The 144,179-nt window shown below is 32.4% G+C and overlaps 7 protein-coding genes and 1 pseudogene across 12 annotated transcripts; 7 read left to right on the forward strand and 1 right to left on the reverse strand.

Moving 5' to 3' along the window:
* Nucleotides 1–9,679: 9,679 nt before the first annotated feature.
* On the forward strand, nucleotides 9,680–14,365 carry LOC143068129 (cdc42 homolog). The gene is made up of 3 exons (XM_076241933.1): nucleotides 9,680–10,202; nucleotides 12,463–12,551; nucleotides 13,669–14,365. Exons 1-3 carry the CDS (start codon nucleotides 10,049–10,051, stop codon nucleotides 14,080–14,082), a joined length of 657 nt encoding a protein of 218 aa, XP_076098048.1. The 5' UTR covers nucleotides 9,680–10,048; the 3' UTR covers nucleotides 14,083–14,365.
* Nucleotides 14,366–25,992: 11,627 nt separating this feature from the next.
* LOC143068130 (arginine-hydroxylase NDUFAF5, mitochondrial-like) lies at nucleotides 25,993–37,780 on the forward strand. The gene is made up of 11 exons (XM_076241934.1): nucleotides 25,993–26,328; nucleotides 27,134–27,174; nucleotides 27,624–27,735; nucleotides 29,301–29,407; nucleotides 30,204–30,243; nucleotides 33,078–33,188; nucleotides 33,602–33,688; nucleotides 34,736–34,796; nucleotides 35,110–35,193; nucleotides 37,159–37,238; nucleotides 37,624–37,780. The coding sequence occupies exons 1-11, from the start codon at nucleotides 26,104–26,106 to the stop codon at nucleotides 37,735–37,737; spliced, it is 1,062 nt and encodes a 353-aa protein (XP_076098049.1). The 5' UTR covers nucleotides 25,993–26,103; the 3' UTR covers nucleotides 37,738–37,780.
* Nucleotides 37,781–44,444: 6,664 nt separating this feature from the next.
* On the reverse strand, nucleotides 44,445–60,682 carry LOC143068133 (threonine aspartase 1-like). 2 transcript variants are annotated; one of them, XM_076241940.1, is made up of 13 exons: nucleotides 60,562–60,682; nucleotides 58,400–58,467; nucleotides 57,454–57,522; nucleotides 57,017–57,137; nucleotides 55,918–56,002; nucleotides 54,873–54,952; nucleotides 54,338–54,453; nucleotides 53,545–53,691; nucleotides 52,561–52,639; nucleotides 46,730–46,843; nucleotides 45,899–45,982; nucleotides 45,140–45,213; nucleotides 44,445–44,537 (listed from the first exon to the last, which is right to left on the reverse strand). In XM_076241940.1, exons 1-13 carry the CDS (start codon nucleotides 60,578–60,580, stop codon nucleotides 44,460–44,462), a joined length of 1,134 nt encoding a protein of 377 aa, XP_076098055.1. In that variant the 5' UTR covers nucleotides 60,581–60,682; the 3' UTR covers nucleotides 44,445–44,459. The 2 variants fall into 2 exon arrangements, with proteins under 2 accessions (XP_076098055.1, XP_076098056.1); XM_076241941.1 differs by lacking the exon at nucleotides 58,400–58,467 and having other exon boundaries at nucleotides 60,562–60,646.
* LOC143068131 (protein transport protein Sec23A-like) lies at nucleotides 60,616–79,367 on the forward strand. 5 transcript variants are annotated; one of them, XM_076241937.1, is made up of 22 exons: nucleotides 60,616–60,762; nucleotides 62,588–62,815; nucleotides 63,162–63,219; nucleotides 63,592–63,678; nucleotides 64,136–64,213; nucleotides 64,524–64,682; nucleotides 65,217–65,317; nucleotides 65,677–65,821; nucleotides 66,482–66,640; nucleotides 67,297–67,412; nucleotides 69,978–70,101; nucleotides 70,768–70,938; nucleotides 71,369–71,475; nucleotides 71,891–72,044; nucleotides 72,284–72,435; nucleotides 72,752–72,839; nucleotides 73,961–74,047; nucleotides 74,356–74,511; nucleotides 75,364–75,429; nucleotides 75,812–75,826; nucleotides 76,620–76,649; nucleotides 78,556–79,367. In XM_076241937.1, the coding sequence occupies exons 2-22, from the start codon at nucleotides 62,595–62,597 to the stop codon at nucleotides 78,646–78,648; spliced, it is 2,367 nt and encodes a 788-aa protein (XP_076098052.1). In that variant the 5' UTR covers nucleotides 60,616–60,762; nucleotides 62,588–62,594; the 3' UTR covers nucleotides 78,649–79,367. The 5 variants fall into 5 exon arrangements, with proteins under 5 accessions (XP_076098052.1, XP_076098050.1, XP_076098053.1 ...); XM_076241935.1 differs by lacking the exon at nucleotides 60,616–60,762 and adding an exon at nucleotides 60,880–61,007; XM_076241938.1 differs by lacking the exons at nucleotides 60,616–60,762; nucleotides 76,620–76,649 and adding an exon at nucleotides 60,880–61,007.
* A 9,197-nt stretch (nucleotides 79,368–88,564) lies between these two features.
* On the forward strand, nucleotides 88,565–90,906 carry LOC143068134 (macrophage-expressed gene 1 protein-like). The gene has a single exon (XM_076241943.1). It carries the CDS (start codon nucleotides 88,637–88,639, stop codon nucleotides 90,794–90,796), a length of 2,160 nt encoding a protein of 719 aa, XP_076098058.1. The 5' UTR covers nucleotides 88,565–88,636; the 3' UTR covers nucleotides 90,797–90,906.
* Nucleotides 90,907–96,250: 5,344 nt separating this feature from the next.
* On the forward strand, nucleotides 96,251–98,590 carry LOC143068135 (macrophage-expressed gene 1 protein-like). Its single transcript, XM_076241944.1, has one exon. The coding sequence runs from the start codon at nucleotides 96,292–96,294 to the stop codon at nucleotides 98,434–98,436; it is 2,145 nt and encodes a 714-aa protein (XP_076098059.1). The 5' UTR covers nucleotides 96,251–96,291; the 3' UTR covers nucleotides 98,437–98,590.
* A 29,482-nt stretch (nucleotides 98,591–128,072) lies between these two features.
* Nucleotides 128,073–130,600, forward strand: LOC143068136 (macrophage-expressed gene 1 protein-like; annotated as a pseudogene).
* Nucleotides 130,601–138,000: 7,400 nt separating this feature from the next.
* LOC143068137 (macrophage-expressed gene 1 protein-like) lies at nucleotides 138,001–140,537 on the forward strand. Its single transcript, XM_076241945.1, has one exon. It carries the CDS (start codon nucleotides 138,026–138,028, stop codon nucleotides 140,174–140,176), a length of 2,151 nt encoding a protein of 716 aa, XP_076098060.1. The 5' UTR covers nucleotides 138,001–138,025; the 3' UTR covers nucleotides 140,177–140,537.
* Nucleotides 140,538–144,179: the final 3,642 nt, after the last annotated feature.

Consider the following 144,179-nt stretch of genomic DNA (forward strand, 5'->3'; position numbering starts at 1 on the left):
TTCTTTACGCTCTCGCTGGGATGGTACAGCAACCTTTGCGATCTTACTACGACCTTACTACGCTTACTACGCTTCTTCTGCGACCTGATTTCGCCACGACCGCACCACGATTGCTTTGAACATGTTCAAAGCTGGCCACGCTCATCACGATCTTGAAGACCTCACCACGACCATGATACGACCTTACTGCGATCTACACGATCGTACTACGATCATCAAAATCTACAGTTTTTTCACAGATCGTAGTGCGATCGTGGCCTAGTGGGACTGTGGTATTACATTATTAAAACACCCCCATATGACGACAGTTTCAATAATATATAACGTTAAAATTTGGTAACGGTTGTTATAGATAAAACTATGAAATTTCACAGTATACATTGACATATGGATCTTTAATGTAACGTCATTTTTCGGTTCTCAGTCTTTAATGCCTTAGTTTATTAAACATTTATTTATTAATTACAACAGTTTGAAGCTATTTATGTGACTAACCTTGGTTGTAAAGTTTTGACACTAGAAGGGATACTGAAGGTTTCTGCTGACGGTGTTATACTTTGCAATTCCAATAGTTCATGGAAAGGGTACACTCTTGCTCTGCTTGTTTGGAGATGAAATCCTCTTCAAAAAGTGAATATTATGATAAGAAAACGATTATTCATACATGTATCACTTCAATGCAAAATATGGTATATGCAACTTAAAGTTTTTATCATTAATTTTCCGTGTTTTCCAGCATATTAATCGAAATAGTTATGATGCAAACCAGTTTGTTGTGGTACTGAAACATCGTTTTTTTTTAAATAAATATCTAAAGCGTTTTATTAAATTCTCCACCAAAAATAATATAAAGATTTTCCTTATACTGTTGAGATACTGTTGGGGAAATTTAGGCGTACTAACAAAAATTGAAATAAATTACAATTTTCTAAAGAAACACCTATGAAGTCAATATTGATGTAAATGGTGGTGGTGCTGTTACTGCTGGTAGTTGTGGTGGTTACGGCTGTGATAGTGTTAGTGGTTACGGCGGTGATAGTGTTAGTGGTTACGACGGTGGTGGTGGTGCTGGTAGTTGTGGTGGTTACGGCGGTGATAGTGTTAGTGGTTACGACGGTGGTGGTGGTGGTGCTGGTAGTGATTGTGGTTACGGCGATGGTGGTGGTGAAAGTGGTAACGGCGGCGGTGGTAATGATGGTGATTGCTGTAGTGATGATGGTGATGGTAGTGATTGTGGTAATGGTGGTGGTGGTGGTGATGGTGATGATGGTGGTGGTGATGGTTAAGGTGAAAATATAGAGAGATAGATAGATAGATAGATACCTGTTTTTGTTGAATCTGTAGCATAACATTTCACACGACTTGAAGTACTCAATGCTGACGGAATGTCGTCTGGTCTTATTACACCACTACCTAGTCCTTTTGGATCAAGGTCTTGAAAAGCCCCAAATAGATTTTCTGCCTCCAGAGTATATATATGTGGTGGTGTTTAACGACCTTGACTGGCCTTTCAGCCCTCGCACGGTCGGCTCGGTGCCCGAAGGCGTTTGGTGAGCTTTAAATATTCTGGTGCCATGGGTCAGGAACAAGTAGTGGAGGTCGCAATATGGAGGCCGCCATCTTGGTTTTGGTGAGTAGATTTTGGTTTTTTACTATTTTGGTCTTTATTCTTCACAACGGCTGCTTTCAGGGCCAGTTTGGTCAGCTTGGCAGCCCGCTAGCCTCGATGATGGAATACTGGTAGATGAATCGTGGACGTAGTTCAAAAGATGACAGGAAGCGTTATCAGGACCAAAGCCGTTAGGCAGTGAAATGAAGGTCGTATCACCCAACGCCTAGGATACAGCCCTCGGACGTTAATCGGCATAACACTCCCCATGATACAATGGTTTTGGAGTGCATGTTAACGCGGGTACGCCACTACCACGTCTATCTGTACGGCATGGATTGGTTTCTGTCATCTTAAGTAGTATGTCGTTGACCATCTAACAATAAACCCTCATCGAAGATAGCGGGTAAAGGAGAGCTGACCCAGCACGTCCGTTCAGCTGTAATGACTGAGACGTGACTGAATGGAATGGATTGGGCCTCCAGAGTTCCAAGTGACCTGACGTTATATATTACGGATTACAAATGTGTCGAGGTTTGTGATTGGATAACAACAAAGAGATGTCAGTATATATTCAGGAAACTGCCGGGGTATATACGACGTTTTAATCCCCAATTGGAACCTCAAAAACGTCATCATAAAACCGGTTACTATGTGACGTAGTCAAAAGCTATCAGACTGTCAGAGGCTCACAGAGGGAAAATAATGACGTGCTTCAGTCAATAATACATTTTTAATACAAAATCATGCAATTTACGCTTTAAATACTTAAATTTAATGTTAAAAGTCTTATTATAAATTATTACATACACGATAAAATTATGTTCACAGCAAATTAGAAAATCCTTCACGTATGCCGAACATATCAGGTTGGGTTTTTCAATATATATGTGTTGTCAACAAATACCTGCACTGGAAAATAACATTAAGTCAGGGGTAATCCGTAATATATGTGTAATTCAGGTCTCAGAAAGGGTATATACTGTGACATTCCCGGCTTAGGGCTTATATCCCCTTCGCCTTCGGCTCAGGGGATATAAACTCTAAGCCGGGAATGTCACAGTATATACCCTGTCTAAGACCTGAATAACATATAACATTCCAGTTTTAACAAACGGAAATAACTGAAGTCTCCTGTCTATATTTGTCAACAACCCTTCATACATAACTATTGGTATACCTTTAATGAACGCACCTGGCGGAGGAAACTTATTCAAACTAACGTCCTTCAACAGCCATTGTCTAAAAGCCAGTCTCCGCATACATCTTTCATGAACGTCTATGCCTGGATCATCCTCTGCTGTATATCATTCTCTTATTAAGCGACAAAACATTGCTTCGTTGTTCTCGCTGTTTAATCTCATTGCTTCCTCAACTTTCGGAGAAAAAGTCTGCTCGCTTGTTGTCAACTTCATCCATGCCTGTCTATGTATTCCAGCCTCGGGAATGCCAGTCTTACAACATTTTATTCGAGCATTAGTGAGAATATGATGACAATCTAATAAGAATAATTTGAAGCTTGATGTTTCTCGCGAGTATTCCGGTTTAGAAAACCAGTTGATTTGTTTTGTTAATCCACATATTTCTAAATTATCCTCAAAAGGCATATCAAGTATCCACTTTTTTGTTTTTCTAGAGGGAAGGCATATTCTGCGTCAACTATATTTAAAATATCCTTTGAAAAAGTATGTATTACTTTTTCACAAATCTTTTGAAGCGAAAGAACATTTTTTCGACGAGAAGTCGCTAGTTTCTTTACTTCAATACCAACCGCAATATGATTTAAAAATTCTGTTATCTTATATTTTGGCCAAGATATTAGAAAATGTATCTTTTTGTTTTTCAGTTTGCATGCGATTGACTTCAAACATGATAGTATTGTTTTCTTATTAAAAACCGCAGACATAGCACTTGGATTTAAGAACAATTGTTTTAAGGAATTTTGATCAAGTTTTTCACGAATTTTCAATGATTTGTCTAATCGTAAATGATCTAAGATAGTCTGGTAATCATATTCATTTAAACAAAACACATCTTCTGAATTATTTGAATGGTTGTCATTATCTAGTGTTTGTGATATTTCATGCAATGATGAAGAGTCTTCCGTGCTGGTCACCGTGGAGAAAGAATCATAGGTTATCACATCTGTAGAAGAAATAGTTACTCTTTGTGCTTGCTGCAATTCGAGACAAATACTTTCATTTAGCTGCTCAAACTCAACTTTTAGCCTGTTGTAAATTTTGTCAACATCGTCACTGGGAATTGCACTGAATATGTGATCTTCTAAATCCCGATCGCTTGTGTTCAACATCGGACAATCGCCGTCCACGGGTGTGTTACTGGAAACATTTTTACCTTCAATAAAAGATGTAATCATCGAAACTGTATGACTAGAAGGAGTCAGTGCTTTTTTTTCTGAAAAAGTTGTACCAACAGTGATACAACCTTCAAATTTGCCATCAGCATTCCTTGTATACTGTACATGCACTTTGCTTTCAAGACTCTCAAACGAATCACTACTTGAAATTCTATTTAGAGAAAAAATCATCTGTAAGATGGATGTTTTTGTTTTCGCCTTTGATTTCCTAAAAACGTCTTTTTGAAGCTGAGGAAGTGTCATTGGTTTTCCGGTGTTTGATCTTACACACAAATTGTACCATTGACCGTCAAACGAAATAACTGGCACATACAGTCCTTTTTCGAAACATCTTATGAAAACATCTTTAAGCATTTTTCTCATCATATTTGATGACATGCTATATCCTTTTAAAGCAAACGCAATAGGTACAGCATGCTCCATTTCACTTTTAGACATTCGATCTAAATCGCTAAGGAGAAACACTAAAACTTCACTAGCCTTATGTCCCAGTAATCGATACGATGTTTCAATAACAGTTTTACATTTGGAAACGACATCAAGAGCATCATCTAATGTTGTAAAAGTCGATGTGGTATCAGTAAGATCCATGAAATGTCCTAACCGTATACTATCATTAGAGCATAAATCATGTGAACATTGAAATGCCTTCAGGGAAGGAAATTCTGCAATGAATAGTACATGAGCTTTTGCGTAATCATCAATTTTTTGTCGCAGAGTAGGAATCAAAGGATGTAACTTGGTTGGCATTTTGGGATTACTGCCATAAACGTCGTTTATAATTTTACAAATTAATGTCCAAATGCTTTCGTCGAAACTTGCTTCTAACACTGAAGTACTTTCTAGAGAGTAAGAAAGAAATATGAGTTTATTCGTTTTCAAAGCAGCCATTTCGCATATTTGTGGTATGTAGTATTTTGGAATAGAATATTGAACTGGCGTCGTAAAAGTTTTTCCTGGATATGGACATTTAATTTCAACAGCAAGAATGATTTGTCCATTGTTGTTTCTTATACCTCCATCAGGACTAACAATAACAGTAGGCATAGTCTCTGTGAAACCATTCCTACAGGTATAACAGCCTTCTTCAAAATAAGAAGATTGCTCATAAAATACTGGTAACACCTTTCCTGTTAGAATTGCTACACAGTTTATTTCGTTTGCAGTGCCGTAATCAAAACGCATTTGCTCCTCTTTTGATGGACTTTCAGTGACATGTTCTTCGTTAAAGACCCATTTGTAGTGCATTTGTTGCTTTTTTAATGTTTCAAGACCTAGTGCTTTGTTACAAGTACTTCCTGTGACGTGTGCTGTATTTCGTATTTTATGCCATGCATCTGATCTCTGTTTTACGATACTTGAATCTAAGACGTCTGATTTATCAGTTTGGATTTGGAGACAATAAAAGTTGTCCTGTCGGTTTAAGTCTAAGACCTTACCCTCGCAGTAAAGGTTTCGCAACCCTCTCATCTCTGCTGTTATGCATCCTAATTTATCTATGCAACTTAAGGCATCTTCTATGCAAGATGATATTTCGAATAGTGATGTTTTTAGGGAACTGATTACAAAAGCATACTTTGATTTTCTCCAGTCACCTTCTGTCATTTTAAGAAATTTGTCATGTGCCATATGTTTTCCAACTTTCGCTTTTCTCAAATCTCGAATTTTATGCCCTATTGCTTGTATAGTGTTAATACAATTCTCAATAAAAACAGGTTTTATGTGCTGTGCACAATCTAAAATACTTTGAATTCTCTCACTTTGAATATTCTGCAAAAGATTTCTCAACTGTTCAATGGTTTTGTTGTCTTCATCGAGTTGTTTCATTTTACTTGAAAGTGTTGGTGGATCTTCATGACCCCATAGGTTTACGTCACCTAAATTGCCTATGGTAGATGAGTTGATCTATTTTTCCATCAACACATAACTTGAAAGTTGCTATTTTGTCCGGATCGTTCTCGTGTATTATGTTTATCATTGTATCGATTAACCCAGGTCTGAAGGTTTCCGTGCTTACGGGTGTAATCATTTTGTCAAGAACACTCCAGGAGGGGACAGCAAAATTTAACTCTGAATTCATTGGTTCGTATTTTCCTCTCTCAGACATTCTTTCGTTTATATTTCCCGTATTTTTTAGACCCGACATGAAACGAAGAAATTTCCCTTTAAATAATTTGTATCCTGTTCTCCAAAATCGTTTGACAAGTTCTGAGTAGCGCATTGATGAAGTGTTAGATAATGTATACCACTGTACAACGTCACAGAATAAACGGTACGCAATGTTTTCAAACGGAAAGGAACCAGAAGCCAAAAGTTCATTAAACTGTACAAAAGAATTCAATTCGCCGACATCTCTCAAATTTGATATCACCTTCGGTAAGATAGACGATAAACGTTCAAGGGCGTCTTTTTCAAATATCCCACCGTCATCAGATTCTATAAAAGATTGGTTATCTAATACATCTGGTGAACAATGGTCAACGAGTTCGTCTGGTCGTTGTCGTTTCGGCAAACTTGGACCAACAACTGCATTTTGACGAGGCTCGAAATCGTGAATATTTAGAGATATCGAATTTGTATTGGCTGTGATATATTTATTTTTTGACTTGATTTCATCTGGAATAAGTGGAAATTGCGAGTTTTCAGTGAACTTTTGCCTTCAGATGTGCGCTTGATTATACATTTCAATTCTTGCTTTGGATGACTGATTATTTCATGGTCTACTATTTCGCCAAAGTTGACAGATGACAGTTTACAATAGAAACACAGAAAAAATGTTGCTGCTGCCATCACGAGTACCTTAAAAAGAAATTTATTTGTGACGGTTTTTGTCAACGAACTGTACAGTGGTATTTTGTCATTAAGGAACGAACTTGACACATTTTGTGGAACGAACGATACAGTACGAGATGACCTAATTTTGTACGATTTCGTGTTTAATTACATTTCTAAAGAACATTTGAAGCTGACGAGATGAATTAACTAATTATTGTTTATCATTGATCAAAGTATCATTTCGCAAAAGTTTATATAAGATGAGATATTGACCATTGTTTACCCCAAAAAACGTAGAATATCACACCATGACTGTGCGTTTTACATATTGCAGTTTTATCAAACGCTTTTTACAAAATCTGGAATTTACAACCATTTTATAATTGATTATATAAACTAACATGCTTATTTACATATTGATATATACTCACATAAATTAGAGAAAGGCCGTTGAAGTTGTTGTCATTCCAAATGTTGTCCTAATTATCGCTTCGAACGCGTCAACGTCCGGATTCATTTGTATCGGGGTTATACGGGGTGAGTAGGTTCTGCTTGGAATGTTTATTAGCAGGAAATTGTTTTAAGCCATGATTTGAATTTGTGAACATATAGATAAATGTGCCTTGTAAAGTATCCCTTAATTAATTTCTTTATTTCTTTATGGAAAAGGTATAACCTGGTATTTATTTCCTAGTAACATAAAATTTACGTTCTCTGCAAGTCTGTTCAGACTTATTTCACTCGATTATCGGAACCTTTATATTTGGTGGAAACATTTCCGTTCTTTTCACACTGATTTTATCTTTTCCCTTTATTAGCTGTTTATTAAACGTTTGAGTACAGCTTGTATACAAATGTAATTCGGACAGTTTCTCAGATTCTACAAGTTATTTTTGATGGGAAAAATGATTGTGAACCGTAAGTCAGTGTCAAGAGTTATAACAAAATCCTATATTTTTTTCAGATGAAATTCATAATGCTATTTTAATACTAAAAATGCAATATAGAGAATTAACAAATTATAAAAACTTTTATGGTTGTATAAATCTACCTAACTTAGATGTGATTCACGGGTTACTCCATTGTAAATGTGGTTTCAAGAAGGTTTATGATTAAATTTATCATATCCTTAAATGGTCATATTAGATCGCAGCTTGAGTTCATAACCTTCAATGAAACTATCAATGTAAAATCAAAAATATCTTGTTGGATCTCATAATTTTCTTCTTTCAAGACAATAAAACTATTTTTATCATATTTTAAAAACTGCAATGGATGAACATAAACTGTCATGGTAACGGCTATCGATTGAAACTTTTGCATTTGCCAAAAAATACAACCAGGGCTGCAAATCGCATTATAGAAATCATTTGCTTTTCTACGTGCATCTTTATCAGGTAGAAATTCGTCCTTTCAAATAACTATTGGAAAAGGTAAATACGATTCATATATGCAGTGATAACGTGTTATTTTCTTGCACTTACGAATAAGAATTTGATTTTGTCTGTCCATCCATCTTTTAATATACTTAACACTTGTAAATACAACTCCTACAACGCTTGATAGGTGTAAGTGGGGCGCTAGTTAATGAAGTTACTTAGTCACAAGTCACTATGTTCTTCCCTACCGCAGTATGTGAAAGGTGTGACGATCACTAGCCTGTCAGCACGAAGGTTGTCCCTAAACCCCAATAGTTCGTTTCCTATCTTTGTTGATTACGGAAGTCGTGTTTGTGTTGCAGCTGATCAAGTTCTTTTGGGATGATTTAATAGTTTGCATTTTCGTTAATCATTATATTATCCAGAAGTCAGCATATGATTTATTTATAAATGTAAATTGAGAATGTTTGATTGTTTTGGGTTGTTTTTTAATTGTTTATCAGTATTATTTCTTTTTCCTGTTCTTCTGGTTCTTGTTCTGATAATACCTTGTTCAGGCCAAATCTTCTTGCTATATTTTGACATTGACTAACATATTTTTATGAAGGTGGTTCACAATAAGATGGTTTGTCGTGTATTGTTGACTTTTCACGGACCTTATTATAGAAACAGCTGATATTTGCATGGAACATTCTAAAACATGTTTTATATCCTTCATATTGATGGGGTACATGGGTAAAAGTCCCCATCCTTTTAGACGATTTGTCCAGTACAATGGAAGATGACATCGACGTCAATTGATTTTAAGGAATAAGTTCAAGTCCAATCAATATCTGATTAACTATCGCAAGACCTTTTCGGTGCACTTAAGGCTTTGGCGTTCGAAACAGTGGGTGGTATGGTCATCCAATAGCTCACAATATTTTTTTTTAAATAGTGCGGACTCCAGCCAGTTGACAAAACATTTTTTTAATTGTGTTGATCATTGGTCAGACCCTTTCTAGTCCACAAAAGGATGATCACTGAACAAGTCACATCCATATCACCAAATATTAACAAAAAATCACATTGGTATCTCCTTTAAACTTGTGCATGCATTCAACAGTATTGGAAGAATGGTTGTGAATGGATGCAATCACCGAATTCTGCAATTATGTTTTCCCTTCTCAACTGCATTTCATTAAACTTGAGATTCAGCGTGGGGCTTCATAGTTATCTTTGTGTTTCAGGTTATGTCGTTCGGTTGCTGTCGCATCGACGGATACTCTTAATCTTATTTCTATTGAAAGAATTGATATCTCCTTAGAATTTGTGTATGAATTCAACGGTTTTAGACGAATGGCTGTAAATGTCTATGCAAACACAGAACTCCTCAATTAGCCCACGGTTTTCATTTTCCTTAACTTAATCTCATTAAATTGAAGGTTTAATATCGAGACTGCTATTGTGTAATTTGTCCTAACATAAGATTTATCAAACCTTCACTTACCCGGTAATTATATTGTTTATAAAAAAAAAAATAATAGTGTTCGAGGATTTATTTCCGTTATATGTATATATGCACCAATTTTCTATGCGTCATTTAAGCTGTAGATTTCACTGACATTAATTTTGTTAGTGATGATATTTTACTTTGATACAGAGAACACAAAAAGTAAACGTATCATTTGGAAATTTATAAAATTTTCTAATTATTTATAATATCCTCACATTATTACTGTAAATTGTTTACTGGATAGCTGATTGTGAACTGTTAGATTTACATAGTCATGTGGCCGGATGTTGCTACAAGATTATTTGCGGAAATACAGCCTCAGTATTATAACTAGTTTTTCTATGATTAAACATTGAGATAGTAAACAGAATATTTCTTAGAAAGAATTGTTAACTACGATAGAACCTGCCGTAATGGCAGAGGAAAGCGAACCGCAGCCGAAGAAGATTAAGGTGACTGCAGTCGGCGATAGCGGGGTTGGAAAAACTTGCTTGTTGATGACATATGCTACAAATACGTTTCCGGAGGGAGAAGTGCCTGAACTTTATGAACATATGACTATTAGAGGTTTGTAATTAAGTTATATTCATTATTTGAACAAATTGAAACTTTATTTTTAACTTTGTTGTCTAGTACCAGAACTAGGGAAACAGCTGAGACAATCTTTGTATCGTTTTCGTTTCTATTTTTCTCTTTCTGTCATGAGAACAATTGGTGACATACTTAAACACTTAGTAATGGTAGATTTTCACATAAGAGTTGTCAATAACTCAAGTATCTTACATACTTTAAACTCTTGACTCTATTGTTCACGTAGATATATTAGTTCTGATGAAATGTATGTTCTTAAGGCGAACATGAAAAGACGACCATTTGATTTTCTCGATGGGGATTTTGTAGAGAAGGAATATGAATTTTCACCTGTTGCTAGTTATAATTGTTTTCGATTTTGTACACAATTGTTTCCTGTATTTTGTGAGATAGAAAGTTCATTTTTCATCCTGTTCTTGACAATATTTTTTATGAGCTTGTATATACATTCCCATTATTCTATCTCCCTTTCAAAAAATCAAATGATTTTCACCAAAGTAACAGTAAGATCATAAGATTTATCCCAATGTGTTTGATACCAAAACAGAGTTAAAAAATTAAAACAATGAGTTCAAACTTACGTCCATATTAATCTAAATGTATTTTCATAAAAAAACTATTTAATAAAAATGACTTCCCGATTTTGATATTGACCTTTTATCTCGCTATGTACCCGAGGCTAAACACTATATATATACGGAAGGTCTATGTATGTTAGTGGTGCTTGCATTGTAGGCTTCTAACTCAGCTGGTCGTATTACTGATGTTTAAGTGAGATGAAATTATTTAAAGATGCAATGTTTAAACTATGACTTAAGAACCAATTGAAAGATTACGAGCGGTTTTATTAAAATTAGTGCACGCTTAGTGGTTTTCGTTATCGTGCTGAGTAAGCAATTTCACGCTCGACTTGATCACTATGTGCCAGTCACGATTGTAGTCCGACTCTGAAACCACTTTGATTATTCAAAGCAAACGTTGGCTGTGGGTTTTTTTAATCCGACCTTAAACTCCTTGTCGATCAATGTGACAAAATGGCTGGCCTTATTTGGAATAGATAGTACATGTGAAACAGGCAAAACCAGGAGTTTCACGCTCTTTTTTATTATCATATCTAATTTTTTGTTAGGATTAAATGAATTTTATTTTCTCTCCCTAACCTTTTGGCTTGTTTACACATTGTCCATTGAACTTTGGAATTAAAATAGAAGTTTTCACTTCCATCTCCGTCCTTTTACAGAGACTAAGCCGATATTTTACCAAAAATGGGAAAAGAAATATAGAGGACAAGTTACTATGTTTAAATGATGACAACAGCAGATTAACATTAGCAGGAAGTCTGTGTAAATGTTATGTTTGTATACGTTTTTACAATGTAAATCTGCTCACTTGTCTGCATAAACAGATACTATTTGATTTTTTTATGCAAAGGTATACAAACCTATCTGAATAGTGAAAACCGTATGTTAATTGGTTCATGAATCAAAAGTTGAACGAAAATGTGTTGTAGCTGGACGTCTGGTTCACCTATAATGAGCTTTTCTGTACAGACTACCTTGTGAACCTGAGTATTTTCTTTCTGGATGCTTTTATAAGGTGTTTCCTTCATTCATTCATAAAGATAATTTGTGTTAAGAAATGAAATTTATTATGCGGTTAAAATTTTATCAGCATGTTTCGGAGGGGGTAGGTGTCAATCTCTGCATTTGGTTCCAAAACAATCTTCTTTTTCTGCTAAATGTTTGTTTAAACTGATTTAATGGATGAAAATGTTCTAGACGAACCAGGTTTATGTTCTGTTGGGAAAATCTGCTTAATTTTTTTTTTCTCTCAGATCTGTACTTTGTGTTTTTCGGTCCAATGTTAGGAGCCTGTAATTCAGTGATTGTCTTGTTGATGTTTATCGATCATATTAATTTTTCATGTATAATTTTGTATTTAAATCAGGGCGTTAATTTTCTCGTTTGATTTGTTCAGCCTTTGTCATTTCGGGGCCTTTTATTGCATACTATAATATGTGGTATGTGTTTTCTTATTGTTGAAGGTCGTATGGTGACATACATTTGTTAACTTATAAATGCCATTTGGTCTCTGGTAGAGCGTTGTCTCATTGGCAATCATACCACATCTTCTTTTTTTCTATATCCAATATCTCAATCGGAAATGAGAGTCATTAAAAATACTGAATGAAAAATTATTGATCTGATGTAATATTTATCTATCTTTTTTTTTCCAGCTGGAAACAGTAATTCTTTTGAAGTGCCAGTGGTTGTTGATGTAGATGAAGAGCAGTATAAACTCGGTCTTACAGATACAGTTGGTCTGGTAGGTTTAGTATATACACTATTTGAACCAATGTTTAGATAAATATATATTTATTGATATAAAATACATTTTAGTGGTAGTTTATTAGACCAGTCTCCGACCGTGATACGTGGTCAATGTTAACTATCGGATCATTTGTTGACTGCTCTTTTAACGAAAAACAAGCCTTTCTTATCATGAATACAGATTTACTTTTCTACATTGGCTAGAGGTATAGGGGAGGGTTGAGATCTCACAAACATGTTTAACCCCGCCGCATTTTTGCGCCTGTCCCAAGTCAGGAGCCTCTGGCCTTTGTTAGTCTTGTATTATTTTAATTTTAGTTTCTTGTGTACAATTTGGAAATTAGTATGGCGTTCATTATCACTGAACTAGTATATATTTGTTTAGGGGCCAGTTGAAGGACGCCTCCGGGTGCGGGAATTTCTCGCTACATTGAAGACCTGTTGGTGACCTTCTGCTGTTGTTTTTTTCTATGGTCGGGTTGTTGTCTCTTTGGCACATTCCCCATTTCCATTCTCAATTTTATTACTTCGATCGATTTTAATCGCAAATACTGCCTGCTTTGTTACCCAAGTTGTAAGACCACAGCCAAAAATAAAACAACGAGCATATAATGGGTGGATATAATTATAGAAAGACCACTAAAGGTTGTAAAGGGAAGCTCTTTATTTTTACAAGACAGCAGACGTTCTTCAGAAATCAGAAATGAACACATACCATTTGATTTGGAATAAAAGATCCAAAGTAATACCGAGAGTAATGCATATCTACAAATTCAACGACCTATGTCAAGAACATTAAACTAAATGCAAATATATAATGAAGACATCAAAAACCTATGGACTGTAGAGTTTGACACTAAAGCCTAAATGTTGTCTAACCGGTTGTTGTCTAATATGTAAATTTGCAGCATAGTTTTGCTAGTATACCATCCAACCCCATCTATTATACTTGTAATTCCGTAGTCCTCATCTAATCTACTGATCGACTTTCTAAACTATTTTTATTTTTCTGTCATTACAATGCATACTCAGTGTACATAACTATTCTAATATAGAATATAGATGTTTAATCTGGCTTATCTATAAGAAGCTTATTTTCCTTTCTATTTTAGGATGAGTACAGACGGATGAGAGAGTTATTTACTGTAGGAACTAATGTATTCATGGTGTGCTTTAGTGTGACGGACCCATTAAGTCTTGAAAATGTCAAGAAAAACTGGCTCACAGAAATACGAATTTTATCTCCTAAAGCCTCATTCATTCTTGTTGGAACTAAAACTGATTTACGAGAGGATCAATCGATAATGGACGAGCTGCAGTCAAAAAATGAAAAGGCTATTTCGATTCAGGACGGTATTAAAACCGCAAAGGCTGTTGGTGCAAAAACATATGTTGAGTGTTCGGCAGTAAATAGTATTGGTTTAAAGGAAGTTTTTGAAACTGTGGTGAAAGTAGCAACGGATAAATTAAACCCCAAAACTACTAATGGTAGCAAGAAACCAAGTAGTCCGTGTGTCATATCATAGTTTATAATCACATTAGAAATAGGCTTCGTTTTGTATATATTGTAGATGTTCATCATTTACTTGTATGAGGTTGGGAAATGTGCAATTGAGAAAGTGTAGTTATAAAAAGTGTGTGTTCATTGTGTAAATAGCAATTCTATGTGTGTTGCATAAAAATGTATTAGGATAAATAGTGATAGTGCGGTTTCTTTTAGATTTCAGCAACTCCACAAAAGGTCATGAAGCTTTCATGCTAGGATATACTTTTGCTGAATACTTCTAATCAAATATTACTTAAAATTAAGTGTAATTCTTTTCTTTTGTTGAGCCTTCAACTTTTGTCGAAAAAGCGAGACATAGCGTTCCTACATTCCGTCGGCGTCGTTGTCGTCGTCGGCGGCGTCCACATATATATATATATATATATTTACTCTGTGGTTAAAGCTTTTGAAATTTTATTATCTTTCTTAAACTATCCTGGATTTCTACCAAACTTGGACAGAAGTTTGTTTATGATCATAAGATAGTATCCAGAAGTAAATGTTGTAAAAAAAATCCTGTTTTTCTGATTTTACTTATAAATGGACTTAGTTTATCGGCTAGGAAACATTACATTCTCTCTCGGTGGTTAAAGGTTTTAAAATTTGAATAACTTTCTTTAATATCCTGGTTTTGTACCAAACTTGGACAGAAGCTTGTTAATGATTATAGATAGTATCCAAGATTTCAAGATTCTTTATTTCTCAAACATCATAAAGTTACAATGGTACAAAGAAGTTCATCAAAATTTGTATAACATAACACAAACACACATGACAAGATGAGATGAAAATATGAAATAAAATAAAATAAACAGTATAGTAGCGAAGAGTGGTGATTAACCAGGAAGACTCACTTGAAAAGTTATAACCCTGATAAATGTGCACAGCTTTTTCAACTTATTTTTCACTTTTAACTGAAATAGTTTTTTTCAAATTTAAGTATGTTTACATCTGTGCAAGAAAAAAGTATCCAGATATTGTGCTCGAACATTTGCCAAAGAACTATACTGCAAAGTGTTATGAAATTCATCATCAATCTGGTTACAAGGACATAAGTTACAATATCTAAAGTTTCGGTCAATTTTATTCCATCTACCAGTTTCGATGGGTAACCGTTATGGTTACCCGTTCGAAATCTACAATATGTTATTCTGTCTTTATCACTTAAAATATTCAGATATTCCTCAAATTCAAAATTTTGTTTATACAATTTAGAGGCCAAACCTTTTGATGAACAGTCAATATCAGCTCTCCATTTCTGTTGAAACTGATCAAATAACTTTTGTTTTAAACTAATACCCAACCACTTAGAATTAAAATTTCCTTGTGACAACCATAACTTGTTATATCCACATTTATCTTATGTATCTTTAACATATTTCAACCAATCTGGCCTAAATTGGTTGTCAGAATTTTTCAAGAACATGTATATTTGTATAATATTTTAGCAATCCTGTTATCATCCCCATTTACCATTTTTGACCAAAAATTAACCATTAAAAATATAAAGACATGGGATAAATACCAAGTTCACAATAAATCATAAAATTAGGTGTCGACTTTTTAAGGTTTAATAATAGTTTACAAAATTGTAAGTGCACTTTTTCTATAATATCAGTATTACTGAAACCCCAAATCTCACACCCATACAGGAGGATTGGCTTCACAATTTTATCAAATAGATCATATTGTGATTTCACTGACAAGTTGTGCAACCTCCCCTTTTTCAATACTTCATACATTGCTTTATTTGCTTTTCTAACTAAAATTTTCTTAGCACTCATAAAGCTACCTGTTCTTGAAAAATTCAACCCAAGGTATGTCAATTCGTTGACTATCTCCAATGCATTTCCATCATATATAAAGTTGATATTTTTGGGTAATCTACCACCATCAAAAATTATAATCTTAGTTTTACTTGTGTTAACTTTTAATTTCCAGGTACTGCAATATTCAAAGAATATATCTAATTGCAACTGTGGATGCATTATCCGAAAATAACACCGTATCATCTGCGTACAATAACACAAAAAGTTTTAAGTAGATATCAAACTCATTCTCTATTTTATCAGTAATACAATTTACGCCAAATACATTTTTTTCTTCAATAAACTGCTGAAGATCGTTAAAATACAATGAAAATAAAAAAGGAAACTAATTTTCCCCTGTCTTACACCGATATTGCATGAAAAGTATTCTGACATTTCACCATTATACACAATACGAGATTTAATACCAGTGTACAAATTAAAAATTACATTATACATTTTGCCGTTAATATCATTTACAAGTAATTTATGCCAGAGACCCTTTCTCCAAACAGTATCAAAGGCGTTAGCAAAATCTACGAATGCACAGAATAGTTTCTTTTTCTTATTTTTCATGATAATGATAAGCATGTAGATAACAAATAAATTATCTGTAGTAGAATAACCTTCTCTGAAACCAACTTGATTCTGACATAGTAAACAAAAATCATCACAAAATTTATTCCAACGTGAATTCAAAATAGAAGTAAATAATTTCCAAAAGCAGCTTATATATAGATATATAACTGTTATAGGTCTAAAATTGTATGGATCATGTTTGTTACTTTTATTCTTGAATAAAGGTATTATATTTCCGGAAAGCCAAATATCAGGAATAATTCCACTGTCAAATATAATATTAAAAAGTTTCACAATCACATGTGACATAACACTAAAAGAGTGTTTTAAATATTCATTTAAAATCATATCATCACCCGAGGATTTATTATTTTTTTTTAACTTTCTCAAAGATTTTTCAATTTCCTCTTATGTAATAGGTAAAATTAGTATAACATTTAAATTTTTTACCTTGTTTTGATTTTCTAAAACAATCTCCTTATCTTCAGAATTTTCTAAATTTAAATTCTTAAAATAATCAAACAAAATATTAATAGGTACACATGGATTGTTACCCCTTTTACCACCGTTCAAAATTTTCCAGTATTCTTTCGGGTTAATCGATTTTAAGTTTTCTATCTTGTGTCTAATTTTTGTCGAGCCTGCAACTTTTGTTGCAGAAAGCTCGACATAGGGATAGTGATCCGGCGGCGGCGGCGGCGTTAGCTCACTTCTTAAAAGCTTTATATTTTAGAAGGTGGAAGACCTGGATGCTTCATACTTTGAATATAGATGCTGCATGTTACGAAGTTTCCGTCAGTCACATGTCAAATGTCCTTGACCTCATTTTCATGGTTCAGTGACCACTTGAAAATAAAGTTCAATTTTTTTGTAATGTTGAATTCTCTCTTATTATAAGTAATAGGATAACTATATTTGATATGTGCGTACCTTGCAAGGTCCTCATGTCTGTCAGACAGTTTTCACTTGACCTCGACCTCATTTCATGGATCAGTGAACAAGGATAAGTTTTGGTGGTCAAGTCCATATCTTAGATACTATAAGCAATAGGGCTAGTATATTCGGTGTATGGAAGGACTGTAAGGTGTACATGTCCAACTGGCAGGTGTCATCTGACCTTGACCTCATTTTCATGGTTCAGTGGTTATAGTTAAATGTTTGTGTTTTGGTCTGTTTTTCTCATACTATATGCAATAGGTCTACTATATTTGTTGTATGGAATGATTGTAAGGTGTACATGTCTAGCGGGCAGATGTCATGTGACCTTGACCTCATTTTTAGGTTCAGTGGTCAAAGTTAAGTTTTTGAGTTTTGGTCTTTTTATCTAATACTATATGCCATAGGTCAACTATATTTGGTGTATGGAAATATTTTATGATCTTTATGTCAGTCGCGCAGGTTTTATTGACCGTGACCTCATTTTCACGGTTCATTGCACAGTGTTTAGTTTTTGTGTTTGGTCTATTTTTCTTAAACTATAAGTAATTGGTCAACTATATATGTTGTATAGAAGCATTGTTAGCTGTACATGTCTGCCTGGCATGGTTCATCTGACCTTGACCTCATTTTCAAGGTTCATTGGTCTTTTTTAGTTATCTTGGTTAATGTTAAGTTTATGTGACAGTTGTAATAAAGCTTAGCTTTATACTTAGGACTATCAACATAACTGTATCAATGATTAGTATAGAAGGCGAGACATTTCAGCGTGTGCACTCTTGTTTTTCTATGTTTACGAATGCTCTTATCCATTACTCGCTTATAACTCTTTTCTAGTTTCTTTGTTTCATTCACTTTGTCGTCAGTATGTGTTTCGCTTAAGTTTTCGTCTACTAGACCGAAACTTTTTTCTAGCTTCCTTACATTCGCTATCAAACCATGGTTTTGATTTTTTTTTTACATTTTGTGTATGCTTACGTCTTTTAGTAAATGTTCCGAATGTAGACTTTGTCGCATTTGTAAGTAAATGACATACATCATCAACAACTTTATTAATAGAGTTTTCACTTGTATTTTCAACCATTTCCGTTAGTTGAGCTAGTATTTCATTTACTTTAGATCTATCAATGTTACTAATAAAGTTGTATAATTGTTCATTTTCCCCATCTCTTAATCTTCTCTTCAGGTATGTCATCATCATGACTGACGTCGTTTTGTTTTTCATAGCAATTAATCTGTAACGACAGCCGATTATGGATATCTTAAAATAAAACGCTAGAATTTAATACTGAAAAATTTTGAACCAGCTTAAGAAAATTTGGGGAAGCAATATTGTAATCAACTACACTGGTGTTTTTACATGTCAAACTACCCAGACCTTTGTCTTCACACATTCTTCCATTTAGGATAAACATATTCTTACAAAATTCAAGTAGCAAGTTACCAAAATTATTTTTTTTTTTGTGATCCATACTTTTCCTTAATCGATTTATATTTAACTCATCTAAAGTACAAATACCCTCGTTTTTAATGTCTAACATTCCTGAAAACTCTTCAAAATTAACGACGTCAAGGTCTGACTCTTCTGCAGTTCGAGCATTAAAATCTCCAAAAAGACATATATTGTCATGAGTTATACTAAAATTCAAAAATTCACTTTCAATTTCGCTAAATTGATCACCAACACAATATACAGAATTTTCAGGCGGAATATACACAATACCACACAAAATATCTTGTTGTAATTTAACTACATGTTTGTCAATTTTAAACCATAGAATATATTTACTGTCTGTTTCAACAACAGAAATATGATCAGATAATAATTCTTTAAAACCAACTTGGTACAATACCACCTGATTTTACTCTGTTTAAGTGAGATCTATTTTTCATTACAAATTTATAACCTGGCAAATCTATAACGTCTAAATCATCAGTTTTTGTTTCTACAAAACACAAAATACTAAATTAATTTATCAATTCTAAAAATTCTGGGTATTGTTTACCCCTCTTTAAACCTCAAACATTAAGTGTTATTATATTTATAACTGTTTTGCATACTAAACATACAAATCATTATCGATTGGTTTATTAATACACTGTCTTCCATGGTTATCCTATGACCCGTCTCGTTCAGGAGTAGAGTTCATCCGTGGACGTTTATTCGGTCTGGTGGTTGATCTTTGAGGCTCTTTATGCTCGGAATCGTCTGCAATTTCATCTGGCTTAACAAGTTTGTCGTTAATGTAAAGTTTGTCTCTTTTCATTACAACTTTTAATTACTGTTTTCTCGCCTCTTTCGCTATTGGGTACAGCTTACGTCGTTTTTCTTCTATTTCTGGTGGAAACTGCTCATTTACACCGTTATATGTACCCCTTAGGTGTCGTCCTGCTTTTTTCACCATATCAAGGTCAGAATAATACAGAAATGAATTTTGTAAAAAAAAAAATCTATTTTTTCCGTATTTTACTAATAAATGTACTTATTTTTTTCTGCCAGGGAACATTACATTCACTTTGAGGTTAAAGTTTTTAAAATTTTTATAACTTTCTAAAACTAGTCTGGATGTGTACCAAACTTGGACAGAAGCTTGTTTGTGATCAAAAGCTAGTATGTAGAAGGAAATTTCATTCAAATTTTGTAACTGTTTATCCGTATTTTACTTATAAATGGACTTAACATAACATACAGTCTGCAGTTAAGGTTTTTAAAACATTTATAAGATTTGTAAACTATCCTGGATTTTTACCAAACTTGGACAGTCGCTATGCTTACAATCTAAAGATAGTATCGAGTGGAATATTTAATTATTTTTTTTTCCGTCATTTTTGTTGAGACTGCGATTAACAGCAAATGCAGGCGAGACACTGGGTTCCGCGGAACCCTCAAATTTTTTGTGTATATAAGATCTTCATGTTTTCAATAATAGAATGGTATAGGACGTAGTTTTATTTACAAATATAGATATCAGACGGACATGTATACGTCTGTCATCGTCACGTCTGAAGTGTTTCCGTCTACCATAAAACCACGAAGCACGATCATATAGATTAAAATGCTCGTCGATTTAAGACATTTTCATAATGGGTTAATACCTCAACAAAAGCCTTCTTGAATTAAACCTTCTGCTTAGACAGCAGCCGAAAACACCGGTTATAACTGAATGATTGATTGATTGATTGTTTGAAACTACTTCATGCATATTCAGGATGAGAAAAAGTAACAATAAATTCAATATTCGACAAATTTGGTTTACCGTTCAATTCAAGCGCCATTGGATCAAAGAGCGTTTATTTGAAAGGAACTGAAAATGTGTCTCGAAACAAGCAACCTATGTATACACAATGGTATCTTGTGACAGATACACCTACATACTAACAGTGCTTACACGTCGACATTGAAGAGGATAACACTTAAAATTTTCTGAAATTTAAATTTACCAATAAAATTATGGATTTGATAAACATATCAAGTTCAAACGTTAATAACACAAAAATTTTAATATAAATGAAGAACTACCAGTTATGTCGTACTCGTATAAACATTCGACCAGATGTGTTATCTTTAAATATTCGTCTTTCACAGCAGATGTAAATATTTATGATAATTACCCGGAAACATTGTATCTGCTCATATTCATCTATCTATCATCGATGCATGTGGATATTAACGGATATATGAATATTATTCAAGCCGATGAGATAAAGAAATTCTGTATAAAGGGAACAAATAAGAAGGCATCTCGAGATAATATCGTTTGACATAAAAAAAAAAAAAAGAAAAAAAAGAAAAGAAAATAACGAAAAAGGAAGAATATCTGTTAAAAACGCTTTTCATTAAAATAAATTCAAAAATAAATGTGGCATAACATTGTTGACAAGCGTATCAGTAATTAAAAACTAAATAGAGTCTGATAATCAAAAACATTTTGATTTAAAACTAAAAGACAAATTCATAATGATGCGCTGATAAGGCAGCTAACAATTTGTGTTTGATTGACGTAAGTATTGCATCGACGTCTTGTAGAAAGAAAATCAAACTTGCATTTCGTCTTCAAGCTTCAAGTCAAAATCGAAGCATATCCTAACAGTTACTGTAGTTAATTCAATTACACAAACCAAGTTGTAGGCCTTTATAGCTTGCGGTTCGATGTGAGCCTTGATTCCGTGTTGAAGACCGTAATACTTTGACCTATAATGATAAAATTCAGAAAGGAAATGGGGAATGTGTCAAAGCGACAACAATCCGACCATAGAGCTGACAACAGTCGAAGGCCACCAATGGGCCTTCAATGTAACGAGAAACTCCCGCACCCGTAGGCGTCGTTCAGCTGGCCCCTTAAAAAATGTGTATACTAGTACATTGATAATGGACGTCATACTAAACTGGTTTACTTCTATATACTTTTAAAATACTATAGTATTGTGATATCTATATTATTAAGCTTCTATCAATTTTACTACTCCTAAATGAATGCCCTTCTGGCTAGTTCACTTAATTTCTACCATAAAAAAATCAGTTTATTTCGGTAATATTGCAACAAAGACTCAAAACTCATACTGTATTCTGTTTTTCATAGAAAATTGTAAGTCACTGAAATTTTCTGCCATATACACTTCCACCAAATTTTTGGATAAATGATAAACTTATTAAGCTAATGTAATGTACTTTTGATAACTGATGATAAGGTCTTGCGTTCGTCTGTTGTAATAATAAAGTACAGTCTTTGATACATCACTGTCACTAGACAGGCGCAGTCATGCGTAATGCTTTTGACGTCTTGCTTGACAACATTTTCTGTTCGTTTGGTCAATGTTTTATTTCGCCAGTTAATTTATCGGTATTCTTGATGCGCACATCGGTGTATACCCGCCGATATTTTTTCTTTATTGTAAATGAATTTTCTTTCATTGAAAGTTTTGAAAAGGGAAATGAAAACTTCTAACAAAGAATTAGATATTTTTATAAAAGAAAAAAACCTAAAAGATACCGTAATTGCTGTATACTTATTGGTAACCCTGGAATTATTAAACATGCTAAATGTAGTTTTCCAAAAGGACTTCAGTTTAATAAAGCTAATAATAATAGTCGTTATTGTCCTTTTTAGAAACGTTTGAATAAACTGAAAATACGACAATATTTCTTTTGTGAACGGTGAAGTTCCTCGTGTATCCTATGGCGTGAACATTACACAAGGTCAACGTGTACACAGCATCTAATGTAGACGACTTGACTTGTCTGTAAACTTTCACATGATTTATTTCTCACCCTATACCTTTTATTGTAATTTCGTTAACAGAATTATTTAGTCAAAGATTGAATAAAAATATATGTTTAACATCAGCAAATTGTTTTCATATTTCAACAGCAAGATCTCAGCTACAGGCGTGGCATGTTCATTTATGTAAGCCTGCATGTTAGCTTTTGAAAAAGGACAACAACAAAAAACAAGACAAAGTGATGATACAACGTATATAATATTTATGATTTTGCAGTATTTTGTATGTGTGTTTCCTGTAAAATCTACAACCTGGCATTTCCTCACAAATTGTATGTGCGTCTTACCTACGAACTACAACGATGTCTTATTCTGTCTGTGGTTTCAATCAGATTTGTGATATCTATATTTAGGGGCAATTGGATCTTAATTATAATGTCTATCCCTATTCTGTCTGTGGTTTCCAATCAGATTTGAGATATCTCTATATATTTTAGGCAATAGGAACTTAAGTGTGTCACCTTCTCACGTTTTCAACTTTTCCTTCGTAACTATTGTTACTCGATGACTTTATTTCTAGGCAATGAATTTAAATAGATTTTCTCAGCGTCCTTTATTTCCTTTTAAATTGTTTTATAAGCATACAAATCCAATACATTTTACAATAAACTCATCCTAGATACCAGGATCAAAATTTTGTGTACGCACGTTTCGTCTTCAAAACACACATCAAAAAATGTCTTCGCATTTCTATTGCAACTTTCATAGTTTTATACTGCCTATTCTTAACAGCTTTAAGTTGGTGATCTCGAAGACGAGTGCGTGTTCTAGTGCTATATAGGTCTTGGGTTCAGTCTCTAGCAGTTCCACAAAGAAGTAAAACCAGATTAGGACTGCATCTGAATAAAACTGAACATCATAACGTCTTTAAACATTTGTTAAAAGAAAAACCTCAACTTGTGGAGAAATGACACCCTAGGCGTAGAGGTAGAAGGTAGAGACCATTCGATAAAAGACAGAAAAAAGCTAAAAATACTGATCTTATCAAACAATCCAATCGGTTTTCACTATAAAAAAAATGAACAACAGCATAGAACGACAATGAAACATGACACTATCAAGATTCTAACCATACGATTAAATACTTACAGATTGTCAGGTTTCTGGATATTGATAACTTCCTATTATTGGGTATTCGGGGATGTGCCAAAAATATGGGTCATAATTTTGCGAGATTTTATATAGAAATTAGCCTCCTTTTTAATGACATCCTATATTAAAATGCATTTACGTTTGATAACTGTATATTGATTTGGGGTATGATCTACATATCATATATAAATATGCTATTGAGAATCTTACATTATTAATGGTCAATTATTATATTAAATTAAATCAATTTATTTGAAAGCTCACCTTTCAAATAAGTTCCCAAATGAACCCCGGAAATTTGTCTCCTTATATAAGCATGGGTCATATCTTAAATATTGTATATAGTTCAAAGTTCAAAGTTCTTTATTTTTCCAATTAAGGGCCCCTGACGGGACATAATGACAACAATACACAATACATTCTGATTCTTAACACATAAACATATAATGAAGATAAAATTAAAATTTCAATTCACATGAAGAGAATATAATATCATAGAATATATATATCATATAAAATGTCATTATTGTTATCGTTATTATTTATAAGTTATTTTAGTTCTCTTAAAGTTTCATATCTTTGATTTTTTTTTTCTGCCATGCCAGAGTGTCAGCAAAAATAGTGTTATAATTTATTAATTCACCATATTAAATTGAGAATGAAAATAGTTTGCTAACAGAGGTCCACCTCGTCTCTTATTCATAAAAATAAGTTGAAGGAATAAATGATACAAGTCACTAAAATGGAAAAGAGACCAAGGGCAAATGCACTTGGACATGTTAGTAAGTGGAATTTTAGATACCCTCTTAACCTCCTCGTGACTAGTGCACAAAAGTAAAAAATTGTTCACTTTAATGCAGAATTCACCAAGGGATGATACTATTTAAAAGGTTTTGGCATCCAAAATCGTATGTAATTATATTTACAAATGCATATATATACATATTCAACACTCGAACATAGCAGTAGCAGGTGTAAGTGAAGTGACAAGGTCCCATTACTCTTTTTAAAATTAGTATGTTCATGTTTGGCTATAAGACAACTTTTACATAAAATTTTATAATATTCATTACTCATCATCCAAATAAATTTTTCAGGATTTTGTAATTGGGTAAAATTAGGACATTTCAAACAAATAACATTAATATAAAGATCATAACGTTCACCTTTATACTTTGTACATGTAAGTAAAAAATGGTTCTCATCTTCTACCTCGCCAGATGAGCAATGAATCACAATCTATTTTGCCTGATAATACCTTGATATCTTCCTAACTCTATTTGAAGTATATAAGTATAGGTCATTCTGTCTTAAATATTTATATAACTATAAGTACTGAATTTCAGTGAATGTTATATTAAAATGGGTACGTTTTTTTGAGGCAAAAATGGCACGCCCCTACCAAAAAAATATCGAAGTTACCCGCCCCCCCCCCCCCCCCGCGACTATTCAGCTGCATTGGTCCCACACTCCACTTGCGTTTGTAGGCTAAAAACGCAAGTAGATAGTGGGGATGGTTTTAATGAGACTATAATTTTATGTACATAATGTATATATATTATATACTGAACAGGCCAAGGATTTGTATAGTAATCCTTTACTATACAAATCATTGAACAGGCTCAGACTGAACTGATCTTTAAAATTACCGGCGGCATTATTGATATTTGTAAATAAAACATTGAAGGGTCTGTTATGAGTATATTGACTGCTGTACCCCTATTTTGACATTTTTACTCTTTGAGTATGTTTGTTTTGTGACAATGTAATGGAATTTGATGCGACTGTCATACAAGTGAGAGGTTAAGCTAGCTATAAAACCAGGTTCAATCCACCATTTTCTACATTAGAAAATGCCTGTACCAAGTCAGGAATATGACAGTTGTAATATCCATTCGTTTGATGTGTTTGGACTTTTGATTTTGCCTTTTGATTTTTGATTTTCCTTTTTGAATTTTCCTCGGAGTTCAGTATTTTTGTGTTTTTACTTTTTTCATAGTCAGTGGCAATAGCCTTGCAGTTGAGAAGTGATGATATTATAATTTTGAAAAAAAACCCAACCCATCCGTCTATCTGAGAGAAATTATAAATGGCCGTGTTGGTATCAAAATAATATTGATATTTGTGGTCTTCAGATCAACTATACATGTGTCACGCAATTTGATTAGTTTAAATTACCCAATCACAGGTAGTTTTATGCATAAATTTCGGCGAATTTTCAAAGATGGCGGCCGAGAAAAGTTGAAAGTGACCTGATCTTGTTTGATCGTCATAGACGCTAATTTTAAACCAGGTAAAGAGTTGAACATGGTTTTAACTGTATCAACTGGTTGTTCTTGGTGCCACCTAACATGGCTATACAGAAACTGTGCTAAAACAATAAAGAACCCACATTTTATGATGAGGAGATGTTTAGCAACCAAGAAACCAGAGACAGTTATGAATGTTTTCGACAGAAATGCGAAGAAACTACAAAAAGAGCGGACTACACTATTGAAAGACTACAAAGTTTATGATTACGTAAAGGAAGAGGTATATAGATTTTGCCAAGATTAACTTACAACTGTTATGACTTTAATATGTAATCCGATTGCACAAAAAAAACCCGCATAATTTTACGGTGTGTACACCAAAAGAAAGTTTATTGACATGTATAACCAACCGAGAATTTCAAGGGCAAACTTCTAGAATCACATTCAACTCTTGGAAGAGATTCAGAAATTGTATACGTTTTTCAATACTATTAGACAGGTCCTGATCATGAACATCCAGACAGACAGTCAATATGTATACAAATCTTATTGACTTAAAGATGTATATAATTTTTGCCTTTATTAGTGAATTTGTTAGATATTTCTTTTCATTGTTTGAATTATCTCCCCTAAGTCTTCTCCAAAAAAATAGTTATGCAAGTATTTCTATTTTTGCTTTAGATCAACAGTTAAATGGGCTATACAAGGAGAAATTTCAGTCTTTAGTTCCAATATCTAACATTTTTAGTAATTATTAGAGGTAATGAGGACTAGAGCATGTTTTTTGTCGGAATTGAATAGATAAAACAATAGGGAGAACAAATGATAAATTACAGAATAACACGGTGCTTAATTATAGAGAATATAGTATAATTCAGTCATTTTGGCTTATATTTACAGAACATTCACAATGAACATTTTGTAATTAATTTCAAAAATTATTTTTTACTTGAAATTTTAAAATTTTTACTTAAAAGATATGTTGAGCTTACATCAACTAACATCAAACTAGACTAAGGTTTAATTGTTTATTTATTTTCTGAGTATCAGACAAGTTATATTTATATATTTTTATTGTATTTTAGATTGGATACAGAACTTTTGATAGAATATGTGACATTAAAAGGTAAAGAGATTTGCTTAAAGTTTACCCTCCTTTAAATTCTTTTAGTTAATTACATTTGTTTAAAATATTATTAAGCTGCTTCTTTACAATAGTAAGGTAAATTGGGTACATGTACAATGTATTAAAAAAAAGTAACCAAAAGAGAAAAATAAAGGTTCATGACTCATAAAAAGAGCTAACATATACTTGATGATGGAAAATGATATTCATTAATTCAATAGTTTTAATATGACTGCTTTTATTTTTGTGGTGCCTTCAGCATTGATGAAGAAATACACTAATTTGAAGACACATCAAAATCAGGTACATGTAGTTTAATGGCCTAAATTGGGTTCAACTCAGATGAAGAATGTGTAGTTAGCAATAATCAAACACACAGCAAGTCACATACATGTAGAAATCATGTAGATATTTTGAATACCATGTAAAAATGTAAATTTCAATTGCAGGGAATTTGATGTACTTGTAGACTTGGGCTGTGGTAGAGGATATGTTTCAAAACATCTTCAGAAAGAAATGGTGAAGACTGTATACCAGTGTGAAATAACTGAATTACTACTGGTAAGCACAATTATTCTTTATTACACAGTGTTCTCCCCAGGCCGTTTTAGCGTCGCGGTACCGCGACGCTATATGTTTTTACCGTGATGCTATAATAATTACCGCGACGCTATAATTATTTTGAAGATGCTTTTTTACTTGTCCTCAATTTTGAAATTTCATCTATTATCGATTATGATCATAAACATTCTATCACCTTTAATTGTAATCCCTTTAAGTCGGACACTACGGGCAATTAAGAGATTAAATAGCTAGGTGTTAATTGCCTTCAGGGTGATAACTGTTTGGATGCGAATATCCCAAGTTGACACTTATGACATGACTAATACCACGGCACGTGTCTGCAATCACCAATTTCGACATGGAAAAATGCAATCACAAAACAATTCGAAATCTACGTTTTGTATTACAAAATTTGCAAAGATTGGAACGATTTTTATTTTTTTAATAAAATGTCGTTTATTTGTTCAACTCTCCAAAAAGTACTTTCGTTCTCTTTCGAGAGCGAGAATTTTGGTTTAGAGCTAAAATAAGTTTAATACTTCTTTCAAAAGTTATCATAATTGGCTTAAGTTTATGTTTAATCTATTTAATGCATTAAAAGCGTCTTATTCATTCACAATCTCTTGTCAAACAATGTTTATTCTCGGACTCATTTTCGTAAATTTTTCCACGGCCGCCATTGCACATTTTTGGGAAAACTACGGATCGGAACCGGACCAGATATGACAAAAATCCGCATTTTCACGATAATGACAACAGATCGAAAAAATATACCAAGAGAAAAAACTACGCATTAACAGACTTAGTATTTGTTAGATAACTTTGTTAAAAATACATATCATTTTGATGTAAAGATAAGAATCAACTGGGACTAATTGATTGAGTGCCATGAAACAATGAATTTCATAAACAAAACAAAAAAAGTTTTTAAATTGATTTTTTTTTGCTACTTTTGCTACTTTATCTTTACTTAATATAATATAAATAGTTAATTTTGTGTATTAGATATTTAGTTTTGTATATATACAGGTTGTACTATAATGAACCATTCATTCATTTGACTTATTGTTGGGTAACTGAAACCACATATTTATTTTTATTTGGCACAAGAGGAAAAAAATAATTCTGTAACTATAAATTAATAAAGAAAACATAAACTGAAACAACTGTTTTTGTGGTTATAGTTTAATTGTATTCTCAGTTATGAATATATAACAATATAAACTAAAACATATAAAGGAAAAAGAGCATCGACGCGACGCGAAAAATGACATTAAAAAAATAGTTATTTTTTTTTACGCAAAATGTGATGCTATCCAAAATTTCTGGGGAGAACACTGTTACAACTATGCAGTGTTAATGAGGAGACTGTGTGTAACTATTTGTAGAAGTTTGACTTCCTTGTAGAAACTTACTTTATAATAATAAAGACTATGTCAAGTAATTATAATAATAAAGACTATGTCAAGTGGTTTAGTAAAACTGTATATTTTATAAATGCATATAAAAATTGTCAGAGGTGCTCTCACAATTATACCTTAAAATTATGTTCTCTTTTACAGAAACAGTGTGAAAAACCAGAAGATGTTATAACACATCATATGGTTGTAGATGAAGAATTTATACCATTTAAAGAAAACTCTATAGATATGTTTGTTAGTAGTTTAAGGTAAGAGTATTATTTATATTGCATTCGAAATACACCTTTTGGTATCAGACCAGAACTTTTCAAGTCTTGAATATGTAAGTGACGTACTGAATGGCCATCAAAAGGCATTCGGCATGTCAATTGGGTCTGCTCCAATAGTCAATACTGCCACCAGAAGTGTCAGTTTTGATGAAGTGAATTAGAATAAATAGCTTTAATTTAATTTATAGACACTGAAATATTATATAAAATCATAAAATGGAGAAAAAAAATATTGGTCTTTTATCAATAGTTGAAAATATATTGTAAAAGCGATAGTATAAGAAGGTCTTTAATAACTATGGTTAAGTGATTGTTGCTTGTTAATTTTCATTTACGTTTAACATATGGGGATGTATCTAATTAATTTCCAACCTACTGGTCTAAATTGATAATCTATACATGTACATGTACATGTAAAGATCCTTTCAACATATCACTACTTTTGTACATTCAGTTGAAACTTCTTTCCAGATGTCTTACACACTTAATACTGTTACATTATTTAAACTGATCACAAATAGTACAGATTTTTGAACCTAAACAATTGATATTTATTTGTGATTTTATTACAATAACCTAAAATGTCAGAGAGCACAAACTTTATACCTTAAAATTCTGTTCTATTTTACAGAAACAATGTAAAAAACCAGAAGATGTTATAACACATCATATGGTTGTAGATGATGAATTTATACCATTTAACCTAAACAATTGATATTTATGAATGATTTTATTACAAATGACAAAGAAAATATTTTTATTTTTTATTTTTCAGTTTACATTGGGTTAATGATCTTCCTGGTTGCTTTAGACAGGTAAGTTTATTTTCCTGACATCAGCGACATGACAAACATACATGTATAGTGTTTATTTAGATGTTACACAGCTTAGCTCTTTTTTAAAGGTCTAGGTGACAAATGTGTTTATGTGAAGAAAGCATTGAATTTATAGGTTGTGATCTTTAAAATTTCTTGGTGTTCTTTGCAACTATTTAACAACTTTTGAAAACTAATTAGGACGATTATTATTTCACATTTTGATATCTAATTTACCCCACTGACTTCAGTTTTACAAAATCTGTTTTAAATGTCCTATTTTGAACCTATATACAGTTGTTAATGTCTGTGTCATTGTGGTCTTTTGTGGATAGTTGTCTCATTGGCAATCATACCACACCTTCTTTTTAGCTCACCTGGCCGAAGCTTTTCTCATCACTTGGCGTCCGTTGTCCGTCGTCGTCCTGTGTTAACTTTTACAAAAATCTTCTCCTCTGAAACTACTGGGCCAAATTTAACCAAACTTGGCCACAATCATCATTGGGGTATCTAGTTTAAAAAATGGCCGCCATGGCTAAAAATAGAACATAGGGGTAAAATGAAGTTTTTGGCTTATAACTCAAAAACCAAAGCATTTTGAGCAAATCTGAAATAGATAATATTGTTCATCAGGTCAAGATCTATCTGCCCTGAAATTTTCAGATGAATCGGACATTTCGTTGTTGGGTTGCTGCCCCTGAAATGGTAATTTTAAGGAAATTTTGCTGTTTTTGGTTATTATCTTGAATATTATTATAGATAAAGATAAATTGTAAACAGCAATAATGTTCAGCAAAGTAAGATCTACAAATAAGTCAACATGACCAAAATGGTCAGTTGACCACTTTAGGAGTTATTGCCCTTTATAGTCAATTTTTAACCATTTTTCGTAAATCTTAGTAGTCTTTTAGAAAAATCTTCTCCTTTTAAACTACTGGGCCAAATTTAACCAAACTTGGCCATAATCATCATTGGGGTATTCAGTTTAAAAAATGTGTCCGGTGACCCACCCAACCAACCAAGATGGCCGCCATGGCTAAAAATAGAACATAGGGGTAAAATGCAGTTTTTGGCTTATAACTCAAAAACCAAAGCACGTAGAGCAAATCTGACAGGAGTGAAATTGTTCATCAGGTCAACATCTATCTGCCCTCAAATTTTCAGATGATTTGGATATTCAGTTGTTGGGTTGCTGCCCCTGAAATTGTAATTTTAAGGAAATTTTGCTGTTTTTGGTTATTATCTTGAATATTATTATAGATAGAGATAAACTGTAAACAGCAATAATGTTCAGCAAAGTAAGATCTACAAATAAGTCAGTATGACCAAAATGGTCAGTTGACCACTTAAGGAGTTATTGCCCTTTATAGTCAATTTTTAACCATTTTTCGTAAATCTTAGTAATCTTTTAGAAAAATCTTCTCCTCTGAAACTACTGGGCCAAATTTAACCAAACTTAGCCATAATCATCATTGGGGTATCTAGTTAAAAAAATGTTTCCGGTAACTCGGCCAACAAACCAAGATGGCCGCCATGGCTAAAAATAGAACATGGGGGTAAAATGCAGTTTTTGGCTTATAACTCAAAAACCAAAGCATTAAGAGCAAATCTGACAGGAAGTAAAATTGTTTATCAGGTCACGATCTATCTGCCCTGGAATTTTCAGATGAATCGGATAATCGGTTGTTAGGTTGCTGCCCCTGAATTGATAATTTTGAGGAAATTTTGCTGTTTTTTTGTTATTATCTTGAATATTATTATAGATAGAGATAAACTGTAAACAGCAATAATGTACAGCAAAGTAAGAACTAAAAATAAGTCAGTATGACCAAAATAGTCAATTGACCCCCTAAGGAGTTATTGCCCTTAATAATCAATTTTTAACAATTTTCTTAAAATTTGAAGATTTTCAATAACATTTTCCACAGAAAGTACTGTTATAGATAGAGATAATTGTAAGCAGCAAGAAAGTTTAGTAAAGTAAGATCTACAAACACATCACCATCACCAAAACACAATTTTGTCATGAATCCATCTGTGTCCATTGTTTAATATTCACATAGACCAAGGTGAGCGACACAGGCTCTTTAGAGCCTCTAGTTTATATACATGTACATAATATTTTTATACCTAAATCATACACTGATGTGTAATTAGATACATTCTGTTGGTAGCCACTTTAGGTTCAGCCTTTGGTTATTTTTTTTTAGACAACAATAACTTTGTCAGACTCGCATGATATTTTGTAAAAAAAACCTGGTATGCCAGATGCACGTTTCGTTTACATGAGACTTCTCAGTGTCCCTTGAATCATAACAGTTGCAAGTCAAATCAAATAAATTAAAAAGTCTAGGAGCACCAATAACTGAAAATTCCCAAAAGTTGTGCCAAATATTGCTTAGGCAAGTTTTACCTGTGTTAGATAGTACTTAGCTAATGAATAATCCAACATTATATAAACAGTGAATTGGAAGAACATACCAATGAGGTTTCATGTTAGCATTTAAATGCTTACTACAGTACTAGTAGTACTAGACTAATGATACTCTCAGAAAGAAATGTCCACAAGCATCTACCCAGTGGTTACAGAAACTCATCAAAGATACTTAGAACTTGGTACGCAAGACACCAATTTCATTCCTTTAATACTCATCAGTGACATTATAAAGTTAAAGAGTATTGGTAACCTAAAATTTCAAAAGGACAATAGACAGTATCAGAGCAAAAGTTTTTTTAAATTTAATGTTTCAGAAATAAAGTATTACTTTTATTTGTTTTATGTTATGTAGATTATAACTAGAGATAACTCATTCATTGAATCTATGTTTTTACAGGTTCAAAAATCTTTAAAAAATGATAGTGCTTTTATTGGATGTATGTTTGGAGGAGACACCTTATTTGAATTAAGAGTATCATTACAGTTAGCTGAGACAGAGTTAGAAGGGGTATGTAAAACTATGTATAGAAATGACTGTTGTGAAATTAGTAAGCAATATAGAACAAATGCTTCTGTTCACAATATTAATATTCATCTTTGGTCCTCATTCACTGTACCTTAGGGTCAGGATGACTTTTGGTAGTTAATGAATATACTAGCTTTGTACTGTTTTATTGTAATAGCCATACCACAAATGCACTGTTGTTTCTGTTTTTGTTTAAATTACTGAATTAGTTTGCTTAAAATTTCTTTTTTGATAACCCTCATATGGAAGCCAAGTCCAAATTTGGAAAGGCAAATTGTATAATGTATATGGATAAATTGTCTCAAAAATATGTAGCTAGAACTGAAAAACATTTATTTCATAATTTCTTCATATTGATTTAATTGAATGCTAAATGTATGAAATTATCTTTGCAGGGTTTTGCTCCACATATATCACCATTTACAGATGTGAGAGATCTAGGTAGTTTATTAAATAATTCTGGCTTCACCTTACTAACTATAGTAAGTAAGTCATTTTGTATTATTGTTTTGCATAAAAGTGAAAAAATTGTAATTGCATGAGGTAGAGTTGTTTTTCATGTGAAGTTAGAAACATAAATTTGGAAGTAAATAATTTGTATTTAAAAATTTTGATTGCTCTATCAATATTTAAGAAAAAATTTCAGAATAATTTCCATTCCTGTTGGATATCGTTTCATTGTTTACACTGCAAAAATCTTGTTTTGTCTACTGAAGACTTGCACACACCTCGATTTAGTTCTTTTTAATATAGTAGAAACATGAATATACAGAACCTTTGATGAATAACAAAGCATGTATATTTTATGTCATAACATTTCAATCAAATATTTGTAAAGGGGTACTGTGGATTCATTATTATTTTTTGGATATCAATTTTTGTGGGTTAGTGGGAACAGATGAACCACAAATTCAAATGTCAACAAATAACAAATTTTCAATAGGCTATGTGTACAGAAATTGGCAAAACAATGAAATCAAATATCCATGAATATGCAAGTTTTTAGCAATCCACAAAAATTGATACCCATGAAAAATAAATGAATCCACAGCATCATCTAGTCATATTAATAAGAATTTTAAAATTTTCTACTTTACATCTAAAAAAACAGTATCTTTATTTTGTATACTTATGCAAAAGTACATTGACAAATTAATCTTAACATCCATTGATACTTAATACTGTAAGCTATACAACAACAGTCTTATGACCTTATGAATAGAGTGTGATCAAGTATGTCTACTTTGAAAGAATCTTCTATTGTAACATAAACAGTGGTGTTCCAGAATTTTCATAAGTGGGGGCCCACTGACTGCATAAGAGAGGGCCCCCTACAGTCATGCTTCAGTGATTCCCTATATAATCAACCAATTTTTTCCTAAAAAAGGTGGGAACCGGGTCCCCTGAAAAACCCTCTAAATCCGCCTCTGATAAACAGTCATAGTTCTTTAGCAAAGGTGGACCTTTTTAACATGAATATAACATCAATCAGTAATAGATTTAATGTTAGTGTATACTTTATATTGTAGGATGTTGATGAAATGACAGTTATTTATCCTGGAATAAAAGAGTTGATGCATGATCTCAAAGGTAAGAAACTTGAACTATTGTAATTTTTTGAAAAATTAATCAAACTGTAAAGATATATGCATAATTTGACGACATTATAGTCTTAAAGGGGAGATAATTTTACTCCTAAACTTATTCAATTTCAATTGCTTTGGATCAATTAGGAAAACCACTAGCCTTTCTGAGCTGCAAAAAATTATCTGTGGAGTAAAAATAAAAACATATTTTTTCTGTTGTGTTTGAAATTCTTGAATTGACTGGAACATGCAGTTTCTTTAAAATAGCAGTACAATGTAAAATGGATACATAAGCAATCTATCTTTTTATCTTTCAGGAATGGGAGAAAATAATTGTGCCTGGTCAAGGAAGCCTATGCTGCATAGAAATACTATAGAACTAGCTAACGAAAAATATAAAGGTATTATAATTTGATAGAACAAGTTACATTATAAAGATAAATGATAAATAACATTGTTTAAAATGAAATGGCAAACACAAAAAATGATAAAATTATGGTTTGGGTTAATTTGACTGCTGTTCAGATGTTAAAACTCACATCTTGAAATCTAGGAAAATTGAGAGAATTTACTAATGGAAAAAAAATAGTAATTTTAGATGACTAAGTCATTTCAAGTGACTGAAATAGTCCTTTTTGAACATTTTTGCTTCTTTAAAACTTTATTTGACAATTTTGTCTTCCTCAGTTTATATTTTCTGGAAGACTAATTGTTTTAAGGACACATTTCTGAATTAAGTTACTGATTGCACGAGGATTTCAATGTCACTTTTGTTGACAATATAAGCATATGTAAGACTTTTAAACCTGAATTGACAATGTACATATATACACAGTTATGTTTTTGAATGGTGGCACATCAATCAATTTTTTACTAACATTAAATTTTAAAGAAGACAATTATGCAGAAAGATGTTCCTGATGATATTCAGGTAGATAAAACAGTGTTCTCCCCAGGCCGTTTTAGCGTCGCGGTACCGCGACGCTACATTTTTTCACCGTGATGCTATAATAATTCCCACGACGCTATAATTATTCCCAAGACGCTATAATTATTTTGAAGATGCTATTTTACTTGTCCTCAATTTTGAACTTTCATCTATGATCGATTATGATCCTAAAAATTATATCACCTTTAATTGTAATCCCTTTAAGTCGGACACTAAAGGCAATTAAGAGATTAAATAGCTAGGTGTTAATTGCCCTCAGGGTGATAACTGTTTGGATGCGAATATCCCAAGCTGACACTTGAGACACGACTAATACCACGTGTCTGCAATAACCAATTTCGACATGGAAAAATACAATCACAAAACAATTCGAAATCTACGTTTTGTATTACGAAACTTCAAAGATTGAAACAATTTTTTTTTTTTAAAAAGGTCGTTTATTTGTGCAACTCTCCAAAAATTAATTTCTTTCTCTTCCGGTAATAACCATACGAGAGCGAGAATTTTTGTTTAGAGCTAAAATAGGTTTAATACTTCTTTAAAAAGTTATCATAATTGGCTTAGTTTATGTTTTATCCATTTAATGCATTAAAAGCGTCTTATTCATTCAAAATCTCTTGTCAAATAATGTTTATTCTCGGACTCATTTTCGTAAATTTTTCTACGGCCGCCATTGCACATTTTTGTGTAAACTACGGATCGGAACCGGACCAGATATGACAAAAATCCGCATTTTCACGATAATGACAACAGATGGACAGTAGACAGAAAAAAATATACCAAGAGAGAAAACTACGCTTTAACAGACTATTTGTTAGATAACTTTGTTAAAAATACATATCATTTTAATGTAAAAATAAGAAACAACTGGAACTAATTCATTAAGTGCCATGAAACAATGAATTTCATAAACACGATAAAAAAAAGTTTTTAAATTGATTTTTTTTTGCTACTTTTGCTACTTTATCTTTACTTGATATACTATAAAAATAGTTAATTTTGTGTACTAGATATTTAGTTTTGTATATATACAGGTTGATCTATAATGAACCATTCATTCATTTGACTTATTGTTGGGTAACTGAAACCACATATTTATTTTTATTTGGCACAAGAGGAAAAAAATAATTCTGTAACTATAAATGAATAAGGAAAACATAAACTGAAACAACTGTTTTTGTGGTTTTGTTTAATTGTATTCTCAGTTATGAATTGAACAATATAAACTAAAACATATTAAAAGAATAGAGCATCAACGCGACGCGACAAACGAAATTAAAAAAAATACAGTTATTTTTATTTACGCAAAATGTGATGCTATCCAAAATTTCTGGGGAGAACACTGGATAAAATATACTCAAAAATAACATTACATAAACCATTAATACTTTGCACTCAATATTGAAATTCTTTTCAGAAATGTTTGGTAAAGAAGGTGGTATTCCTGCAACTTTCCAAATAATCAATTTTATAGGATGGAAACCAGATCCTTCTCAGGTAATAATGATGTGATGCTGTTGTTTATATGTCTGTAGACCAAAAGGTTCCTAACACAAATAGAAGTGTTCCATATGATTATGAAGATTTCAAGTGATCAAATATCTCTTTTATAAAGGTTTTAAACACAAAGGTTTAAATCCAAATCAATCTCTGTAAAATTTTCTTGGCTTTTGCTGATCTTGCCTTTACAACAAGACAAACAAAGGTGACCTATTGAACAAAATATAATTCTTCTGTATATCTAAATTTTGAATATTTAAATGCTTTCAGTAGAAAATTATCACATTTTATTAGATGCAGTAGTACAATTCATATATACATATATTCCAATCAAAAAGATATTGTTTGATACTGATTTTCACAATCTTCTTATTTTTTGTAGGCTAAACCAGCTAAGAGAGGAAGTGGTCAAGTTTCCTTTGCTGATTTACATAAAATAAATGAACCTACCAAGGACAAAGATATTTCGAATGACGAAGACAAACATTCTAAGTGATTTGATATTTATTGCTGGCAATAAAAAAAATAATGAAATATCAGTACAATTATTTTTTTTTTGCTTCGTAAAACTTTCAAAAAGTGAAGTCATGGAGAGGGTGTATGAAAAGATTCATAGGGAAAGTGAAAGCTTATGAAAAAGCTTTATTATAAACCATTAAGACTCACATTAGTTTTATTTGGTAAAAAATTCAATAAATAAACATTACAATTAATATCATGAGTCATCACCAGGTATTCTAAAGGGAAAGGCTTCAAGAACCAATATGCATCCTTATTTTTATGCAGTTAAGCTGTATTATGCGAGCACCCTAAATTTGTGTTCTACCTAATAAATGCTGAAATACGTGCCATTGTTATTATCTAGCTGGCTACTATGTTAAATATAACCAATTGAACACTTTTTATACGACCGCAAAATTTGAAAAAATTTTCGTCGTATATTGCTATCACGTTGGCGTCTGTGTCGTCGTCGTCGTCCGGCGTCCGAATACTTTTAGTTTTCGCACTCTAACTTTAGTAAAAGTGAATGGAAATCTATGAAATTTTAACACAAGGTTTATGACCACAAAAGGAAGGTTGGTATTGATTTTGGGAGTTTTGGTCCCAACATTTTAGGAATTAAGGGCCAAAAAGGGCCCAAATAAGCATTTTCTTGGTTTTCGCACTATAACTTTAGTTTAAGTTAATAGAAATCTATGAAATTTTGACACAAGGTTTATGACCACAAAAGAAAGGTTGGGATTGATTTTGGGAGTTTTGGTTTCAACAGTTTAGGAATTAGGGGCCAAAAAAGGGCCCAAATAAGCATTATTCTTGGTTTTCGCACAATAACTTTAGTATAAGTAAATAGAAATCTTTGAAATTTAAACACAAGGTTTATGACCATAAAAGGAAGGTTGGTATTGATTTTGGGAGTTTTGGTCCCAACAGAATAAGGGGCCCAAAGGGTCCAAAATTAAACTTTGTTTGATTTCATCAAAATTGAATAATTGGGGTTCTTTGATATGCCGAATCTAACTGTCATGACTGTGTATGTAGATTCTTAACTTTTGGTCCCGTTTTCAAATTGGTCTACATTAAGGTCCAAAGGGTCCAAAATTAAACTTAGTTTAATTTTGACAAAAAATGAATCAGTTAGGTTCTTTGATATGCTGAATCTAAAAATGTACTTAGATTCTTGATTATTGGCCCAGTTTTCAAGTTGGTCCAAATCGGGGTCCAAAATTAAACTTTGTTTGATTTCATCAAAAATTGAATAAATGGGGTTCTTTGATATACCAAATCTAACTGTGTATGTAGATTCTTCATTTTTGGTCCTGTTTTCAAATTGGTCTACACTAAAGTCCAAAGGGTCCAAAATTAAACTTAGTCTGATTTTAACAAAAATTGAAATCTTGGGGTTCTTTGATATGCTGAATCCAAAAATGTACTTAGATTTTTTATTATGGGCCCAGTTTTTAAGTTGGTCCAAATCAGGATCTAAAATTATTATATTAAGTATTGTGCAATAGCAAGTCTTTTCAATTGCACAGTATTGCGCAATGGCAAGAAATATCTAATTGCACAATATTGTGAAATAGCAAATTTTTTTTTAATTAGAGTTATCTTTCTTTGTCCAGAATAGTAAGCAAGAAATATCTAATTGCAAAATATTGTGCAATAGCAAGATTTTTTTTTAATTGGAGTTATCTTTCTTTGTCCAGAATCAACTTAAATCTTTGTTATATACAATATACAATGTATATTCACTTTTTACTACCAACTGATAAATTATAATAAATAACATTCAGTGATAACAAGCAGTTTTTTTTACATCTTAATATTTTATGATGTATTTAAATGAGTAGTTATTGTTGCAAACTCCATTAGAAATTTTAATTGAGATTAGTTTTGGAATAAGGGAAAGGGGGATGTGATTAAAAAAATTGGGTTCAATTTTTCTCATTTGAAATTTCATAAATAAAAAAGAAAATTTTTTCAAACATTTTTATGCCCCACCTACGATAGTAGAGGGGCATTATGTTTTCTGGTCTGTGGGTCCGTCCGTTCGTCCGTCCGTCTGTCCCGCTTCAGGTTAAAGTTTTTGGTCAAGGTAGTTTTTGATGAAGTTTAAGTCCAATCGACTTCAAACTTAGTACACATGTCCCCTATGATATGATCTTTCTAATTTTAATGCCAAATTAGAGTTTTTATCCCAATTTCACGGTCCACTGAACATGGAAAATGATAGTGCGAGTGGGGCATTCGTGTACTGAGGACACATTCTTGTTTTGAGAGGATTAATATTCAACAGCATAGTGAATTGCTCTAAGAGAAAACAAAAATTTTAAGTTCATTAGAACACATTCATTCTGTGTCAGAAACCTATGCTATGTCAACTATTTAATCACAATCCAAATTAACAGCTGAATCCAGCTTGAATGTTGTGTCCATACTTGCCCCAACCGTTCAGGGTTCAACCTCTGCGGTCGTATAAAGCTACACCCTGCGGAGCATCTGGTTTCATACTTTTAATTCTGGATTACAAAAAATATGACCAGAAAAACCTTAAATGATCGTCGAATCACCCACATCTTCTTATATATGTCTACAGAATATAGTTAGACTTACATATAAAATGTGAGAAACGCCTAATTACGATTTTTTTTATTTTTTACATGAACCATACAAATAAGATCAGGGTTAAATGAACCCTGCCATCAAACATAAATGCCATGCAATCATTCATTACCAGGAAAATTAAAGTTGACCTGATGCTTATAGAACCTGAGAAACAGACTCAACCATGAAAATGAGGTTATATGAACCCTGCCAGACATACATGTTCACCTCTGGTGCTGGATTTTCTCACTGCGTTGAAGACCCATTGGTAGCCTTTGGCTGTTATCTGCTCTTTGGTCGGGTTGTTGTCCCTTTGATATATTCCCCATTAAAATTCCCAATTTTTGTTGAGCCTGCAACTTTTGTTGCAGAAAGCTCGACATAGGGATAGTGATCCGGCGGCGGCGGCATTAGCTCACTTCTCAAAAGCTTTATATTTTAGAAGGTGGAAGACCTGGATGCTTCATACTTTGTATATAGATGCTTCATGTTACAAAGTTTCCGTCAGTTACATGTCCATTGTCCTTGACCTCATTTTCATGGTTCAGTGACCACTTGAAAAAAAAGTTCAAATTTTTTGTAATGTTGAATTCTCTCTTATTATAAGTAATAGGATAACTATATTTGATATGTGCGTATCTTGCAAGGTCCTCATGTCTGTCAGACAGTTTTCACTTGACCTCTACCTCTTTCATGGATCAGTGAACAAGGTTGAGTTTTGGTGGTCAAGTCCATATCTCAGATACTATAAGCAATAGGTCTACTATATTTGTTGTATGGAATGATTGTAAGGTGTACATGTCTAGCGGGCAGATGTCATGTGACCTTGACCTCATTTTTAGGTTCAGTGGTCAAAGTTAAGTTTTTGAGTTTTGGTCTTTTTATCTAATACTATCTGCCATAGTTCAACTATATTGGTGTATGGAAATATTTTATGATCTTTATGTCAGTCGCGCAGGTTTTATTTGACTGTGACCTAATTTTCACGGTTCATTGCACAGTGTAAGGTTTTTGTGTTTGGTCTTTTTTTCTTAAACTATAAGTAATGGGTCAACTATAAATGTTGTATAGAAGCATTGTTAGCTGTACATGTCTGCCTGGCATGATTCATCTGACCTTGACCTCATTTTCAAGGTTCATTGGTCTTTGTTTAGTTATCTTGGTTAATGTTAAGTTTATGTGACAGTTGTAACAAGAGGCTGTCACAACGACAGCAAACCGGATTTATTAATATTTATTTGTGTCCTGGCAATATCACAAGAACCATTACTGATGAATGGTGAAAGTGAAAATTGTCAACATCAAATTTGACCTCCATTTTGTCATCAGTATCAACATATAAAAATTTGAAAAGCTTAGATTGAATGGTTCATGAGTAAATGCAACAACGTGAATGGAAACGCCATTTTACAATCTTTCAAGAACCATAACTCCTGAACGGTAAAAGTCAAAATCATCATTACTAAACTTGACCTCTATTTTGCCATCAGTAACAACATATAAAAATTTCAAAAGCTTTGGTTGAATGGTTCATGAGAAAATGCACGGACACGACTGGAAACACCATTTTTCAATCTTTCAAGAACCATAACTCCTGAACGGTAAAAGTCAAAATCGTCTTTATTGAACTTGACCTCTATTTTGTCATCAGTAACAACATATTAAAATTTGGGAAGCTTTGGTAGAACAGTTCATGCGTAAATGCAGGGACACGACTGGAAACTCCATTTTTCAATCTTTCAAGAACCATAACTCCTGAACGGTAAAAGTCAAAATCGTTATTATTAAACTTGACCTCCATTTTGTCATCAGTAACAACATATAAAAATTTCAAAAGCTTTGGTTGAATGGTTCATGAGAAAATGCATGGACACGACTGGAAACACCATTTTTCAATCTTTCAAGAACCATAACACCTGAACGGTAAAAGTCAAAATCGTCATTATTAAACATGACCTCCATTTTGTCATCAGTAACAACATATTAAAATTTGGGAAGCTTTAGTAGAACAGTTCATGCGTAAATGCACGGACACGACTGGAAACTTCATTTTTCAATCTTTCAAGAACCATAACTCCTGAACGGTAAAAGTCAAAATCGCCATTATTGAACTTGACCTTCATTTAGTTGTCAGTAACAACATATTAAAATTTTAAAAGCTTTGATTGAACGGTTCATGAGTTAATGCACGGACAACATTTGATTGCCGCCCGCCCGCCCGGCCGCCCGCCGTACATCCCCAAATCAATAACCGACATTTTTGTCACAAAAATCCGGTTAATAAAGCTTAGCTTTATACTTAGGACTATCAACATAATATCAATGATTAGTATAGAAGGCGAGACATTTCAGCATGTGCACTCTTGTATGTACATGGTACAATCATTCCATCCAATAAATAGGGTGGTCCTATTCTTTAAAGTATCTGAGAAAAAGACTAAACCAGAAAAAATAACAATAACCAATGAACCATGAAAAAGGTAAAATCAAATGAAACCTGCAAGACAAACATGTACCTCTTACAATCCTTATATACATCAAATATAGCTGAAAGTATCTAATAAACAGATCAAAACCACAAATGCTTATCATTGACCAATAAACCATGAAAATGAGATCCAGGTCAGTCACATTGTATGGTGCAAGACAAAAAATCATTAGTAATGATGGCATTTTTGTTGGCAAGTATGGGTGAATTTATGCAATTGTGAAAGTTGAACACTATTAATGTAGTTATTTCTCATCATTAATGCCCATAGAAGAGAACTACAGATAATTAGTACCTTTAAATAATGTATAGCAGATGGACTTTCACTTATGATAAAGTTATTTGATAGGGGCGTAAATATACACAGTAGCTTAGTGGTATAAGTAGTCCAAAAACAAGATGACTAGCCTGTCAACACTGAGGTAGTGACTAGGATTGTTAGTTTTCTTGCCTACGGTTGGTGGTTCTCTCCAGCTTTATCCAACATTACAAACTAACCATAATGATGAAAGTGGCATTAAAACAAATTAATCAATCAATTGTTTTCTGTACATTATAGAACCTTAATAACATCTCTTTATGTTAGGTCTGTAGTTTAACTGTTGACCCTAGCTATTTGTTGTCTAGTGTCTACTCTTGGACATCTGTGTTACAGAGTAGCACTTTAACCGACTGAGCTAAAGATGAACTTTCAAAACTCAATTCCTCAGGACTGGTGAAGTATCTACTACCAAAGGTATGAAATCCAGTTGCAATAGTTATATTTGTGTATGCCTTGCTCTAAAATATTAACTAAAGATCAATACCCAATAGTTCTATCAGTTTGGCTATGTGGCTATATTGCTGATAATATTTTATATTCCACATTTTTTTAGTGTATATATCTCAACTTACAAGTTAATATATATATATATTATTAATTTGTATATTTAAACAAATTTGATTCCTTTATAGGGGATAGTCTCATGTTAAACTATATTTTTGAAGGTAGAGAGAAAACGGCGGATAGCAAAAAGCATATTGCACGGTTATTTTTAGAATATCTAAAAACTGATATACTTTGTGACGTCATGTAATGAATTTCAGGATATTGTAAAACCTTTTGAAACAAATGATATATCGACCTCAGACTTCGTCCTCAGTCAATATATATCCTTGTATCAACCTCATTCAAAGGCTATATTTGTATAATAATAGGCAAAAATGGATAAATTCAACGTACCTACTTAGGATGTTATTTTTATCTGAAACCATTTTTCCGGTCTTACTAAAAGGAAAGCAGAAATTGCAAATAACTATCATAATTACTATCCAGAAAAAAATTCTACTTCTCATTATTATTAAGTGAACATGTTGAATTCATGAAAATTAAGATATCCGATATGTTACATCACAAAGAGAAATGTTATTTTCATGAAAGACCAACTGTTTAGTACAATAAGCAAAGCATTATGAGTTTAGCTTGATTTCCTTACAAAGTTTTAGGATTTTCTGATATATGTTATGAAGCTAAATTCAATTTAATCTTGAATGCAACAAATAATTCTTGATATATTGATGGCCTTGTTTCAAAATATCCATATATAATGGTATCGCACTGATACAAAATAAAATTGCTCAAAATGATTTTATTTATAAAGCTGTCTTCCTTCCATTGTAAATGACTTTCCAGGTAGGCTTTGTGGTGGAAGTCTTGAAAGGAATACCTAAAAGTAGATATGTCTAATTGTTAATATATTTGTCTTTTTAAAATGCAAGTAGAGGGTATATATATATATTAAATTTTCTGTTGCAGTATATCTGTTGTGTTTACCAATAAATCAATATGGGTCATTCTTATTGGTAGGTTCTTTTTGTATGTGAAACAGGTAAAAAATATAAAAAGATCACCAAATTTTGCATCAATTTTTTTAGTCCTGGTAAGAATAAGCATGTGAAATATTAATAGAATGGTAAAAGTGACGCCACCAAAATTCAAACTTGATGTTTTTTGTGGTAATAAGCATTGTGTACAAGTGTCATAACATTTGGTGGAGGCAAACTTAAGTTAGAGAACTGAAACAAAAAATCACCAATTTTTCCATTTGAAAGGTAAGTTTAAAAATTAAGCAATTTTTCCATTTGTAAAGGGCCACTACTCTAAAATGATAAAAATGACACAACCAAAATTCAAACTTCATCTGTGTTTTGTGATAATAAGCATTTTGTTGAAAAACCAGGAGTAGGTTTCATAAAAAAACTTATGATTAAGATTGATCATAAGTCATGAACAATTCAGTATGCTTAGGACAAATTCAGCTTAACTTACCTTTGGTTTTTTATCTGATAAAGACATAAAACCTATACACATGCTGTCTGTTGTATGTCCCCATATAAGTTCTACTGCAAATAATAAATAAACAATTATTAGAAACCAATAACAGTAAAGCACAAAGCGATTCTTTTGCACACTCAGACTTTCAATTTGGGATATTATTATGGTTGTCATTCCAGGTGCTTTCAGGTACAGTAATTTCATTTTGAATTATCAAAGATCTACTCACTGTACATGTGCTTCTAACTTTGGATTATCATTGAATTTAATGATAATGCTCACCTACCCCAAATTTCATTTAATGCCATTACAATACTGTATATAGCAAAATACTTTGACTGGTTTGATAAATTCTTGCATTTAAGTTGAGGCAACTTATTTTACTATAACTTTTTATAAATTTCTTAAAAGTGTCAATTCAAACCCCCAACAAATTCATTTTTTTGGTATTTATTATGATAATGATTCAGATTGATATTTCTACATACTAATCAATAGAAGATTTATTGCTATTTGTTTTGTGTTGTTACAGGGAATAAACTTTAAATGTTCATAATGCACTGGTCTATCAATAGAATGTCAGACATTATTTTATCAAATTGAAGCCCCAGTTCAGATAAATTTGTGTCAAAATATTGGAGGCCAGACATAACATATTTGTCATGAAAAGCTGTACATGTACCTTCTAATATTGTGAAGAACTAGTAGTGTGACACAATGTTTAACTATTTATTTTAAATAATATATTCATACCTGACTGTTTATTATCATATTTGTCTTGTCTTAAAGCTATCGCTCCACCAAATTTGCAGTCAAGGTGTTTCAGGAATTCAGACTCTAATAATATACAAAATACAAATGTATTAATTCATATAGAATGAAATTCAAAACAGTGTGGCTGTGGCCATTGATTGACACATTAAATTCATCCATTGACTGGGACAATTTATGTAAACATTTGTCTGTAACGACCACTGTTCACGACGTACCTACGATAGACATTTAAACTGTGGGGTTACCAAAGGTTTCTTAACGCCTTTAATTATAAAATAATTCGAAAAAATAACCAGGAATAACCTTTATGTTTTGATTTATATAATTGATATACATCAAAACATCGTGTTATTTCTGATTAATTTTTCTAATTACTTTATTAAGGTGTTGAGAACCTTTGGTGACCCCATAGTTTAAGTGTCTTTAAAAAGTACATAGTGAGCAGTGGTCGTTACATACAAATGTTCACCTAAATTGTCCCAGTCAATAGATGAATTTAATGTGTCAATCAATGGCCACAGCCACACTGTTTTGAATTTCATTCTATATAATATCACCAAAAAGCTGTCTATAAGATAAAGTTATTTTGATGAAATATATTTAAACTTTTATCTAAAGGGTAAAGGAGTTTGAAGTAACAGTTACTGTCAAACTTAATTAAATAGTATTTATCGTGATGGCCCAATACCTTTAAGAACATGTAGAACTTTATTTTAATTATCTGATGATAATTTTTTCTGAGAATGATGAGCTCTTCAACCAACTTTAATTTGTAAGTTATATAAATTTGAACAACACAAGTTAAATCACCTAAAAAGTGGTCTTTAAAAGCATAACTAAGGCCTAGACTTCCACTGTCCATATTTTGTATACAACTGGCACATTCTTTGCTGAATAAGGTTTTCATTAGATGCTCACCACTTCCTAAAACATGCAAAGAAAATTGGTTTAGCATAAATATATATCGTATTAATAATAAATGGAAAAATTATTTATCAATTTATTGAAAAAGTTTTTTTGGTCATGATTGATTGATTGGTGGTCATGTTTTATTCTACTCCAACATTAACTGTAGTTGATTTTATATGAATTTGGTTAAATATACTTACCATGAAATTACATTTATATTATATAGAATATGTTTGCTTTCACAACATGTTCTCATCGCAATTAACTAGGTGATTAAAAATTACATCCATGAGATGTACTCACCTACGTCATAGTTCACCTGTGTAACATACACTAGCTTCAGTTTTAATTTTTGCGTTCAAGAGAACGCATGTTTCTCGTCGGCAAGGATTTTTAACAGTTTACTGTTGAAAATCCTTATGTTTTATAAAAGACATTATTTGTTTTCGGAATATCGATATACGATTAATTTAATGTAAATCAGAATACAGCGCTTCTGCCAAGTTTCTGATATGCACGTTTTCGTCATTTTTACAGCTTACGAGTCTGGAAATACGACGACATAGAAAATGACCTTTGTTTAGCCGCCATTTTCAAACATTAAATCGGGTCCGAGGAAAGGCAGAATTTAGCTGTCAAAATCGGACATGTTACGTGAGTGCTACGTTTTTAAAAAGATATATATTTAAACGGATGTTTATTTCTTTTTTCACGCTCAGCTGACCGGATTTTTCACTGCATTAGAGCAATGCTACGAAACGGGTCGAGTGTAAAGTTTGGATAAAGTCGATTGTTTACAATTTGCAGTCTGTACACGAGACTGTGTAAACACATCACTATATTAAAATCAGAATAGGTATTATGACCAGATCTGATTGTTTTTTCATGTGGAAAACGTCCGTATGGGAGCGTATACCACTATTGTCACTAGAACCTCAATTGGTTCGATTGTTTACAATTTGCAGTCTGTTACGTGTACACCTGGTACACGAGACTGTGTAAACACATAACTATTAAATCAGAATAGGTATTTTGACCAGATCTGATTATTTTAATGTGGATAACGTCCGTATGGGAGCGTATACCACTATTGTGACTAGAACCTCAATTGGTTCAATAAATTTCAATCAGAAAAGGGAATCTTCCCATTTCTGATTGTTTTATTTGGAAAACGTTCCATACAGGGAGCGTAGACCAACAGTGATACTGTTTTAACAGTTGATAAATACATCACAATCAGAATAGGGATTTTGCCCACAACTGATGATGTTTATTTGGTTAACCTTTCATTCAGGGAACATAAACCATATTTATTGAAAATAAAACGTGCTCAATGGATCACTATAGACTTAAAATAGAATAGGGATTTTGCCCAAGTCTATTTGATTAATGTTGACATGTTTCATACAGGAAACATAGGAACTAGAACAACATGCATGATTTAGAATCTGTAAGTTGCATTCATTCTAATAAAATACAGATTTGATATCTTACATAAAATTAAATCATAACTATTTATTTATTGCACATTGATATTTATGGAGCATAGAATTGCACGTGGATGATTGTTGCAAATAAAATAAATTAGAATCAGACTAGTGAATTTAAGTCCAGATCTATCTGACTTTTCTAGACATCCTTCCACCCAGGGAACATTATGTCTACTTTTATTATATTTTAAAACAACACAAGCATAGCTAATATTTGGTTGCACATTGTTTTTTGTGATGAACCAACAGTTTAGTCAATTAACATATTTGCTCATATTGATAATATATTGAACAAGTGTCTGGAAATAGTCAAGACAGATATTAAAGACACTGAAAATGATACATTGTTATCTAGTACAATACAAATGTGATTGTAGTTTAAGCATACCAATACATACTTCTTTTATATGTCCAGTTTAAATCAGGACAGTAATTCTTAGAAGCCTGAAATATTTTTCCAGAACAGCAAATTGCTGTAAATATTTAATTATTTTTTTACTGATAAATAATTCTCTAATGCTCTAACAGACATGGAGACAGTAAGAATGGAGCACTGTTCTAAATACAGTTGATAGCTTGTGACAACTCTTTTTACTAATATTAAATTTCATGGTCAGTTTACTTATGACAAGAAGAACATGAATATTATAAGTATGAACTGCTATAACCAATTGTTTGTTTTTGTCGGCAGTTAGGAAACAAAGGCTTTTATATGTTTTTATGTAAACATTAGATTGTCTATTGAATAAAGAATTTAGGGGATGCCATGATGCATTTCACAAAGACTCATTCAAGGTAATGGCTTATATATTGATTACATAATTCAGAGTGTACATTGCCAATGCATTTATTAAATATAATATGTACTAATTCTGTTTTGTTTTGAGTACAAAAAAAAAAAAAAAAAAAAAAAGAGGTGATAACGTAAGACTTAAGAGACTATCTTACCCTCACTATATGGGAATCACTGTCAAATTATACATATATCTTCCAATCATGAAAGCAAAAGGAGTTTGGATGCTCTTTTATAGATAGAAAATTATGCCTTAATTTACATCTTAACTTTTCTAAGCAATGCCAACAGATGGGCAAGTTTCTGCTATAAGGATTCATTCATTGGGTCCGTTTTATTCTTATTGTGAGATTGGTAGAACCCAACAGTTTATGCAATGGCTACACATTGTTTTTCCTAGAGTTAAATATTGATTCAGAATTCTGAAGTATAGAGGACTCAAATATGCTGATTTATAGAAACAAGATTATCATTAATTTAGATCTTGTAAAAAAATTAGTAAAATATTGGTAAATAAATAAATAAGATTTAAAGCATTGTGGATGCAGGATTTATTTAAAATGCTAGACATGGTCTAGGAAATTGAAGTAGTTCTCAAGATTTGAAACTATCTATTATACAGCTCTTTATATAAACCTTTTATTTAGTCAGTCTTTACAAGATGCAGAAAAAAAGAAGAGGTTTTTTTTTGGAGTAACACATGATGTACCAATATAAACATATAATATATATACATTTCAATTGGTTCTCAAATTTTAGCACCAGTGTAGAAGCAGTTAATCTTACAGCAAATGTAGGAAAAGCAATTTATTTAAAAGACTGATTAATAGTTAGCAAATAGCTTTCAATAGTCTAAGAATAGTACATGGAAGTAAAATATAGTATGATAATTCCATGATTATATCAAACAAATCAAATGCGAGACATTTTCTTAATATTATACCTAAATATTAAAATGTCACTGTTTATGTTTATTTTTGCTCATTATAAGCATAAAGTTACAAAAATCTAGTCTGGTCAAAGTCAAGTTGTATATTATCTATATGCAGGAAGGTTTTCCGAATGCATGTGATTTTAACCTCGGAATTGATGGTAATTATTCACTTTTCAATTTCCATATTACCAGCCAGAATAATATAAATATATAGCATACAGTTAGTATCTTATGCAAGAATATGCTACACAAAATTGAAATGTGTTTATTTTAAACAATTACTTTGAATTTTGATTCAATATTGTTTTGAAAGATGTGATTATTTAAATCACATTAATTTTGTTTTTGCCAAATCTGGGGACAAATGCAAAATTCTTCTGAGTGACTAAGTTAACCAATTGACTGGGTTGAAGTCACAAAATACTACCAAAAGCTGTTTGGTTGATATATACATGTATTGAATCATATCAGAATGTATAGGATTCAGATGAGGTGAACCAAGACAGAAATAAAATGAGCATTTTTGATAGTGAAACCATTTCTGAAATAACTAAGAACACTTAAGGATACTGCAAGTTGGTACAAGTGTTTTCCATATTGCCAAACAAGTGTTTTTCTTTAAATACAACTATAGAACTATATTTGACAAGTTGCATTTTAGTATTTCTGATAGCGAAATAATTTCTGAAATTAATATAAACAATTGTCAAGAGCAACATACAAGAGTTGTTCATTATGTCAAATTTTTGTTTCTTTAAATTTGGAACTGTACATGGCAAGATATTCTAGAAAGTTAACCGTTGTGAATGTTAATTAGAAATATCAAAACATTTTATTTTAGACAGATTTTTTATAGCTGGAGAAAATCATCTGTTAGCATTCTTTTTGGACTTATAAGGACAACAATCATGGCTTTAATTCAGCTCAACATCCAAATGTTCTGTGGAAGCAGTATATCAATGGAAACATGTATACTGAAACTTTTCCACTGATTTGTCCATTTCTGTATTTTTACACTTGAGTAGTCCAATACAAAACAAAAATATTGTTCATGGTTGAAATGGTAGACATTGTATTCAAAGGTTCTACCACTCATAGAAATTTTATCAGATTTTTTAAATTTAGTCAGTTTAGAGAATTGTCATTATACAATAGTACAAGACTTCTCTTGATGAAAATATTTTATTCTAAATCTATGAAATATTAAAAGTAGTATATCTAGCAGAGAAGCAAATTCTCAGGGACTATAACTTTAAAAAAGTTTAAAGATTAATCCAGATTTAGCATAATCATGAAACAACTTTGGTTTGAGTCTTTAATAAACTTTGATTGTATTAAGGACACCTATTTACAAAGTATATTTTAATTGTTTATAATTCTTTAATTAAGTAGAAAAGAATTTATTTCGAAAGATGTGATATTGATCAGGTTATCAAAAGACGACAGCAATCATATATTATCTGTTATTATATTAATATAGAGAAAACAATGGAAAGTTAAAGAAAGGTAATAATGTTTCCAAATAAACTTAAGTTTCAAAGTGGAAAGTAATGAAATTAAGGTTGGATTAGTTCTTGTCGATTTGTACAAGCAACAAGAACAACCTATTCAGAAATAAATGCTTATTTACTGTTGCATAAATATTACAACACATTTAGCTCATAATGAAGGAGCTTTAATATAATTATTTCTATACTGACCTGCAGATTATTTATTCATCAGATATAGAAATATGGGGTATATATATACATGTGAGTGCCATTGAGACAACTCTACATCAAGTCTATTAATTTTGCATACTTGCATTTATACAATCTGCAAAGTTTGCCATTGATACATATAGTTATGCAGCATAGCTTCATTGTATAATAAATTCAGTAATTTCGGTTTTTACTAATATCCGTATTTACAAAATTTAATGGAGTTACTTTTTAAAAAATTTCACATAATTTTTTATATGTTGAAATTGTATGTGTGTGAGAGAATTTATCCTCCACCAAATGAAATACTGCTTGTTAATCAGTAAATATTCTATATAATATAAATGTAATTTCATGGTAAGTATATTTAACCAAATTCATATAAAATGGTAATTTTTGAAATCTCAAGAAGAGATTTTATATGAATTTATAGGGTTAAATATACTTACCACAATCCACCACCACCCCTGGAATAAATTCAGTTTTTTGTTCACTTAATTGAAATTATTCAATTAAACGACAAATTAAAACTAAAGCTAGTGTATGTTACACAGGTGAACTATGACGTAGGTGAGTACATCTCATGGATGTAATTTTTAATCACCTAGTTAATTGCGATGAGAACATGTTGTGAAAGCAAACATATTCTATATAATATAAATGTAATTTCATGGTAAGTATATTTAACCCTATAAATTCATATAAAATCTCTTCTTGAGATTTCAAAAATTACCATTTTCATGGACAAACTTGCATATCTTATGTACAGGATAATTTCAATAAGTCTCTCCTTATATCATAGATTTAAATCATACCTGAAGTTGCTATTGCAACCCCTGGCTTGCTGTCTGATGACCAATTGTAAGCCCAACATCCTGAACCATAGGTTGCAGCCTACAGAATTAAAAGTAATATAATAAATATGTATAAAACTGCTAATATACAGAGTAAATAAAATGAAAAAAACCATGTTTAAATAGATATAGACAGATAGCAGTTAAAAAGATGGTTGAATCAATTGAATACATACATCACAAACAAACTGTTCCGTTCTTCAAGTACCAGTACTTCCCAATTTTAACATTAACCACTACAATGTGCATATCATGAATTATAGTAATATTGCCCTTTTTCCTTTCCTAAAAAAAATCATTTATTCTCTACACCGAATCCAAGTGCTAGGATACTTAATAGAGTAGAAATAAGAACAAAACAGAACTAAAGACACTTGACTTCAAACAATATATAAATATGTTTTCATTTATTGGTTAAAGAGAATTTTTACTACCAGTTCTGTAAATTAAGAAATTTTTGCCAACTTTTTATAATTGCAAAAAAATTGAAACAGGATAGGTTGTCATAAAATAAAAACTTGTGTTTTAAATTTTGGAAGCATTATGCAACTTTTTGTGAAATTACAATATCAAATCTCACATTTGTGTCCATTGTTCAACAATTACAATAAAAATTCCACACAAAAGTTTCTGAATTTAAGGTGGTACCTAATACTACAGGGAGATAACTCTGCAAAAATCAGCTAAATGATTTAATCACATTGTACTGTTAAGGAAATATTAAGCTTCTCAATGATAAGTGTTTGTCAAACTGCTATATATCCAATGAATTTTTACCAAGAAAGTGTGGTTCAAGTTTTTTGAAATTTTTATATTTTTGTCAAAGGGTCAAAGTTAATATTTTGTCAAAATTTAATGAAAATTAAATGAGCCAAATTTATTTTAGTCAATGTGTTTGGTACTACCTCAAAGCAACAAATTAAAAAACAAACAAAAATTACAAACTGGTCCAAGTCTGCCTGGTTGTTTGAGGGCTATACCACCACTAGATACAGCTGCTGCTAGGTTACCAGAAGTATCCATGGCGATCGCTCCAACTGTATCTTGTATCAAACTCTGAATGCTGTCTTCCTCATCAGTCACACCTATTTCCTATAAAAAATATATTGATTTAAATGTATAAATGACAATGAAAACTAAACATTGTGTAAAGTTATGAATGAACAAGTCAATATATATCAAAAAGGTTTTATCGTAGTCATTTTTTGTCTTTAAGAGGGAGAATTAGTTAACATTTATAGTTGACGGTTTCATTAAATGACTAGCTAAAGACATTATGCATTATATGTTCCAAAACTTCATATAAATTTCATATAATTTAATATGATGTACAATTAACGAAAACACCTTCACTTTTTTCTCACCAGTATATAAGTTATTCTTTTGTAGGGCATTTTACCATTGTTAGCGACATAACAACCCTTTAAGTTATTGCCTTCACTTATCATATTTTTTTTTTTTAAAATCTTAATTTTCACCTCTGAAACCAAAAGATCAATCTCTGCCCAAGAAAGTGAAAAAGGGGATAAATGAAGAGCATTCACAAACAGATGGCATAACATGTGTCTGCTACAGTGAGATAGAAGTTGGTATGTTTAAGTTAAGCCTTCATCCTAGTATACATCTTTTTTAACTGTCAATACCCAGATCTGTATTCCAGCTCTTTAGAACCTCAGTTTATGAAGTCTATGAATTTCATAGAATTATTTATACATTCTTTGTTATAAATTATAATGACCTCATCTTCATCTTGTTTGTCTTTATTCTGACGAATCTTTCTCCTTTTGTTGTTCACTCTTTCCTCATGAAGTTCTAGTCTTCTTTTATACTTCAGAAACATTCTCTTTGATTCATCTAAAATATACATTACATAAAACAGATAGTTATTATGAAATAGAAAGTGCTTGATACTACATATATGAGGACATTATCATTATATGTCAGCAAAGTACCTTGTTTGCTAAATGTACTCCTATTTAAAAGCAATTTTTATAATACTTAATACCATAGATGTAAGTGATTTTTATCAATTTTATAATCATTGACCTGTATATTAGTAATATACCATTACCATAAATATAATTTATTAATATAATATTATTACAAAAAATATGCAGTACATATGGTAAGGGCAAATTATTCCAAGCAATTGTGTTCACTGTTAAAAATTAAAGAGACTAATTTTAAAATGCTAAAATTCTAACTGATATTAAAATAAGAAGATGGGGTATGAGTCTACTAAGAAATTCTTTATTTTCAGACAAAAGTATTACCTGTAATCAGATTACAACTAGTGTTGATATGAGGTTCATTTTCTAATATCCATTTCTCTGCTCTATTTCCTACCAAAATGCTAAAATAAAATAGATTCATAAAAATGTTAACTTAAGGGCATATCCAAAAGTTTATTTCTGATGGTGAGAATATTTTCCCTTTCAGATCTATAGAATGTTTTTTACCTGCTTAAATCAAATATTTAATAAAAAATATACCTTCATGTGCTACTTTTTGAGTAAAATGAGGTAGAAATTTCAGATATTTGCTCAAAATTCAGATTTTTGGGACGTATTTTCCTCACGACAGATAATATGCCTAACTTTTTTGTTTTAAAAGATAAACACAAGCTGTTTTTTGTTAAATTATTTATAAGTTTTCATTTATATAAGTATCTATAAATTAATAAATATTTTGTTTAGAAATAACTACAATTTATCAATGAAGTTGGAAAAAAAGTTCATTTTTTGCTGTATATTTATCAAATTTAAAATAAAATTGACATCATTGACTTTTTCATAAAATTTGATACAATTAATCTTCATACGTAATCAAACCAAATGTCATTTTAAAACAGAGGGGTCCATGAATTTGTTTAAAAGTTAAATCAGTGTGAATGATAAAAATCAGTCAAAAAATGCATCTTTTCCCGATATATCACCGTTTAACATTTTATGTTAGCAACGTCATTACCTCCCCTGTAATTGTAACATATGCCCTTAATTAAAGTTTTCTAAAATTTCAAAACAATTCATCAAAATCTGTCAAATTTATGATGTTAGCCTGTTTGAGACTCTTCTAATTTGAAAATGCCATAACCAGTAAAAACTACCGGCCACAATTACACATCCATTGTTTTACAATTGACAAATTTAGTAATCATATATGATTTTTTAAAAAGGTATAATTTTATATGGTATGCAAAACAATTGAAGCAATATTCCAAAAATGTGTTGGTGGTCTGATTTATAACATGTCCTTGTCAGGTCCTTTTCCTGTGACAGACTACAGCAAAAAAAACCTGAGGATATATACCTAGCCTACCTTGGTGGAATTCTTCCTAAGGATAAATTGCCTTGTTTTTGTTTTTCCACAAGTAGCCTAGCTGCTTCCACTGGATTCTGAAATCCTGCACAAACAAAAATGATTTAAATTATTTATCTTGCACATTGTCATTAAAAACAAATATAGTCTATTTATTTTTCAAGATATGTCCATGTGCTGTTAAAAAAGTATCACCTTTTTTTTAATGAAAAAATTAAGTCCACTGAAATACCATCAAAGATTTAAAAGACTTTTGAAATATTATCAGAAATAATTTTCCATAGGACACCATGTTGATTTGCACCATCACATTTCCATATATACATTTAACCATAAAACCTTGGTCAAAACCCAAATTTGGCATAAATCTAAAAAAAAATCACATGAACTAAGTTTAAAGTTTTATTGATACATGTATCACAACTTTGTCGTATAAATCAAACCACCCTTATAATAAAATTCAAACTGATGTGGGATAGAGAACAGAGAAATAGACTTGGATACAAACTATAAAAACATAATGTGTACCCCCTCCCCGGAATGTGTACTACAAGGTGATTTCTGCTTTATAGACTATCTCAATTTTAATGAAACATGCATTGTAACTTTCATGGATTACAAACTGGATATCAAATTTCATATACATGTATTTTGATGAATAAACATAGCTTTCAATAATTACAACTCACCATTAATCTGATCTTATTTTCAAGAAAAAAACCCAGCTAAATGAAATTGGTATTTAATGGCCAGTGGCAAAAGAAATGCTTATATCATATTGAGAACAGTTTAATTTGTTATAAACATCAACCCTTTTTATACTATGTTGACATGCAAAACAAGCCATACGCTAGTTCAGAATAAAACAGTCTGCAGGAGGACATTTAACCCTACCTTGGCACATTATTCTGACCCAAGACCAATCAGGTTTTGCTCCTAATTCCAGGTTAAAGTAAAGAAACACTAATGCTAATTTCTAAGTCTTTTGTTTTACTTGATCAGAAATGGAAATCACAACCTTCCATACTTTAAGCCTAGCATGATACATGTACAAGACCATTGAGATGGTGTATTCCAATGAAGTAAAAGATTTACCTACCCTGGACACAACCAACAGCTCCAAACTGAAGTGACAGGCCATCCATAACACTTGCATCACACTCAACAGTCCCATCCATGGTCAGGTTAGATCCTATTCCTGCATTTGTATTGGGAGAGTCCTAAAATAAATTATAAAAAAAAGTAACTGGAAACACTGCATAAAAAATAAAAAATAAATCTGGCATTCTGTTTTGTTGTTGCATGTCATATATCACCATTATTAAGAAAAAAAGAGTATTGCATAATGTTCATATATAGAGAGTCACATTCAAACAAATTAGGCATCTTTATGCTTCAATTAAAAAAGCTTAAATTTAAAAAAACAATCAAATTGAAAATTAGACACCTATGTATTACAGACTACAGTACAGGTCTTATATCAAACTGTGAAGTGAGATGTACACCTTATAAATTAATACAAGTGTGTTTACTAACCTCCAAACATTTTACAGCTATGGTTACACAGTCTACTGCATTTTTTCCACACTTTATTGCTTCAATGGCCTAAAATCGTGTTAGAATTAGTTAAAATTTCTTTACTTGGTGATAACTTAAAATATTGTTTAATGATACTTGCAATGAAAAGGTATAAAGATAAGTGGAGAAGGTTTATGACTATCTTAATATACAGATCTTCAAAATATCATTTAATAATATTAATTATTGCAAAGATATTATTACTGTCATATCAAATCAACTTTGTGAAAAAAAGATGTAGGTATATATACAGGTAAAAAACATAATATCTGTAAATAAGATGCTTTACATAGCCTGTGTCGCTCACCTAGGTCTATGCGCATCATTAACAACCACTCTCCAACATAGTAGACAATAAATATAATTCATGATTTAAATCTCTTTTTTGTTGATCTTGTATTGATGATAATATTTTCTGGTTACAAAATATTTTTAGGGCAATATATTAACTCTTATAAGAAACCAATAGCTGAGTCAATACAAGCTATTAAAATAATTTTTGTTGTTGATTGATATCATACACAGGTCTTAAAATTCGTTTAAAAAAATGCACCATATTTAAATGTTTGTATTATCTAATTGATTTAAAGTTTTTTTACTGGCCTTTTGTTAGTGGGTCTCATTGGGGTCTAAGCGTGACACCGGATTGCTGATTTTTTGTAAGCGTGACACGTGAAAGTCAAATTATTGTGTCGTGAAAACGGGAAATGAGGTCTAGCGGGACCCGGGAAATGAAAAAAAATGAGAATTGCTTACGTATATAGTGTAAGGGGGATACGGGAATCTGACGAAACAGTAAGCGGGATCCGGGATCGGAACCCCCCAATGAGACCCCTTGTTAATCAATTCATAACAATTTACTGAAACTGTTTCTGTGATATACATATATATTATTTCAGCATACCAATAAACAGGCTGGTTTACAAATACTTTTGTACACATCTGATTTAGATTCTGAATGGTAACCAGCACCTGTAGGAAAGATTAGAATATTGAATAAGCTTGAAAATATGTAAAAGAAAATAAAGAAACTTCCTTAAATGTTGACCTCCAGCAAAGGTTATGTCTTACATGCTGTAGAATGTTGTATCAACTTGTGTGAAAACTGTAATTACAGGTTATCTATAAAAGTCCTGCTAAAATTTGACATATATTCTTATCTTAATTTCTTTGATTAATAGGACCACAGGTCTAGTTTATTACTAACTTGAGATTTAGGGTATTGGATATGTTCGCTCCCTTAACAGTTAGTTAGCTTGATTTTTGTAGTGGCAATGTCATTAATGAGAATTTGATAGTTGTTTAACAGATCTTGGTCTTTGATTTTCATCAAGGATGTATAACTACCATATATACGTCCTTGTTTTCATCAAAATATTCATTTTTCATTTAGTCAGAATAATTGACAAATCACTAGAGGAAATCTATCTATGCTTTTGGAAAATGTCACTTTATTTTAAAACAATTAAAAAATTTACTTTATATGGTAAAATAACATGAATGTAAATGATATGAACCTTTGAGGTCTTATATTATAGGACTAGCATTTATACTAGTCCGACCCAACGGCCCCAGCTTGTCTGGCAAAACAGCTGTAGGACGTCAGAGTAATCTCGGACTACATTTATACCTGTGAAAGGGATGATGTCTGTATGAATGAATTTTTTAAATGTGTGCCAACGATTGAAAAGTTATGGTCAGTCAAAGACAGTACATCTATGCTTCATTAAGGGAGCTACCATTTCATTTTTATGGGGGGGGGGGGGGGGGGCTAGAATGAAAAATTTTGTCCTTCTTTTTTTTTTAGCTGTAATCTCTGTCCTGCTTTTTTACTTTTCACTCTGTTCGGTCCTGCCTTTTTTTTGTTTTTTTTTAGTTTATTCTGATTTTTTTTACCTAAATTGTCGTCCTAACTTTTTTTTTTGCAAGTGTCTCATCTTGCCTTTTTTTTTTACTCAAAACACCTGTCCTGCCTATTTTTTCAAATTTCATCCTAGCCCCCCCCATAAAAATCAAATGGTAGCTCCCTAATACTTGATATGAGGACGAAGTCCAAAAAATAAATTGATTTACTATTTTTTAGTATTTACTTAAATGAACTCAAAAACGTTGTCCTCAGTATCTGATGTACAGTAGTTGTAGTTTGTTTATGTAATTTATACGTGTTTCTCATTTCTCGTTTTTTATATGGATTGAACCTTTGGTTTTCCCGTTTGAATGGTTTTACACTAGTAATTTTGGGGCCCTTTATAGCTTTTTGTTGGTGTTAGCCAAGGCTCCGTGTTGAAGGCCGTACATTGACCTACAATGGTTTACTTTTATAAATTGTTATTTGGATGGAGAGTTGTCTCATTGGCACCTGAGACTACTATATACCGTGTTATAGATTAGTAGTCTCAGTTTTCTACATTTGAAAATGCCTGTACCAAGTCAGGAATATGACAGTTCTTGTCCATTCGTTTTTGATGCGTTTTGTTATTTGATTTTGCCATGTGATTATGGACTTTCCGAATTGATTTTCCTCTGAGTTCAGTATTTTTGTGATTTTACTTTTTGGCACTCACACCACATCTTCCTATTTCTATTGTAAATACTCTAAAACATATCAAAATTATCTCCCCTTGACCACTGATTCTTTCCTCATGCATCTGAATTATTATTTTATTATTTTATGATTCTTTAATCACTCTGTAATGTTTATGTCATGTTGTAATTAATGTTATGCTCTCAATGGGCCCTTTAATTTGGAAAATAAAAATATTGTATTGTATTGTATTGTATTGTAGGTTTTCGATTCTGTTCATGTATTACAACAGTTTTTTTTCAGTGGTTTGTCTTTAATTTGCAATAAATTCGCCAAATTCTATGTTTTTTTTTCGATTTTTTGGGCTGATATTTTTTTTTTTTTACAATTTTCCGGAAAAAAACAGAATTTCCACGTCTTTGGCTTTAACTTTTATACACTTTATTTCGATTTTTCGCCCCAAATAAGGGCGCCTTTCTTTTTGCATCCTTCTTTAGTACAAGAAAGTGTAAAGGTATTTATGTAGCTTGTTGTCTTTCTACCTGCATGAATAGCTATCATTATTATAATCTAAATTTGTAGTAAACTGGGACGATGCAAAAATGAAAGTGCCAAACGGAAGGGATATCCCATATATTGCGTCATAAGTTGCATTCTGGGATATTTACGTGGCATCACAGGAGATTTCTCGTGTGTGGATTTGACAACTGGAAATATTCAACGTCATTCCGTTGTCTGTGGAAGTAAGTATTCCAAAATATAAATTAAAAATGATTTGTTTGATATTCATAATATATTTGTTAAGTGAAAGACACCACTCAAGTTTTGTACTGTAAATAATTGAGACTTGTGAGCACTGGCTTCTGAAACTGACAGTACCAGATATTTTGTTCTAACATATTTTAACAAGTATAGTTCGTTTACAGTACTCTAATTGTTGTTCGAAATATCTATTTACACAGAGAATGAAAGAAAAATTTTCAACCAAGTAAGTAAATTGGGGATATTTTCTGTACACTTTATATTTTTATGTCAATCTTTTTCTATCAGTCACCTGGAGATTATAAACATTTACAGTAATGTACAATCTGATTGAAAATTATGTATACTGTGTCCAAACTTTATTGAATCTGACACTGCTGTGGTTTTGACTGTATTGAAGAAGTTTTGTAATGATTAACACACAACTCTTTTCAAATATTTGGAAACTAAGCTGGATTAGGATATCATACCAAAATGCAAAATGGAGCTTCGTCATATTCTTATAACATGTAATATAAGGCAGACATTACCTGTGAAAGGGGACGAAGTCTGTATAAATTATTTCTGTTTAAATCAAACATATTTTAACTTCAAAATCTGTTAAATAAGAAACTGAAATACCGTAACGTTTCCGATTTTGGTTCTGTTGTTAGGGATTTTAGTTGTGACACTATTTTAGTTATGACGTTATTTTAGTTATGGAGTTATGTTAGTTATGACATCATATTGAATGTAAACAAAGAAACGCTATCATCAAGTAACTTTTTTTTTTTTCATATCAAAGAATAATTAAAAATGAAATTGTTATTGTGTTCCTTCCTATATTTTACTGGACTGATAAATATATATTTCACTCAAAGTCTCATGACAAAGGAGACCGGAAAAGGGAGGTAAATTGCTGTGCAAATGCGGGAATCGAAGAAAAGTGACCAAAAAAAAAGTTAGCGATTTTGAGTTCATTAGTACTAGTAATGAAAAATTTGGGAAATTTTCCTGATTTAAAAAAAAAATAATGTTTTTTATTGATTTTTCTACTGTAATAGGGGACTTTATATGCAAAGCATTTACACAGGATCAGTATTTTAACCTTTTTAGTCAGATTGCACATTATATTATGGGACATACATCTACCATCTTAGACCAACCAAAACTTTTACATTGTTGGCAAACATTGCTTAAGATTCAGTGATCTCTCCAGGAACTTGATTATAGCTCCAGGGTACCGTGATGAAGCTGACTAGATTTTATAACAGAGTCACAGTGTTACAAATGTGGTGATGTAATTTTTTTGGGAAAGTCTGAAACACTGCCTTTTCAAATCCAATGGTGCTATTTGAAAATACTGAGTTTGGAATTAAATTCTGGAAAAGTGATGGCAGCTATACATTTGTAAAGCTTACTATTTTATAATTGGTTAATTTTTTTTTGAAATATATAACTCCTTTTGCTGTATTCTTCATAAATTTAACACCTAAGAGTATTAAAGACCAAATGTACATGTATATTAAATTTTATATGTTGACTCTAAAATAAATTGAATTTGACAGAATACAGGATGTGATCATGACTGACCTTCATATAGAATTACATCATAAAAGTTAAACCATTCTATTTTAAAGAATTGAAGGTGAAATCAAATTTATGTTGTACAATGTATTATTGTACTAAAACCTACTTTACTTTCTTTGTGGTAAATGCTAAATAAAAATTTTGATAACACTAAATTCATAGTTTTTAGTTGTGAATGTTAATTTATTTTGTAACGTTTTGTTTTTCAACATTTTAAACTTGTTTCTTTATTGATAGAGCCAGCATGGCAACATATCAAGAATTCATTCAACAAAATGAAGATCGTGATGGAACAAGATTTAGTTGGAATGTTTGGCCATCTAGTCGGATAGAGGCTACACGTATGGTTATACCATTAGGATGTTTATTGACCCCTATTAAAGAGAGAGCAGACTTGCCACCTATACAGTATGATCCAGTATTATGTACAAGACCAGCATGTAGAGCTATACTTAATCCATTCTGGTAAATATGATAGATATTCAGCTTTTATTTTTGCACAAAGAGTTATCACGGCTTATGTACATGTACTGACATAGTGGATTTAAATTTTAAAACAATATACAGTCCTGATGTTTTGTAGTGGCATGTCACTTAATGTTCATCATTATCATGAATGTATGGATAAGATTTAATTTGCCATAATAGAAAACTGAAAATCTGAAAAATGTGAAACATTCATGGAAGTGTTAAGCAAATTTCTATGCTATGAAATACAATATAAACATTATCTTTTTTCATTTATACAGTGGCTAACATCCTAGCAATATTTTTTATGTAGATGTTCACATAATTTTTCATGTCATTTCAGCCAAGTGGATTACAGAGCAAAGATTTGGGCATGTAACTTCTGTTTCCAAAGGAACCCTGTAAGTTGACTTCTACATTGTGAAAAAAGAAATCACATTGAATGATACTAGTGTGTCAATACATTTTTTTTAAAACAAAATCCCAATTCGCATCTTAACAACAGGCATTTTTGGTTTACTAAATCAGACTCCGTGTACAGTATATCAGCTTACACATGTATAAGTAAGAATTAGATGTACTTTAGAACACTTTCTATTTGTATGATAGGGAAAAAAACAAAGGATATATGACACAATATCAGTACATGAACAGACACAGTTTGACTTTGTGATCTATAGGGACTTAGTCTATGTAAAAACATTAAAACCTGTTCGATTAGCGAATAACCATAACATTTTATACACTTTTGTTATTAATGTATTTTATTTCAGTTTCCTCCACAATATGCAGCCATCTCAGAACAACATCAACCTGCAGAAATAATTCCTCAGTTTTCTACATTAGAATACACAATTACTGTAAGTATATCATTTTGTGTATTACATGTGTGAATCACATGGAACCGCTTTATTATTACTGTTTAACTTACAAATTATCAATATCTAAGTAACAATTGAATTTATTAATCACTTTAAACCATTCAATCATCGACCATTTGCAAAGAGCAAAACTGAAATATAATAGCTTGATTATGAAATAAGTTGCTACAACATTTGACATTATCAATTCTTAATTTTTTACCAGTTAAAAGATTGGTCAAGAAATTTTAAAGGTTATTGCACATCAAAATAGGATTTCATGTTTAACATTTCTGAAAAATAGTGGTAAACCTAGATGATATGGCATTTGTTCAGATACTCATTCAAAATGCTGCCATATATTTCAAAAATTGTTCTGTAAAATTCATCCTAAAAAAGGTTTTGTTGGAAATGAAAGTAAATGTAGGGTTGGTTTACATTTTATTGATCATTACAGAGAGCCCAATGTCACCCACCTGTTTTTCTAATTGTATTGGATACATGTATGGAAGAGGAAGATTTACAAGCTGTAAAGGTAAAGTTTATTTAAGGTCAACATATAAGAGTTGTCATGCAGGATATGCTACATATTTAAAATCATATTCATATGATTACACAAACAACAGTCCATTCTTTCAAACTTTTTCTGTGATGATATTATTTACTTTCCTTTTCCGATAAAAAAAAGAAGACAATATAATTTAAAAAATGTTCAGTCAACAATTACAAAAATGTTATGTTTTTATCAAATGCTTTAAGTATGCTATGTTTGTTAAATCAATAGTTAGCTAGGTTGTCTCTGATAAGATATGACACTTCCTTTCACAAGACTCTTTTTATTACAGGAATCATTGCAAATGTCCCTGAGTTTATTACCACAGAATGCTTTGATAGGATTGATAACCTACGGTAAAATGGTACAAGTTCATGAACTAGGATGTGAAGGATGTTCAAAAAGTTATGTCTTCAGAGGAACCAAAGATTTAAATGCCAAACAAATCCAGGTAAAATTTCTCAAAAATATAAAATTGAGAAAGGAAATGGGTGGGGAATGTGTCAAAGAGACAACAACCCAACCAAAGAGCAGAAAACAGCCTAAGGCGACCAATGGGTCTTAAACAAAGCAAGAAAATTAATGGATACACCATGCAATCTTGGGTTGAAAATATTTCACAAGATATAAAATTCACACAACATTTGCAAAACACTTTATTAACATTGAATTCTGACATTTATAATTGGTTATGACCATGGCTATACAGTGATGTATAATGTACTAACTTTTTGTTGCGGTAATCAGATTCTATCAATATACATGTAGATACAAGTCATTTAATGAATAATAGTAATTTACCTTATTGTGTATTTTGAAATTTTACAGTTACCTGTCACACCAACTTAGGAAGACTCAGTCAAAAATAACATTTTACTTAAACTAAATTAATCATCTTATTTTAAAAAAATAGATATTAAAGGTACACGAATTAGTCAAAATTCATCTATCTTAACTCATGATGAACTTGTAATTTTGCTTTAAGGATATGCTTGGCATTGGCAAAGGAGCCGCTCCTGCACAACAACAGAGAGGGGGAGGAGGAGGACCACAGGGACCCCAGCAACATCAGCTTCCTTCAAATAGGTAGGAGGGAACAATTATTAAAAACACAGATATATGAGAGTCTAGGAATTAAGTGCGATAGTCAACTACATAAACTTCAAGTTTGAAAGGGTTACTATAGTAGTGGTTGGGCTTGTTTGAAATAAATTCTGTAAAAAAACAAATAACATTTTGAATGTATAAAGAAATTATTGTATCATAATTTTAAATAATGTAATTTCAGGGGGGAAATTCATCTGTTTCAAAGTTATATGTGAGTTACTTCCAACTGCTGTGTGAATGTAGTAAGTTTAAAAATGTTAAACACTCCCTTTTTCAATGAAAAGAATGAAGTTAAACTCACTGAAAAAAATAAGTATATTCTTAAATCTGAATTTCAGATTTTTACAGCCAGTCCATAAATGTGATATGAACTTAACAGATTTATTAGGAGAACTACAAAGAGATCCATGGCCTGTAACACAAGGCAAACGTTCACTTAGGGCTACTGGTGTAGCTTTGTCAATAGCTGTAGGACTCTTAGAGGTATGTAAGCTATAGTCCATGCTTTTTTAAACCTATAAAAATGGCAAGCATTTCAGTATTCTTTACTGCCATTTTCGTGATATAAATAATAGCACATCATTTATTGACTGACCTAAAATTTTAGAAGTAGCTTTGTATTAGTAAATAAATACATGTTTTATTTTTTAGATCTATCTATATCACATGTCCAGTTTGTACTATTAAATATTATTAAGTAATATGTATTTGTCAAGTCCACATGGTTGATTTTGTTTTTTTTAATGTCGCAAAAAATATATATTCGAAATGTTTCTTGATTATAGTTACATTAAAATTGAGAATGGAAATGGGGAATATGTTAGAGAAAACAACCTGACCCAAGAGCAAATAAGGTCACCAATTGGCCTTCAACACAGAGAGAAAATCCTGCAACCCAGAAGCAGGCTTCAGCTGGCCTCTGAACAAAAATGTGTGCTAGTTCAGTGAAAATGGACATCATACTTAACTCCAAAACATATAAATGAATTAAAATTTAAAAACATACAAAACTATCAAAGGCCATTGAGACTGACTTGGAACTTGTCTATTTTCAATCTTATTTATATGCATTACTTAGCTGGATAATAAGATAAATCTTAGATTAATTAAAATACTTCATACTTGATATATACCTTTTTTCAGTGTACCTTCCCAAACACAGGAGCTAGAATAATGTTATTTTGTGGTGGACCATGTACACAAGGACCTGGTATGGTTGTTGATGATGAACTTAAACACCCTATCAGATCACATCATGATATAGAGAAAGACAATGTAAAATATATGAAGAAAGCAATGAAGGTATGTTTGTTTTAAAATTTATGTCACAGAAAATTTACTTAATGTTTTAAACATCAATCTTTCATTTTAAGTGTATGCAAGAGATCACATCTTGTATAAATACAAAAACATTTGCAATATCATAAAAACATATTTACATGTACATCATAGAATTTGTAAGGGCTGGTTGGGATTTAAGGAGGGTTTTTGCATTTTCTAAAGAATTTTGTAGAATTAAAGTTCATATAATGGGTAGTTGGGGTCTAACATAAGCAGTGTACCTGGCTCCTGTCCACCCATGTGTTTAGATTTAGAACAGCCCTAACTAACTTTAAATTTGATGTTGCTTTTGCATGCCAATATCAAGAATTTTAGTTTGGTTTGGGTTTTGTTCATAAAAAAATTATCGAAAGAATCAATTAAATATGGCAAAAATATATATGCGTGTCATTTATAAAAAGAAACATTTAGCATATATCAATTAAAGGGATATGACAATACAAAACAATACATAACTCCAGCAAACTTTACAACATGATTCACTAATAGATTACAGATACTCTCTAATAGAAACTTGTTTTGATGTATAACGAAACCCTGTTCATTATGATTGTAACAACATATAGTTTAAGTGATTGAAAAATAAAAGATATTTTGTATTATTTGTTTGTTATCAGCACTATGAGGCCTTGGCTAACAGATCAGCAAACAATGGACATATTGTAGATATATACTCCTGTGCTTTAGATCAGACAGGTCTACATGAGATGAAGTTTTGTCCTAGATATACTGGGTAAGTATACACTAATTTAAAAAGTATAAACTGTTAAAGTATTCAAGATTTTTCTATTGCAAGAAATAATATGAGGCAGGGATTACCTGTTAATGGGAACGAAGTCTGTATGAATTATTTTTATTTAATTCAAACATGTTAATAAAAGAAACGGAAATACCGTAACGTTTCCGATTTTATTTCTATTGTTGTGACGTTATTTGAGTTATGATGTCATATTCAATGTAAACAAAGAAACACTGTCATCAGGTTACATTTTTATACGACCGCAAAAATTTTAATTTTTCGTCGTATATTGCTATCACGTTGGCGTCGTCGTCCGAATACTTTTAGTTTTCGCACTCTAACTTTAGTAAAAGTGAATAGAAATCTATGAAATTTTGACACAAGGTTTATGACTACAAAAGGAAGGTTGGGATTGATTTTGGGAGTTTTGATCCCAACATTTTAGGAATTAGGGGCCAAAAAAGCGCCCAAATAAGCATTTTCTTGGTTTTCGCACAATAACTTAAGTTTAAGTAAATAGAAATCTATGAAATTTTGACACAAGGTTTATGACCACAAAAGGAAGATTGGGATTGATTTTGGGAGTTTTGGTTCTAACAGTTTAGGAATTAGGGGCCAAAAAAGGGCCCAAATAAGCATTATTCTTGGTTTTCGCACAATAACTTTAGTTTAAGTAAATAGAAATCTATGAAATTTAAACACAAGGTTTATGACCACTAAAGGAAGGTTGGGTTTGATTTTGGGAGTTTTGGTCCCAACAGTTTAGGAATAAGGGGCCCAAAGGGTCCAAAATTGAACTTAGTTTGATTTCATCAAAAATTGAATAATTGGGGTTTTTTGATATGCCGAATCTAACTGTGTATGTAGATTCTTAATTTTTGGTCCCGTTTTCAAATTGGTCTACATTAAGTTCCAAAGGGTCCAAAATTAAACTTAGTTTGATTTTGACAAAAATTGAATCCTTGGGGTTCTTTGATATGCTGAATCTAAAAATGTACTTAGATTTTTGATTATTGGCCCAGTTTTCAAGTTGGTCCAAATCGGGTCCAAATTAAGCTTTGTTTGATTTCATCAAAAATTGAATAATTGGGGTTCTTTGATATGCCAAATCTTACTGTGTATGTAGATTCTTAATTTTTAGTCCCGTTTTCAAATTGGTCTACATTAAAGTCCAAAGGGTCTAAAATTAAACTAAGTTTGATTTTAACAAAAATTGAATTCTTGAGCTTTTTTGATATGCTGAATCTAAACATGTACTTAGATTTTTGATTATGGGCCCAGTTTTCAAGTTGGTTCAAATCAGGATCCAAAATTATTATATTAAGTATTGTGCAATAGCAAGAAATTTTCAATTGCACAGTATTCAGCAATAGCAAGAAATCTTCAATTGCACAGTATTGTGCAATAGCAAGAAATTTTCAATTGCACAGTATTGCGCAATAGCAAGAAATCTTCAATTGCACAGTATTGTGCAATAGCAAATATATTCAATTGCACAGTATTGCGCAATAGCAAGAAATATCTAATTGCACAATATTGTGCAATAGCAAGAAATTTTCAATTGATTGGAGTTATCTTTCTTTGTCCAGAATAGTAGTTGAATCAACTTAAATCATTGTTTTATACAATATACAATGTATATTCACTTTTACTACCAACTGATAAATTAAAACAGTCTTTACCATTCAGTGATAACAAGCACCTTTTGTTACATTTTAATATTTTATGATGTATTTAAATGAGTAGTTATTGTTGCAAACTCCATTAGAAATTTGAATTGAGATCAGTTTTGGAAAAAGGGAAAGGGGGATGTGAAAAAAAAAATGGGGGGGGGGGGGGGGTTAAATTTTTCTCATTTCAGATTTCATGAATAAAAAGGAAATTTCTTCAAACATTTTTTTGAGAGGATTAATATTCAACAGCATAGTGAATTGCTCAAAGGAAAAAAAAGTATTTTAAGTTCATTAGACCACATTCATTCTGTGTCAGAAACCTATGCTGTGTCAACTATTTAATCACAATCCAAATTTAGAGCTGAATCCAGCTTGAATGTTGTGTCCATACTTGCCCCAACCGTTCAAGGTTCAACCTCTGCGGTGGTATAAAGCTGCACCCTGCGGAGCATCTGGTTTCATATCAAACAATTATTAAAAATTAATTGGTATTGAGTTCCTTCCTTATATTTAGTAAACTGATAAATATTTATATTATTCAAAGTCTCATGCCAACAAGACCGGAAAAGGAAGTAGATTTCTGCGCAAATGCGGGGATTTAAAAAAGTCTGAAAAAAAGTTAATGATTTTGAGTTCATTAGTAGAAGAAAAATTTCAGGAAATTTCCCAAATTTTTTTTTTTTATTTTTTTTTTTTTTTTTTTATTTTTCTACCGTTATTGGGGACTTCGTCCCCATATCAACTTACTTTGATTTTAAAATTTGGTCTTTTTGTTGTTGTATTTTTGTTTGGGCTATTTGTAATTAAAAGTAATCAGACTTGCTGTTATTGATTGAGTTAAAGCTTAAACAGCTCAATTAACTTTATTTCGTTCTTTATATTTTAGAGGTCACATGGTAATGGGTGATTCTTTTAATTCATCCATGTTTAAACAGACTTTTCAAAGGGTATTTTCAAAAGATGGTAAACAAGAATTCAAAATGGGCTTTGGTGCAACAGTAGAAGTCAAGGTAAATGTATAGAAATAAGTATCTGTTGAATGAGCTAGTTAAAAACTAAATTTTGTCGTTCTAGATATTTTAGATTGTTCTGTATTGAAATCTATAAATAACCCTGTTCTTTATGCATGAAGGCAACAGTTATTCTTAATGCAAGGGAATATTTGAAGTCAAATAAGTACCCCTCCAACTGATGGTAGCTTTATAATATTTCTCTTGCAGCAAATATTTAAAGCTCTTTTCATAATGCTAGCAAGACAAAGGTTTGGTTTACTTGCTTGCTTTGTTGGTAAAAATGTTTGCTCAAGCATTGTTATTAAGATTGACTTCTGCAACATAAGTAGGCAGAGTTAAACTACATGTTAAGGTAAATTTGATTATTTTTATAATGTCCAATTAAATTTGAATATAATGTATACAAGTTTCATATTGTTTTCATACAACAAATAATTTATTGTTTTCATATGTCAATCTTCATTACAATGCTTAAGCGAACATTGATACAAAAAAAGCAAGCACCCCAAACAAACCTTTGTCTTGCTAGCATTATGATAAGGACTGTAATGCTTTGAAGTTTAATTTTTAAAGTAATGATCTATTTATATTCTTGCAAAATTACAACAGTAGAGTTTATCACTGTACTTCAATGTCACAGCTTAAATTATTTTTGTTTTTCAGACATCGAAAGAGCTTAAAGTATCTGGAGCTATTGGTCCATGTGTATCTTTAGGTGTTAAAGGGACATCTGTGTCTGATACAGAAATGGGACTTGGTGGTACATCGCAATGGAAGTTATGTGGACTTTATCCAAACCTTACTCTAGCATTCTTTTTTGAAGTGGTTAACCAAGTAAGTTAATAATTTTACTTTAAATGAATGAATAGGGCATTTTTACTACTCTTTTATTGTTGCAGAAATAAATTGAAAGAGATAGTGTAAAGAAAATAGTTTTTAAATTTTGCTTAGTTAATATTTATATTGGTGTTGACTGTCAAAAGAAGTTGTAGAGTTTGCAATGTGTTTATAAGAAATATGTTACAAGTGATAATATGTCTATAAACAAAACTGGCATTGAAACAATTTATTTAAGTTTTCATGACTGTTTTTTTGTATGAAATTTAGAATTGTTAGTTAGCTACATATCAAGTTGTTCTTAATAAATTTAATGGACAAGAAACTTTGTTTTTTATGCTTGTTGAGATATCCTTATGGAGTTTAAAACAGAAAAATGTTATTGAAAATATCAATAGCCTTATATTCTAAATGTTATGTGTTTCAGCACAATGCTCCTATACCACAAGGAGGTAGAGGATATATACAGTTTATAACACAGTATCAGCATTCTAGTGGTCAGAGACGGATACGGGTATCAACAGTAGCTAGGAAGTAAGTGTACATGTAAGAATAAATTATCACTTTCATACATAGAACTTGGTCATATACTATTGTTAGCATGATTAAAACAAAAAACCTGTAAGAACAATATGGGATGTTTGCATGTCAGCAGAGATTGAGATTTGACAAATTTTATGATTAATTACATTGCACATTCATATTTCCTGACAAACCTGCAAGCAGAACAACCAACTTTGGTTTAAAATGATGTCTTAGAAAATCTGCAATGGATGAATATTTGAGTAACATTATATCATTCCAATGTATTGAAAATGTTAGTGCTATTCATGCTGTTTGTATAAAAACAGGTTTTTGGTAAACTGACTTTTATCAATTTATATTAAGTTGAAAGCTCTTATGATATGCATTCACTCACATCTAATTAATTATTAAACCTTGATTACAGTTGGGCAGATGCTAGTGCCAATATACAACATATATCTGCTGGCTTTGACCAAGAGGCATCAGCAGTATTAATGGCAAGGTTAGCAGTGTTCAGAGCAGAAACTGATGATGGTCCTGATGTTCTTAGATGGTTAGATAGAATGTTAATTAGGCTGGTAAGTTCTTTAAACAGTCTCTTTCTGTCTAGCTTTGTTATCTCATTTGAATGTTAAATCAACAAAACATGAAATGTTCTTTAAAGTCTATAGGAAACTTAAAAGAATTGTCAGCAAAAAAACTTTTTTTACATAGAACAACATTTTTTTAAGCTGTTAATCAGTATTATAATGAAGTAATTGTAAATTCAAATTACTTTTAAAACAAATAATTAATGTAATTTTTTATTCATTTTCAGTGCCAGAAATTTGGTGAATACCACAAAGATGATCCAAACTCATTCAGATTTTCAGAAAACTTTTCATTATATCCACAATTTATGTTTCATTTACGAAGATCACAGTTTTTACAAGTTTTCAATAATAGCCCTGATGAAACGTCATATTACAGGTAAATGTTAAAAAAAATTATTACCTTTTATTTAATTATGACAGGTTTTGAAATATCAGCATTATATTTTAATGGGATTATTGTGTGAAATGATTTTTAATGTTTGAATTGATACTTCATGATAATTTTTAAAAAGAATATCATACAATGATAATATTGTAGATTGACCTAGCATTAAGGAACATTGTCTAAACTAAATGCATAAATGCATATTTTTATTTTTGGACACCTAGAAATATAACAACTATAATCTTGTAATGAAATAAGACTTAACTTTAAAAGACAAATTACATATAAAAATATGTTTATGTTTTAGACATATGCTGAATATAGAAGATTTAACACAGTCATTGATAATGATACAGCCAATATTATATGCCTACTCATTTAGTGGTACACCAGAGGTAAGGTTTATAGTTAAATATGATTGAATGACAAAGGTCGAATACAAATGGATCCTTGTCAATGCAGAAAAATAATCAAAGTTTAGGTTTCTGTTCAAAAGCCTTTGCATACTTTAACAAAATTGCTTCATAACTCAGCTATATTTCTGGGAATCCCTAAGCAACAATTTCAATTAGAATTCACAATTGTATGCCCCGCTGTAGCAGTTGGAGCATTAAGTTTTAACCTTGTCCGTACATCACAAAATTTGGTTTCCGTTCTCTAACTTTAGTTTGCCTCAACTAAAAGTTATGAAACTTATACACAATGCTTATTACCACAAAACACAGGTCAAGTTTAAATTTTGGTGGCAAAGACACATTACGTCACTTTTACAGTTCAAGAGTTATGCCCTTTTACAAAAGGAAAAATTGCTGTTCTAAAAATATAAATGTGTCATTTTTAAAATCTTCTTTGAAAATTGAAGTTATCTTTCTTTGTACAGAATGTAAGTTGAATCAACTACAACCAATGCTTTATACAATGTAATATTCAATTTTACTTCCCACTAATAGATTAAAGCAATCTTTACCATTCTAGGGTTATGCCCCTTTAAAAATAAAAAAAAAAATGCTTTTTTTGTTTCCGTTCTCTAACTAAGGTTTGTCTCTGACAACTAAATTTAATGAAATGTATATACATTTCTTACTACCATTAATCTCCGTTTTTTTTTTCAAATTTTGTCAGCATCACTGGGGGCATCACCTGTGTCCCTATGGACACATTCCCCATTTATTTTAATTTTATGGAGAATAAGATATTCCCATTGATGATATATTCTGAATGTTATTACTTTTGAAACTGTATTCTCTATTGATAGACATATCCATATACAAAGATACAATTATGTTGTCTTATTTTCTTCCTTTTTTATTATAAAAAATGCAAGGCTTGTTTGAAGTTGATATACACAAATTGGGTATTGTTTCTGGTATTGCAAGCTATCATTCTTCTTAGATACCTAAAAATACCTTAAAATGGTTAGCTCTTCAGATGAGTTATTCTTATATTTTGAATTTAGGCTGTTATATTGCTGAATTGCTGAATTATTGTATTATATGTAATATTATTATGATTTCAGCCTGTATTATTAGATACCAGCAGTATACAACCAGATAGGATATTACTAATGGACACATTTTTCCAGATAGTTATCTATCATGGTGCTGTAAGTATTCTTTAACAGGTATAAATTTCTTGGATTTTAAAGCTTTTGATTATTACCCCCTTTACTTGGCTCAATTCTTTTATCCATACCTAATTATTCTAATCAAGATAAGATTTCCTTTTATAAATGTCTTTCTGCTTTTAAGCTTATAATACATATCATTATCCCCAATGATGTATCCCATTAAATGTGTAGAAGTAAGCTTAATTGTTTTGTAAATTAATATTAAAACTTCTTTAAATTGTAAGTCATAATAAAAGTAGACTTCTAAAATAATAATTAATTGGTATTTATAAATATTATTTTAGACTATACATGAATGGAGAAAACAAGGATACCAAGAACAACCAGAGTATGAAAATTTTAAACAGTTACTGCATGCTCCAGTAGATGATGCACAAGAAATATTACAGACTAGATTTCCAATGCCTAGATATATAGATACTGAACATGAAGGATCACAGGTAAATTCATTATCCTTATATTTACAACCTGACTTGTTAATTCCATTTATATAACGTTATTTCAACAAAATGAACTGACTAAATAGACAAACCAAATTACTAAACTTAAGGGGGTTCGCGGGTCTAAATCATTTATATAGGATTTCTCTATATTTTTCTATAAATGAACTTTATCTTATAGTTAATAGAAAATTAAAATAAAAAAGTGGGGTCACCGTTCATTTGCGCTCACAATCTGCCTTCGAAAGAAGCATACATTTTTGTAAAGGTGGTTGAAGTAATAGGAGAAATATAGGTATTATCGAAATAAAAAAAGAAATTTATTACAGAAATCGCTCAAATTTTACAATAATTTAGTTTAAGTACAGCTTATATGGAAATTATATTAAAAAATATATGTCACCGATGAGTTAACAAAGATATATCAATTTTAAAGCCAAAAAAGGGCATTTTTCCACCAAAGGGAGATAATTTGGAACTTTTTCAATGATGTACACATTTTAAATGTCATCTGGGGCCAACACGAATTGATTGTTTTTGAATGATTTTTGTACCATATGATAAAGTAACAACTACAAAAGGTAATAAATAAAATTTGTAGTGAAAAACAAATATTTAATTTTTTCTGAAATTTTTATACCCTCGAGCCTCCTTAATATGTATATGAATATGAACAAGCTCTGGTAATATATTTATTGTTATATGGTTTTGATTTGATATGGAAATATTATAATTATGGAAACACAATTTGATTCAATATGACTTGTAATTTTACAGATATATTTTAGAACTAGAAATATCATTAAAATGGTATGTCCATAAATGCTATATACTTTATATTTCTTATTCCAGGCCAGGTTTTTATTATCAAGAGTAAATCCCTCACAGACACATAATACTGCTTTTGGCTGGGGACAGGTAGGTTACACTAATATGACTTTGGTACATTTGATTTTGCCATATTTAATTTACTACAATGAATTCATACTCACCAAACATATTTTACATACAAACTATAACTTTATGCACAAATATAGCCAGCATTCTTATTTGCTTGCTTTATCTTAATTTAAGGAAAGTTTTGTTTTGTTAAGCTTTTTAATACCTAATGTGTTATGATAGATAATTGAATGATACTAAGATAAGAACTTACAATTATGAAGAACTTTGCGCCAACATAAGGCTAAACATGTATAGCCATCATTAATAACTATTTGATTCAATGCATGGATTCCCACATTTCTGTTATTGCATTGCAATCTTTGAACCCTTTTTACTAATCATTTATTTTCAATTCTAGTCCACAGCAGGAGGGGTGTGTATATTTGTCATAAACATTTTACAAGGGGAAATAACTCAATGTTGTCTAAACAATTGCATGTTAGAAAATCCCATTAATATTATTCATGACACAAAACCAACTCACATGTTTCTCTTTAGTACTGTTGATTCATGGATAACAATTTTTGGGGATTGAGGAAAAATTGTATTTTTCATGAATATTTGATTTGTGGTTTGCCCTAGAGCCTAATGAAACTTTGTTGAAGTTTTACATTTGTGGTTTATCTTTTCCCACAAAGGCCATGAAAATTGGTACAAGAAATAACAATAAATCAACAGTATGCTGAAGTTTAGTGATTTCTTTAACATGTGAAACTTGTTAATAAATCAATTAAATATTTTAACTGGAATATCTCCAGTTAGAAATTATTGATTTGTATTCCTTCATTTAACAATAAATGTTTGTTATGATGAGGAGAGGGGAAAGATAAATCTATATATATATATATAAAATATGTTTTTAAAACAGCTCTCCATAAAAACAAACCATCATATAATCTTGAGAATGTAAACTGTTTCCAGCATTATAGGATAAAATTGAGACTATGTGAATATCTTTGAATCATAATGAAACAAGAGGCATAACTTGACTACCTGTTAGGATCTCACACTGTCAGCTGATAAAGCTGTTGCCCAATGCATTGAAACAATTGTGTTTCCTCTGAACATCTTTATTAACAGATTCACACAACTTTATTATTACTATTTATTATTATTCCCTTTACTATGCTTACCCCTGTATTAACATGCACCATTATTTATGACAGATAATATCATTTGGAGGTGGTAGTTCAGAGGTAGTAATTGTTATTTATTATTATTGGGTGATAGTTACCAACAACATTTATGACAAAAATAATGCATGAATTTTTTTAAAAGTTTATTTAGAAGAAAAGGCTCTGTTACAGGACTTTTGCCAACAACAAAAAACAAACTTAAAAATGAAATATTCAACATGAAGCGAATTCTAAAAATTCTATATTTAAAAAGAAAAAGTTGCAACAGGGTGTGTTTAGCAAAAATAACAACTTTTACACAAAATTTTCTAAGCATTGTTCTTATGCAGCTTTACCTGAAATGAAAATTATAAGATACACAATTTCGTTCAATGTTCAACAATTCCAATTTTAAATTCATGATATTATTTCTTAATTTTAAAGGAACTTATAATGACCTTTTGCCCACAAAGAAAAAAAAAAAATAAGCTGACCACATAAACTGGAAAAATGAAACTACTCTTAATTCTTTGATTGCCTAGCTGAATGCTGATTTTAACTTGAATAAGTCCATATAGGCCATTATTAACTATGGAACTGATTGATTTGTCATTTACTGACTACAGTGCATGTATTGAATATTTTTATCATTAAAACCTAATCAAATAACTATAATAAAATTTGAACTGTCCAATCGCATAGAAAAGAAACAACTTAAACTGTTTCTTTACAGGCGTAGTAACCATGATAATGTTATTTTAGAAATATGATTGATTGCATGTTACTATATGGAATGTAAATGAATGTTTTGTAAATGTGCTTGGTCATGGGTTGTCTGTGTGTATTGAATATATGGTTCTGTTCATTCCACTCAAAAATACATGTACTTGTTTAATACTTTCTCAAAGTTTTTCTTATCACAACAATAACAAACAATAAAAGAATACATACTGGTAATTAAAAAAGAGGAAATTAAAAGATCCTTTAATATTATAAAATAATGCTGTTTTTTACCATACCAACACTTAAATATCATTCATAATTGCTTCAGAATGAGTTTCAGTTTAGATTTTAACAATATTTTTATGCCCCACCTACGATAGTAGAGGGGCATTATGTTTTCTGGTCTGTGGCTCCGTTCGTCCGTCCGTCCATCTGTGGTTCCGTTCGTCCGTCCAGGTTAAAGTTTTTGGTCAAGGTAGTTTTTGATGAAGCTGAAGTCCAATCAACTTGAAACTTAGTACACCTGTTGCTTATGAGATGATCTTTCTAATTTTTAAGCCAAATTAGACTTTTGACCCCAATTTCACGGTCCACTGAACATAGAAAATGAAAGTGGGAGTTTCAGGTTAAAGTTTTTGGTCAAGGTAGTTTTTGATGAAGCTGAAGTCCAATCAACTTGAAACTTAGTACACTTGTTGCTTATGATATGATCTTTCTAATTTTAATGCCAAATTAGATAATTACCCAATTTCACGGTCCATGGAACATGGAAAAGGATAGTGCAAGTGGGGCATCCGTGTACTTTAGACACATTCTTGTTTTTTATAATTTAGCATAAACAGTTTGTATCATGATTTTGCATGACGTGTCTGAACTATTGTTTTTTTTCAGTTGACACTAAATATGTAAATAAGTCTGCATGCAGATTTTTAGCTATTTATTAAAGGATAGATTAATTGTGTCAGTTCAAAGGTCAAAAATGCTATACTGCTTATAATTTTTTTTTTTTTTTTCCAATCAAGAACTGAAGCAAAAATAGAAAATAACAACTAGGATGAACAACACTCAAAGATACATACAATAATAACATAGTTGAAATGAAATAGACCAGAACTACGTAGCCCACTTGGCCACAGAAACCCTATCTCAGTTTTGCTGCTGTTCCACCCCTGACACCAAACTTAAAAAAAGAAAACACATCACACATCTGTGACCACAGTAATAGAGATTTTCTTCAAACAGCTTCTTATTTTAATTTTTTCAGGATGGTGCTGCAGCAGCCGTACTTACAGACGATGTCAGCTTACAAGTATTTATGGAACATCTCAAGAAATTAGCTGTATCTAGCTCTTCTTGATGACGATGCTTGTATAAACTTTGAACTTTGAATATCATTATGAGGTCATGACCAGTAACCACCAGGACATAAGAGACCAATAAGCATGTTGTGATAAGAAATGTTAATATTTGTTGGACGTTTTAATGCAAAATACAAAATTTAAATTACTTATTTAAGATGCAACATGTGTGCATGCTGACTGTGTGACAGGTTGTTTATATGAACTAATAAGAAGAATACAAGGAACTGATGGTTGTATGTTGTTATAATAGAGTTAATGTGTTGTAGACTATTTCAAGTACAGATATTTTCATTGTTCTATTTTAAAGTTAAAATATTTTAAAATGAAAATATTGGAATGAAGCAAGTTTAACTTCTAATTCTGGAAATTTATGAATATTAGCAAGCACATCAAATGTATTAAAAATGTATTTCAGTAGTAATTCATATGACATGTTTACTCTTGTAAACAGAATTAGATAAACTTTTAAAATTTCTTGTGACATTGTGTGAATGTGTTCAATACTCAATATTTGAAGAAAGTATCAAGAACTGTTTCAATAAAACTAATTGTAAAAATGTTAGAATGAAGTATTAAGTGCTGTTTCATTTGTTTATAAACATCATTTGTCTATAGTGCCATTATTTATGTCTTTTATGAAAAATTAAGTCTAGTTGATGTTAATGAATCAGCACCATTTTATCATTGATGAAAATAAAATATTTAAATAACCAAACTTATGCATATTGTCTTATTTCATCATAGAAATATCATATGTGGAATGGAAGTTTAGAATGAACTGTCAAAGATAAAGAAATGATCAGGATGAAAACAAAGCAGAATTGAGCACTTGCTTCTGTAAAGAGGGGAGCAATACCTTTTTGTGTTAACCTGTTATGGTCCTTTTCAAGGTGTTGTTAACTGTTATTTGAGCTCAATTTAAGCTGTTAAGTTTTCAACCCACTTTGTTAACTGTTATCAGCATTTTTGCATTTTTTGTTAACTGTTTTTGCCAAAATCGAGGTGTTGTTAACATGTTAATGGACCCCCATATTGACCCCTAAATGAAGGTGCTCCATAATAGCTCACCTGGCCTAAAGGGCCATGGCAGCCATTGTTACCACTTTATTCCTTTTTAAAGATCTTCTTTTCTGAACTTCATTTCATGGATTGGTGATCAAAGTTTAAGTTTAGTGGTCAAGTCCATATCTCAGATACTATTAGAATTAGTTCAGCTATATTTGGCGTATGCAATAATTGTTAGGTGAACATGTCCTACTGGCAAGTTACATCTGACCTTGATCTCAATTTCATGGTTCAAAGAACAAAGCTTAGTTTTTGTGGTTTGGTCTTTTTCTATATTTTACAAGCAATATGTATGGAATGATAAAAAGGTGTACATTTTTGCCTGGCAGGGTTCATATGACCTTGACCTCATATTCGTGGTTCATATGTCAATTTTTTGTTTGATCTGTTTCTCAGGTGCTCTATTTGGTGGATGGAATAATTGTAATGTGTACATGTCTGTCTGGCATGAAGATTGTGACCTCATTTTCATAGAACATTGATAATACAAAGTTTTTGTGACACTTGTAGTAACACATTCATATTACAGACTTCTAAAATGATTTAAATGATGAGTTAAACCGGCATGTACACTCATGTTACCAATCTTTATGTTTTTGCAGAAACTTTGATAGACCTGGCAAGAGAAACTTTAGATTGTAAAATGTAACTCAACAAACTAAGACCAACAAATAATTTAACATGACCAAAATCATCAAATGATCCCTTATAGAAGTTGTTGCTTTTGAAAGATGACTTTTAAAATCTCGTATTTTAAATCTTTTGCATTAACTATGATGAACAGATAGAATCTTTTAAAAGTAAAAAATAATGAGCAAAGAAAGACCTAAAAATAAGGTAAATAACCAAACTTTTCAATTGTCCCCTATTTATGAGCTATATTGCCCTTTAAAAAGATATTTGTTGAAGAAAGCTCGACATAGGGATAGTGATCCAGCGGCGGCGGCGTTAGCTAACTTCTTAAAAACTTTATATTTTAGAAGGTAGAAGACCTGGATGCTTCATACTTTGCATATGGATGTCTCATGTTACGAAGTTTCTGTCAGTCAAATGTTCAAAGTCCTTGACCTCATTTTCATGGTTCAGTTACTACTTGAAAAAAAAGTTAAGACTTTTTATGTCTTTTATTATAAGTAATTGGATAACTAAATTTGGTATGTGCATACCATGCAAGGTCCTCATGCCCTTGTATTTTAGTGCATGGAAGGACTGTAAGGTGTACATGTCCAACTGGCAGGTGTCATCTGACCTTTACCTCATTTTCATGGTTCAGTGGTTATAGTTCAGATTTTGTGTTCTGGTCTGTTTTTCTTATACTGTATGCAATAGGTCTACTATATTTAGTGTATGGAATGATTGTAAGGTGTACATGTCTAGCTTGTAGGTGTCATCTGACCTTGACCTCATTTTCATGGTTCAACGATTGTATTTAAGTTTGTGTGTTTTGGTCTGTTATTCATATACTGTATGCAATAGGTCTACCATATTTGGTATATGGAATAATTGTAAGATGTACATGTCTAGCTGGCAGGTGTCATCAGACCTTGACCTCATTTTCATGGTTCAGTGGTTTAAGTAAAGTTTTCGAGTTTTGGTCTTTTTATGCCCCACCTACGATAGTAGAGGGGCATTATGTTTTCTGGTCTGTGCGTCCGTCCGTCTGTCTGTTCGTCCGTCCGTCTGTTCGTTCGTCCGTCCGTCTGTCCCGCTTCAGGTTAAAGTTTTTGGTCAAGGTAGTTTTTGATGAAGTTTAAGTCCAATCAACTTGAAACTTAGTATACATGTGCCCTATGATATGATCTTTCTAATTTAAATGCCAAATTAGAGTTTTGACCCCAATTTTACGGTTCACTGAACATAGAAAATGATAGTGCAAATTTCAGGTTAAAGTTTTTGGCTTCAGGTTAAAGTTTTTGGTCAAGGTAGTTTTTGATGAAGTTGAAGTCCAATCAACTTGAAACTTAGTATACATGTGCCCTATGATATGATCTTTCTAATTTAAATGCCAAATTAGAGTTTTGACCCCAATTTTACGGTTCACTGAACATAGAAAATGATAGTGCAAATTTCAGGTTAAAGTTTTTGGTCAAGGTAGTTTTTGATAAAGTAGAAGTCCAATCAACTTGAAACTTAGTATACATGTGCCCTATGATATGATCTTTCTAATTTAAATGCCAAATTAGAGTTTTGACCCCAATTTTACGGTTCACTGAACATAGAAAATGATAGTGCAAATTTCAGGTTAAAGTTTTTGGCTTCAGGTTAAAGTTTTTGGTCAAGGTAGTTTTTGATGAAGTTGAAGTCCAATCAACTTGAAACTTAGTATACATGTGCCCTATGATATGATCTTTCTAATTTAAATGCCAAATTAGAGTTTTGACCCCAATTTTACGGTTCACTGAACATAGAAAATGATAGTGCAAATTTCAGGTTAAAGTTTTTGGCTTCAGGTTAAAGTTTTTGGTCAAGGTAGTTTTTGATGAAGTTGAAGTCCAATCAACTTGAAACTTAGTATACATGTGCCCTATGATATGATCTTTCTAATTTAAATGCCAAATTAGAGTTTTGACCCCAATTTTACGGTTCACTGAACATAGAAAATGATAGTGCAAATTTCAGGTTAAAGTTTTTGGCTTCAGGTTAAAGTTTTTGGTCAAGGTAGTTTTTGATGAAGTTGAAGTCCAATCAACTTGAAACTTAGTATACATGTGCCCTATGATATGATCTTTCTAATTTAAATGCCAAATTAGAGTTTTGACCCCAATTTTACGGTTCACTGAACATAGAAAATGATAGTGCAAATTTCAGGTTAAAGTTTTTGGCTTCAGGTTAAAGTTTTTGGTCAAGGTAGTTTTTGATGAAGTTGAAGTCCAATCAACTTGAAACTTAGTATACATGTGCCCTATGATATGATCTTTCTAATTTAAATGCCAAATTAGAGTTTTGACCCCAATTTTACGGTTCACTGAACATAGAAAATGATAGTGCAAATTTCAGGTTAAAGTTTTTGGTCAAGGTAGTTTTTGATAAAGTAGAAGTCCAATCAACTTGAAACTTAGTATACATGTGCCCTATGATATGATCTTTCTAATTTAAATGCCAAATTAGAGTTTTGACCCCAATTTTACGGTTCACTGAACATAGAAAATGATAGTGCAAATTTCAGGTTAAAGTTTTTGGCTTCAGGTTAAAGTTTTTGGTCAAGGTAGTTTTTGATGAAGTTGAAGTCCAATCAACTTGAAACTTAGTATACATGTGCCCTATGATATGATCTTTCTAATTTAAATGCCAAATTAGAGTTTTGACCCCAATTTTACGGTTCACTGAACATAGAAAATGATAGTGCAAATTTCAGGTTAAAGTTTTTGGTCAAGGTAGTTTTTGATAAAGTAGAAGTCCAATCAACTTGAAACTTAGTATACATGTGCCCTATGATATGATCTTTCTAATTTAAATGCCAAATTAGAGTTTTGACCCCAATTTTACGGTTCACTGAACATAGAAAATGATAGTGCAAATTTCAGGTTAAAGTTTTTGGCTTCAGGTTAAAGTTTTTGGTCAAGGTAGTTTTTGATGAAGTTGAAGTCCAATCAACTTGAAACTTAGTATACATGTGCCCTATGATATGATCTTTCTAATTTAAATGCCAAATTAGAGTTTTGACCCCAATTTTACGGTTCACTGAACATAGAAAATGATAGTGCAAATTTCAGGTTAAAGTTTTTGGCTTCAGGTTAAAGTTTTTGGTCAAGGTAGTTTTTGATGAAGTTGAAGTCCAATCAACTTGAAACTTAGTATACATGTGCCCTATGATATGATCTTTCTAATTTAAATGCCAAATTAGAGTTTTGACCCCAATTTTACGGTTCACTGAACATAGAAAATGATAGTGCAAATTTCAGGTTAAAGTTTTTGGTCAAGGTAGTTTTTGATAAAGTAGAAGTCCAATCAACTTGAAACTTAGTATACATGTTCCCTTTGATAAGATCATTCTAATTTTAATGCCAAATTAGAGAATTTATTCCAATTTCACAGTCCTTTAAACATAGAAAATGATAGTGCGAGTGGGGCATCCGTGTACTGTGGACACATTCTTGTTTTCTATTAATTAATATTATCGGTCGTCCAACTGTCTATATCAATCTGCTCAGCTCTTAATAAAACTCCATATCACGGTTTTGTGACGTCAAATACGTTGACCTGGCCTTAATAACTTTGACCTGGACATATCAGCGACGTCATAATGTTTGAACCGACGTTGATAAGTTTGACCCGAAATTATCAAGTCAACTTCTGGTTGCTGGTGAAACTAAGACAATACTTCCAAAAGACGCAAATACAGCCCGATAAATCGATTATCAGGTTATCGGCATATTAATATTGTAAAATATCAGCTGCTCGACATAATATGAAGGCTTTTTGATCTCGTTCGCTGCGCTTACTCGACAAAAAGCTTCATATTATGTCTGGCAGCTGATATTTTACGATGTCAACATGCAGACAACCTGATAATCGATACCTATATGCAATAGGTCAACTATATTTGGTGTATGAAAATATATTATGATCTATATGTCAGTCGCTCAGGTTTTATTTGACCTTGACCTCATTTTCATGGTTCATTGTTCAGTGTTAAGCTTTTTTGTTTTGGTCTGTTTTTCTTAAACTGTAAGCAATAGGTCAACTATATTTGTTATATTGAAGAATTGGTAGCTGTACATGCCTGCCTGGCATGGTTCATTTAACCTTGACCTCATTTTCATGGTTCATTGCGTTGGTCAATGTTTAGTTTTATTGGTTAATGTTAAGTTCATGTGACAGTTGTAATGAAGCTTTATATTTAGGACTTTCAACATAATATCAATGATTAGTAAAGAAGACGAGACATTTCAGCCTGTGCACTCTTGTTACCATTTATTATAGTTTTTGCAGAAACTTCTGCAGATAGACAGTTTAAATGGCATGTTGAAACGGGTATTATTAAACATTAACAGCAAAATAATCATTAATGCAAGATCTACACAAAAAATTTCCAGGTGAATTGTTTTGGCTGTAAAGAGGTTTTTGTTAAATATCTAACAATTTTCCGTTGCCATAGATTTCAGATGTCTTGAAATTGAACGCTTGTAGAACAAAATGCAGGTGATTTGTTCTTTCCCACCCCAGTCATTTTTTTAATGACCTTTTCCTGCCAAAGCAATATTTAAATATACTGCTTTAAATAAAAGTTGAAAACAATATGATTTGGTCTATTGGCATTTATTCAGAAAGTTACTACAAACATATATATCCGATGAAGCCTTTCTATAATACGAATTGCCTATATAGCATCTTGTGAGAAAGAACACATGACATCTTTATTTTGAACTATCATTTGAAACCACGGTTGACACGATTCATTACATTAGTTATATTCTCATAGATGCCAGACTGAGCTTGTCCTTTGGGAAACAGATTTGGCTATTTTATTTTTTTTTTGTCGTTGGGTATTTCATAAAACATCATCATATAAAATTGTACATTCCTGTTTTCTTTTGCCTTAATTTGTATTGTCAAAAAGACGAAATTCAAAAATGGCTTAAAGTTTATAGTATTGATAGCAAAGACTGAACTTTTCCGCAAAATTTTATGGTTGCACTATGCTCAATATAGAAATGGAAGCCATTGTTGGGATGACGCGCTACCAATTTTGCTCATGGAAACCGATAAATTTATCCACATTGCACCATTACGATCCTTATATGTCAGTTTTATTTTAAAAGACAAATGTATCAACTAGCTAATGAGCATCAGTTAATGATCTTGTCTGCATTGATTCAATTTAAAACTATTGTCTGATCGGTTGTCAGGTGGAATTTTCGAAAATTCATAAACATTTAAAAAAAATTCTAATTAAAAATTTCGTGGAAAGGCAGACTAGATTTTTTTATAGTATAAAGACTATAAACCCTAGTTTTCGCACACAATTTTTTTTATTTTTTCAAAGATATGTATTTTCATCATCCAACTTGAAAGACTGTCGTCAAGTACTTTCAGTAAAAAAAAATAGCTATTCGAACACACCTTCTCTGTTTTTGTCACTCATTAGATAGGTATTTCACTTGACCCATATATTTCAACTTTCAACAAAATATTCAACTCAAACACGCCCTGGTAACATAAAAAGGTGCACTCGATTTTCTCTTTTCGATACAATTGTTACCCATTTTTTGGAATTTTTTCTTGAGTCACATAATAGAAGGGCAGACACGAAAATTTTTGAACTAATAGATTGATATGTTTTCCGTCCGTGGTAATTTTTTAAAAAAAATCGGAGGTTATGCATTTTCTTCATCCAACTTGAAAGATACCCATGTCGTCGACTTGAAATCTAATTGTTTTGCTTAACTATGTACTAGATAAATTAAAAACTTATGCAAATCTATACTATTAAACGAGAAGACCTCATTTTGTGTGTCGCTTCTCTTCTTTCCACAATAAATTAATCATCGTGCCTCTATGTCCTATAGGTACATGGCATAGTCGCATTTGTCATCCATTCATATGATTATTCAGATTGAGTTATTTTGGGAGAAAAACGAGAAAAAAAGGCGTCCGGATATTATTCCGACATTGGACGAAATTTTAAGTCAGATTAGACTTCCGGTTTGCGTTTTCTTTATACTTTGAACATACATTTAGGGAGCTACCATTTGATTTTTATGGGGGGGCTAGGATGAAAAATTTTGTCCTGCATTTTTTTTTAGCTGTAATCTCTGTCCTGCCTTTTTATTTTTCACTCTGTTCGGTCCTGCCTTTTTTTTTTTAGTTTATCCTAACTTTTTTTTACCTAAAATTGTCGTCCTGACTTTTTTTTTTTGCAAGTGTCTCATCCTGCCTTTTTTTTTTTAACTCAAGACTCCTGTCCTGCCTATTTTTTTCAAATTTCATCCTAGGATCGATTAGTAAAGTGAGAATTGAAAGTAAAAACAAATACACTTTATTTATAGTAATGAATGTATATACTATACAGATAAGCGCTAAAATTATCCATGTGTTATTAAAATTAATAGAAACCAAAGAGGAATTTTTGGGGAGGAAAAGGAGGAGCCGGTCTAGAAAAACAACTATCATGTCCCAATGTACCTATGACTTTTGAAACCTTTTCTGAAATTCATTAAATCTTTTACAAAAATTTATTGATTTCAATGAAAGAAGATGTGGTATGTTTGCCAAAGAGACAGCTCTCCACAAGAGACAAAAATGACACAGAAATTAACAACTATAGGTCACGGTACGGCCCTCAACAATGAGAAAAGCCCATACCCCATAGTCAGCTATAAAAGGCCCCGAAATTACAGTGTAAAATAATTCAAACGAGAAAACTAACGGCCTTATTTATGTTCAAAATATGAACGAAAAACAAATATGTAACACGTAACAAACGACAACCACTATTTACAGGCTCCTGACTTGCATGTTCATAATATACTAAATATATGTTCACACTGTAATTAATAAAAACAAAAAAATGGGAATTTTTGAAATAAAGAAGAAGGGATAAAAAAGATATTTTCCTGTCCCCATGTACCTATTACTGAAATTCTCAAGTCATTAAATCTTCCTACAACACTTTACATACTTTCAACCACCCTCTGAATGCGCGCGATTTCGCGGGTTTGTTCTAGTGGTGTTTTTAAAATAAAACACCTCGTAATTGAGAAGAATATTGTAATTTTGTTTGTTTTTATTAACTTTTAAAATTTTTGTCACTATAGTAAACAATACAGTACACGTTTATCACCTTCTCTAACAAAGAGCTTCGATTCTTTTGTTCTATTTCAACCGGGTTTCCGACTGTTCCCACGGCTTTAAAACAACCCTTTGAATCATCAAAATCACAAAAAGTGTACTTCTGTACCCGACCAAAAGATTGCGCAAGATTTTATCACACAACATCTTTGCATGTTTCATATTATTTCATTAATATTTTTGTTTTTGCCCTCTAAACCGACAGAGTAAAGTTAATCTTTTATCTTTTAAAAATAAGGAAATGTGTTATGATACTATCTACCGAAGTTCAAAGAAATGGATGTAAACAAATATAGGCATCCGTACGGCCTCGAGAAAAACCCATACCGTATAGTCGACTATAAAAGAATCCTACATGAAAAATACGGAATAATTCAATTGAAAAAATAACGCCCTAATTTATAAAATAGTCTTCCAAAAGTTATTACATTTGTTTTTGTTTGCGCCCAATTTGCATACCTCTTGAGTTATTGTATAAATGCATGTGAACTAGAAGTTCAATTAAGTTGAACTGGTAGTAAGTACTCTTTGATCGGTACTGAACGTATTTTTTCCCCTTCGGACCCATCTTCTAAGTTTATCATTTTCAACTGATTTGTTGAGTGCGTTCGTGTAATGTGCAGTCACACTACTGTCCAAGTTGAGCGCTTTCAAGCAAGTTGAACTCCGCAACTTTCTGTATGTACCTTTTCAAACTCCGAGGACTGTCATTCAGTGGTTGTTTGTCATGCTTGTTTTTTATTTATTGTCTTTAAACAAATCTCGCCATTGGTTTACTTGTTTATATATTTAACATTTTGCCACGACGGGGATTTAGGAGTAAATTAAGTTTACTATACGGTATGTATTTTGGTAATGTTTGAAAGCCGTACGGCGACCTATAGTAACTATCATCAGATTAAAATATTGTATCTGTAAAGTCAAAATATGGATTCGGATTATGGGGGAATAGTTTTATGTATTATTTATAAACATAGGCAATCTAATCTCATGATCGCCCTACATCTATATCAATCCAAAATTTGATATGACTATAAAACTTATCATACTTGTTTATTAATCATAAATATTCAAACAATGTGATAAAGTTTTAAGCCTATTTGTTTATATTGGATAGTGTCATTTGAAATGATGAAAGTGAAATTGCTGTTTTCTGTCGTTCTGACAATAACATGTTTTATAGAAGGGCACACCCTTTCTACAGTGAGAGACTGTCTTGGAACGAGCTTGACAAATTATGAATATGCAAACCTTCCAGGTATCGGATGGGACAACTTATTGAACGAAAACCGCGGGAAAGTAATTCAGTTCAAGTATTCTCAATGTAAAACAACAGATGATGGCTTATACCTAATACCGGACAATGTATTCGTGTTACAGGTTAAATCTAGCAGTGTGGACATTTTCTCAGAAATCATTGACAACTGGAAAAATTACACGTCTGCTACTTCTAAATCGATCAATGTTGGCGGGAATGTTGGGATACCGTTCATCTTTGATATCCACGGGAGCTATTCTTCAGAGTATCAAGAGGTCAAGACAAATCAGATAAGTGACAATTCAATGACAGTAAGGGTAGGGGCTAGGTATGAAAAATATGTGTCTAAGCTGCTAACTGAAATAGACCTAGATGACGCTTTTAGAGATCGTGTTCTGACAATTGCTGATAATTTGCTATCTGGACAAAAACACACGGCAAGATACGAAAGCCAGTTACTTATCAGAGATTTTGGAACACATGTAGTGACAAGCGTTAATGCTGGAGCATTAATATATAAAATTGAACAGCTGAATCGAACAGCAGTTCAAAACAGTGACATGCATAGATCAGATATTGCAAAGTCTGCTGGATTTTCATTTTTTGGGAGTGGAATTGAATACAACCATGCTTCATCGACATCCGATACCACAGTTACACAATATCTGAATCTACGAACACATTCATCTGTCCGAACTCATGGAGGTCCGTTATTCAAACCAGTCAATTTCAGTATAAATGAATGGGTTGATGGTATTGGTAGTAATTTAGCCGCTATTGATCGTTCTGGTGATCCGATTAATTTCGTAATTAACTCTAACAACTTTGCACAACTTCCAATTTCAATTATAGAACAAACGGCGTCATTGGTGGAAGAATCAATTGCAACGTACTACAAATACAACACCATCAAAGGATGCACAAATGTAAATTCTCCTAATTTTAATTATATAGCGAACGTTGACGATGGTTCTTGTCACGATGCTGGTGTGAATTTGACATTCGGTGGTGTTTTCCAAACTTGCAGTTATAATGGTGACCTCTCGGAAAATTTATGTGATGCCTTGACAACAAAAAATCCAAAGACAGGAGCTGACACTTGCCCAGTAGGATACGACGTGGTCCCTCTTTTCTCCGGTAATACATCTAAAACCGAAATGACACAAGAATGTAGTAACTATTTCATCTTTTGGAAGAAATGTCAAAATATACCTCATTTTGGTTCTGCTTCTTTTCAATCTTACTGGTGCGCAGCCGTAAAAAACAACGTTCCTGACAATTCTGGTTACCTATTTGGAGGACTTTTCACAACGGTATTTCCAAATCCGTTGGCAAATGCTCATGGTTGCCCATCAGTCTTTACGCCTTTACATATCACATCCGATTTAACGATATGTGTGAGCGATGATTATCAAAACGGAGAAAGATATTCGGCACCATTTGGAGGGCTCTTCAGCTGCCAACATGGCAATCCATTGGCAAACAAGTATTACACTACTGGATCTCCGCCAAAAACTTGTCCAAGTGGTTATAGTGAACATCTTGCTACTGAAGATGAAGGATGTGAGGTGAATTACTGTATGAAAACGAAATATTCTGTTCTCTCTTCTCAAATCAGAAGCCCACCATTTCTTCGTCAACGAATGGAGCGTAATGACAATAGCAGTTACATAATAAGCAATGAAGGAACAAGTTGGACCAGTATTTACCTCGTTCCTGCAGGTTTTACAGGTTTCGTGGAAGATGTTAAAGGATGGATTACAAATGATGGAAAAGACTTAAATATCATCGAATTGCTAAAGGCTAAAAATGGTGCTACAGAAAGTAAACAATCACAGTTTTCCGAAAGTACTAAGGAAGGATTAAATGGTTTTGGCGCAACTAAAGAGAGAAAAGGTACAAGGAAAATGTCTTTATTTGAAATCGCGATTGTTGCTGCTGTGTCCGTTATTGCGACATTGATTTCAATTTTCGTTGCCGTCGGAGTTTTATCGAAGATTACAAGAAAACGTAACAAGAAGGTGGAGTGAACCAAAATGTTCTGTGAAGTTAATGACAAAAAAAAAAGCAATTTAAAATGATTTGTTTAGGTTGATTTGTTATTTTTAATTTTTTTTTGATAAAACATTATTATAACTTATACTTTTGTTGATATTAGTTTTTTTTAACGTGTGGAAGCAAAATGACTCGTTTGTAGTTGTTGAATGTCACGATGGAATGCTTACAATGTCACATCAAAATTTCAAATCCTAGATCTGAGATTTAAATATGCAGCAATTGTGTTATATCAAAGCTGAAACGAAGGATGCACAGTCTGAAAACATTACAGTGAAAATAACACAAATAACACAGATACGTTTTTATTGTCTCTCCAGTATATTTGGAAAATATCAATATAGATTCCAGAATAAGCTGTCATTTTACAAATAATAATACCACTCCAAATCATAGCCATGCATAACTATCTTCATCGAGAAAATATGTTTTCAACAATTGCAATTACTGTGCTAATAGGCACAAACGCTTTCAAATGCCTAAATCATTTCAATAGAATGAAATTCAAAACAGTGTGGCTGTGGCCATTGATTGACACATAAAATTCATCCATTGACTGGGACAATTTACGTGAACGTTTGTCTGTAACGACCACTGTTCACGACGTACCTACGATAGACATTACTTTAAGCACATTATGCTTATCAGTGCAATAAATACAAATACATTTCTATAACACAACATGACATAATACATCAGAGAAGCAAATAAATATCAAGTATTGACCAATAACAGTTTGGTCCTATGATTAAGTGCATTAAACAAGAATTTACACAAATTACGCAAATCTTTTACATTTTCAGTGCTGAGAAGTTGCACTAATTTGAACGACGATGGACGTCTATAATAATAAGGTTTAATAAACTGTCTCCTCAAGTCTCTATAGCTTTCACATTGTAAAACAAAATGGAATTCATCTTCAGTGATATTCAAAGTACAAAGAGTACACTTTCTATCTAACCTATTTACCCCATGATAACGGCCTACTTCAACAAACAAATTATGAGATGACAATCTAAGGCGAGTAAAAAGTTTCTTAGCGCCTTTAATTATAAAATAATTCGAAAAATTAATCAGGAATAACCTTTATGTTTTGATTTATATAATTGATATAAATCAAAACATCGTGTTATTTCTGATTAATTTTTCGAATTACTTTATGAAGGTGTTGAGAACCTTTGGTGACCCCATAGTTTAAGTGTCTTTAAAAAGTACATAGTGAGCAGTGGTCGTTATATACAAACGTTCACCTAAATTGTCCCAGTCAATGGATGAATTTAATGTGTCAATCAATGGCCACAGCCACACTGTTTTGAATTTCATTCTAATTATAATCTGATATAAATAAACAAAACCTGAATTCTGCGCAAATTAAAGTATTCTCTTGAATACACAATTGGACAATATCTATTTCAAATAAAAAAGAAGTAACAGGCTTTACATGACTAGTAGCAACTAGATTAATAATAATAAAAAAAAAAAACCAAAAAAAAAAAACACGAACTCCAATCAACAAATTGTGGATATGGGTTTTGTTCATTGTTGAAGGCCGTACGGTGACCTATAGTTGTTAATTTCTGTTTCGTTTAGTGTTTTGTTGATTATTAATAAGCTTTAATTTATTTTATGACTCCAGGGACTTAGAGATATAACCGAACGACTGAAATCCACAACTTAACAGAAGTAACCATGACATTGACGAACGACGGATACAGCAAGTGATGACTTATTCATTGTTAAGTCTGTTATCTACTTTCTGTGGTTCATTGATGATTCATGTACCTTGTTTAGCTGGTTGCCTCTTGTTTAGGTGTTCCTCATGATTCAGTAAACTGTGACCTTTTGAGAACTCCTCTTTTTAAGAGGTGTTCTGGGTGATTATTTTATACCCTGTATTTGTAGCTCTCTTGTTTAGGTGTTCTCTGGTGTTCTTTTATACCCTGTACTGTAACTTATTTCTTAACATACTCCTGAAGTGTTGACAAACTGACATTTAATGTGACCTTCAGACATAGACATCCCTATAAGATTGAAACCGAGAATCTAGTAAGACCAAACATTATATCAGTGAGTTTGCTGCTGACAACAAGATTATTTAATTTCTATTTTTTATTAATAAAACATATAAATAATTTGGCCCTTGGGAGTCAAGTACTCAGCTAAGGGAAATTTAGCTCCAGGCCCTGTCGACGACACTTGGTGTAGATGGACCAAGCCCCATGGACATGGACACTCCGTCAACCAACCGGAACCAGATGAGTTCCTATAAGGGTATGAAGCGTTGCTCCATCTCATAGCAGGTGGCTACGATAAAGGGGGTTAGATTGACGGTGGATAGAGAAATAAATGTAGATGTATTACATTTAATGACTTGGGGGAAATGAGAAATTAGACCAGTGGTCAATTTCGAAAGGGTCCAAAAAGTCAGGTGTGAAGCAGCTGAGTGACCCCCAAGGTAATAAATGGGAAAAAGTGGGTAATGGAATAAATTAACCTTCAACTACACACTGTGGAATTCTATTAAACACAATTTAAGCTGTACATAGTTTAATGATACACAATGTATAACATACACACAACTGACTATTTCATGAAAATAAAATTAGCAAGAGTTATTCTTAATGCTACATAGATTTTACAAGCATATATCTATATATACATGCAAGTATATGAAGACATACGTAATTACAGTTCGAAATTTTTAATTGTTACAAATTTGTTGCTGTGCATTCTTAATAGAAGATTTATCTGTTCTTATATAGCGACAATAACTATCAGAACTCCATCTACCCAATGTTTTAATTAAGTGATCTTCAACATTAGCTTTTCCAGCACTGGTTGCTGCGCCTATACGAAAGGAATGGCCATTATATAGCTCTGCTTTGTATCCGCAGGCTTCTAATAAAATTTTTAAATTTGTAATAAAATATTTTCTTTCTAAAGCTGAAAAATTTTCATTAATGAACAAAGGATCTGAAAGTTCACATTTCCCTTTAACTGATCTCATTTGTAAGTAGTGCTTTAAAGTTGTATAAGGGCATAGGATATTGTTTAGCCTATGCAGTTGTATGTCAATGCCTTTCCTAAAAGGATCAGTTTTAGACTGCTTTAGATGAAGAATTGCAAAATCTTCATAAAATGTAACATCAGAAACACATAAATTAGATTCTGAATCAAAGTTAGATGCGTTATCTACAGTAAATTCACCACAACGTAAAAATCCATGAAATGCTACTATACAAACAGTTTCCAGCATTAAGTCTATAAATTCTGAAAAAAAACCTCTCTTCAGTTTAACACACATTTGCTTTAGTATGTCAGAAGTAATTGGAAATCTTGGCCTAACTGACTGTTTTTGTGAACGTTTAACGGACTTTAGAAATAAAGATAGTCGAACCATTGATTTATGGTCTTTGTCTGATGATTGAAAAGGTGAGGGGATGTTGTCCTTGAGACACATGTATCTAATACCACAAATATACAGCTTAATAGTAGAATATTGTAATTTCAGAATTTGAAAACAATGACTAACGAAATAAATTAAAAGTTCTTCAGATATGGGAGGTAATTTGTTCCCATTCAGGTTGACCCCATTTAAAAGAAGAAATGAGAGCGAAAACAAGTATTGTAGTAGAGTAGCAGTTCCTGCTTCTAAACAAAACATCCTTACAAAATTGAGAGTGAAAACAGTTGTTTTGGAAGTGTAAGCAACTCTTGCTTCTACACGAACTTCACTTAATATTGAGGGCAAGCATGTACTCTTGAAGCGTAAGCAAATACTGTTTCTACACAAAGTCCACTTAATATCGAGGGGGAACAGGTACTCTTGAAGGGTAAGCAATTTCTGTTTCTAAACGAACTCTATTTAGTATAAAGGACGAAACAGGTACCTTTTCTGAACGAACGCCACTCAATGCTGAAGCAGAAATCATAATAAATATACTTGTATAATATCATCGGCTTAATTTTCAGATGTGGCAAACGATAAGTTGAAGTATCCCAATTTTCGTGTTGTAATCTACCATAATATTCAAACTAAAACCATACAAATAAAAGGACACGTTAGTGTATGTCAATAAGACAGAAGCCAAACGACACCAAAATAAAAGACCGTATTGTTCTATAAGCCAATGGTTCAAATGTATTAGTATGAAACTAAGTCAACTCCCTTAGAATAATTTTGTTCGGAAATAAAAACAAGTCGACTAAAATTTATCAGACTTTGAACCGGATGGGAGCCTTTGCCAACCAAGTTAAACGAAAATAACAATATCAGAATATGCTCAAAATATGTTTGAGCGGAAATAGAAACAGGTCAATCTAAATTTGTTTTTTTTTTAATTTCAACTGGAAGGAAACTTTGCTTATAAAGATAAAAATGAAAATAACAATTTTAACATTAGGTTTGACTGGGGCGCTTTACTTGATTTACTTTCACTAGGAAAAGGCATATTCCAATGTCAATGATGTTTAAATCCTGGAGCTTCGTGATCAAAGCTGCAAAAGCTATTTGTTAGTTTGTGTTATTTAAATTTGTTTGTTTGTTTGCTGGTGTTTTTTTTTTTTTTTTTATTGTTTTGTGCTGTTGTTTGCTGGTTTTTTTTATTGTTTTGTTCTGCTGTTTTATATCATTTTGTTTATTGATTTTTTTCAAGGGAGGGAGCCTATTTTCTTTTTTCGATTCTTTGCTTTTACACCTAAGGCATTTTATTTGCGCCAAAAAAATCTTTTATTTGCACCAGAAACCATATTTTGTATTTGATTCCAAAATAAAACATTTCATTTGCGCCAATAATACAAGTAAATACAAGTAAATAAAACATCTATAACACATAGCTTTATTCAAAAGACACTTTTTGACGCAAATGAAATATTACCTTGTGGTGATAATGAGAGATTGGATTTTGTCAAAATTGGCGCAAATGCAATTGCGTCCTTCTTGTTGTAGATTATATATGTTGACATGTCCATTAATTGAAAATTTGTAATCTATAATTCATGAGTTTATATTAAGTCCAAATTTTCTTTGTCATATTTACCCACGTGTTTTTATTTATTATTAACATATGAACAATATTTACAAATATTTCATCAACAGTGAATTGTAGAGCATAGAGATTAGAAAGAGGGAAAGCTTTAGGGTTGAACCTCCAACTGAACCGAAAGAAAATGAAATGGCCAAAAAAAACCTGCACCGAATATAGTACTGAGGAATAACAACATATAAAAGATTGAACTTTCGTTGATTTCATGTGTCCTCATCAAACGTTTTATTTTTTAAAATTTGTTGTCACTTTTATGTCAACTCCCCTGAATATCAACATTCACAGCAAACGAAATGAAATTTGGACATACTGATAAAAGAAGATGAACATGATAAAGTAAAGATTAAATATACTATCACCAAACCACCCTGCATTATAAACTGTGGCGATAAACACCAATAAACAGTTATATATTGAAATCAAAAATGGTGAGAGCAGAGATTTTCCTGACTGCACTATTTGTTTTGATCGTTCCAAACCTTTGCCAGACAATCCCCGGAGAATGCCAGAATAACAATTCTACTGTGTACCGATATGAAGTTTTACCAGGCAGTGGCTGGGATAATTTGAGAAATGAAAACCGAGGAAGGGTCGTCCAGTTTACATATTCGACATGTCGGACGACAGAGGATGGTGTTTTTCTTGTTCCTGACTACGTCAATGTCATTCCTATAAGATCAAGTAATGTCGAGCGATACTCTCAATTTATCGAGCACGTCGAAAACGCAACGTCAGACATTGCAGTCTCCATCAATCTAGACGGAAGTGTAGCTGTTGACGATATTCCAATAAACGGTAAATTTTCATTTGATTTTCAAAAGTTTAAGAGTAACATGATCAATGATAATTCAATTGCAATGAAGGTTAAAGCTCATTACGTTCAATACAACGCCAAACTTCAACCAGATGTCAATTTAGATCCGTCTTTCAAATCAAAAGTAATGAGTATAGCCAATCATATATTGAATAATAAAACATCATCTGCAAGATATGAGAGTCAGTTACTGGTAAGAGACTTTGGTACACATGTGATTACTAGCATTGACAGTGGAGCATCGATAGTAAAAGTCGACCATGTCAAGCGAGAACTATTGCAAGACGATACAATCGATAAATTTCAAATATCAGCTGCTGCAGGAGCCGAACTTTTCGGAGTACAAGTTGGAATAACAATCCCCGCCGATGTCATGACAAAATACCTTGCATCAAAGACACATTCTTCGATTCTTACACATGGTGGTCCTTTATATTTACCCGTTAACTTTACAATCAACGACTGGGTCAATCAAATAGACAAGAACTTGGTGTCAGTAGACCGATCAGGGGATCCACTGCATTTCATTATAAACGAATACGTGTTCCCAGAACTGTCGATTTCCATTGTGACTGATACAGCCGCTGCTGTAGAGAGTGCCATTAAAACTTATTACAAATTGAATACTCATCGCGGATGTACGGACAGGGATTCTCCAAACTACAATTACTTAGCCAATGTCGATGATGGAACTTGTGAATATAACCTTACCATTACTAATACTAATTTTGGTGGAGTATTCCAAACCTGCAATACAACTGGGAACATCCATGGGATATGCGATACGTTCTTAAGTAAAAATCCGATGACTGGAGATTTTTCTTGTCCGACCGGTTTCGTCGCAGTACCATTGTATTTGGGACAGGAAAACAAACAGGAAGTGCATCGTACATGTTCAAAATATATGATCTTCTGGAAACACTGTGAAACTACTTCGAACCTTGGAACAGCAATCTATCAGTCTTATTGGTGCTCTCCTCAAGAAGGAAATCAAAGATTCTCGGGATACTTGTTTGGTGGTTTGTATACAACTCAACTACCAAATGTCGTTACACAACACCAGAGTTGTCCACAGTACTTTACCGCTATTGGACTAGCAGAAGATTTGAAAATTTGTGTTTCAGATGATATTGAAAATGGTTTCCAATATTCAATCCCGTTTGATGGTTTCTTTAGTTGTCAAAATGATAATTCGTTAGCCGTAAACCAGAACGCCACACACTGTCAGGCTGGGTACAGTGAACACTTAGCAACAATCGTAAACGAATGTGAAATTAATTATTGTGCTACACAAAAATCATCTGCCACTGCATTTATACCTATAAGAAGTCCACCATTTATGCGAAAACCATCAGGCCAAAATATATCATCAATCCACGTCATTAGCGAGGATGGTCAAAGCTGGACTCAGATCTATTCAGTTCCTGTAGGATTCACCGGGTTCAACGGAACTAATACCAGCTGGATTGTAAACAGTGGCGATTTCCTTGACAATAATGAACTTCTAATGGCGAGACAAAAAGCAAACGGAGATACTCCAGATAAGAACAGTGGTTTATTTGGATCGACGGATACAGAAGAAAAACACGGAAAACAAAATAATGCCGAACAAATATCAACTGAACAGATTCTTGGAGTAGTTGGCGGCTCAGTTGGGATTACGTTCTCTTTTGTAATTTTTATAGGATTTTTCGTTTATGTCATTTCCAGGAAAAGGGTTCCAAAAGCTGACGCCTACACAAAATTGAAAGCCTAATGTGCATGTAGAAAATTATGTTTAAAATATTATTCATGACTATTCATTATTTGATTTTTCAGTGCAGGCTTTTATATTTAACTGCCTTTTATTAAAAAGTTTTTATTGTCTAAGAATGTAATGCCACGTTGCTGTATAAAATATTTCAAATCAACCTGAAAATTATACTTTTATTTTATATGCTTATTCATGTTTAACCAGTTCACACATAGGTTAATTAATTTTGTTAATTCTATCAAATCGCATAACTCGTTCTTTAGCAAACAAAAGATGTACAATTAATACAATCGTTGTGAACTAAGAAATGTTATTAGCTTATGCGTAACTCTGATTCCTTGTCCGGTTTGACTTTACTTCTGACTACTTTTGGTATTATCAGCTCTTCAGCGTTTGCAAATGGCTTTGTATTTTTAAATATATTGTCTTAGGTTATCATTGAAGAGACATTAATCGACAAAATGCTCATCTGTTTCAGCGATATTGGCACAGTTAATGTCTTGCTGCCGCTGGGTCGATATCAATCCTGGTTAACTATTCCTCCTTGATGATATCATAAGAGTAGTAGCTTTTACTCATTGTTGAAGGCAGCCAACCCTCCCCTAACCTACCTGGGACAGTGGCGAAACAGTACAACACGAGGACAAACTATAAAAATCAGTTGAAAAAAGCATAACAGATTAATAAAAAGAAAGACAAGAATACAAAAAATTATCTTAGATCAATAACACAATGACGGGATGTATAAGTACAGAGTCAATTCAAATGGATATAACTCTAAACAGACTAAACTGTAGAAGTAATATTCAGATTTTGGGACATTCAAACTCACAAGTCAAAAATTAACTTATTGTGGATTCATTTATTTTCGTGGGTACCAATTTTCTTGGATAAAGGAAAACTTGTATGTTTGAGGATATGTAATGTCGTGGTTTTGCTAAGGTCTGCTTACAAGCCTATAGAAAAGTCGTCATTCGCTGAACATTTAATTTCGCGGTTTACATGTTCGCACGAGATCCAAAATTGGTATCCAACGAATTACTTTTAGTATAATGAATCCACAGTACAACACCATTTAGAAAAAAGTAAAAAAGACCAAAAAGAGATACAACAGAAGGGAAGGGGAAGCAGATCCCACTCTCCATGTGGCATCCGTCGTGTTGCTCATCTAAGTACAAACCCGGTGATAAGTATTAATTCGTAGTCAAATGATGGGAAAAGTGGAAGGAACATATCCAGGTGTTCCATAACGAATAACCAACTCGTGTTTGCGATCGTAAAATTACGAAAATGGGGTGTAAGATATCAGAGGGACATTCTCATCGGATTTTGTCTAATGCTTAGTCCGTTGCTGTGTGTGTTACATTTTAATGTTGTGTCGTTGTTCCCCTGTAATATTTGTAATATTTAATGCGTTTCCCTCAGTTTTAGTTTGTTACCCCGATTTTGTTTTTTGTCTATAGATTTATGAGTTTTAAACAGCGGTATACTACTGTTGCCTTTATTTCAAACTCATTGATCGAAAAAAAAAAAACTGACAACGTCATGGCTAAAAATGAAAAAAAGAAAAGAAAAACAGACAAATAATACTACACTAGACAAAACATAGAAAACTGAAGACTAAGCTACACGAACCCCACCCAAAACTGGGTATGATATCAGGTGATCCGCATGCGGCATCCGTCGTGTTGCTCATGTTATTACAAACCCGGTTTATAGTCTAATTCGGTAGGTCACATTCGTGAATAAGGAACGGATTGTAGTTACGACATAACGAACATATCCACTACATCGGTGAAACGAATATTTCATAACGGTCAACCAATTCGATGGCGTCCGTAAGATTTACGAAGGGATGATTTCAACTGCACCATTTGAAACTCTTGGTTTAATAGCTTCCTTGCGAGCAGCAACCATCAATCAAGGAAATCAATCACGGGAATATCGTATCAATTATGAGATAAATACTCCGTATGCATGCGCTACTGGAATTTCGCTACACAGAATGGAAAGTTCACCATTGGGTGATGATTTCACATTCACCACTTGGAACGCATGATGAAACGGCTTACTTGTGATCAACAACCCTTTATCAAGGAAACCAAAATGCAAGCGTTAGAATAGCGTATCAACTGGAAGATATATACTTCATTTGCAGGTGCTGCTGGAATATGTAGCAAAGCAATGGAAAGCTCTCTTTTATGAAACATAGCAGGACCAACTCTTTCAATTTGCCTTGTAGTTTAGTATGAGGATTACTTTTGTAAAGCATAAAACAGTCTGGAAAGATGAAACATTCTTGCAATGTATTTATTCAAAAGATCTTTGATAGTTTCAACATCTGATTCACGCCACCTCTAGAAAAGGTTGTTTCACAATAACGTTGAAGCCCGGCATCGTAATAAAATTGATTTGAATAATTAAAATAGTTATCAAAGTACCAGGATTATAATTTAGTACGCCAGACGCGTGTTTCGTCTACATAAGACTCATCAGTGACGCTCAAATCGAAATATTGATAAAGCCAAACATGTACAAAGTTGAAGAGCATTGAGGATCCAAAATTCCAAAAAGTTGTGCCAAATACGGCTAAGGTATTCTATGCCTGGAATAAGAAAATCCTTAGTTTTTCGAAAAATTCAAAGTTTTGTAAACAGGAAATTTATAAAAATGACCACATTATTGATATTCATGTCAACACCGAAATGTTGACTACTGGGCTGGTGATACCCTGGGGGACGAAACGTCCACCAGCAGTGGCATCGACCCATTGGTTTAAATAGTTATCAAAAGTACCAGGATTATAATTTAGTACGCCAGACGCGCGTTTCGTCTTCATAAGACTCATCAGTGACGCTCAAATCGTAATATTGATAAAGCCAAACATGTACAAAGTTGAAGAGCATTGAGGATCCAAAATTCCAAAAAGTTGTGCCAAATACGGCTAAGGTATTCTATGCCTGGAATAAGAAAATCCTTAGTTTTTCGAAAAATTCAAAGTTTTGTAAACAGGAAATTTATAAAAAATGACCACATTATTGATATTCATGTCAACACCGAAATGTTGACTACTGGGCTGGTGATACCCTGGGGGACGAAACGTCCACCAGCAGTGGCATCGACCCATTGGTTTAAATAGTTATCAAAAGTACCAGGATTATAATTTAGTACGCCAGACGCGCGTTTCGTCTTCATAAGACTCATCAGTGACGCTCAAATCGTAATATTGATAAAGCCAAACATGTACAAAGTTGAAGAGCATTGAGGATCCAAAATTCCAAAAAGTTGTGCCAAATACGGCTAAGGTATTCTATGCCTGGAATAAGAAAATCCTTAGTTTTTCGAAAAATTTAAAGTTTTGTAAACAGGAAATTTATAAAAATGACCACATTATTGATATTCATGTCAACACCGAAATGTTGACTACTGGGCTGGTGATACCCTGGGGGACGAAACGTCCACCAGCAGTGGCATCGACCCAGTGGTTTAAATAGTTATCAAAAGTACCAGGATTATAATTTAGTACGCCAGACGCGCGTTTCGTCTTCATAAGACTCATCAGTGACGCTCAAATCGTAATATTGATAAAGCCAAACATGTACAAAGTTGAAGAGCATTGAGGATCCAAAATTCCAAAAAGTTGTGCCAAATACGGTTAAGGTAATCTATGCCTGGAATAAGAAAATCCTTAGTTTTCCGATAAATTTAAAGTTTTGTAAACAGGAAATTTATAAAAATGACCACATTATTGATATTCATGTCAACACCGAAATGTTGACTACTGGGCTGGTGATACCCTGGGGGACGAAACGTCTACCAGCAGTGGCATCGACCCAGTGGTTTAAATAGTTATCAAAAGTACCAGGATTATAATTTAGTACGCCAGACGCGCGTTTCGTCTATATGTCGTGTACATTTTATTATTTTGTACAGGTTATTACTTGTACAAAAACTTTGTACGAGTAATTACTTGTATGATGCCATCATACAAGTTATTACTTGTACAAATATAATTGTACCAGTAATTACTTGTACAATTTTTGGTGAGAAAAATATAATAACTTGTACAACACAATATCCTTGGGTTATATGTGTTTCTTCTTTTGGTTTTAATGTTTTATTCAAAAACTCCTTTCTTTTGGTTTGTAAGTCAGGGAATTTTTGTTAATTGTTGGGTATTTATTTATTCGTTCTTTTTTTATTTATTCTTATTATGCAGCTTATGTTTTTTAAAATCTATATTGGGTTTGGTTTTATCAACTGAGTATCAATGATATTTTTTTTTAAATATTAGAATATTACAAAAAAAAACAACGAACGCAAAGTAACAACATAAGGTAACATGACACCTTGAGCAAATTTAGCTGAACAGCTTGTTGACACATACAGACTATTGGTGCAAAATGGCACAGCCGTTAAAATGAAAAATAAGATAAAAACCCTTCTACCATTTAATTTCAAGCATATGTAATATCTTATATTGGAAACAAAAGTAAAGCTTGATAAATCAAATAACCTATTGGTTTACACAAGACAAGGACGCATGACATCTGGAACTACACGATAAGCTCAACCTTTTGCATGTACATGTGCCTGTCTTACAGCCACTTTGACATCTGCAGTCAACATGACCTTGGTCACCCCTTAAAGTAAGCAATTGTACTGTTTTCATGACGTTAAACTCAGTGTTCTCTGGTATGTCCAACATTGTCTCTGAATCTTTTTGATGTATTTTGACTCATTAAACCTATCATGATTCCAACTTTTGTGTCTATTTTGTATCCATTTTTAGGCAATATTCAGCACAATTATTTTATATTTCTACAGTCATTCGGACTATCAACTGTACAATAAAAAAATAATTTCGCCTCCTTTGCGAATGATTTTTGATTTCTGCTACATTCATGACATTCAAAAACAACAAACTGCCGTTAGAAATATCTTTGATGTGCTGTCTTTTTGGAACTTGATTTTATTACTTAAACATTCTTCTGTGTGTGAATGTCGAATTATAGAAGAGTTATTGTCATGCCAAAATTAATCATTTCATCATGCTATTTGGTTTGACACTCTTTTCCATCTAACACTTTAGTTTTGACTTTTGTTTGTAAAGTTTTGCTCATATATTTGATAAACAAAAAGTACACACATGTTGAATGTTTATACCTTTAGGTTTTATTCATAAATAATTTGTTTAATACGAAACATTTGTTGAGAAAATCACATAGGCCAAGGTAGAATAATGATTTGTACAAGTTATTATCTTTTTCTCAGTAAAAATTGTACTAGTAATTACTTGTACAATTGTTTTTGTACAAGTAATAACCTGTATGATGGCTTCATACAAGTAATTACTTGTATAAAATGTTTGTACAAGTAATAACCTGTACAAAATAATAACATGTACACGTCATATATAAGACTCATCAGTGACGCTCAAATCGAAATATTGATAAAGCCAAACATGTACAAAGTTGAAGAGCATTTAGGATTCAAAATTCCAAAAAGTTGTGCCAAATACGGCTAAGGTAATCTATGCCTGGAATAAGAAAATCCTTAGTTTTTTCGAAAAATTCAAAGTTTTGTAAACAGGAAATTTATAAAAATGACCACATTATTGATATTCATGTCAACACCGAAATGTTGACTTCTGGGCTGGTGATACCCTCGGGGACGAAACGTCCATCAGCAGGGTTCGTGGAGCACTGGGAAGACCAAGCAATATTACTTTGTTTGTTAGGACACTTAACTAAGTATCCAATGCAATAATAAAAGATCCAGTTCTTCTTATTTGGCAGGAACCACAAAGGAACATAGAACAGACCCATGATTTCCTCATTGACAAGTGTCCTGAGGTATATTTTGAGTTTTTAAGAAAACTTTCACTATATATTTTATCTATTAAGCAATTTATCAATATGATTTACACACAAACACAGTGTTGTTTGTGACTTTATCTGCGGTGACAACAATATCTTTTTCATTGAGATAGAACAGGTGTTAGTACTACCATTTGATCGATAATGTGCTGACCTCGAGGGTATCACCAAACAAATCAAACGTTACTTCTGGCATAAAATAAAGGAAACATTAGTATACCGTTGTTCGAAATTCATAAATCGATTGAGAAAAATAACAAATTGAAATTTGCTGATTATAATATAAAATTCATTAACAGATTAAAGACCATGAAAGGTGTTAATTAGGCCATAAACATTGAAACTAAAGGAAATAGTAACATAAACAAATGATATAAACGCATCTTGAATTGTCAAATAATTTTTATCAAAATCAAGCCCAGCATGAAATTATTATTTCTCACATGTAAGAGAACTATTAGGATGTAAAATGAGCACTTTATCATACTAGCATATTAATACCGGAAATCTGACATTCATCGATCAAAAATATTTTTTATGAGAATTTAAAAAAGATAAAAAGTTGTACAGTTTAGGTTATTAAAGATTAAACGAATATAATACTACATGCGGTTGTATTTTTGTTACTGCTATTAAAGTATTATAAGATTTGGCGTTATTCAATATTTTCTCTAGATCATATCAGTAGTCAAACCTACCAATGGGAATCTTTCCATGTCTTGATTTGGACAATGGTTGTTTTATTTTGTTGGACACTTAAATTCGTGGATAAAGTCATCCACGAAAACCACGAAAATTGGTACCCCACGAATAAAAGTACTTTCACAGTATCTTAATTATTTCAAGCATTAATTATTTTTGAATGAACTGCACTTAGACATTCATTATAAGTTGGACCCTTGTTTGATATCTGTACTGAATGTAAAACTTAGTATAAATGCGTTTATAAAGAATCAAATACAATATCTGCATTGTTCCTAAGGTGTTCTCCTATTCTGCTTAAAGTTTAAAGATCGTCTTATTTTACAATCTGGTTAACCATTGCAATCTTAGTAATTATAAAGTCAGGCTTAATAAATCAAATAGTATTCACATGGATTAAGATATGTATTTAAAACTGCATTTGAAATGGAAATTAAACATAAATTCAATATGAGTTTATACTTTTCTATCAAGATTATTTCATCTTCGAACTCAACGGAAATGAATTTTTATAATTATCTTGAATTTATTCCGAAGAAGCTAGTTTTCAAATATTACTTTAATCGGATTACATTAGTATTGTTGACTGTAAATTGTAGAAAGTAAATTATTTAAATACTAAGTATACAATTCTGTTCACACTGACCCTGTAATAGGTAGTTTCACAATATCAGACATATAATGCGTTCTGACTCTAGAGTAGGTAGTTTTACAATATCAGACATGTAATGCGTTCTGACCCTAGAGTAGCTAGTTTCACAATATCAGACATGTAATGCTTTCTGACTCTAGAGTAAGTAATTTCACAATATCCGAAATGTAATGGGTTCTGACTCTAGAGTAACTAGTTTCACAATATCAGACATGTAATGCGTTTTGACTCAAGAGTAAGTAGTTTCATATTATCAGACACATAATGAGTTCTGACCCTAGAATAGGTAGTTTCACAATATCAGACATATAATGCGTTCTGACTATAGAGTAGGTAGTTTCACATGTTCTGACTCTAGAGTAAATACTTTTACAATATAAGACATGTAATGCGTTCTGACCCTAGAATAGGTAGTTTCACAATATCAGACATACGATGCGTTCTGACTATAGAGTAGGTAGTTTCACAATACCAGGCATAAAATGCGTTCTGACTCTAGAGTAGGTAATTTCACAATATCCGAAATGTAATGGGTTCTGACTCTAGAGTAACTAGTTTCACAATATCAGACATGTAATGCGTCAAGAGTAGGTAGTTTCATATTATCAGACACATAATGAGTTCTGACCCTAGAATAGGTAGTTTCACAATATCAGACATATAATGCGTTCTGACTATAGAGTAGGTAGTTTCACATGTTCTGACTCTAGAGTAAATACTTTTACAATATCAGACATGTAATGCGTTCTAACCCTAGAATAGGTAGTTTCACAATATCAGATATACGATGCGCTCTGACTATAGAGTAGGTAGTTTCACAATACCAGGCATTAAATGCGTTCTGACTCTAAAGTAGGTAGTTTCATAATATCAGACACATAATGAGTTCTGACCCTAGAATAGGTAGTTTCACGATTTCAGACATGTAATGCGTTCTGACTATAGAGTAGGTAGTTTCACAATATCAGACATAAAATGCGTTCTGACTCTATAGTAGGTAATTTCACAATATCCGAAATGTAATGGGTTCTGACACTAGAGTAACTAGTTTCACAATATCAGAAATGTAATGCGTTTTGACTCAAGAGTAGGTAGTTTCATTATATCAGACACATAATGCGTTTTGACTCTAGAGTAGCTAGTTTCACAATATCAGACACATAATCCGTTTTGACTCTAGAGTACCTAGTTTCACAATATCAGACATATAATGCGTTCTGACTCTAGAGTAACTAGTTTCACAATATCAGACATATAATGCGTTCTGACTCTAGAGTAGCTAGTTTCACAATATCAGACATGTAATACGTTATAGATGGATACGAAATTGTGGTTAAACAATAGTTCTTATCAAAATAAGCTTCATCTTCATTGTTTCCTTCTAAATTTTGAAGGCTTTTTATATGTTTTCAACTTTTAGAAACGGTGATAACAAGCTAGCATGATTTTCCATATTATTTGATTTCAAATCTTTCAGTTTTTTTCCCGTTCTTTTATAGCCATTATTTGAACAGATATAACAAGAATTAATGAAGAAAACAGACACTCTTGTGTAATTCCACGAAACGTATTTAAGGGAGAGGACACCGATCCGTTATTAGCAATACATCCTTTTAATCTGAATACATAGTTTCAACCCATTTTATGAATTTGACTGCTGATAAAATTGATGTTAATAATTTAGAGAAAGGTTTCGTGGAGCACTTAAAAGACCAAGCAATATCGCGTTGTTTGAAAGAACACTTGTGTAGTTCAGGTATCATTTATAGTGAAGGAAGATCCTGCACTTCTACTTTGGTTAAAATTCCAGAGGAACTTAGAACAGACCTATGATTAATCAGGATTTCCTGCTCGATAAACGTCGTAAGGGTATATGTTGAGTGTCTAAGTGAATGGCCAATACATAATTCCTTTATCAAGCATTTCATGTAATGTGATTTACGAACAAAAACGATCTTGCTTGTGGCTATCTCATCTCTTCGTAAATTTAACGGACGCCATCACGAGTTGGTTGACCGTTATGGAATAACCATTTCACAAATGATATCGGATATGTTCCTTACGTCCTAACTACAATCCCCGTCCCTTTCATAAATATGACCTACCGAGTTAGACTATTTACCGGATTTGTTATATCATAAGCAACACGACGGGTGCCACATGTGGAGCAGGATCTGCTTACCCTTCCGGATCACCTGAGATCACCCCTAGTTTTTGGTGGGGTTCGTGTTGTTTATTTTTTAGTTTTCTATGTTGTGTCATGTGTACTATTTTTTGTCTGTTTGTCCTTTTCATTTTTAGCAATGGCGTTGTCCGTTTATTTTCGATTTATGAGTTAAATGTCCCTCTGATATCTTTCGTCCTCTTTTAAAAAGGTTTATAAGTTGTCCTAGGGTCTCTTGAAAAACAGTATTGCCCTTAAATGTAAAAGCAACAACAACTGATAAAACTTGAAAAGCGCAAGTAACTGATAATCATACCAAAAAACTTCAGCGAATACAGTCCGCTGTTTCACAGTTTGTATTGTTTGATTTTTTGTTTTTTGCTTTGTTCGTTTACTTGTTTTTGTTTTGTTTTTATTTTTAAAGAATGATGATGTTTTTGTTGATTTTTAGTGGGATTCTTCTTGTCTTGTGTAATGAGACAAGTACTGGAGTCGATTTCTCAAAAAACTTACAACTAAGATTGATCGTAAGTATACTGAATTGTTCATGACTTACGACCAATCTTAGTCATAAGTTTTTTTATGAAACCGACTCCTGGTTATTATGTTACTACCATCAGATCTATACTTCTGTTGGTAGATTATAATAGCTGAAGGGAATAACCAGTCTAGAACCTAGTACGTCGGTTCTGGCATATGAATACGGATACTGTTTTATTAAAATTTGCTGTTTTACATTTTTTTTATTCATTTGAAGCTAATTAGAAGACTATTGAATTGAATTCTCTATGAGTGGATAAGTGGGTTTGCATTTCTTCTGCCCTATCCGCAGAAAATTCATAGCCTTTTTTTTTTAATGTTTTGGCCTCGAACATCGCCGAAGAAACATGAATTGTCGAAATTGTCATATGGTGCTGTACAATTTGTACCGATAAGCATGATGAGTGGCATACACAAAAACGGAAATGTATGCTACACTTCTTTTGGCGTCGTGTGTTATTCTCAATTTTTATAAAAGTTGGTCAATTATTCGATATCTGTACTGGATGAAAAAAATTATTATAAATGAGTTTTGAAAAGACCAAAGACACTTTTGCATCATTACTTAGCTTTTCTGCTATTTTGCATGGAATTCAAAGACTTATTTTCTTACAATCAGGTTGACGTGACTCCCAAAGATTACCATCACAATCTTTGTAATTTGAAAGCAAAAACTTATTAAATCAAATGAGGTCACCTGGATTTATATATGTATTCACAACTGCTTTTGAAATAAAAATCACACACAAATTCCATAGTAATGTGAATCTTTCTATCTAGCTGGTTTCATCTTCGGAGAAGACAGAAAGAAGTTGTTTTAATAACTACTAAATGATCCAGAAAAAGCTTTTTAACTATAATTTCATCAACACTTGAGTAAAACGATGCTTCGGTACACAGGCAAATTTCACTCACATCAATTTCACGTGAAATTAATATATAAACAGGGAAACATGCTTAAGTGGAAAAACAATCAAAATACTATACAAAACAAGTCACTTGATACACATTCCCGGTTGTCATTATCAACATACAGTGCACGTCATACCATTTCAAACGTCAACATTACCTTTATATTCCCTGATATCAACATGCATCTCCCAGTCATATTATTCTAGAATTATACCCAGTAGCAAATATATAGTAGTGACACAAATTTGTTTAAGGCATGATGAAACAAATCAAAATTAATGTTTGCTTTTCATTTATCCTATGGTAAACTTACATCATTATTAATCTTTTGGTTACATAATCTAGTCGAGTGATTAAAAACTTTATTTACCATACAATGCTGTTATCAAACAATAACATTTGGTAAATTGTCAAACCTCATTTTCTTAATGCTGCTTTTCACAATCTAAAACAATCAAATCAACATTATGTATATAAAATAATTAATTCCATTATTTTCATAAGCTTTTTACAAAAGTTACCAACAATTTCTTTGATAGTAGTAAGGGAGGTAGTTAGAAACACTGGCAGATTAGTGGTACTTAAGGTAACCAGAATATAGTCAGGACTTTCAAATATTCGGAAGAGGCTTTAAGCCGGGTAGTGGCAGTATTATGCTTGTTTACCAGTCAAGACTGTTTGCAGGATAATACAAAATAGTTAAATGTTTAAACCATGACCTAAAGATACCAAAACAAAAGTAAGAGCCTAAAATGGCCTAGAAGTTAGATACTAGGGCCACAAAAGCACATACTGGATTTTCTTGCGAAGTCTGAAGTAGTTCAAATTTTGGAACAAATGAAAACAGACCGAATTTGATGAACTCTAAAAGGACTAATACTGGATAAGCGTCTCTTGATACGTTGATAACGTAAGAGATCTTTCGTAGTGCTTTAAAACATGGATATATTACTTGGAAGGCTTTAATTCTGAATACTTTCCATTCCGCTTAGGCTACTAGTAGTATGATACAATTTTTTAACTCCCTACAAGTTCCCCCCGAATCTGACTTACCAAATTATACTCATCACTGGGTTTGGATTTACATAAGCAACATGGACAATCGCCACATGTTATGCAAAATCTGCTCACCCTTTTGGAGCATATGACATCACCATTGATTTTTGATGCGGTTCGTTTTGCCCAGTCTTTAGTTTTCTATGTTGTATTTTGTATACATATGCTTATCTTTTGCCATGACGTTATCAGGTTACATGTATTGTCGATATGCGCATCTGGTGCAAGAAAATTGATAACGTTAATTTTATTACATGTATGTTTGACTCTGCGTTTGAATGCGACTTTTTTTCTCTCTTTTCCTCTTTATTTTAAATGTCGAATTTGCTTACTTTAATTTCATAAAACCCCGATTAGTCCGATTCCTTTCGTTTTTAGTAGTTATATCACAGCAAGGATGAATCGGGATACAGCTAGGGTTGAATAAGAAAAAACGTGTGCCCACAATTGTTAGTAATAGAACTACCAAAGAAGGAAACATGACAACAGCGGTGTTAATGTCGTACACATAGCAGTAGCGCGATCATCTCATATACTAGTATTCAGTAAACTTACCAATATTAGATACAGAAACGATAAACCATCTATAATGCCGATCAAAGTATCAATATTTACAGCATGCTCAAAATGAAACTGTGTTACTGTGCATATTCAAAAGGCTTGATTTATTCATTCACATTCCCATTTTCGTAAGATGTTTTACAAATTACATTTGAAATGTAAAACATGATAGCTCATTGCTTAATTGGAAGGCTGTTGTCTAAGAAACTATTACATTTGTTGGTTTCTACCAGAGTCCCTTAGCTGGTTGGTTATATTGATATTCTATATTCCGATAACACTTTTTGTAGTTTGATTAAAAAAAAATATAGTCGAAAATACCCAAAAAATGCTCTTCGTACAGTTCTTATCTAGTTGCATAAAAAAAAATACAATTGGAAAAACGTGTCCACATATAACTCTTCAGACATAATTCAACTGCAAAAATAGGCAGACGACACAAAAGTGTCAGAACTTAAAACTTTTCGTCACAACAAATCGTCTTTGTCAATGTCAATCTTTTTCCAGTTTGAAAGAATACAGTTCGGAATCATGTGCATTTTAATATAGTGCTCATAACAATAAACGGTAATTATGATTAAAAAAACCAATCAATACTTTTTTTATACTTTCATAAATTAAAAAGAAAAAAAACACATATATGCTTTTAAGTATGTGTCAACTCTACAATGTCAGTCTGTAAAACGTAAACAATAAACCATTAAGATTATAATTTTACAAAGATACTTATTATTGTTTAACTTGTTCTCTACCAAAATTCTCAAATATCCAATCAATATCACTGTTTTTGTGTTTATTTCTTTTATATAATCGAATGATCAGTGCTATCGCAAACCATAGATGTACAGTGTAACGCATTAAAATTTATATTTTAAACATTTTCGTTGGTTTCAGTCACAGCCTGTTAACTTGTTGGAAATAATGTTTTTATTCAATGTTTCGAATTCGATAGTATTTTTCAAGTACGAAAATAAATAAGGTCGACTGTTAAAAATTGCAGTTTTTCCCTAGAAGCATTTGAAAATATATTTAAAAAAAAAGTTTTCACATAAAAAAAAATCATACACCATATTCAATATTAACTTTATTGACATAATTTGAGTCGGAGTTGTGTCCCTTGTCCTACATTTTCTGAAGAAAGACTGATATTTTTTCTTAATTGACGACCCTTAAAAAGCATTTGCACGACGCATGATAAAAAAAAGAAGAAAAACGACGAAAAGGCAATCCGTATAGCATTAATTACACAACTAAAAACTGAGCAACAAAAAGCCTACCAAAGATATAAGATTTACCAAAATATGAATTAACAGACCCTGCACCATATAGGTGTAAGAGTTTCTGTCAATAAAATAAGCACTTAATGTGTTTTGTGCTAATACATAGAAATGTTGGGATCTATATGACCCAAGTCAGTAGAAATTTGCTGATGTTCGATTCTCATAAATTGAGTAAGATAAATAATCAAGGTAACACAATTAGAAAATCGCAATTGGTAAAAAATGATTGGGATCGGGTACGCTGACATGGTAAGCAACTTCTGATATGCATGCATCCCCCACTATGCGAATAAACACTCAGAAATAATGTCATAATCGGGAATTGGACACAATCTGTAAAATTACAGATTAGACGACCTTTCTGGTATCCAAAGAAGTAAGGCTGCGAAAACATGGCTGTATATGGATGAGATACATACACATTGTATCCACCAACCATATATTGTCCGTAGTTTTGATAAGTTTTTTTTGCTGTCGAAACGTATCAAATGAGAACAAAACCTTCTTCCAATTGAAATAAAGCCATATCAATCTCCTTTGAATCATAGGTATATAGATGAAAAAAGCATGGAAGAAGATGTTTGATTAAAATTTCATAGTCATTTTGGTTATTTCTAATTGCATTGATTAAAACGAAAGATAATTCTATCATATTCTGTATTGATGACAGGACATTTAACAAAATTCAAATACAGTAATTCATATACTTTTATTTACATTGATGGATACTTGACTTATTAGGTAACACAATATATTTTTCATGTGTTGATTTGTAATCAGGTTATTGGCAGTTGTTCGTAAACTTGAAAGCCAGTAATCAATTTGTTTACGTTTGATAACCAAGGTCTATTGGAGTATAATGTTATGTCATTTTGTTTAACAGATCGAGTTCAATTGAACTAATAAGAGAGAGGCTAAAGTTACATTAGAGATAATCAAACTCATATCTCGAAAACGAACTGATCATGCTTTGGCGTAGTACTCAAGACTACAAAGAGTTGACGACAGACTTTACGTGTGGATCTTTTTATGCATATTTTCATAAACATTTCATTATGTAAGTGTTATGATGGAATAATTGGTCAAACTTCTAAAAAGTTTTATTCTGCCCTTTAACGAAATAAATTAATAGAATTTTAAGTGTCTTTCTAACTTGTTATCCCCCTCCCCTGATAACCATCAGACAATAGTTTGTAGTTGACAAAATGCCTAAAAGTACATCAAATGATGCACCTTATGTTTTAATAATAACATGGTTTATAATCATGTTACTTTGTTTAAATGTGTATTCATGTGTTTAGTTTAATCATTCTAATCATTCTAATTATTTACTGTGCTTTATTTTGTAATTCATCCTATTGTATAGCACAAATTTTGGGTACCATGATTGATCATGATTGGTAATCAAAATTATAAATCTTTTCTCATCTGCTACTTTATAACAAAGAAACAAGAGAAGATTTTTTTTTGTTAATTTACCGGGTGTTAAAGCCTTCTTGTAAAATAAAAAGAATATTTTGATAAGGCACGGAAGAGGTTCATTCTAAAAATGTGCGCACGGTCAACGCTTTAACAACCCTATAAAATTTACTGAAAGAAGCGTCATGGACTATTTTACCTATTATGTCTGTTTTGTTCACGCATCGTTGTGTATATAATGGAATTTGATGTTACTGTCATACAAGTGAGAGGTTTAGCGCATAAAACCAGGTTCAAGCCACTGTTTTCTACATTTGAAAATGCCTATACCAAGTCAGGAATATGACAGTTATTGTCCATTCATTTGATGTGTTTAAACTCATCATAGATATCAGGACTAAATTTTGTATATACGCCAGACGCGCGTTTCGTCTACAAAGACTCATCAGTGACGCTCGAATCCAAAAAAGTTAAAAAGGCCAAATAAAGTACGAAATTGAAGAGCAATTAGGACCAAAATTCCTAAAAGTTTTGCCAAATCCAGCTAAGATAATCTATGCCTGAGGTAGAAAGCCTTAGTAATTCAAAAATTCTAAATTTTGTAAACAGTTAATTTATAAATATAACCATATCAATGAAAAAGTGCTGACTACTGGGCAAGTGATACCCTCGGGAAAATAAATCTCCACCAGCAGTGGCATCGACCCAGTGGTTGTAAATAAACTCATCATAGATATCAGGACTAAATTTTGTATATACGCCAGACGTGCGTTTCGTCTACTAAGACTCACCAGTGACGCTCGACTCCAAAAAAGTTAAAAAGGCCAAATAAGTACGAAGTTGAAGAGCATTTAGGACCAAAATCTCTAAAAGTTTTGCCAAATCCAGCTAAGGTAATCTATGCCTGATGTAGAAAGCCTTAGTATTTCAAAAATTCTAAATTTTGTAAACAGTTAATTTATAAATATAACCATATCAATGATAATTCATGTCAACACAAAAAGTGCTGACTACTGGGCTGATGATACCCTCGGGGAAATAAATCTCAACCAGCAGTGGCATCGACCCAGTGGTTGTAAATAAACTCATCATAGATATTAGGACTAAATTTTGTATATACGCCAGATGCTCGTTTCGTCTACAAAGACTCACCAGTGACGCTCGAATCCAAAAAAGTTAAAAAGGCCAAATAAAGTACGAAGTTGAAGAGCATTTAGGACCAAAATCTCTAAAAGTTTTGCCAAATCTAGCTAAGGTAATCTATGCCTGATGTAGAAAGCATTAGTATTTCAAAAATTCTAAATTTTGTAAACAGTTAATTTATAAATATAACCATATCAATGATAATTCATGTCAGCACAAATAGTGCTGACTACTGGGCTGGTGATACCCTCGGGGAAATAAATCTCCACCAGCAGTGGCATCGACCCAATGGTTGTAAATAAACTCATCATAGATATTAGGACTAAATTTTGTATATACGCCAGATGCTTGTTTCGTCTACAAAGACTCACCAGTGACGCTCGAATCCAAAAAAGTTAAAAAGGCCAAATAAAGTACGAAGTTGAAGAGCATTTAGGACCAAAATCTCTAAAAATTTTGCCAAATCCAGCTAAGGTAATCTATGCCTGATGTAGAAAGCCTTAGTATTTCAAAAATTCTAAATTTTGTAAACAGTTAATTAATACATATAACCATATCAATGATAATTCATGTCAGCACAAAAAGTGCTGACTACTGGGCTGGTGATACCCTCGGGGAAATAAATCTCCACCAGCAGTGGCATCGACCCAGTGGTTGTAAATAATCTCATCATAGATATCAGGACTAAATTTTGTTTATACGCCAGACGCGCGTTTCATATACAAAGACTCATCAGTGACGCTCGAATCCAAAAAAGATAAAAAGGCCAAATAAAGTACGAAGTTAAAGAGCATTTAGGACCAAAATTCCTAAAAGTTTGTTTTGCCAAATCCAGCTAAGGTAATCTATGCCTGAGGTAGAAAGCCTTAGTTTTTCAAAAATTCTAAATTGTGTAAACAGTTAATTTATAAATATAACCATATCAATGATAATTCATCATTTGATTTTGCCAAGGGACTTTCCGTTTTGAATTTCCTCGGAGTTAAGTATTTTTGTGATTTTACTTTTTTTTCAATACTTTATTCTTTTTAAAAAATTAAATCTTCTTTAAAGTTTATCTTTAATTTACCTTTGCACTTTATTGTGGAAGCTCGTGCCATCACGAACGTTACATTTTATGTTGAAATGAAGGTAAATTTTAGAATGACTTGAGAATGATGTTAGCCAATCAAAAGAAACTATTATAATGAAATATACATGTATTGTAATTATTTTCAATTCAACATTTTACGTAACATAATTAAATTTTGAAGCGATTTCTACAAGCACTGAAAGCACAATCCGAAAATCTCTCTCAACTTATTTAGACATCGAATCACTCATTTTCAATTTCTTTATCTAAATTCGCCAATAAATTTCACAATTCACAAGTTTAACTCGAGTTAAATTGTAATTTCAAAACAAAATTGAGATTTCGTTGTTTTGTTTGTTTTATTCCCCGCTGATCCGTGCGTCCTTAACTTCTTACGTCTGTTGTAAAATGTGTCCGTTCCTTATTACGTAACTTTTTTTTGTTAAGATTGTTTACCATGTAATTGTGGTCATATGTTTATTATGCTGTGAACTTAGATTATCAGATAATACTAGACTGGATCTCAATCGTGACATGCGCGGGTCAGAAGCTGAGGAAAATACATACGCCTTATGTTAAGCCATGATTTTCAGTATTCGTATTGCCATCTGATAAAATCATGCTGAGGCCACACCAATTTGATAAATAGTTCTTCGGACATTTGTTCTAAAAAAAAATGGGGCGAGCGAGCGAACTTTTTTTGTTTTTAAAAAAAAATTTGAAAATGAGTTTTTGACAGGCGAGTGGTCTGCAATAACATTAACGGTACCAATTTTCCTGCACCAGATGCGTAGTTCGACAATACATGTCTCTTCAGTGATGCTCGTGGCCAAAATATTAAAAATCCAAAGCTTATATAAAAGATGAAGAGCTAAAATCCAAAAGGTCCAAAAAGAGGAGCGAGCGATATTTTTTTTTAAAGTGATACACGCGATGTTTATCAAACAGAATAAGAAGGAGAAGCACTGATGTTTGGATGAATAAGGCCTGTTATCCCATTTGAATACATTATTTTTACCTCTAAGGAAACAACTGTAGACTCTTTCATATTGCAGCATGCAAATACTTAAAAAAAACCCTCTTAAATGTGACTTAGAAATGGCAATACCAATGACCTTCACAAAGGTAAAGAGCATGCAAAACACATGAACGTTATTAAATTGATACTTTCAGTTTGGACCTTTTTGGTAAGAAGCCTTTTATGACAATGTTTGAGGTTTAATTAAATTCCACCAAGGGTTGTTTCAAAAATAAATATAGGGGGAAAGGGATGCACCTTATATTTGACCCCACCATGCATACATTTTAAATTGATCAATTTCTTCTTGCCATGTTCACATGCTTTAAGTTTAGTGTTTATGAAGTTCTATTGTTTTTGAATTTACACTGCAAATACCTTCTTTAATGGGGACCGTTGGTGATTCATTAACATTATTGTTTGGATCGGAGGGTGTTCTTCTATCTATTTCAAAATTCACAATTTTACAGTTAAACTCTCCCAACACAGAAATATCCATGTCAGTGTCAACATTGATAGGTGTAGTCCGAAATTACTCTGACGTCCAACGGCTGTTTTGCCAGACAATCCACAGCCCCAGCTTGTCTGGCAAAACAGCCGTTGGATGTCTGAGTAATCTCGGACTACATAGTTGATGCCGACGGCTGTTGTTGAATCTGTATGTGTTTGATATTATGAAACGAAGTATTGACAGACTTAACCCTTTTGTCTTCATACAATATATCTTCGAATGTAAATGACGACGAACAACGGATGCCAGCCGTTTATTCAATGATTGCCTGTCCTTGGCATTGAACCGAAACCACAACTGATGGCTTGGCATTTTGATTTTTATATTTCTTTCCACTTTTAATTGATTGATCACACGTGCGTTTGAACCCAGATTAGATTATATGCAAAAAAAAAAAGCGTCAGTGAGAAAAAAAAATTCAAGGCAAGACTAATTTCGGAGCGGAATGCGAACCAAAAAAATACGGAAGCGGTAGGGTTTTTTTTGTTGAAAACTTGAATTCTCAAAAACAGGAGCGGGAAAATCCGAAGAACTATTAATCAAATTTGTGTGGCCTGATTATATAATATGCACATTTTCTCGGCTTTCAAAATATTTCTGTTTGAACACGTCCACCTTTAAGTTTCTTACTACAACCCGAAATTGCATGTGACAATGATTGACGATTGCATTTGGTAGTGATAATCTTTGTTTAATGAAGAAGATCTGATGTGCTTATGATCCGTGTATAACGCAAATACCAAATACATTGATGGTGGTTCGTCTAACAGGGGCAGAACTAAGATTAGGTTACAAGTTGCAGGTGACATATGCTAATGATATCTATACCAGAGACGGTTATTCCATAAAGACAACAGTAGTATACCGCTGTTCGAAATTCCTAAATCGATTGATAAAAAAACAAATTCGGGTTACAAACTAAAACTGAGGGAAACACATCAAATGAATAGGAAGTTTTATTGTTTTTTCATTAACACTGCAAACACCTTCTTTAATGGGGATCGTTGGTGATTCATAACTGCTTTTGTAAAAAAGGCAGCAAGTCGGTAAAAGAGACATCGTACAGAGTAGGTGATGTATAATGACGATGGCCATAACTGTGTCTACGTCGAGGAGTAAAGTTGAAAATATTCATCACATTCACCTAGCTACAGGAAGGACTAGATAAAATACCTATACCATCTTGTTTGTCATTGCAACCCTATAGTGTCGCATTTCCCAATTGTCGAATCCAGTAGTCTTTTTTTTTGTCTACGGAGAGGCTTTGCAAAATGAGGATAGTTAGTCCTGTGGTATATTTTTTCCATAATGCAAACTGTCATAGAAACGATGGAAAGATTAGGCTGATTAAAATGCTTGTTAAGAATGTCGCTTGCCAGTGGCGTAGCCAGGGTTGAAATGAAGTGGATGCAGAAAAATTTATGGGACTTTTTTATGCAGAAAATTTTATTTTTCGAACGTTGTCCCTGTATGCATGTGAACTCCCCTAAAATCCGACACTGGTTAGATTTTTGTTTAATTTCAAAATACCCACCAGTATACATTATATTTCCGACAAAATTTTATTGTTTTCTCGAACTTGACTATCATCATTAAATGCAAAAATATTTGATGTAAATGTTTCACATCAAATCTTATATTTGACATCTCAAAAACAGACCCAATACACTGCTCTTCTGTATATAGAACTTCGGAATATAGGAACGGAAGTGCCCCCTCTCCTTTCCTGGAATTTGAGCTTCCCAATTGGAGTTTTTGATTACATCTCGTAACTCACTGACGCGAGGGGATATGGAAATACCGGGCGTCCATCCGTCCGGTCTTGTTAGCGCTGTCATGTGTGAAATTCTTGCCAGATTTTCATGCAGCCATGTCTTTCACACATGCGAGTATAAATCCTGATCAAATATTTTTAACCAATTATGCACCTTGGAAATATAAATTATAATGCAAATCCCATTGTATTTCTTCGGGAGCTTTTGTTTCTCTCGAGATATAAATACAAAAAAGAAAAAAGTGGTTTTTTTTAGCTTTTGCCCTGGTATCTTGGATAGATAAAATATGTCCAATGCGGGAGACATTGGAACTCTGATCTTTTATTGAAAACAACATGAATATTTGTACCTAGATGGAAAAGGGTATTCATGAGCCTAGGAATAAAAACACTTCATTACAAATAGAGTTTTTATCACGTCGTTTTTCGTGCCACAGGAAACGATATGATGTTTCAGATTTTTTTTAAACTAATAACATTGCTATTTCATAGCTCTGTTTGGGTAAATTTCAGACCAAACTTGTCCGCAGGTCTGCGTTTCATCATCATCATCTGCGCTTGCCATAGCCGACAACGCGCTACGAAGTAGTTTTTTTTAACGAGAACACTTTTCTGTGATTTATATGGGACTATTATACTTAGTAGTATAATAGTCCCAGGATTTATCAATCTTGTTTTCATAAATGAAAAACCACGCATACTGCTTCGGAAATGATTGGATGCTATTCCCATATCCTCACCCTTGTTACATTTGGATACCACCATGTGTAGATGCCGCCAACTCTTGCATTACATATTTATTAAAAAAAATTTTTTTTGTCAAAATGATGTGGATGCTTGAGCATCTGAGCATACATGCAAGCTACGCCACTGCTTGCATTGAGGTTGATATCTGATCTATGGCTGCACATACGTTTGTTTAGCTTTCCTTTCGTTTAACCGACGTTAGACCGCGTTATTTTAGAAGTATAGATTCCAAATCACTGTTTTGATCACGTATTCATAGTTGACTGTACATGGAAACTTAATCGTCTCAAACAAGCACATTCTCTGAAATATGTTTTGGTTATGATGTTTTAGTCACATCAAATGAACTTCGTACACATGATGATGTAAAGGTTTAAGGTAATAAACCAAATAACTGTTTGACAACAATAAATACATCGCACTGAGCATGAAACGCCTCCTATATATTGTAAATAGTGTTGATTTTTTATGAATGTGTGTCAGCCCTTTCTACCAATTCAGATTTTAGGTTTTTGTATAGATAGTTGGCCTATAAGTTGAATGCCATTATGTTGAATAAACATGTATGTCAGATGTCATTTTTCTGAAGCAATACAGGAAAAATTAAGACTTTTCTGTCATATAGTGCATTGTTAGAATAAACAATAAATCAAGACAATTGGTACATACTAATTGTTTTCAGTAATTAATCATAGATGATGCACTCTTTATCATTGACTAGGCCATGACGTTATTACCAATAACTGTTAGAGATGAACAGAGATTAAACATTTTATTAGCTTAAATATTCAAAAGGGATGAAACAAAAACTGTTCAAACTGACAAAATCTTCTCCCATTTTTAGAGAAAAACTGATTGACTGGTACAGTCAAAATGATACGCAATGATACGTCATTGCATGCATTTTTTGGATAATCTAAATGTAAATACAAAGCGTACATGTAGAAAAACTCGTCATAGATACTAGGATTGAAATTTTATATTTGCACAAGACGCTTGTTTCATCTACAAAAGACTCATCAGTGACGCTCAAATCCAAAAAAAGTTTAAAGGTCAAATAAAGTATCAACTTGAAGAGCATTGAGGACCGAAAATTCCAAAAAGTTCGGCCAAATATAGATAAAGTAATCTATTCCTGAAGTAGAAAACACACTTTTTTCGTGTAAAATAATATATTTTCCTTAGAATTGTTACTTTTCTAACTAGCACCTTTAAAATATTTTGAGTGTTGGTCAAATTTAAAGCACGATTCATTTTCAATAACACTTGAATATGTTTTCCTTCTTATATACATTTATATTTGGTATAATTATTTAACTATGGCATTTTAGGTTTTTGGACATTTGCTCTTGGATGTTCTATAGTTCATTAAAAATTTAATCTACAAAAACCTTTGTATCCCATGGTGCACTGTATACCCATTTATCTATCTAGAATATATGTACAAAGTTGTCGCATTATCAGCGGTCACCACACATCTTTGCATGCACACATATGTGTCTTTATATCTGTATATTATATCTATACAATATTTTATATCTAAAAAGTTTGTTGATATATTTGTCAATTAAAAGATGTGGTCAACTATCGACAATCTATTCATGTATTTATTTTTATTTAGTCTATCTGAGATGATAAAGTTTTTTTTCGGAACCTGTTTTAGAGGCAGACTTAACTGTATATGTTTATTCATTTATCTCTAGTTCGATGGGATAGATGCGTTCATCATAGTTACCAAATTTTGAATTATTTAATGAGAGAACATGATCTATATAGCGGAAAGTAAAGTTAAAAGATATTTCTTACTTCTAACTCTCTTCCTAAGAAGTTCTTGCATGAAGTCAGCCTCTAAATGATAATGGAACAAGTCGGCAAGAAGATGGGCACAATTGGTTCCCATTGGAATGCCGACAGTCTGTTGAAAAACACATCCTCCAAACGTAACAAATATGTTTTCAATCAAGAAATCAAGCATCTTAAAAATGTCAGTTCAGAGAATTTTTTGTTTGAATTAGAGTTACTTTTTACAAAGTAGGATTTACCCCTCCCTAAGACAAGATACTTGTATCTACGTTGGCCATTCGTTTTTATGAAACGAAGCAATAACAACTCTTTCAATTTGGTTTTTAGTTCGGAATAGTGAATACTTGTGTAAAGTGTAGAACTGTCAAATGTTTCAATACTTTTGCAAGATGAAAGAGTTTTAGATTGCATGTACTCTAAAAGATTTTTGGAATTGTTTAGTATCCACATTTGATTCACGCCACCTCTGGAATAGGCAGTTTCACAATAACTTTGAAGCCCAGCTTTCATTGCTGATAAAATAGATGTGAATGATTTAGAAAGAGGTTTCTTGGAGCTAAATACCGTTGTTTGTAAGGACACTTATGTAGTTTAGGTATCGATACAGTGATGGAAAATCCAGTTCTTCATCTTTGGTCGAAATTTCTAAGGAAGGTATTGATAGACTCATTACAGTTCTTAGTTCTGATTTGTATCTACGACCTCAGAGTCTTAATCCATTCACTAAGAGTATCTACGTCATATTTCAAGCGTTAAGCCGATTTTCTGGTATAATTCTCGACTGAATCCATCAATATTTAGGATTTATATATCCAATTGATGGATTAAGGCTTACGATATTTCGGACCTTTGGATAACACATTTCGAAGGGATGTGTTATTGACAATGCTGAGTTCACTTGTAATAACGCGGCCAGTCGGATTATATGTGAATTGGGAACTAGCGATGGTTCAGTCAGAACTTGAAGTCGTTAAAAATTGAGAACCTGAAAACGTGTTTGTAATTGAAAATTTTAGGTGCAAATGATTTGTTATAGGTATAAGAAATTATTGGTACAGACTGATCTTTAAAATACTTTTATTAGTAAGGGGGTATTTTCGATTAAACTAGCTTATGATGAAGGATATTTCCCAAGTGGACGCCATCAAGACCTTTGTTGGAAAAGTAAACTTTAAGAAAAATATGTTTTTTCTCTTTTTCATCTTTTTTCCAATGCGAACTGGTTTGAAAAGTCTGTGACTTGCAATATCCGAAATGATAGCTGTAAGTTTGTATTTGTTTGAATCAGGGTTTGTAACAGTGGTTTCCAAACATAAATTGAACAGATAATGAAGTTTTGAAAGGGGTAATGAATAATGTTCCATGCGAATGTGATGAGTACCTAACGGCTTTTGTAAAAAAAAAAAAGGCAGCAAGTCGTTAATAGAGACATCATGCAGAGTAGGTGATGTATAATGACGATGAACATGTCTACGTCGAGGAGTAGAGTTTAAATATTCATCACATTCACTGAGCTGCAGGAAGGACTAGATAGAAAACCTATACTATTTTTTTGCCGTTGCAACCGTATGTGTCGCAGTTCCCCAATGTCAAATTCATTAGTCCTCTTTTTGTCTACGGAGAGGAGTTGCAAGATGAGCATTGTTAGACCTGTGGTATATTTTTTCTTTCGATAATGCGAACTGTCATAGAAACGATGGAATGATCAAGCTGATTAAAATGCTGGTAAAAATGTCGTTTGCATTGAGGTTGATATATGATCTTTGACCGCACATACGTTTGCTTAGCTTTTTTTTCGTTTCACCGACGTATTACTAGTTAGACCTCTTTTTTTTTTTAGAAGTATAGATTCCAAATCACAGTTTTGATCACGTATTCATAGTTGACTGTACATGAAAGTTTAATCATCTAAAACAAGCACTCTCTGATATATGTTTTGTGTATGGTGTTTTAGTCACATCATCTGCAGTTCGTACACATTATGATGTTAAGGTTTTAGGCTATAAACCAAATAACTGTCCAACAACAATAAATACATCGCATTGATCATGAAACGTCTCTTATATATTGTAAATAGTGTTGCTTTTTTATGAATGTGTGTCAGCTCTTTCTAACAATTCAGATTTTAATTTTTTGGTAAAGATAGTTAGCCTTGAAGTTGTGGTCACATTATGTTGAATGAACATGTATGTCAGATGTCATTCTTCTGAAGCAAATCAGGAAAAATTAAGATGGGTGAGCAACTTTTTGAAATTAATCAAGACAATTTGTACATAATAATTTTTTCAGTAATTAATTATAGACGAGGCACGCTTTATCATTGACTAGGCCATGCCGTTTTTACCAATATCTTTTAAAGATGAACAGAGTTTAAACATATTTTATTAGCTTAAATATACAAAAGGGATGAAACAAAAACTGTTCAAACTGACAAAGTTTTCTCACATTATTAGAGAAAAACTGATTGACTGGTACGCAATGATACGTCATTGCATGCATTTTTTGGATAATCTAAATGTAAAAAGCATGTAGAAAAACTCATCATAGATACTAGGATTGAAATTTTAAATTTTGCACGAGACTTTTGTTTCATCTACAAAAGACTCATCAGTGGCGCTCAAATCCAAACGGGTTAAAAGGCCAAATAAAGTATCAACTTACAGAGCATTGAGGATCAAAACTTCCTAAAAGTTTGGCCAAATATAGATAAGGAAATCTATTCCTGAATTAGAAAATACATTTTTTTTTCGTGTAAAATAATATGCTTTCCTGAGAACTGTTACTTTTCTAACTAGCACATTTAAAATACTTTGAGTGTTGGTCAAATTTAAAGCACGATTCATTTTCAATAACACTTAAATATGTTTTCCTTTTTATCTATACTATTAAACGAGAAGACCTCATTTTGGGTGTCGCTTCTCTTCCTTCCACAATAAATCAATCATCATGCCTCTGAGTTCTTTAGGTAACATGCATAGTCGCATTTGTCATCCATTCTTATGATTATTCAGATTGAGTTATTTTGGGAGAAAAACGACAAAAAAGGAGTCCGGATATGATTCCGTCATCGGACTGACTTTTAGTCATAGATAAGACTTCCGGTTTTAAAGATGCACACATACAACCAATCGTATGATAGATAACAAAAATGAAAAAATAAATAATCCAATCAGAGCGTTCTCCATATCATGGTGTTTAGATCGCAAAAACCACTACTATTATACCTCCTTATAGAGGACAATTATTTTTCGCGTTTATCTACATGTAAACTACGATTATACTACTTTAATATATAGAGACTGTCTGTATTCTGTCAGGGACTTTCCATCTTAGTATGTTAGTATGTTAGTATAGAAAGTCGGCCCTGATTCGGTCTACTGTTTTCTTTGAAATTTTTACTATTTAAGGGGTCATACCACTTGCATATATATTAAAATAAGTAAAACATGCTCAACTTCATCTAAAACTACCTCGATCAAAAACTTTAACCTGAAGCGGGACAGACACGGACGGACGAACGAACGGATGTACAGACTAGAAAACATAATGCCCATAAATGGGGCATAACAATTTATTGTTGAAAGGGAAAATAGTGATTTGGCAAAAATGAAAGTAAGGTAGAGATTAGAAGTAGACAGGATCTTTTTCGGGGCGTCGGGATCGGGTGTTTTTAAGCTCGGGATTTTGGGATTGATCCTTGCGGGATCCGGGAATATATTTTTTGATTTCAGGATTTCGGGATATGCATTTCTTTAAATTCTGCATCTCGGGATTTCATGGTTTTACGTCCGGGATTTCGGGATCAGGACCCGTCCGACCACCCCTCAAATTAGCCTTAGTCATAATAATTTATACATGATTCATATCCTACCATTGGCATGTTAATAAGGCTCTCAAAAGAAAAAGAAAACACTGATGGATTGTCCTAGAAGCATATTTTATTAGACTAATAATGGTCTATATATAAGCAGTTACATTTATTTCATGTTTGAAACGGTGTAAATTGTTAATTTGATTCGACTTTTACCAAAAGAAGCATTGTAGCAAAGGAGAAGAATAATTGTGGTCTGAGGCCAGACACACGAAAATAATTGAATTTAACAGAAAGGAAACAAATATCGGACTTTGGAAAAAGAGAGAGGGCTTTTGATACCTTTTATGAAATTCTCCATACATAATATCTTTTTCAAAAAATCATCCTACAACAGTCTACAAGCTGTATATGCCCGCGATTTCTAGTATACATTTATATTTGGTATACTTATTTAACTATGGCATTTTAGGTTTTTGGACATTTGCTCTTGGATGTTCTATGGTGCATTAAAAATTTAATCTACAAAAACCTTTGTATCCCATGGTGCACTATATACCCATTTATCCATCTAGAATATATGTACAAAGTTGTCGCATTATCAGCGGTTACCACACATCTTTGCATGCACACATATGTGTCTGTATAGCTGTATATAAATTCAATACAATATTTTATATCTAAAAGTTTGTTGATATATTTGTCAATTAAAAGATGTGGTCAATTATCGACAATCCATTCATGTATTTATTTTTATTTAGTCTATCTGAGAGAATTAAGTTTTCCAGGACCTGTTTAAGATTGCCTGTACCATTATGAATTTTTACTTAAAACTACCTAGAATAATAATTGAATCACTGATTAAGTCTCTTTGCATTTATTTCATATGTTTTTATTGCAACTCTTCACATTTGTATCCAATGACGGCTCTCAAGCTGAAATCACATTTGTGCATAAAATCTATATAGAATCCTCTGTTGGTAACAGTTCTCTTAAACCAAAGTTTTCCTAGACGAGCATAAGGGTGACTAGTCTGATATATCATATTATACTTTCAGTATATGAAGATAGTGAAAATTTGTAAAAATATAAATTAAAATCAACACTGTTTTTATGATTATTGTTTCATTCATGCCGGATGTATAAATATGCAGGTATGTCTGGGCGAGAAAAATGATAGTGGACAATCCATAATAGGATCAGTGCAACGTTTTTTAATTGATAAATAGTCATTGCAACTGTTCTCCCCAGAGAGTTCCGTATGTGACTAGTTGCACTGAAAACTTTCTTTCCCTATACAGATACTTTCATTTTCCAGAGATATCGATTTTTTTCGCCCTTTCTAGTGGTCTTCCTACCTATTGCATGAATTTTCGATTTTCAATTTGTTATCGTCATGATTATGCATGGAATATTTGCCACTGAAGAAGGCTTATTAATCAAATTCCCTGTATCATTATTTTGTTTCATACAGGATACTTTATTCATCATAAATACTGTCCAGTTAATTTAATCACCAGGTTAGAAAATATTATTAAAGATAATTATAGGAGGTCAATCCAGAAAAGCGCTTCGAACATATGAAATTGATAAAACTTGGTCTATACCTCTGCTGTTCGACTTTATAGATACGATACAGACATGATTTAGACAAACCTATTTAAAAGTGTCGGTTGATAAACTAAAATTTTATCTCCTTTAGTCAATGTTGGTCTAAGATAGATTTGGCATTTTTTTGGAGGGATTCTTTTTGGTTATATAACTCTTTAACTGGTATATCTATTTCGTATTGGATTCGCAGTTATTTGAGAAACAATAATGAAAAAAAAAACATTAGTTAAAAAGTTTATATATACAAGTTTTGACAGACTACTAGGTATGTAAAGTATACAAATTAATCTTTACAAGCCTTATAAAAATAATCATCTCATCTCTGAATATTTTCTAGCTTAACTTTTCATTTTGCCTTCTCTTCTATTTTACACGACTCATGAATTGCATAGTTGCTGACAAAAAATAGAATTGACTGTGCATTGATTTTTTGCAAATAAGATGGGGAAAAAGATCATAGTTTTTATTCCTATGCTTATGACGATTTCTATTCAATCTCCTTAGAGAATCCAATCTGGCAGAAGATGGCTAGTTTGTACTTGTACATCCTGTACATCTATACGGACGCCCCACTTGGACAAGTGTTTTACTGCCGTTCAGAAAACCAATAGTGGTCATTATTTTATTCAACATTTATCATTGGAAGTGAGTATAATAATAGGTTCTTATTATTTTCGTGGGAAAAATTCTTTTAATTATGTCTTGACTATTCCTGTAAGATCTGTAACATAGGTTATGATAAATTTTCAGACACTACAATATCTTACTGCATAAGACGATTTATTTTCAATTCAAGTATTAAAAACTCAGTACCGCAGCCCCCTCAAGCGGCTTAAAACTGACATTGCACTATCAGTTCAATAAAATAACTTATCAATAAGAAACACAGTGACTTTAAACTATAGAGCAAAAGTTAAACGTCCGGATACAAAAAGGCAATCTAATCTCATGACATCCTACATCTATATCAATGCAAACTAAAGACTGATTTCTTAATCATAAACATCACATAAGTGTGATAAAGGTTTGACTTAAGTTGTTTATATTGGATATGGTTATTTGAAGGATGAAAGTAAAATTGCTGTTTTCCTTCGTCCTCGCAATAACTTCTTTCATAGAAGGGCATGCCCTCTCCACAGTCAAAGACTGTTTAGTAAGCAGTACAACAAATTATGAATATGGAAATCTCCCAGGTGTTGGATGGGACAACTTATTGAACGAAAACCGAGGAAAAATAATTCAATACACGTATTCTCAGTGTAAAACAACGCACGACGGGCTATATCTTATACCGGACAATGTGTTCGTGTTGCCTGTTAAATCTAGCAACGTGGACATTTTTTCCGAAATCATTGACAGCTGGAAGAACTACACGTCTGCAACATCTAAATCCATCAATGTTGGCGGAAATGGAAAGTTTAAATTCAACATTGGTATCCACGGGAGCTATTCTTCGGAGTATCAAGAGGTCAAGACAAATCAGATACGTGACAATTCAATGACAGTAAGGGTAGGTGCTAGGTATGAAAAATATGTGTCTAAACTTCAAACTGAAATGGATATAGATGACGCTTTTAGAGATCGCGTTCTGACAATTGCTGATCATCTGCTATCCGGACGAAAACACACGGCAAGATATGAAAGTCAGTTACTTATTAGAGATTTTGGAACGCACATAGTAACAAGCGTTAATGCTGGCGCGTTGATTTATAAAATCGAACAGCTGGATCGAACAGCAGTTAAACAAAGTGATATTAGTAGAAAGGACATCGCAAAGTCTGCTTGAGTTTCATTTTTGGGGGTTGGAATAGATTTCAAGGATGTTTCATCAACTACAGATACAACGGTTGTACAATATCTTACTCTACGAACACATTCATCAGTCAAAACTCACGGAGGTCCGTTATTCAAACCAGTCAACTTCAGTATTAATGAATGGGTTGATGGTATTGGAAATAATTTAGCCACTATCGATCGTTCTGGTGATCCGCTTAACCTCGTGATAAATTCTAATAATTTTGCACAACTTCCAATATCTGTTTTGCAAAAGACGGCGTCAATGGTTGAAGAATCAATTGCCACTTACTACAAATACAACACAATTAAAGGATGTACAAATGTAAATTCTCCAAATTTTAATTATATAGCGAACGTTGACGATGGTTCTTGTGACGCTGCTGGTGTGAACTTGACATTTGATGGTGTTTACCAAACTTGCAGTTATAGTGGTGACCTCTCGGAAAATTTATGTGATGCCTTGACAACAAAAAATCCTCAGACAAATGGTTACGCTTGTAGAGATGGATACAAACCGGTCCCTCTTTTCTCCGGCAATACATCTAACACAGAAACGATACATGAATGTCATAAATATTTTTATTTTTGGAAGAAGTGTCAAAATGTACCACATTATGGTTTTGCAAATTACCAATCTTACTGGTGTGCTGCCGTAAAAGACAATGTTCCAGAAACTTTTGGGTACCTATTTGGAGGACTTTTTACAACTGTCTTTCCAAATCCCTTGACAAATGCTCATGATTGCCCACCAACTTTTACGCCTTTAAGTATAGCATCTGATATAACAGTATGTGTGAGCGATGACTATGAAAACAGTGAAAAATATTCAATACCATTTGGCGGGTTCTTCAGTTGCCAACAAGGAAATCCGTTAGCAAACAAGTATTACACAACTGCGCCTTCTCCAAAAACTTGTCCAAGTGGATACAGTGAACATCTGGCTACAATTAATGAAGGATGTGAAGTCAATTACTGCACGAAAACAAAATCTCCTGTTCTCTCATCTCAAATCAAAAGCCCACCATTTATTCTTCAGCGACTTGAGCGTAATGACAATAGCAGTTACATTATAAGCAATGAAGGTACAAGTTGGACCAGTATTAACCTCGTTCCTGCAAATTTTTCAGGTTTCTCGGAAAATGTTAAAGGATGGATCACAGGGGACGGGGACTTTCTGGATATGAATGAATTGCTGACAACTAGAAATGGTGTTAAAGAAAGCCAAGCCGAGTTTTCCGAACTTCCCAAAGAAAAACTAAAAAGCAAGAGTGCAACAAAAGAGGGTAACGGTTCTAGGAAGATGTCCCTATTTGAAATAGCAATTGTTGCCACTGTGTCCGTTATTTTGACACTCGTTTGCATACTCGTTGCCATTGGAGTTTTTTGTAAGATATCTAAAAAGCGTATTCAGAAGGTTGAGTAGTTCTAAATGACTGTGAGATTCAATATAACGCATTATTATTTGGACTTCGAAGAAAATTAGTTTTTAATTATTTGATTATCATAATTCTTATATTAAAATGTAATAGATGAAAATAATTGATGCTATTATTTTCAATATCATAGTGGCAATAAAACATAAATTTAGAAAGAAATGACACAATATATTTCATTATAAGCTGTCATCTCAAAAATAATATTATTTTAAATTTCATATTTGCGAAACATTGTTCTATTTTAATTGTTCTGAAGAAAATAAAAAAGGGAATTTCTGATCGGGATGAATGCTTTCGAATCTAATAATTCTAAAATATTATTTATTTGTTAACAACTTACCAGGGAACAAAACCAATTATGGAAGATATACAAAGAACACCATGACCAATAGAAAAGAGACGAAAGACACATTTCATTAAAAAAAAAACTATTTACAAAAAGAGCGAGGAACATGATACCCACTTAAATTAGGGTAAAAACTAACAGTTCAAATTCCTATAGTAAACCTGCAGTGTTACCCCTGTAAAATTAAGTACATTTTCACTAGTGAGAAAACACCACACAACGTTTCTTAAAGACAAATGCCATAACCAGAAGCATTGACCATAACTATGAACTGTTTGCTAATGTTTAGAATTGAAATCATAGCAAATATTGAAATAGAAAATATTAAAACAATGAATATTTATATGAATACGCCTAGCTCAAAGGTGTACGAAATTATAGTGCATTATCAGAAATCTATATTGATCAAATATACGGAACAACATACTTTTGGTTATCTTCTTACTGACATTGATTCATACCGTTGCGCTAAGATATCATTTTGATGGGGTGTCAGTGTTTGTCCCTAGCATGTTGTCAAACAGGACATATACATTTGAATTATTTCAATTTTGCATTTCGGTACCTTTTATACTCGGCTATGTGGTTGGATTTTCATTGCTGAAGGCCATAGGGTGGTTTCCTTTTATATTTGAGTGTGAATACACATTATTATAAGACGTGTCACGGTACTTTTCTATCCCAAATGCATGTATTTAGTTTTGATGTTATATTTGTTATTCTCATCGGATTTTGTCTAATGCTTAGTTCGTTTCTGTGTGTGTTACATTTTAATGCTGTGTCGTCATTGTCTTATATTTAATGTGTTTCCCTCGGTTTTGGTTTGTGACCCGGATTTTTTTTCTATCGATTTATGAGTTTTGAACATCGGTATACTACTGTTGCTTTTATCTACAATTGCTTATAACTTCTTTATGTGAACTCAAGTGGAAAGTCTCATTTGCAATCGTGTCGCATCTCTTTTTTATGTGGACTACACGTTTTATTCTTTTTGGAAATGAGTTCAAGAAGATATGGGGTGCACATTAATGAGACTGCAAGCCAACGACATAAACAAGTTAATGAAATTATAGGCCTGGTGTCTTTGTTTGATTTATTATTAGGGTTAAACACAGTCTAAAACAGACAAGAACTACAGAAGCAACGTGTTCACTTGTATTCATTCAAGATTTAAACAAAAACTTTTGATTCTACCAACATTACATAAAAGTGGTGTCAAAGGCTAATAACCTTATTGAACGTCCAATCAAAGTACGTACATTACTGATAGGTATTGTTACTTTATCCTCAATGCTCTTCAACTTCGTACTTAGTTGGCCTTTTCAACTTTTCAACAGCGTCACGGATGAGTTTTTTTGTAGACTAAACACGCGTCTGGCGCAAATACTAAATTGAAATCCTGGTATCAAAACACAAATAGCTACTAAATATAGGATTGTACATGTACACAAATGTAAAGTGCATAACAATGCATATTTAGTTGATATGTTCACGAATCAGTAAAAAGATGCACGTGTCATGTTAAGCGAAAGTTCTATCATAATTACATTGTATATCACTTTTTGGAAATTGAACCCTGAAAGTAGTTATATTCATACTGCAGCTTGTTCACTTCCGCTTGTCTTTATTTACCAAATATAGTATTAAAGTTTATTTTTTGGGAGTTAACACGAGCACTACGCTCCAGGCGCCACACTTATTGTACCGTTGGGTCCCATGTTCCCCGTTATGGGATATAGACTCCTTTGATCAATTGTTTAAGGCTATGTGCCTCAATAATATGATACCGTGCTTCACTCTTAGCGATAAAAGGTGTGTAGCAAAGAGTCCGCGATCAAGTTACGTTTGCTCATGGCTCCTAATGAACGGAGTAGACCTTGCTAGTACCAACAATATAATTTCGTGTCAATTAACTTTACAATTTTGTAAAACAAAGGTTTTTTGTGTTTATATTTTAATAAATATAATTGTAGCAACTTTCAGCTGTATTATAAAGAACAAAATACGTTTATAGTAAACAAAACCTGTATTTATCGTTGTCTTGATTGATGTGTTCCATCTACATGTAACTTAACATAGTCCTAGAATTTCTTGTAATGCAATGCAATCTTGTATTTATCCAAGATTTTAACTGAGCTATATTTACCACTTTGGTATAGTGTTCTTACATTCCAAACGCATATTCTGGTGGTGAGTTTGTTTGAAATCAGCCTGTGCATCATCCGCTGCTTTCGGCTAAAATTTTATCTCTCGTCTGTGACGAGAAATAGTATCTAAACATTGCTTCTTTTTTTTTAATTTTTATTGATCTTTTTTGGTGTTCAAACTACAGTGCATACATACATGTTTACAATACATAAGTAAATAACATGATATTATTTTTATGGCATTGTTATACTATTGATATTTTACGAATAAGACATAGTAAAATTGTACAAGCAAATGATGTGAATACTCATACCTCTTAAGGATACTTTGGAATACTTTAAAACATATATGATCAAATCAAAAATAAATTTAATTAAATAACTTCCATAAATCCTCCCCATCTGTCGACAAATGACTCGTGTTTGTCTTTAGAAAGATATAAATATTCTAATATCTCCAGCCTTCTTTTCAAAAATTTAAGAAACGCTTGCACAGATATTAACAGTCTGTCTAATTGTGTGTTCTTAGCACAGTTGATGTAATACTTTGCCTGTAGAATACAATAATTTAAAACTAAGTTATCAGAATTCAATATACCAAAAATTACACTGTCTTTATTCAAAAATAGTTTTACTCCAAAAACTAAATACCACCAATTAGAAAATTCTCTCCAAAATTGTTTTATTTCTGTACATTCAAAAAATTTATGCTCTATGGTTTCTATTTCTTTACAACTGGCACATTCATTAGTTAAGGAAAGTTTATATTTTTCAAGAAGATAATTATGTGAGACTATTCTGTGTAACATTTTATATTGGAAAGCTTGTAGTTTGCTTTCTATAGTACATTTAAAAGCTAGTGAATAAATATTTTTCCACTTTTCGTCACTAATTTCTATCAAGGACGTATAACTAACATATAATCTAATATACGTCCTTGTTTCTATATTAAAACTTTCTTCCCACCTTTTTTGTGAAATGGGAGAAACACTTCCCCGATCGATAAAAAGTGAATATACATCTTTAGCGAATAATTTACTGATAGGCATTTTTTTATTCTCATGCTCAAAAACGAATCCAAATGAGTTGTTGTTAGGTGACATGTGTTGTTGTAATAACAAATCTTTCCAGTCACGTGGTACAGCAAGTTTAATAGATAGAATGTCTACAAAAGTAACATTCAGGTTATGAGACAAAAAAATCGCCTTTATCATCTACAATATCATTGATGAACCGTATGCCTTTCATGTACCAAGATCTGTAAAAAATACTCGTTCTGTCAACTTTGATAAACGGATTGAACCAAATAAATTCTTTTCTAACATGAAATGCATTTAACGGGATGAAAATACACTTGAAACGTTTCCAGGCGGATAACACTTCTATATAAAAAAGAGGTGCTTTTAAATTTAAAAACTCAAATTCACATCTGCTCAATAATAAATCCTCTAAATCAAAAAGGGAGAAGAATGCTTTGGAAACATGTTTCCATTTGGAGTCATGTTCTGACAAAAATCTTTTTACCCACATAATACGAAATGATAACAGCTGTACTTCAAAATTTGGGGCTTTCAGTCCCCCCTCGCTAGGAGACGTTTGAATGACTTCCGATTTAACTTTCGGAGTACCACCATTCCATAAAAATTTTAATTACATAAGCTCTTGGTACATGTGTAGATGAAATGACATAAATAAGCTTCGATATTGCAAGTGATTTGAAAATTACGATTTTACCGATCAAGGAAAGGTTTCTGATCCTCCACATTTTAATTATTGATTCCATGTTCTCTATGCATGTATCTAAATTAGAACAAACCATTTCTTCAAAAGCGTTAAATTTTAAACCTAAGGTTGGAAAAAGTGTTTCATAATAATATCTGTTCGGATAAAGAAGTCATTCATAGTATTGGAGTGTGAATGTTGCTGGTTTAAATTAACAAAGTTTGGCAACAAACACAATGGCGATCTGACAGGAAATTGGACACTGACCGGAGAAAGGATTAAAGACCATTCACAATTTGTCTTACAGATATTTTTCTCTCATTTAATTAATTTTTTTTTAAAATCTTTCAAATATAGAGTTCATAAGAATATTCCCTTTGGACCACCTCCCCCCTTTTTTTGTTTCGTGCTGTCGATTGTCAACCCTCAAATTAACGTTTCCGATCTATTCATTTACCGGACAGGCAACTTTCTGTATCAATAAGAAAATCTACAATGCCGTTATACACATGCATGTTGTTTGCTGGGAGTCCCCGCCCACAAAGAAAGAAATAGCTCAAAGATACTATATTCCTGCATCACGTATTTTTTACTCAGAGATTTTTTACCACGCGGAGCTTACATGAGAACGGATACCTAACATGGAAAGTGAAACTACACTTCATTACATAAAGTCCAGAAGCACATATAGGAAAATAAAGGTTTTTTTTTTGTCAAAGGATGCCGTGGTAATCCTCTCTGTGTTTGAAATATTTGCCACTGCCCTTTTTTCTGTTTTATAAATTCTTACCCTGAGTTTTCTATCTCTTACATGCTAAAAATTCCGGTCGACCTCCTACGGCATCCATTAGTAGTTAAAGATTTAATTTCATTCAACAAATTAATTTATGACCTTCATGTACGTGTCGTTTAGAATACGGCAATATACCAAATGGTCATTATTAATCATCCATGTAATTTGCTCCATGGGTATTTGCAGAATTTCAACGGAGGCAATTTCTTGGCATGACCTGCAGTATTGACAGATATATAGTTACGGTTTCAGATTTCAACTACAGTTTGTCCATATTGGTCAGACAGCATTATATGGGGGTGCAAATACAAGTAAGATAGTACTGATTGGAGATTTTTGGTATCAATTTAATGTATAGGTCGGTAAATGTAACCAGATTCCTTTGATCCAAGTATAATACAAGACACATCTATCATAACTTTTAATTCACAATTCGTGTTCTAAGTAACACGCAATAATACAAACGTTTGACAGATACCCTAATTTTAAATTTGATGAGGTAAGCTCTTTTCAACTCATTATTATAGTTTGTTGCAATGCAATATAGGTTCAACTATTTGTTACAGGCCGTACGGTGACCTATGGTTATTAACTTCTTCGTCATTTGATCTCTAGTCGAGGGTAGTATTGGCAAAGCATACCTCATCTTCTTGTAAATAACAGGAGTGACATCAAAAACATCGTTTCTTTAAACTTTTCAGTCAACAGTCACACATTATACACCTATGTATGGGAACCAAAACAGGTATATAATGTTCAGTCCTACAAGACCTTGACTAGCATACTTGATATCAAATGAACCACTGACCGATTTTAATCTACAACCATTTAGGAGTTTCATTCTTATGGCCACACCACTTGTAAAACCAAATTAAGAATATGCCTAATAGAAATGAGAGAGTGGAATCCATTTAAGATTCATTCGACGTTATGCAGCCTCATATATGTATATATGCCAAATATGGATAAAAATAGTCCTTTAAATAGGTTAGTGTTTGGAAATTACACACAACATTGCTAGGAAGTATCAAAATACTTATGTTGTACTAACCAACTAAGTACATTATTGCCAAAAATGACTGGTTATTAAAAATAACATATTTTCTGTAATGGCCCTGTTTTTTTCTGTAATGGCCCTGTTATTTCTGTAATGGCCCTGTTTTTCTGTAATGGCCCTGTATTAATGCCCAGCTTGTCTGTATTAATGAGATATAGGAAGATGTGGTGTGAGTGCCAATGAGACAACTCTCCATACAAATAACAATTTAAAAAGTAAACCATTATAGGTTAAAGTACGGCCTTCAAGCCCAGTTAGGGTTTTTAATAAAGTTGATAAAATTAAGATGTAAAGAGTATAATACCTTTTTGTATTTTATTTAATTTAGTAACCAGCAACAAACATTAAAGAACCATATAAAGGGATCACTGTTCATCCTGTTTTTCAACACATAACTTCTTTCAACTTAATATCTTGGATATTTGGTATATTTATAGCTTGATCATGGTAAAGTACAAATTATTTTTGTTAAAAGAGTAAGAGAGTACATCAAGTTGGCAGCAACACATACACTTTATTCAGTTGGTTAATAAATGTATTAAGAAATGGGTGTTTTTATAATGGCCCTGTTATATGTCCTTGGTCAGTAATAATGGCCTCGGATGTCTGTAATGGCCCTCGGCGTTGCCTCGGGTCATTACAGACTTCCTCGACCTTTATTACAGACCTTGGACATATAACAGGGCCATTATAAAAACATCCATTCATTAATACTATATTAATAATATGTGAAGATATGAATGAGACAATACTGTAGAGCAGAAATAACACCATTTGCTAACGGAATGTGTCAAAGAACTTTACCAAACCGCTGCTTCCACCATTCAGAAAAATCCTAAATAGGTTGAGTATTTTCCTTCATACATTTTGAAATAATTAATCTACACATGCACTTCCTTCAATTAAAAGTGTTCAATCGAAACTAATAAAATTAGATCAAACTTAATTAATCGCTAAGATTAACAATGCTTTTATTATTTTTATTTCACTGAACGGATACATACCAACACCTATGAACTATTCACTTAAGTAATGACCTCAAAGAATTTTGTCTACAATCCTTGATGGCCGTTAATTATGTTTCATGTGTATTTTTCTCGATAGAAACAAGTACACTTTTTGCATATAACATTGCAAAGAAACTGATCGATTGATACAAGTCATGGCGAAATCATGATACACTTAACACTTTAATGGCCAAGAATGACCAATTTGAATGTTTTAATAAAACACTCTGTTTTCGAAATCAGACAGAATAATAATCAGTTACAAAGTTTGCTTTGAATATTTCATTTAAGGGCATAGAGTTTCGAAATAACCGAAGAAGAACTTCAAAGTGGAATTTTCAACTGAAAAGAAAGTACCAAATGTATAGGATAGAAATACAAATAATTATAATTGATAACAATAGAGCAAAGATTAAACTTCCATAACGGAAGATACTGTGTCCTTCAAAGTTCATTATGTATGAGTATCAATTCATGTCAATTCTCATCCTTGAATTGTCAACAGTTAATGAAGTTTGATCTTACAGATAAAGCAAGATGAAGTTACGGTATAGTACTATTATCAAACCACTCAGCATTATAAACTGGGACGATAAAAATAGATAAACAGTTATTTTTTTTTGTATTTGAAAATGGCGAGGGCTGAGATTTTTCTTGCAGCCATTTTTTCTCTTGTTGTTTTAAATACTTGTCAGATGATTCCAGGAGAATGCCAGGATATCAATTCTACTGTGTACCGTTATGAAGTTTTACCAGGTAGTGGTTGGGATAACTTAAGAAATGAAAACATGGGCCGGGTGGTGCAGTTTATATATTCAATGTGTCAGAAGACTACCGATGGTGTTTTTCTTGTTCCAGATAACGTCAATGTCATTCCTATAAAATCAAGTAACGTCGAGCGATACTCCCAATTTATCGAACATGCCGAAAACGCAACGTCAGATATTGCAGCTTCAATTAACCTAGACGGAAGCATAGCTGTGCATGACGTTCCTATAAATGGAAAATTTTCAATTGATTTTCAAAAGTTTAAGAGTAATATGATCAATGATAATTCGACTGCAATGAAGGTTAAAGCTCACTACGTTCAATACAACGCCAAACTTCAACCAGATGTCAATTTAGATCCGTCCTTCAAAACAAAAGTAATGAGTATAGCCAATCATATATTGAATAATAGAACATCATCTGCAAGATATGAGAGTCAGTTACTTGTAAGAGACTTTGGTACACATGTGATTACTAGCATTGACAGTGGAGCATCGATAATAAAAGTCGACCATGTCAAGCGAGAACTATTGCAAGACGATACAATCGATAAATTTCAAATATCAGCTGCTGCAGGAGCCGAACTTTTCGGAGTACAAGTTGGAATAACAATTCCCGAAGAAGTCATGACAAAATACCTCGCAGCAAAGACACATTCTTCGATTCGTACACATGGAGGGCCTGTATATTTACCCGTTAACTTTACGATCGATGACTGGGTCAATCAAATAGATCAGAACTTGGTGTCGGTAGACCGATCAGGGGATCCACTGCATTTCATCATAAACGAATACGTGTTCCCAGAACTGTCGGTTTCCATTGTAACTGATACAGCCGCTGCAGTAGAAAGTGCCATTAAAACATATTACAAAATGAACACTCATCGCGGCTGTACAAACAGGGATTCCCCGAACTATAATTACCTTGCTAATGTCGACGACGGAACTTGTGAATATAACCTAAATGCTACTAATACTAATTTCGGGGGAGTATTCCAAACATGTAATGTAACTGGGAATATCAATGGGATATGTGATACTTTCTTATGCAAAAATCCGTTGACTGGAGATTTTTCTTGTCCAAATGGTTTCATTGCAGTACCATTATTTTTGGGGCATGATAACAATGAGGAAGTGCATCGTACATGTTCAAAATATATGATCTTCTGGAGTCACTGTGAAACAACTTCAAACCTGGGAACAGCAAGCTATCAGTCATATTGGTGCTCTCCCCAAGGAGGAAATCAAAGCTTCCCGGGATACTTGTTTGGTGGTCTGTATACAACTCAACTACCAAACGTCGTTACACAACAACAGAGTTGTCCACAGTACTTCACTGCTATTGGAATCGCAGAAGATTTGAAAATTTGTGTTTCAGATGACATTGAAAATGGTTTCCAATATTCAATCCCGTTTGGCGGTTTCTTTAGCTGTCAAAACGACAATTTATTAGCCGCCAATCAGAACGCCACGCACTGTCAGGCTGGGTACAGTGAACACTTAGCAACAATCGTAAACGAATGTGAGATTAATTATTGTGCTTCACAAAAGCATGTTGTTACTGGATACATACCTTTAAGAAGTCCACCTTTCATGCGAAAACCGTCAGCCCAAAATATATCATCAATTCACGTGATTAGCGAAGATGGTCAAAGCTGGACGCAAATATATTCAGTTCCAACGGGATTCAACGGGTTTAATGGAACTAATACCAGCTGGATTGTAGACACTGGCGATTTTCTTGACAATAATAAACTTCTGATAGCAAGACAAAAGGGAAACGTGGATGTGCCAGATAAGAACAGTGATTTATTTGGATCGACGGAAACAGAAGAAAAACATGGAAAAGAAAAACAAAATGCCTCCGAACAAATATCAACTGAACAAATACTTGGTGTAGTTGGCGGTTCAGTTGGGATTACGTTCTCTTTTGTAGTTTTCATAGGTTTTTTCGTTTACATCGTTTCCAAGAAAAGGGATAAAAAAACTGACAATTACACGAAATTGAAAGCCTAAATTGCATGTAGACAATTATGTTTAAAAAATATTATTCATGACTTTTCTTCATTCGATTTTTCAGTGCAGGACTTTATATCTAACTTTCTTTTTTATTTAACAGTTTTATTGTTGAAGAATGTTATGCCACATTGCTGGCATATATCAAGGGATGAAATGATGACAATATTCGCAATAACCCATAATGTTGTGATCACAATACCATAAAACCATGGAAATTATAATTTTATGTTATATATGCTAAAACATGTTAACCAGTTCACAAATAGTTTCATTGATTTTGTTTATTTTATCTAATCGCATAATTCGTTCTTTTGCAAACCAAGGATGTACAATTAATAAAATCATTGTACCTAAGAAATGTTATTCCTGTATGCGTAACTCCGATTCCTTGTCTGGTTTGACTTTACTATTCAATGTTTGTAATAGGTTATGGATTTTTAAATTTCTTGGCCTTGGTTATCATTGAAGAATAGTTCAGTGTCCAGTGAGATTGGTACTGTTGATGTTTTACTACCCCTTGGTCGATATATCTGCTGGTTGATTGTTCGTCGTAATGACTAGAATAGTAGCTTTTACTCATTGCTGGATGCCGTATTGTTACATATAATTGTTCACATTAGTCATGATCATTGGTCTTTTGTGGAGAGTTGTCTCATTGGCAATAAACTCATCATATATACCATAATTGAAAGTTTGTATAAGCGTTAGACGCACGTGTCGTCTACAAAAGACTCATCAGTGGCGCTCGAATAAAAAAAATGAAAAAGGCCAAATAAAGTATGAAGATGAAGAGCATTGAGGACCTAAAAATCCTAAAAGTTTTGTCAAAAACAGCTAAAGCAATCTATTAATGATTTAGAAAAGCCTTAGTTTTTTTTTCTCAAAAATTCAAAGTTTTGTAAACAGTTGATTTATAATTATGACCATATTAATGATAAGTAATTTTCCTGACTTGTTACAGGATATTTTAAGAAAACAAATGGTAGGTTGAACCTGGTTTTGTGGCTAGCTAATCTCGCGCTTTTATGGCAATGTTAACTTTAACACTAATATAACATACACAGACACATGATTATCTCCTTGGTAAGTGTCGTTGGTGTACATGTTAGTTTCCAATATAATTTAGTTTGTGGTTTCATCTGCGGTGACAGCAACATATTTGTAATGGAGGTAGAACAAGTGTTATAACTACATGTACCACTATAAACCAGGTTTAATCCCCCATTTTCTACATAAGAAAATGCCTGTACCAAGTCAGGAATATGACAGTTATTATGTTATGTATACGTTTGATGTATTTTAGCTGTTTGACTAGGGACTTTCCGTTTTAAATTTTCCTCGTGTTCTGTATTTTTGTGATTTTACTTTTTTGATTTTGATCGATACCTCTGCTGATAGACTGTAAGATTTTCCTCGTGTTCTGTATTTTTGTGCTTTTTACTTTTTTGATTTTGATTGATACCTCTGCTGATAGACTGTAAGACCTCAGGGGTATAACCAACCAAGTCCAAGTCGCTAAAACGTTAGCTCTGGTTTATAAATACGGATATTGTTTTATTGAAATTTTTGAATTTTATATGATTAATTTTGACCTGAGGGGACGACTAATAGATTATCCGGGTCGGAGTGCATGTGGGTTTCAAGAGGATCTAGGAATGCATATCCTGGTTGGTATCAGGCCTTGGTAGAAACTGACAAGATTATAATCCGACTTCATACAGAATGGTGATTAAATTGAAAATGGAAATGGGGAATGTGTCAAAGAATCAATAACCCAACCAAAGAGCAGATAACATAATAACTTTTCAGCTAAACATAATGCAGAATAGAATAACTAGTACTAGTATATACAAAGGTGTGAATAAAAGTCGCATTATCTGACACATTATATTCCTCCAAAACTTTCTTCTGCTCCACCCCCAGATAATTAAATGGTCGTCCCCTGACGATATATTTCACCATGCATACGGTTTTTTTTCGGATTTGGCTTTAATTTTGTGCTTTGTTTGTTATTAGTTCTTCAACGTTTGAACTAGGTTTTAGATTTTCAAATATTTTAGCTACGAACATAACGGAGAAGACCTTAATTGTCGAAATAATTATCTGTTGCAATACAATTTGTACCTAAGGTATGTAAAATGTAGCACACAAAAAAGAACGGATATCTCTGCTACACCTATTGATGTCGTTGTGCTGTTAAATTATTGGAATATTTTTGTTTTGCTCAAAAGCGACGGCAGCAGATTTGCAATAGTAAAATCTCGCATTTATGATTTGAGTAGTGACCTTTAAAAAAATCTTGGAATCGCATTGATAAGATCTCACATCTTTCACCAATAATCAGGGATTCACAAATTTTTAACTGACCATATATACAAGGATAAAAATTATGTACGATCGACAAACAAATTTTTAAGAGATGTTCAATAAAAAATACTAGTAAAGTACGAAGTTAAAGAGCATTGAGGAATCACATTTCTGAATACTTTTGCCAAATACAGCTAAAACAAACATTTTCCTACGATATATCCTAAGTATTTCATACATTAATTTTCATTGAACTGCACTTAGTTACGTTAATGGTTTGCCCCTTGTTCGATATCTGTACTGGATGTGGTACTGAGTCTAAATGAGTTCAAAAAGGATAAAAGAAAATATCTGCTTTGATCCTTAGACATTCTGCTTTTTACTGCTTAAAGTTTTGAAAATCGTCTTTTCTTACAATCTGGTTAACTAGACAACAGATTACCATTGCAAGCTTTGTAATCATAAAGCAAAGATTATTATTTAAAATAGTGTTCACATGGATTAAGATATGTATTCAAAACAGCATTTGAAATGGAGATTGAACATAAATTCAATATGAATTTATACTTTTCTATCAAGCTTATTTCATCTTCGTAAACAACGGAAAGGAATTCTTATAATAACTTAAAATTCATTTCGAAAACTTAGTTTTCAAATATTTCTTTAATCGGATTACATTTGTAATTCTAACGCAGTAGAGGCACATGCATATGTTTCCGTATTGAATTAGTTTTTGAGATATCAGCAATACATTTGATCTCTAAAAGTGAAATATAATAAGTGGCTTACAAAAAACGTACAAAACTACATAATTCGAAAACAGCAAGTACAAGGAAAATAAACAATATTGTGGTAAGAATCAGTGCTCTTCTCATTCTAGTCCATTAAAGAAAGAGAGACGAAACACATTATTATAGGGATATCCAGAAATCATAAGTCGAAAACAAACTGACAATACCATGTCAAAGATGTATGAAGCCATTTTATATCAATAAAGGAAGAAGTCAGCATGGGAATGTCAATTGTTTGATTTTTAAAAACACATCCTCTAAACGTAGCAAGTATGTGGCAAATTAAGAAATTAAGCATCTTGATAATGTCAGTTTCAGATAAATTTTGAAACAGATTGATTTTTACAAAGTAAGATTTATCCATCACTAAAACAAAAGAGAGGCGAAAAATACCAAAGGAACATTTAAAACTCAAAGGTGGAAATTTACTGACAACGCAATGACAAAAAAAGGAAGAAGAAAAAAACAACAACAGACAAACAACAGTACACAAAACACAACATAGAAAACTAAAGACTGGGCAACACCAAAACAAGTGGTCATCTAATATGTATGTGTGTTGGCTATTATATTTGAATGAAACAAAGCAGGACAATTCATTCAGTTTGTCTTTTGATTTGGAATGGGGAATACGTAAGTATAGAAAATTTAAATCTTTTAATACTATTGCAATACACACTAAGGCTTTTAATTTGATACTAATTCCAAAGGAACACAGACCTATGGATATTAAGGTGGCTCGGGACTATTCGACTGCGCATAATTTCACGCATGAAATACAAAAGTATTTGTCGTAAATTCGATATAATTTTTTTTTAAATATTTTGATTGATTAGAAATGTTAAATCATTGAAGTTATGTGACTTATAGAATATTTTCGTTATTATCCGTATTTGTTAAAG

This window comes from Mytilus galloprovincialis, chromosome 3, assembly GCF_965363235.1.
Source record: "Mytilus galloprovincialis chromosome 3, xbMytGall1.hap1.1, whole genome shotgun sequence".
Lineage (NCBI taxonomy): Eukaryota > Metazoa > Mollusca > Bivalvia > Mytilida > Mytilidae > Mytilus > Mytilus galloprovincialis.

Bases quoted from the DNA above. Each gene is read 5' to 3' on its own strand.
- LOC143068129 (XM_076241933.1), top strand. From the start codon at position 10,049: ATGGCAGAGGAAAGCGAACCGCAGCCGAAGAAGATTAAGGTGACTGCA. The intron at 10,203-12,462 runs GTTTGTAATTAA...TTTTTTTTCCAG, and splicing joins TGAACATATGACTATTAGAG to CTGGAAACAGTAATTCTTTT. The intron at 12,552-13,668 runs GTAGGTTTAGTA...TTTCTATTTTAG, and splicing joins TTACAGATACAGTTGGTCTG to GATGAGTACAGACGGATGAG.
- LOC143068130 (XM_076241934.1), top strand. From the start codon at position 26,104: ATGGTTTTAACTGTATCAACTGGTTGTTCTTGGTGCCACCTAACATGG. The intron at 33,189-33,601 runs GTATGTAAAACT...TTATCTTTGCAG, and splicing joins CTGAGACAGAGTTAGAAGGG to GGTTTTGCTCCACATATATC. The intron at 33,689-34,735 runs GTAAGTAAGTCA...TTTATATTGTAG, and splicing joins GCTTCACCTTACTAACTATA to GATGTTGATGAAATGACAGT.
- LOC143068133 (XM_076241940.1), bottom strand. The intron at 57,523-58,399 runs GTATGCTGAAAT...ACACGATTTTAG, and splicing joins GTAAACCAGCCTGTTTATTG to GCCATTGAAGCAATAAAGTG. The intron at 44,538-45,139 runs GTAAGTTAAGCT...ATCTACTTTTAG, and splicing joins TATCAGATAAAAAACCAAAG to GTATTCCTTTCAAGACTTCC.
- LOC143068131 (XM_076241935.1), top strand. From the start codon at position 60,985: ATGAAAGAAAAATTTTCAACCAA. The intron at 66,641-67,296 runs GTATGTTTGTTT...GTTTGTTATCAG, and splicing joins ATATGAAGAAAGCAATGAAG to CACTATGAGGCCTTGGCTAA. The intron at 72,840-73,960 runs GTAAGGTTTATA...TTATGATTTCAG, and splicing joins CATTTAGTGGTACACCAGAG to CCTGTATTATTAGATACCAG.
- LOC143068134 (XM_076241943.1), top strand. From the start codon at position 88,637: ATGATGAAAGTGAAATTGCTGTTTTCTGTCGTTCTGACAATAACATGT.
- LOC143068135 (XM_076241944.1), top strand. From the start codon at position 96,292: ATGGTGAGAGCAGAGATTTTCCTGACTGCACTATTTGTTTTGATCGTT.
- LOC143068137 (XM_076241945.1), top strand. From the start codon at position 138,026: ATGGCGAGGGCTGAGATTTTTCTTGCAGCCATTTTTTCTCTTGTTGTT.